This window comes from Dendrobates tinctorius, unplaced genomic scaffold, assembly GCF_039654945.1.
Source record: "Dendrobates tinctorius isolate UK_male_01 unplaced genomic scaffold, ASM3965494v1 ptg000011l, whole genome shotgun sequence".
Lineage (NCBI taxonomy): Eukaryota > Metazoa > Chordata > Amphibia > Anura > Dendrobatidae > Dendrobates > Dendrobates tinctorius.
This window is the reverse complement of record NW_027361679.1, coordinates 4,973,426-5,117,604: the sequence shown is the minus strand read 5'-3', so window position 1 is coordinate 5,117,604 and position 144,179 is coordinate 4,973,426. Positions and strand designations below refer to the sequence as shown.

General features: G+C 45.6%; 1 protein-coding gene across 1 annotated transcript; it reads left to right on the top strand.

Moving 5' to 3' along the window:
* Positions 1 to 50,109: 50,109 nt before the first annotated feature.
* On the top strand, positions 50,110 to 83,539 carry LOC141100798 (NADP-dependent alcohol dehydrogenase-like). Its single transcript, XM_073589470.1, has 9 exons — positions 50,110 to 50,269; positions 62,624 to 62,725; positions 67,721 to 67,859; positions 72,114 to 72,201; positions 75,192 to 75,414; positions 78,095 to 78,355; positions 78,537 to 78,672; positions 82,150 to 82,285; positions 83,279 to 83,539. The coding sequence occupies exons 1-9, from the start codon at positions 50,252 to 50,254 to the stop codon at positions 83,301 to 83,303; spliced, it is 1,128 nt and encodes a 375-aa protein (XP_073445571.1). The 5' UTR covers positions 50,110 to 50,251; the 3' UTR covers positions 83,304 to 83,539.
* The last annotated feature ends 60,640 nt before the right edge of the window (positions 83,540 to 144,179 follow it).

Below are 144,179 nucleotides of genomic sequence, written 5' to 3'. Positions count from 1 at the left end.
GTAGCATGTATGTAGTATGTATGTAGTATATATGTAGCATGCATGTAGTATGTATGTAGCATGCATGTAGTATTTTTTTTTTTTTTTTTTTTTTTTTAACATTTAACACATTAGCCGGATGATGGGACTACTACTGTCCCATCATTGGCTAATGTGTCAATCACTGTCATGGTAGCAGGCATCGCCCGATGGGACTTGTAGTCCCATCGGACGATGCTTGCACAGACCCCCGGACATCAGCACAGCCCCCCGGCAGGCCGGCACAGCCCCCCGGCAGGCCGGTACAGACCCCCACAGGGTGCACAGACCACCGGCAGGCCGGCACAGCCCCCCGGCAGGCCGGTACAGACCCCGGGCAGTCCACACAGCCCCCCGGCAGGCCGGCACAGCCCCCCAGCAGGCCGGCAGAGACCCCCGGAAGGCCCGAAATGACGGCGCATCATGATGCGCACACACTGCGCATCATGATGACGTCAGGCCGTCAATCAACTGAACTTCCGATTCCGATGCCGAATTCCGATATTGAAAAAATATCGGAAGTCGGTATCGGAATTCCGATACAGCAAGTATCGGCCGATACCCGATACTTGCGGTATCGGAATGCTCAACACTACTCGTGACATTATTAAATGTAAAGTGGACATTTATTGTTATATAGGAACTCACGTCATTTTGAATGTCAAAGGGGCACACAGAGGGCATTATTATTCTGGGGGAAAATGTAGGCACTGTGTTCTAGGGCACTTGCATACAGCATTACTATATTCTAGAGTCTTGCTTTACCATCTAGAGGGTACATAATACCACATAGTAGGAGCAGTAATAGGAACAAATATGGCAGCAGCTCAGCATTTGGGTATCAGCAGGATAGGTAGCTTTGTGCAGGTTGGGATTAGATGGGGACGGTGCTGAAAATAAGAGAAGTGAAAAGTGTCTTTGTTGTAATCTCTGCAGCTGATTTGTGGCTGGAAGAAGTTGTCATGTCAGTCTGGGCCAGATGGAAAAGATGGTAAAAGTGAACGATTCTATAGGAAAGAACGCCAGCTGTAAGTCACTATAAATAATTGTGCTGTAATCACATATAGGACTGGTATTTACTAGTGATGAGCAATTTTGTTTGGAAAACAATCGTCAAACATAAAATCGGCATGAATATGGCACATTCAGATTCGTGATTGAAAACACAAGCAAAATTTTATAAAATCGATAAAAATTGGTAACATTCGGTAAAAAGCGCAGGAAAATATTTGCGTTGTATTTTCAGCACTTTTGCAATGTTAATGTTGGTGTATCATGAGCGTTTTGCATGTGTTTGATGAGGGGTGGGGATTAGCAGAGCTCAGAGGTGCGGCGTTCTGGTAAACTTTTTTTTGCCTAACTTTATGTGTGTACATTGCGGATAGCCAATCAGGACGCAGGAAACATCCACTATGTCCTGACACCACAGCTTGTTTATTGGCTGCTGAAATCACATGTCCCTATTCATATAAAGGGCGAACATTTTGTTTCAAGGCCATTTTGACACGGTAACAGCGCAGGGAGGCTGCTCCTGACACCGGCACTGTTAGCAGCAAGATTTTAGCTAGTTAAGTAGGCGCTTGTATATCAGTCAGATAGAGTAGCTAGATAGTGTCCAGTGTGGCTGATAAATTTACCTTCCAGCATTTTTTGGGGCTATTACTGAAGTCCTCAGATAAAGCCAGCAGGGCACATGTCCAAGTGTGTTGTGCACTGCTCATATTGTGCTCCTTGTGCAAGTATACAGTAGCATTCTAACTAATATTGTTTCACTAGCTAAATGTGAAACAGCCTGCTGTATCCCTCCTTGTTATTTAGTGCTGTGGTGAAATGAAACTCTCTAAAGACTTAACGCACATTGAAAAAAAAATTATAATTTTTATGTTGTAAAAAGTTAGACAGCCTGCCATATTACCTTTTATCATTTTGTTGGGTTGAAATAAAGCTGTCTGCAGATCTCACTCACCTAGCCCAAAAAATTTTTCTGTTGCTAACCGTCATACAGTAGGTGACCTGACTTTAAAACAGTTTGTAGCATCTAATGTGTTAGAGGCCTGATCCAGAGGCCACAAAAAAATTCTTCTGTTCCTAATGTCATACTGTAGGGGACCTGACTTTAAAATAGTTTTTAGCATCTCACTTTGATAGTGTTTGGAACATGTAGTCAATGTTATAAAGGCCTCAATGACAGGCCCCCAAAAATTCTTCTGTTCCTAACGTAATACAGTAGGGGACATCTCAAGTGCAAATTGTTTGGAACATGTAGTCAATGTTATACAGGCCTCATCCACACAAAAGAAACAAAAAAAATAAAAATTCTTACTAACATCATACAGTAGGAGACATATCACTTTGAAATTTCTTGAAGCAGATATTCTTTGTCAAACAGGCCTCATCCACAATGAAACAATTCTTTTTTTTTATTCAACATGATTCATCTCGCCATATTTCACCTTCTAATTTTGTGCCACTGAAATTCGGCTGTGTGCAGAGTAAAAAAATCTAATTTTATTTGCTAATAGTGTACTCCTAGCACACTATCTGAGCAACATGACTGGGAAAAAGCGAGGTCATGGCGCAAGGGGGATAGCTTGCTGTTCGAAGTGTATGTGGGGTAGGTGTTAATGTTTCTGAAAGCACTAGTGAACCAACACCGTGATGTTCTAGCCAAAGACAAATGACAACTTCTCTTACTGGATGTTGTAGTTTTAATGTGTTGTATTGTTCTCATGTAATTGCAGTCTCTGATATCTTTAGTGGGGCTCATGTGCCTGCTGCTGCTGGAGATGTTAACACTAATTTGTGGAAGTGTGAACACTCCTGGTTGGGTGTCCATCTGCTGGGTTGGGTGTAGTGCAAGACCTGTCGGTCCCTATTAGACTATTTCTATTGTTGTGGAATTGATGTCACTTTGTTGGTGTGTGTAATTACATTTTTGTAAACGTGTAGATTGGGTCTCCTTCATGTGTGTTGCCTGTAGCAGTAGGCCTCCAATACTGGCAGTCCTCCACTGTCTTTGAGCCAATACCTGTATTACTATCCTTACATTTTTCTGACAATAGTAATCTACGAAGCTGACATGTGTGCCACCTGAGCGTGGCTGAGCATCACCTTCATTTTTTGGTGGGATTTATCACTTATACACGTATAGCTCCAATATTTCAACATTCAACAGCTTTGCAGACAGTTACAGACATTACTGGCTCTGTCACCATCGGCACTCACAATCTAAACTTACTATCTGTAGGTCTTTGCAGCGTGTGTAGAAAAATAATTACTGGAAGTAAATCCTCGCAAACACGGGTAGAACATACAAACTCTTTACGGATGGTGTCCTTTGTGAGGTTGGAACACAAGACTACAGCACCTCGAGGCTACTAATGTTATTGTCTTATAAATCCTACAAAAAACACGGAGATATAACCCGCAAGTAAAGTAAAAAAGTCACTTTATTGTAACAGACTCTTTAGACAAAATGTACAAAATACAGACAACAAACAAAATGCTCATGCAGGGCTCATATATGGTAACCGCTACTAACACCCTGTATATAGCAGAATGGATGATATGAAGTAAAGCAAAGAATCTCAAAGACAGCCATTCATTTCATAGTACACAGGCCCTCACTATGAGAAAACAGAGCTATCACACTCCAAATGGAAAGATTCAATGTAGATAGATGAATATCTATCCAAAATAGTAACACCACAATGAAAGGAGTCAAAGTCATACCCATGTGTATCTGCAGGTGAACGCGGCACTAAGGAGAGCAGCCCCGACGTGCGTTTCGCGTGGGCTTCCTCGGGGGGCTGTGTCTGTGTGTTGAAATCGTGGGCATTTTATGCAGGAGACCCAGGTGTGTAGAATCATCAGCGCCATAATCGGCGCATGCGCAGTGTGAAACAGAGCGCCATGACAACGCCCACAGCCGCCCATGTGATCGGAAGGCAGAGGGAAAACCCCTCATGACGTCACACGCCTCCCGCATCACAGCCAGCCGCCTGGGAGATGAGCCATAGGAGCGGCCACACTGGGCATGCGCACTCACTGAGGCAACCATCTTATATAAGGGCAAGAAAGAGGGCATGCATATCGCTACATCTCATAATAGTGCAATCTGAAAATACTGTGAAAGACTCTATATTCTTCAGTGAATCTAAAGGCAATGACCCGAAAGGGCCACATTATAAGGGCACCCACTCAAAAATGGACCCACATACATATAACATATATACTACATTTATAAGAATATCCACTCCAAGTGAACACACATTATATAGAGCGTAATACTGTTATATATTTATCAAAATCTCGTGAAAAGATAAAACATAGAGATATACTATAAATATTATTATAAAAATCCCTAACAAAAGGGAAAATACAAGTGACAAAGTGTATGATAATACATAATTATAAAGACATACACAAATATAATACACATAGAAAATTACAAGAGAGCACCCTTCCATATAAGATATTAAATCCAGTAACAAGGCGGTTGTTTCAGAGTTGCTGTATCTTGAATAGCCTGTTATTCTCACACGAATCACTGATCTCCAATCACAAAATGTCCAAGAACATCAGACAATGATGGAATGAGCAAAAAATACTAAATAAAACAAGAAAACACACAGATTAAAATCCAAGAACAGGGACAAATTGAAAGTACTCACAGAAAAGATGCAAAACTGAGCTGCTCATTCAGGCCAAAAGGACTCATAGTCCCCAGAACAGTGATCCAACGACATTCCAACTGTGCCAAAAGGCGCTTCATGTCTCCGCCCCTGATGCCACATCTAATTTTGTCAATACCAAAGACTTGCAGGTCTCTGGGATTGCATTTATGGTATAATTTGAAATGTCGTGGAACAGTTTTCAACACTGCAATATCCTCCACCGCCTTTGCTGCTGATATATCTCTAACATGCTCTCGAGTGCGAATTCTCAATTCGCGTGATGTTAAGCCAACATATAACAAATTACAAGTGCATTTTGCCACATAAACTACAAATGTAGTACTGCACGAGATATAATCTGTAATTTTAAAATCTTTCTGGCCATCAGCAGACATAAAGGATGTGGTACGGACATGATTTCGGCATGCTAGGCAATCTCCACAGGGATAAAAACCCCATTTCCGTTTGCCAGCTCCGAAAGGATCAGGTCTTCTGGGGACATAGTGACTCTGTACAAGGATATCTCTCAAATTCCTACTCCTCCTTGCCGTCATGAGGGGGGAATCCGAGAGATATCTAGACAGCACCTGGTCAGTTTTTAGTATTGGCCAATGTTTTTTAAGAATGGATCTTATAGTCTCCCACCTATGATTAAATGTTGATATAAATCGTATTCTTGAATCCTCTTTCTTGACCTTTTTGTTCATTGCGAGCAATTCAATTCGTTTAGAATTTCTCGCCCGATAATGTCCTCTCCTAATACTCCTCCTGCTATATCCTCGCGCTTGAAATCTCTCCCCAAGGTCCACAGATTGACGTTCAAATGCCTCCTCAGTAGTACAAATCCTCCTCATTCGTAAAAATTGTCCAATAGGAATTGCTCCTATTGTAGAGTTCGTATGAGACGAAGAGGCATGAAGGAGGGCATTCACAGATGTTTCCTTCCTAAATACATCAGTGTGGATAGAACCATCCTTCTGGACAAACAAAGTAACGTCTAAAAAAGAAATCATTTTCTGATGATAAGTATATGTGAGTCTGATGTTGAGGCTGTTGCGATTCAATTCCCGCACAAAATCATGTAGATGATCAACAGTACCCTGCCAAATAAAAAGTATATCATCAATGAAACGGTACCACCCCAGAATATGGGGAGCGGACTGCACACCCCCCTGAAAAATGCTCCTCTCCCAGTATCCCAGAAAGAGGTTAGCATAGGAGGGCGCACAGGCCGCCCCCATAGCGGTACCCCTACTCTGGAGGTAGTACCGATCCTTGAAAGTAAAGAAATTGTGAGTAAGAATGAACCACAAGAGCCTCAACACCAGACTCCTAACATCCACATCAATATTACTAGATTCCAGAAAAAATGACGCTGCCTTGAGTCCATCTTCATGGCGGATGGAGGTATATAATGCCTCAACATCCGCCGTAACTAGCAGCATATCAGGTTCAAGGACAACCCCATCCACACGCCTCAGGACGTCAGTAGTGTCTCTGACATAGGAGGGCAACGTCTCAACTTGTGATCTAAGATAATAATCAATAAATTTGCAAATCGGATCACAAAGCCCTCCTATGCCAGAGACAATGGGACGCCCAGGAGGATTCAAAGCATCTTTGTGGACCTTGGGGAGAAGATAAAACGTGGGAATAACAGGATTTTTAGTAACCAATACGTCAAACAATTTTTTATGTATGGTACCCACATCAAGTGCTTCCTCCAAGATTTCCAGTAATTCGCATTGAAAATGGGAGAGTGGATTCTGAGAAAGAAGTTCATAAGTCTCTTTGTTACGTAGTTGTTTAAAAGCCTCTTTCTCGTATTTCTCAACGGGCCAAATGACCACGTTCCCCCCTTTATCTGCTGGTTTTATAACAATATCATGTAATCCTTTTAATTCTTTTAAAGCTTCCCTCTGAACCGCGGTCAGATTATCCCTCTTCCCTTTATTGGAAACCATTTTTAAATCAGCAGAGACCAATCTGGTGAAGATGTCTACCTGTGGACAGAGGGAAACGTGGTCGATTTAGCAGAAATAAGAGGAAGAGAAATACTGTACCTGCAGGTGACTCCATAGATTCTTTTTCCAGATCCTCCAATATAGAAATGGCTTCTTGCTCTGCAATACTCAAGTTTTCTGTTGCAGACCGTGAATGCCGTTTTTTCAACACAAGTTTTCGTGAAAATAGATGCAAATCTTTCAATGCTGTAAAATAATCATAGTTATTACATGGAGAAAAGGAAAGACCGAGACCCAAGACTTCCTTCTGAGGCATAGTCAAAGTATGACGAGATAAATTAATTACCTCTAGAGTATTATTCTTAGGTCTCTTGTCTTTCTGAGGTGATATAACTTTTTTCCTTTTGTTACTGAATCTAGTCGTTCTCTGCCAACGGTCTTTGCCATCAGATCTGTCAGAACCCGTTCTATTTATATCAGATGTTCCAGATCTCTCATCCACAGAAGAAACTGATGAAAATGAAACAGATCGTGCTCTGGATGTGGATCTCCTGTTTAAGTTGGATCTCCATCTATAAACCCGGTTATTTTGGGCATCCATTGAATCACGCTGATATTTCTTAGTTTTAATAGAAACAATATCTTTTTCCCATTTTTCTATTTCATTATCAATCTCATTTTTGAAATTAATACTGGTTTCAGGAGTTAGATTTTTATTGATCTCATCCTGAATAAGGATGAGATCTTTATCAATCTCACTAAGAGTTCCTTCATTATTGGAAATCAATAATAATCACTGCGCATGCGCCGATTATGGCGCTGATGATTCTACACACCTGGGTCTCCTGCATAAAATGCCCACGATTTCAACACACAGACACAGCCCCCCGTGGAAGCCCACGAGAAACGCGCGTCGGGGCTGCTCTCCTTAGTGCAGCGTTCACCTGCAGATACACATGGGTATGATTTTGACTCCTTTCATTGTGGTGTTACTATTTTGGATAGATATTCATCTATCTACATTGAATCTTTCCATTTGGAGTGTAATAGCTCTGTTTTCTCATAGTGAGGGCCTGTGTACTATGAAATGAATGGCTCTCTTTGAGATTCTTTGCTTTACTTCATATCATCCATTCTGTTATATACAGAGTGTTAGTAGCGGTTACCATATATGAGCCCTGCATGAGCATTTTGTTTGTTGTCTGTATTTTGTACATTTTGTCTAAAGAGTCTGTTACAATAAAGTGACTTTTTTACTTTACTTGCGGGTTATATCTCCGTGTTTTTTGTAGGATTTATATTGTAGTGGAGGTTCCGTGGTTATTTATATATCCTCAATAAAGGTCTATTTGCCTATATGAGTAATGGGTGTGTATCAGTGGTTTATATTTTTATTGTTATTGTCTTCAAGCATGTTTTGATACTGCAGCATGGGCGCATCCCTTTCCAGTGGGGGGAAGCAACTGGCAAAATGTACTTTTGTATTGTGCATAGAACACACTGGTTACCCAGTAGTCAGTACTATTCGGAATCATAACTATAAGGGTAACAATCATGTTGCAGATTGTGCTACAAGAAGGCGCTCATGGGTCGGTCTTGTTCATAAGGTCCAACTCCAACAGTGTGTCGGTGGCAGGATAACACTCAAGATTTCTTCTTCCATTCCCTCTTGACAACCACGGACAACATAGAGGGAATCATTATCGTCTTCAACTCCTAACTGTTGCGCATCCAAAACCTCTTCCTTCTCGTCCTTTTCATGGTCTTCATTTTCTCCATTTGTTCCTCCCATGGCAACCTCCTGTGAGATGACAGATCTTAACTTATAGATATTGTTAACCCTAAAGGCATCCTCCTCTGCTTCCTCCTGTTGCCCTGGGAGCAGCATCCCCACCTCCTCGCCCACAGTATTTAAAGTGTGCTCCAGCATGTAGATGACAGTAATAGGAATTCTGATGATGGCATCATCACCACTAACCTTCTTAGCAGCCATTAAGAAAATATGCAGAAGGGAGCAGAGGTCCTTCTTCTGTATCCACTACACAAGTGTGTCTTGCACCACGTCCGTACTGCGCTGTGCCAGGCCATGAAAAATGTCATACTGCTCCAGGTCTTGGTGCTGCTGCCACAATCGCTGCAACATGTGCAGAGTTTAATTCCACAGTGTGGTTATATCGGATAGCAACCAGTAAACCAGTAGTCTGAAAGATCTCTATACCAACTGAAGTGGAATGGTGGAAGTCAGCTCACAATGACAGTGGTTTCTGCAGCAGCTCATCCAGGCTGGGACAGTGACAGAGGAATTTCTGTACCACCATATTGAAGATGTGAGCCATACAAGGCCCATGTGTAAGGTTGGCCCAGCATAGGGCCTCCACCAGGTTTGCACCGTTATCGCACAGAGCCTTCCCTGGCTCCAGGTTGAGAGTAGACAGCCATTTCTCAAACTCAGCATGGATAGCTATCCACAACTGTTGATCTGTATGACTGCGATCTCCAAGGCATATTAATGTAAACTCAGCCTGATTACGGTGAGCCCTGGCTGTGCAGTACGGAGGTGGGGGAGATTCTCTCTACAGTGTTGGAACGTGTGTTTAATTAAGGCAGGGGTTGAGGGCACAGGTGGAGGCCCTAGAGGAGGTGTAGGAGGCAGAATCACTGGAGGAACTGTTACATACAGGGGTTTGTTCCACAAGCTCTGGGTATTCAAAGACTTGGTGTCTAGTGACACCTTGGTGTCTACTGCTTTAGTTCTCCATCCCCTAGTGTGTACTACAGTAGTTTAGCTCTCCAACCCAAGTTGTTTAGTAGTTTAGTTCTCCAACCCCTATTGTCTATTACTTCAGTTCTCCATGTTCTGATGTTAATTTGCTTCATTCTCCAATCATAGCTGTTTAATAGTTTAGTTCTTTAACCCCTGTTTTCTATCAGTTTAGTTATCCATTGTATGGTGCGTAGTGGTTTAGTTCTACAACCCTAGCTGTTTATTTGTTTAGTTCTTCATCCCTGTTGTCTGTTAGTTTAGCTATCCATCTTATGGTGTGTAGTGGTTTATCTGGTACTGGGGGACTGCGACGGTCATCAGCTTTTGTAAACCATCTGTATCCAGAAGGCAAAAAGGCTGCATTTCCATGGCCAACAGATTGCAATGGCCATGCAATAATCACAGAGATCACAGGCCATGAGTCATACAGAAACAAGCGCTGTGATCTTTGTAGTGAATAGCTCTCAGCTGGCCCCTATCAGTCAGACAACCGCGGGGGCCACAGGCTGTTAACAATAATTAGTTCTCAGAAAAGTAATAGTGTTCGGCTTATCCACGTCCAGATTTGAACAATGGAATATGTGTATATCCCACCGTACTATCACTGCCAACTCGACGATAACCTTACACTCCTCGCTGCAACAACAACATTCTATATTTAACCAAATAAATAAATACAGGCCAATTGTACACTATTCTTCTTTTGAGGTTCACACCATCAGGGTGTTCCAACCCGTCTCCCTAAGAGTAGCAGTCATACACCAGCCTCCAGGCTCACCCACCCACTTCCTTGACCACTTTTATGCGTTGCTGCCACACTTCATGTCCTCAGAATTGACAACCATTATCCTGGGAGACTTCACAAGGTTCAAACTCTGAGACATACAAAGATTGTAACACCCCTTAGCTAGACTTTGTCTGGCTCAGTTCAATCTCCTTCCTAGATGACTCACCTCTTGCCCTTTGTCCCCAACCTATCACATTCCCTAATCAAAGTTATTTTATATATATATATATATAGCTTATTCTCTACTTCTCTTAACATAATTCGCCATCAAACTCAACCATACCTTAAAAGGCTCATGCAGCCTTTATCTACGCCCCATTTCCTTAAAATGGTTGTGCCATCAATGTAAATAAGCACCTGTAATTTGTGTCACCCCCACCTCATTGTAGATTGTGAGCTCTGAAGAGCAAGGTCATCATTATTTTTGCTTTAATTGTTTGATTATCTTAAACTTGGTAACTTTAGACTGTTTTATATGAGCTGCTGACTTGTAAAGCTATGAGGAATGTGTTTGCAACATATAAAAAAAGTTATTATTATTATTATTAGTAGATTGAAGATGGTGAAATTCAAGCTGTTTGCTTTGCCATGGGTAGAAGGAAAGAATCTTATGTGAGCACAACGGCACAAATGAGGGTTTGCTGCTGTGCTGACACAGGATGGAGTAGGGTGAACACGACAAGCTGCTGAACTGTGAGGGAGGTGCAGGAGGAGATGTTACGGTGAATTGCGAAAGATGGGGTGTGCTTGTATGTAAGATCAGTCAAAAATAGCAGGCATGTCCAATTTCGTATCAGCTGACAGGCTCTCAGTCACACCAACTGTAGGGGGTAAACAAGTGGAGGTCAGAGACCTGTGTGACAACACTTGCCACAGTGAGGGAGGTGGAAGAATCAGAAGATGCAGTTTATGGGGTGGACGGTGGTTGGCAAGGCCAACTAGTCTGCATTTTAGCACAGTGACATTCCCAGATTAATGCATTGTTCGTGCATGTGCCAGTTCATTAAATTATTTTTCTAAACAACTAAAGAATAGGACAATAAGTAGCCAGTGGGAATAATAAGATCAGTCAATACCACACCTCCTAGTGGATCTAATTGAATTTTGTTACATTACAATATTATAGTTGTGAATTTGGAGGAAACTTCGTCCAGTAGACCATTCATCTTATTTAAAACAAATTATCCTAATAATGAATCCACAAAGGGATGTGTTTAAAAGGATCCCTGGTTTGAATCGAATTATTAACTCAGGACTAAGAAATCTACCTAGTGACCAATATTGTTTATAATTAGCCCTAATAAGGGCTGTTGTTTCAGATGAAAGAAATATTAATTGTGTCTTGCCTATATGCAGCTAAAACTCTGTCCCTAGCTCAGCAGCACAGCAACTCTCCCTGCTCTCCCTGTGTCCATTGGTACAATGTGCCGAGCATGGCGTCACGGGTCTTATATAGACCCGATGACATTATGCCGCCAGCCGATCACAGCAATGGCACAACCAAGACGGCTATGGCATTACAGTGACTGGAAGGCAATCCCCACATGTTTATTTGCTATCTAAAAAGCGGCAAACATATGGGTCTGGAATTTGAGCTTGCGCGCAAGCATTCAAAAATACTCGCCGAATAATGAGCATCTTGAGCTCACTGATGATCAAGCGAGTAAAGAGCAGTGACAAGCACGCTCGCTCATCACTACTACTGATTTCAATAGTTGAATCAATGGATTAAACACTCAAAAAATAATTTCACAAATGTAAATAATAATTTGTGTTATTGTCTTCTAAAAAAATAAGAATCTGAACCTTTTTTTAAACCATTATTGGTTCCAACAGTAATCAGCTTTTGCAGTAGACTATTCCACATAATAATCATTCTTATGGTAAGGAAGGTTTATCTTCTCTGCAGGTTCAAGCCCTCTAAGGGAACAAAAAAGTAATGAATAAATATTGTAAAAGCAAAACCCAAAAACAACGCCAGAATTGCATTTGCTCACTGCAGGTATATATTGCACTGCGGGAAAGGTCACTTCTTTAATGTTTGCCTCAGGCAGCAGAAAAGTTAGAATCAGCTCTTCCCATCATTCTTTTCTGAGATTTATGACTGTCCCCTGGCCAATAATACCAGGTGTGGCATGGGTGCACAAAAAAACTGGTTTTGTAAATAATAGCGATCATCTACCTGCATATCAACTCCTCAAACCAGTATTTTCTGACCAGCGTTGCTCACAGGACAAATGTAGGAATGGCAGGAATTCACCGAGTTATGGTCGACAATCATAAAAACAAACATCTTTCAGGTAAGATGAAAAGATGATGCCAAAGACATAAGGACAAATATTTGTCATCACAGGGATGTTTTACTGCCAATCACCATAACCTAATATCTGTCCACAGAATCAGATTTTTTCTTACTTTAGAATTTTCTTCTTCCTATATTTATCTGTATTGCTTCCATCACCCTGTAATAAGACTTATTTTGCTTTGGTGTTGTCGGGTCAACAGTCAGAGGCCTCTTCCACTTTGTCATACCAAGCAATATTGAACAAGTATGATTTACCACATCTCTGAACAACAGTCCTTTTAACAACAGTATAGTTTGGAAACACAGGCAACATCAATGTAGATTTGGTACTTGGTCAACTGAGACTCTCCTTCCAACTCGTAACATGGTCACATGCTCTAGTCAGAAGCTTCATCTGTACCTCGTTTGAAGATCATATCACAACTTGGTTATGATGGACAGAAAACCAGGTTTTACCATGGAAGTTTACCATTCCAAAATAGCAGGTGATATATCAGTCCCTAAGGCTTTATTGTGGGAAGTGGCATTGCCTTCCATTTCCTTTATACATGACATTCAATCCATAATCCAATGGACCCTACCATTTATAATGTTTAAAGGACAACTACATTATACACATTTGATTACTTTAAACAGTGTGGATATCTTACCTATCCCTAGGGGTTCCTATGCTTCTTATCACTCTGACAAACTTGAGATACAGTATATTATAAGTCTATTTGATCATACATTAAAGATTAGAGATGAGCGAATTTGATCAGCGAATGTTCCCCAAACATAAATTTGGCACGAATATAGCACATTCATGTCTGTGATCGGAAAGCCGAGTAAAATTGCATAACATAAGTAAAAATCGGTATCATTCAGTAAAAATGCGGGAAAATATTGGCGTTGCCATAAAAATATTTCCTGCACTTTAGCAATGATAATGGTGGTGTATCATGAACATTTGGCATGTGGATGATGAGGGGAGGGGGGCAGGGCCGAATTTGCCACTAGGCACTTGAGGGCACGTGCCTAGGGCGGGACTCTGTGGGGGGGGCGGCACCTGAGGTTTTTTTTAGTCCGGTGGTGCGTGTATAATCTTCCCTGATGGGGGGTGGCAGAGCGGCAGTAAGTACATGTGGTGCTGGTGCCGACACTCCTTCCTCCATGCTGACACACAGACTGAGACAGTTACATGCAGGGGCGCACCTACCGTGAGGCAAGCTGAACTCTGTCTCAGGTGGCGGGTGCGTCCCTGAAGATAGGGGGTGGCATATTCTCTCCTACATCTGCTTGGGTTGCTCTCATACATGGTTACTCTGTGCACACAGGACCTGTGATGAGGTCACAGGAGGGGAGGAGCCAGGTGTCACATGATCAGGGGCATCAGTGGATGCAGGACTCTGCTGTGATGGTTGTCATGGTGCTGGATGAGGGGAAGTTTTGGTGTGGAGTCAGGAGGGGTTTACATTACAGGGTGGATGTAGCAGAGCCTTGTGTGTGCGAGGTGTGCAGAGGGGAGCCGCGTGTGTATGGGTTGTGTGGAGCGGAGACTTGTGTGTACTTGGTGTACAGAGCGGAGCCGCATGTGTACAAGGTGTGCAAAGGGGAGCCACGTGTGTACGAGGTGTGCGGAGCTGAGCCTCGTGTGTACGAGGTGTACGGAGCTGAGCCGCGTGTGGACGAGATGTACGGAGCGGAGATGCTTGTGTGTGTACGAGGTGTACAGAGCGGAGCCGCATGTGTATGAGGTGTACGGAGCTGAGCCGCATGTGTACGAGGTGTGTTATAATTGGGTCACCGAGGAGGAGAGCAAGCCCAAGCAATGGATGTCTTCAAACAGAGGCTGGACAGACATCTGACTGGGATGATTTAGCGAATCCTGCTTTGAGCAGGGTGTTGGACCAGATGGCCCAGGAGGTCCCTTCCAACTCTACGATTCTATGATTGTAAGCCACAGAAAACCAGAGAAGTTGGCAACTAAGCGGATTGCAGACCCCTGATCCTATCCACACAACTAGCAGTAGCCGTGGAGCATTCCTACGATGCCCTAGACGCTTCGTCACAGCTGGAGGACTAACTAAGCCTAAAGACAGAAAGATGAAATCTAAACAGCCCCGGAGCAGATTCCCAAAGGAATAGACAGCCCCCAAACATATATTGTCGGTGAGACAAGATGAGACACAAACACAGTCAGAGAACAGACTGGGCAAACGGTGGGGCCCAAGTTGTCTAGACAGGACACAATAGAAAAAATACTGTCTGCAATCACGCACAAAACCCTGAAAAAGTCCAACACTACTGATATACAAAAAACCTGAGATCACACGATCTCACCCCCGGTAGATCAGCACTCTGGTATAAACTGGCAGCAAAGCAAAAAGATACTAACATAATAGGGGACTGAACAAGCGGCAACATATGAAGCAGAGCCCAGCGCTGCCCCCAGCAGGGAGCACGCTGAACCCTAGCAGCAAAACAGAAAGCAAAAAAAAGACACAACCAGATTAGATGCAAAGGATTAGCAAAAGAATCACTTACCTGAACCATGCAGATCAGGCAGGGGACAAAAGAGCTCCAAATGCACACTGAGGAAATCACCAGCAACCTCCAAGAGCAGCCAGCTCAATTATATGCTCCCAGCCAGTAATCCCAGGTTTCCAATTATCATCGTCAGGTGGGGAACTTCCATCCACCTGGCCAGCTCTGCTACTCTCAGCAACCACCAGAGGGAGGAGAGGGAGCTTCGGCTCAGAATTCCGAGCAAGAAAATTCACAACACTGTTCAGTTTGTGACCATCCGCCATTTTCTTGTAGTGTTCGGGCGGCTGGTCTTTTTCCCCTGGTGTTGGGTTGTCTTTGGTCAGGTTTTTGTATCACTCTTTTTTAAGCTGCACCTGTCTCCCATTCCTTGCTGGACAACAGTGTTAATCTGCTTTAAGTCTGGCTTGGAGCCTTGCTTTGCCTTCTGTGTGTTTAATTAGTGCAGTTCTGGGACCTCTGGTTCTGCTAGTCTTAGTTTCTGTTTTCAGATTGTTTCTGCAGCCTCCTCTTTGTTTTCTATTAGGAGGTGACCCGTTTTTGTACCCAGTCCTTAGATCTTTCAGGGACCCCCTTCCCCCGATCTATAGGTCTTCACCTGAGATTAGCCTAGGATTGTCGGTGGGTCTATTCACAAGGAATGGGTCGCCCACTCCATCGTAGGGTATCAGCCTAGTCGCAGTGCAGGGTCAGTTCTCCCCCTCCTACCCTAGTCCTGTGCTGCAGTACTGAAACACATTTTTTGTATACAAAAGACAGAGACCTCTATTCATGAAATCTGATATTTTCCAAGTTGGTCTTTATTAGAGGTTATGTTGTAGTCAGACACTCCTGATTCATTAACCCCTTCATGATCCTAGACGCCTCAGCACAGCCGGAGAGCTAACTAAGCCTAAAACAAGAAAGGGGAAATCTAAACTGCCCCAGAGCACACCCCAAAGGAATAGATAGCCCCCAAACATATATTGTCGGTGAGACAGGATGAATACACAAACGCAGGCAGGAAAACAGACTGAGCAAATGATGGGGCCCACACTGACTAGACAGGACAGGAAAGGGAAGACGCTGTCTGCAATCACTCAAAAAAAACCTGCAGAAGTCCAGCACGTCTGATGCAAAAAACACTTAAGTCACACGACTTCGCCGACTATATCAGCACTCTGGTATATTCTGAAAGCAGAGCAAAATGAGGCCAATCTTATAAGGGACAAAAACAAACTGGCACAAGCAGTAACATATGGACGGTGATTCAGCACAGCCCAGTCGGAGCTGGCTGACCAGCACAAAACTGATATAGACAAAACTAAATCAAATGCAAACAGAATAGCAAATGAACACTTAGCTGAACATGCAGGGACAGAGCTGGAAACATCAGACCTCAGGAGGCAAGAAGAAAATCAGCAGCAGGGATAGAGCATATCGGCTGTCTTAAATCCCAATCTGAAACCCCAGATCTCCAATCGTCATCCTCATTATCAGGTGGCAAGCCTTTGTTAATCAGATCAGCTCCATTACCTCCAGTAACCACCAGAGGAAGCTCAGAAAGAGAACTCTCAACCCCTCTGACAATCTGACCAGCTCCACTACCTTCAGTAATAACCAGAGCGAGGCCAGAAAGCGAATTCACAACAGAGGTGTGCAGAGCTGAGCCACATGTGTACAAGGTGAACGGAGCTGAGCCACATGTGTGCGAGGTGTACGGAGCTGAACCGTGTGTGTACGAGGTGCACGGAGCTTAGCCACATGTGTACGAGGTGCACGGAGCTGAGCCGTGTGTGTACGAGGTGTACGGAGCTGAGTCACATGTGTACGAGGTGTACGGAGCTGAGCTACATGTGTATAAAGTGTACGGAGCTGAGTCACATGTGTAAGAGGTGTACGGAGCTGAGCTACATGTGTATAAAGTGTACGGAGCTGAGCCGCGTGTGTATGAGGTGTACGGAGCGGAGATGTGTGTATTTGTGTGTGTGTGCAAGGTGTACGGAGCGGAGCGGAGCTGCATGTGGTGCACAGAGCAGAGCCATGTGTGTGCGAGGTGTACAGAGCTGAGCCATGTGTGTACGAGGTGTACAGAGCTGAGCCGCGTGTGTACGAGGTGTACAGAGCTGAGCCGCGTGTGTATGAGGTGTACGGAGCTGTGCAGCATGTGTATGAGGTGCGCGGATCTGAGCCGTGTGTATATGAGGTGCGTGGATCTGAGCCACGTGTATACGAGGTGTTCAGAGCTAAGCCGCGTGTGTATGAGGTGCGCGGAGCTGAGCCGCGTGTGTACGAAGTGCGCGGAGCCGTGTGTGTACTTGGTGTTTGGAGCGGAGCCGTGTGTGTATGGGATGTATGGAACGGTGCCCTGTGTGTATGAAGCGTACGGAGCTGAGCCGTGTGTGTATGAAGCGTAGCAGAGCAGTGTTTGTACGGGATGTACGGAGTGGAGCCGCATGAGTACGAGGTAAAAAAAACATGTTCAAAATTTATCGGTATCATATTAGTCACCTATATGGTATCACATCTTCGTGGATACATTTTGTTGGTATATAGCACTCAAAAACCTTGTTCAAAAATGTTTCAGTATTAGGCTGTGTGCATATGTTGCAGACTTGGTGCATTTGTCACGTTTTTTCTGCATTGATTTATGACAAAACCAAAAGCAAAACCTGATGCCAGTAGAGTGAATGTCATGCACATATTCAGTATTTTTGACTTGCAGATTTGGTGCAGAAAATAATCTGCTGCAAGTCAATACTCTGTGCATTTTGCCCTACGTTTTTCACCATTGACTTCACTCCAATCAATCAAAAGCGAGTCACAAACGCATCCAAAATGCACGTTTTGCAGCTGTGTTTTTTCTGTCAAAGGATGCAGAAATTTTACTCGACGTGTGTACATACCCTTATCGGTATTATATTGCTCACCCATAGACTATTCCGTGGTCTGGAATACATTTCCTTGGTATATAACTCTCAAAAGTGCATAACCTTTATGAGTACTTGAGTACCAATGCATGACAATTTGAACAGAATGTCTCTGAGGCCCTCATTGGTCAATATATTCTCTCAGAACCTTAAATGCATGAGAATATTCTATTTATAATTAATTCCTAAATTCATATATTCATTGTCTCCATATATTTTGGCACACAGTCTGCAGCTATACTTTCTTTTTTATATTGCATTCACCATGGAAAAATAGAGAAAACTGCACATACCAATTCCTTCTATAAAAATATCTACATGTTATTCCATCTTGATATTAAAAAACCGCATGTAATATTATTGCGTATATTCCATAGAAAGCATCTAATGCATTTCTGTCATGTAGTTTCCTAAGGTTATGTTTCCACGTGGCATATTACGTCCAGATGTTATAGCATAGTGGAGGGTATTTTATGAAATCCCTTCTCCACTATGTGTCCTAATACGCGGGTGACACATCCACGAAACCGGACATGTGGCACGTCTTTTTAGAACGCAGCATGTCTGACCTGAGCGTCTTCGCAAGGTAAATAGCCTACTCTATGTATGCGATGCGGCGATTCTGGATGTGTTCAATGAGCACATCCGGAATCACCGTGCGTACATCAGGGGGAGGGGCTTTGGGCGGAGCGGGGTCAGAAACAATTTATAACCAATGGTAGCCTATCCACAGCAAGTAAGTCATGATGATGACGACAATTGGAAGCACATATGTAACTAAACATTACACCACCCAAAAATCTCTAAAAGAACTCATTCATATTTTAACAAATATTAATACCTCATTCACATGTTAAACATTGCACCTCTCAAAAATCAATCTAAGGCCGGTTTCATGTGTCCGTTTGTCGCATCCATGTGCTATCCGTGTGTACAATCTGTGTGTGATCCGTGTGCTGTACGTGTGGATATATACCAGAGCCAAAGGTTTGTATGTGAAAATGAAGGGTTAATGTGGTAATTAAATGGTTAGAGATGTCAAAGGTGTGATCCGTTAGTGATTAGATATTTAAAGCGTGTTAAAAACATTTGTCTCAATGACATCTCAGCTTTGGCTTGTGTGTTAGTAGTCCTTTGGCATAACAAATATGTCAAGGTCTAGACACCTGGCTAGTAATAATAATAATCTTTATTTTTTTATATAACGCTAACATATTCCGCAGCGCTTCACAGTTTGCACACATTTTCATCACTGTCCCCGATGGGGCTCACAATCTAAATTCTCTATCAGTATGTCTTTGGAGTGTGGGAGGAAACCGGAGTGCCCGGAGGAAACCCACGCAAACACAAGGGAGAGCATACAAACTCCTTGCAGATGTTGTCCTTGGTGGGATCAAGGCTGCAGCGCTAACCACTGAGCTGCCATGCTGCCCAGTAGTAAGGGTATGCTTCCACTTGCCGGATAACATCCTTATTAGCTGCGGGTTGAACGCTGCATACAGCCGCAGCATTCAATCCGCAGCGTCCAAATGTTACAGCCAGGCCTGGTTTTAGGCAAAGTGGGGCCCTAGGCAAAGTTTAAAATGGGGCCCCAAATGCCAACATATTGCACATCACACAGAAGCACTTCGGTTGTATTTACATGCGCTGAGTTCAGGCCACTAAATGAGTGTGATCGACAATATTGAAGTCATTTAATACTTGTTTCCGGCCTCTTTCCACCATCTGAGAAAAAATGATGGGAACAGAACAATCACAAATGGATCACTAACAGATCATCATACAGTATCATGTTATCAGCAGCACATCTACAGTTTACACCCCATAGTCCTCCATATAATATAACGTGCATCATAGTCCTCCATATAGTATAATACACTCCCTATAGTCATCCATATAATATGATGTGCCCCATAGTCCTCCAAATAGTATAATACACCCCTAACAATTATATTGCCCCATAGCGGCTGTGTGATGTGCCGCTAGCTGGGGGCCCCTGGGGGAGCAGGGGCCCTAAGCAGCTGCCTGGTCTGCCTGCCACCAACGCTGGCCGTGGTTACAGCATAGTGGAGGGGATTTTATGAAATACCCTCTCCACTATGCGTGCGAAAACGCATTCGGTGGCCCTGCGTTTCCGGACATGCGGTACGTCTTTTTAGACCGCAGCATGTCGGTTTACCTTGCAGAGATGCTCAGTCTCCGCAAGGTGAATAGCCTACTCTATGTATACGATGCAGCAATTCCGGATGTGTTCAATGAACACATCCGGAAATCACAGCGCGTACAGAAGGGGGCGGGGCTTTGGGCGGAGTGGGGTTTCCACGTACCCATTGACTTGTATCCACTAGACGGAACCGGCAGAAAAACAGATCCGTTTCATCAGTTTTTCACAATTGACACCGGATCCATCGCTCCGGCGCGACGCCGGATCCTGCCTGTTGGAAAAAACCTGATGTGTGAAAGTACCCTTAATAAAAGAGCCAATACTGCCGCTCACTCCATCTGGCAAAGCCACAGACAGTCTTTTCTCTACCCTAATGCACACATTGTCACATTGTATATTTATTTAATAGTGATAAGTGAATGTGTACACCACTACTCGGTATCACTGTACTCGGTGAGCACCGAGCATTTCCGGGATTACTCGGCGGGAACTCGGGTCTCCACCCAGCATTTTTGGTGGACTTTACGGAACCAATCACGATGCAGGGATTGTCTGCCAGGCAATGAAATGCCGCAGCCATCTTTGTTGTGGTCGTGCAGTGATTAGCTGGCCGCACAGCATCATCAGGGGTATAAGAGACTGGACACCGCCCTGCTCGCTGCATTCAGCTCTGGATTGAGATAGTGTAGGGAGAGCTGCTGCCTTGATAGGGTCAGAATTGGGGATTTATTAGTGAGTGTGGGATCTACCATCCTAAACAACTCAAACCAAGCTAAACCAAAAGTTCTTTTAAGGACTAATTCCAGAGTATATAGGTTTCAGTGTTAGGCAGGCAGGGTAGTGTACGTCGCTGTATACACATCAGTGCAAGGCCTGCAGGCACTGTATGTGTGTATATACATATCATTGCATATATCAAGAGGGTCCTGTGTTCTGGTGCTGCTGCTGCTACCTGTGGGATATATTGGCTGTATATACCTAGCTCCAGGTGTAATTGGCTTTGAATATTTTTTTGGCCAGGGCTAAGGCTATGTGCACACGCTGCGGACTCACCAGCGGATTTTTCCATGCAGATCCGCAGGTAAAACCACAGGTAAATTGACCTGCGGTTTGACACCTGGACAATGGAATAGGTGGCAAACCGCAGCGGAATCCGCAGAAAGAGAATTGACATGTCATTTTTCTGCGGATTTAAAACTGCAGCTTTTCCGCAGTGAAAAAACAGCAGCATGTGCACTGCGGAATGTAAATCCCAGCCTTACATTGTACTACATTGTAGTACACTGTCTGCAGAAGTGCTGCGGATCCGCAGAGGCCAAATCCGCTGCGGATCCGCAGCAGAATCCGCAGCGTGTGCACATACCCTAATAGAGCTTTTTTTTTTGCAAAGCAATAAAGAGCCCTTTTTTTTCCCTCCATTTGCTTTTTGACAATGCGGCCAGATCCTTTTCCTAGCACAGCGTGAAAATCCAGCAAATTTTAAAGGGGTCCCAAACATCCCTTTTGAGTAGAGTTGAGCGAAACCGGTCGGCCAAATTCAGAATCCGCCGACTTTCGCTAAAGTCGGGTTTCGCTAATAGAAACCCGACTATAGCGTGAGGTCGACCATAAGGTCGCCGACTTGAGCGCCAAAGTCGCATTTCAAATAATGCTTCCAGCGCCTTTTCTCTGCCAATCATCAAGGACGCACACTGTGGGCAACGCGATTACGTCGGCAGCGGCCCCCACCATGTTAGAGAAGGGATTGGCTGGCTTTGTGTGGTGTCACAGTGCCTATAAAAGGCCGTGACTGCCATCTTACTTCTGCCAATCTTAGAATAGGGAGAGGTGCTGCTGCTGATTGTGAATAGGGAGAGCGTTAGGCAGGGAAGAAGGAAAAAAAATAGCTTCTGCTGATAGCGCTTTTCACTGTAGAGTTAGTGTGGAGGATTTTTTTTGTGTGCAGCAGCCCTGGTGGTGATTAGGCTGCCTTTTAAAGCTACCTGATAGCTGCATTGCTGTGTGCACACTGCTGTTCAAACTGCTTTTTTCAAAGCACTCCAACTTTTATTATTTTGCTCTGCTCAGTAACCGAGCGTTCATTTTTTCACACACCGTATACGCTCCTCACACACTACCATTTACCGGCTGGTATCACGGACAAATACAAGCTGTGTGAGACTCTGGAAAAAAAAAAAGGAGGAGATTTTCCATTTTTCCAGACCTACACCGTATAGAGCTGTCCACTTTTCAAACAGTATCGTATATTTGCTTTTTAATTACGGTCAAATCTATACAGAGACAGCGAATATCACTCCATATAAAAATAGACGGAGATTTACAATTTTTCATACAGACACCGTATAGAGCTGTCCGATTCCCAAACAGTATTGTACAGTTGTGGCCAAAAGTATTGACACCCCTGCAATTCTGTCAGATAATACTCAGTTTCTTCCTGAAAATGATTGCAAACACAAATTCTTTGGTATTATCTTCATTTAATTTGTCTTAAATGAAAAAACACAAAAGAGAATGAAGCAAAAGGCAAAACATTGATCATTTCACACAAAACTCCAAAAATGGGCCAGACAAAAGTGTTGACACCCTCAGCCTAATACTTGGTTACACAAACTTTAGCCAAAATTACTGCAACCAACCACTTCCGGTAACCATCAATGAGTTTCTTACAATGCTCTGCTGGAATTTTAGACCATTCTTCTTTGGCAAACTGCTCCAGGTTCCTGATATTTGAAGGGTGCCTTCTCCAAACTGCCATTTTTAGATCTCTCCACAGGTGTTCTATGGGATTCAGGTCTGGACTCATTGCTGGCCACCTTAGAAGTCTCCAGTGCTTTCTCTCAAACCATTTTCTAGTGCTTTTTGAAGTGTGTTTTGGGTCATTGTCCTGCTGGAAGACCCATGACCTCTGAGGGAGACCCAGCTTTCTCACACTGGGCCCTACATTATGCTGCAAAATTTGTTGGTAGTCTTCAGACTTCATAATGCCATGCACACGGTCAAGCAGTCCAGTGCCAGAGGCAGCAAAGCAACCCCAAAACATCAGGGAACCTCTGCCATGTTTGACTGTAGGGACCGTGTTCTTTTCTTTGAATGCCTCTTTTTTCTCCTGTAAACTCTATGTTGATGCCTTTGCCCAAAAAGCTCCTACTTTTGTCTCATCTGACCAGAGAACATTCTTCCAAAATGTTTTAGGCTTTTTCAGGTAAGTTTTGGCAAACTCCAGCCTGGCTTTTTTATGTCTCGGGGAAGAAGTGGGGTCTTCCTGGGTCTCCTACCATACAGTCCCTTTTCATTCAGACACCGACGGATAGTACGGGTTGAAACTGTTGTACCCTCGGACTGCAGGGCAGCTTGAATTTGTTTGGATGCTAGTCGAGGTTCTTTGTCCAACATCCGCACAATCTTGCGTTGAAATCTCTTGTCAATTTTCCTTTTCCGCCCACATCTAGGGAGGTTAGCCACAGTGCCATGGGCTTTAAACTTCTTGATGACACTGCGCATGGTAGACACAGGAACATTCATGTCTTTGGAGATGGACTTGTAGCCTTGAGATTGCTCATGCTTCCTCACAATTTGGTTTCTCAAGTCTTCAGACAGTTCTTTGGTCTTCTCTCTTTTCTCCATGCTCAATGTGGTACACACAAGGACACAGGACAGAGGTTGAGTCAACTTTAATCCATGTCAACTGGCTGCAAGTGTGATTTAGTTATTGCCAACACCTGTTACTTGCCACAGGTAAGTTACAGGTGCTGTTAATTACACAAATTAGAGAAGCATCACATGATTTTTCGAACAGTGCCAATACTTTTGTCCACCCTCTTTTTTAAGTTTGGTGTGGAATTATATCCAATTTGGCTTTAGGACATTTCTTTTTGTATTTTTTCATTTAAGATAAATTAAATGAAGATAATAATACGAAAGAATTTGTGTTTGCAATCATTTTCAGGAAGAAACTGAGTATTATCTGACAGAATTGCAGGGGTGTCAATACTTTTGGCCACAACTGTATATCTGCCGTTCACTTTATGGTCACATCTATACAGAGTCAGCATGTGTGTAACACTCTGTAAATACATATACGGACATTTCCATTTCTCCATACACCGTATTGAGCTGTCCGATTCTCAAACAATACTGTATATCTACTGTTCGCATTACATTCACATCTATACAGAGTCAGCATGTGTGTGTGACACTCCGTAAATACATATACTGAGAAATTTAGTTTAACTCAAAACGTATACAGCTGTACACTTCTGATACAGTACCGTATATCTGCTTGTTGGGTTACGGTCAAATACATACTGAAAACCAAAAGCAAAACACAAAACAAATATCCTGGAATAAAAAAGTAAAAAAATATATTGCAAAAATTGCATGAAGGTAGTATTGCATGAAGTTTCTCAAATACATACTGGTAGAGCATCTGTGACTAACAAAATATATTCAAAGATTTAATTTTTTTAATACACCTTACACAGCTGTACACTCCTCATACAGTACCATCTCTCTTCTGGTATTTTTGGTACATTTTCCCAAACATTAGGAATTATGGTGGAAGAGGCCGCGGACGTGGGCAGGGGGGCGCAGCTGGTACTGATGGTGGTGGTGCATCGGCTGGTTCTGGCAAAAGCACAATAGCAGCTAAGGCAGGAGGTGTTGAGCCTGCATCATCATCTGGCACAAGAAGGCCTTTAAGGTTCACTTTTCTGGGAGTAGGTAAACCACTTTTAACCACAGGAACAGGTTTTGGCTTACATTGCCGAAACAGCCTCCAGCTCTATTGCCTCCTCTTCTGAAGTTACAAAAACTGCAAGCACAGAGTCGTCAGTGCAGACCTCTGGTCAGAAACAACAGGATGCTGCAGCACACACTTCAGATTACTCCATGGAGCTCTTTTCACATACCATTCCTGGGTTATCAAGTCAAATCCTGAATTCCCCAGTCCAAGATGATCTGACATGGAGTGCACTGATGCACAGCCACTGCTAGATGAATCTGCTGGTACATTCACCCACAGCACTACATTGCTCTCGCAGTCTACTGAGCCCGAATCAGACCCTGATGAAACTCAGGTGCCCCTTCCCGCATACTATACCACCTTACACGGTGACACAGAGTAAGGTACAGATGAAGGTGCAGATGACATTGAAGACGAGGTCATGGATGACCCAGTTGTTGACCCGGATTGGCATCCATTGGGGGAAGAGGGTGCTGGTGACAATAGGTCAGAACAGGAGAAGGATCCGCAGCAGGCATCATCATCGCAGCTGCGGTTATCCAGCAGGCCCGCAGCTGTCAAAAAACTTGGCAAGAAAACTAAAAGAGTTGCAGGACAGCTTGGCCAGATGGTCAAATTAGCATAGCGCGCAAGCCCTGAAAATTTGTACCGTAGTAGGAAGAGTGCAGTGTGGCACTTTTTTGAACAAAATTCTACTGATGACGCAAAGGTTATCTGTAAGAAGTGCCGAAGGACCTTTAGCAGAGGGAAAAAATCGAAGAAATTTGAATACCAGTTGCATGCTTAGACATTTAAACATGCATTTGCAAGCGTGGACGGACTACAAAAGCTCAGGTAGCACATGTGCATCTGCTCCGACTGAAGTTAGCCGGCATCGTTCCATCGCTTCCCCCACTGTAAGGCCACCGCTAAGCACACCACCATCAACAAATGTTGAGGTGTCATCACTAGGCCAAACCAGTCAGGCAATCACAATATTTTCGCGAGGAAACACTGAATCTAGGCCATCAGCACCCTCACCATCACAAACCCCTTCTCAGTCCGTCATGTCCAATGCTAGTTCCTCCATATGCAGCTCACAAGTCCAGCTCACCCTACCAGACACTCTGAGTAGGACAAGAAAGTACTCATCCTCTCATCCGCGTACACTGACTTTGAATGCCTACATTGCCAAACTGATCTCATTAGAGATGATGCCCTTCCGTTTGGTAGAAAGCAAAGCTTTCCGAGAGCTCATGGCCTATGCTGTCCCATGCTATGACCTACCCAGTCGGCACTTCTTTTCTCGAAAAGCCATCCCTGCCCTCCACCGGCATGTGAAAGACCGCATTGTCCATGCACTAAAACAATCAGTGAGTGGAAAAGTGCACCTCACAACAGATGCATGGACCAGTAGGCATGGCCAGGGCCGCTACGTGTCCATCACTGCACACTGGGTTAATGTGGTGGATGCAGGCTCCACAGGGAACAGCAGCGGTGGAACAGTGCTGCCTAGCCCACGGTATGGGAAACAGTTGGCTGTAGGCGTTCGACCCTCCTCCTCCTCCAGGAGCGAAAGCTCATCAACAGAGCGCAGTCGCACGAGCACTCCATCCACATCTGTCAGTGTTGCACACGAGGTGTCCCACTATCGAACAGCTAGTGGTAAGTGGCAGTAGGCTGTTTTAAAAATGATATCTTTGGGCGACAATAGACACACCATGGAGGTACTGGCCGACTACTTTCATCGACAAACTGAGTCATGGCTGGGCAGTCTACATCTTGAGCCAGGCAGGTAGTCAGTGATAATGGGCAGAATTTTGTGGCAGCCATAGCCCTTTCAAAACTCACACACATACCTTGCCTGGCTCACACCTTGAACCTGGTAGTGCAGTGCTTCCTAAATAATTATCCAGAGTTGACAGCCCTGCTCCATAAGGTGCTAAGACTGTGCTCGTACATCCGTCGCTCAAACGTCCACTCCAGTCGAACGCAGAAGCTGCAGCGATCACTCAACCTCCCCAAGCACCGCCTAATCATAGGCGTTGCTACAAGATGGAACTCCACCATGCACATGGTTGAGAGGCTGTGCGAACAGAGGCAGGCTGTTATGCATTTGTGGGAGGATACACAGGCAGGCAGCTTGAGGGCAGACATGGAATTGTCGGGTGTGTAGTGGTCAAAGCTGAAAGACCTCTGTAAAGTCCTTCAGTGTTTTGAGGAATGCACACGGCAGGTAAGCGCAGACGACGCCACCATAAGCATGAGCATACCACTTATGAGTCTGCTCATGCAAACTTTGACGCACATCAAGGATCAGGCGTCTGCACCTGAGGAGCAACAGGAGGAGGAGGAGGGAAGCCTTGATGACTGTCAGCCATTGTCTGGTCAGGGAACTGTCCTGGACGAGGTGGAAGAAGAAGAGGAAGATGAGGAGGGGGATGATTTTTGGGGGAGGAGGATGCTTCTCAGGGGGCAACAGAACATGTGGGCATGCCAAGATCAGGCACAGGGTTTGTGCGTGACTGGAGGGATGTGGATTTGCCAGAAAGTGCTCCTCCACCCACCACTGGCAGTGTAGCATTGACACCTGGAACATTGGCCCACATGTGTGACTATGCCTTGCAGATCCTAAAAAGGGACCCCCACATTGCCAAAATGATGAGGGATGATGGCTACTGGTTGGCCAGCATCCTCGATCCACGCTATAAAGGCAAATTACACAACATCATCGCACAGGAGAACCTAGAGCTAATATTGGCTAATAAACAAGCAACTTTGGTAAACAGGTTGTTTGAGGCATTCCCAGCACACATCAGCGGAGCTGGTTCTCCCACGAGCCGTAGTGGGCAAAATGGAAGATGTGTTTGTGGTGCACACAGCCGAACTGGCATTGGAGACAGGGGTTTCCTGACCATGTTGTGGTCTGATTTCTCAAGTCCCGCGCATACGACAGCTAATACAGAATCGATTGCAAGTGACAGGAGACAGCAGTCGTCAACTATGGTTACAAACTACTTCGCCTCCCATATCGAGGTTCTCCCTCACAGGTCATTCCCCTTTGATTATTGGGCCTCAAAACTGGACACATGGCCTGAATTGGCACATTATGACTTACAGGAGCTCGCTTGCCCTCCTGGTAGTGTGCTATCTGAAAGAGTCTTCAGTGCTGCTGGATCAATCCTGACAGAAAAAAGGACCCGTCTGTCGACCCAAAATGTTGATGATCTAACCTTCATTAAAATGAACCATGCATGGGTTTCAAAAGATTTTGTCCCACCCTCCTCTGATAACACATAGGTTGCCAGAAAAAAGGCTCGCTTTTGTCCTCCTCTTCCTCTGACTTCTCCAATTCCTCCATTTGCAGCAGCTGAAAGTCCAGCCTACACATCAACATATGCCATTTTTTAAACCACCCGAAATGGGCTGCCCCCCCCCAGGCCCAGGGTCAACACCTGCCGCACCCGGGCAAGTGCTGTTGCCCTGAACAGGTGTGTGGCCCCACCCTTGGGTGACGGGACTGGCACAGGGCCTCTCACAGTGCAATAAAGTGTCTCTGACGGTAGGGGGGTCCACTCGCCGTCAGACACACTGGCGTACTATGAGGGGCCCTGTGCCAGTATCGGCGCCCATGAGTGGGTCCCCCCTGCTTGCTCAGGGCCACTTGCAATACTTACCTCTCCCTGCTCCATCGCCGTGATGTCTTCCGCCTTTCCTGTCAGTGACATTCAGGTTACAGAGCGCGATGACAACACACCTGTATGCCCTCTACCGAAACAGTACAAGTGCAGAGAGCTTTAAAATGGCAATGCTGAGGAGTCCAGAGTAGAGCAGTACCCAGCGAGGAGAGGTATTTAATTTTTTCAAATTTTGGGAGCATTTTTTGGGGAGCAATATACACTGAAGAATGATATATGGGGCCCATCATACACTGGAACATCATCCATTTGGCCCATCATATACTGGAGCATTCCAAATGGGGGACATCAGACACAAGAGCAGCATTTACGGGGCCCATTATACACTGGATGATTAGAAATGGTGCCCATTATTTATGGAGCATAATTTGGGCCCATAACACACTGGAGCATCGTCCATGGGGACCAACATATACTGGAGCATTCCAAATGGGGACATCAGACACTGGAGCAGCATTTATGGGGCCCATTATACACTGGAGCATTAGAAATTGGGCCCATTATATATGGACTCTATGGAGCATTATTTGGGCCCATAAGACAGTGGAGCATCATCCATGGGGACCAACATATACTGTAGCAATATGAGGAGCTCATCATATACTGTGTGGAACATTATATGGGACCAATTATTCTGTATGGAGAAATATATGGGGCTCATTATTCTGTATGGCGCACTAGTTGGTGGCCATAATACTGTATGGAGTAATATCCTGTCCGTTTTTGAGCTATTGTAGAATTTAAAATAGATATCAGTCATGTCATGTAAGCAGTGAAGTATTTTTCATTGTACTATACCTATATTTCTGTGCCGTATTGGAGCATTATGAATTGTGGTATGTGTTAAAAGGGCGCACTGACACTCTTTGGCCCAGGGCACACGAAAACCTGGCGCCAGCCCTACCCCCCCACAACTTTAGCCAAATAACCCCCAGTTTTCAATGTGTAAACTATTATTATAAAGTAAATTAAGGTTGACAAGCTTAAGTAATAAGAATTGATGTAGTTGGCATTGAAATGGGCACTGTAGGTGTGTTTACTGTCCTCCACTCCCTGCCGACTTTGCTTCCCCATTGACTTGCATTGGGTTTCGTGTTTCAGTTGGACCCCGACTTTTCCCTATAGTCGGCCGATTTCGTTTGACCCGACTTTTTAGAAAGTCGGGTTTCATGAAACCCGACTCGACCCAAAAAAAGGCAAAGTCGCTCATCTTTACTTTTGAGTGTTCAGAGAAATATTTATTTTTTATGTGGTACAGTTGAGTATTTTTTTTTTAATGTCTTACACAATTTTTTGACACTATTTTGCTTAACCCCCCCAAATAATACAGACAGGCCACATATTTTACAGTGTGGTATATCTGTGACATGCCTCATCCATGCGTCTGCTTAAAATTTTGGTCTTTTTAGCCCTAAATTCATTTTGTTGCTGTCTGGCACTGTACTTATATACAGCACTATTTAGTCAAATAATTTAAAAACTACAGGCCACACATTTTTCAATGTGGTATATGCGTGCCAGCTCATATCATTTTGGCCAGTTTAGGCCAATTTTCTTTTTTGGACCTGGGTGTCACTGGACTTACGTATATACAGCATTATTTAGCAAACTATTAAAAAAAATGCAGGCCATACATTTTTTGGTGTTGTATCTGCGTGCCAGCTCATATCTGTGTATGCTCAAAGTTTGGCCAGTTTACGGCTGTTTTCTTTTTTTGTCCTGGGTGTAACTGGACTTATATACCTCCTATACATAGAATAACTAGGCACAGACGGTGACAACCTTGGCACATGCTGCAAACACGCTTCCTACAGTGGTGCTCCAGGTGCAAAGAATGTCTGTGGAGAAAATCCAATCTACCCGAAGATTTCATCCATTATAAGTTTATGCTTAAAACATACAACGCTGCCCTTCACCTCTCAAAACAAACCTATTTCAACACCCTCATCACTTCACTATCCAATAACCCGAAATGTCTCTTTGACACTTTTCATTTCCTACTCAACCTAAGAGTGCAGGCCCCAACCACCAATCTCCACGCTGACGATCTGGCTAATTATTTCAAAGAAAAAACTGACCATATCTGACAGGAAATTATCTCCCAATCACCTCATACCATGCACTGTCCTCCCTCCCCAATGGCATCTAGCTCACTCTCTGATTTTGAACAAGTAACAGAAGAAGTTATAAGGCTCCATGCATCTTCTCGCCCTACCACTTGCACCAGTGACCCCATTCCATCACATCTCCTCCAGTCCCTTCCCCCTGTTGTCACCACTCACCTAACTAAAATATTTAACACCTCTCTCTCTTCTGGTATCTTTCCTTCCTCATTTAAGCATGCCATCATACAGCCATTATTTAAGAAACCATCCCTCGACCAAAACTGTGCCGCTAACTATAGACCTGTCTCTAATCTTCCCTTCATCTCTAAACTCCTGGAATGCCTGGTTCATGCCCAACTTATCCGCCATCTCTCAGATAACTCTCTCCTTGACCCTCTACAATCTGATTTCCGCTCTCTACACTCTACTGAAACTGCCCTCACTAAAGTCTCTAATGATCTTCTAACAGCTAAATCTAATGGTCACTACTCCATGCTAATTCTCTTTGATCTCTCCGCAGCATTCTACACTGTGGATCATCAGCTCCTCCTCACTATGCTCCTTTCCATTGGCCTCAAGGGCACCGTTCTCTCTTGGTTCTCCTATCTCTCTGACCCCTCCTTTACTGTATCTTTTTCTGGCTCCTCCTCCTCTCATCTTCCCCTTACTATTGGGGTTCCTCAAGGATCAGTTCTAGGCCCAGTCCTCTTCTCTTTGTTTACTGCCCCTATTGGTCAAGCAATCAGTAGATTTGGGTTCCAGTACCATCTCTATGCTGATGACACCCAATTATATACTTCCTCTCCTGATATCACGCCTGCCTTTTTGGAAAATGCCAGTGATTGTCTTACCGCTGTCTCTAATATCATGTCCTCCCTCTATCTGAAACTGAACCTGTCAAAAACTGAACTCCTCGTGTTTCCTCCCTCTACTAACCTACCTACAGTATGCCCGACATTGCCATTTCTATGTGTGGTTCCACCATTACTCCCCAGCAACATGCCCGCTGTCTTGGGGTCATACTTGATTCCGAGCTTTCATTCATCCCCCACATCCGATCACTGGCTCACTCTTGTTATCTGCACCTCAAAAACATTTCTAGAATTCGACCCTTTCTTACTTTTGACTCTGCAAAAACTCTTACTGTTTCTCTTATTCATTCTCGTCTGGACTATTGTAACTCTCTTCTAATCGGTCTCCCTCTTACCAAACTCACCCCTCTCCAGTCTGTCCTGAATGCTGCAGCTAGGATCATATTCCTCACCAATCGTTATACCGATGCCTCTACCTTGTGCCAGTCCTTACACTGGTTACCCATCCACTCCAGAATTCAGTATAAACTTATTACCCTCACCCACAAAGCACTCCATGGCTCTGCACCACCCTACATCTCCTCCCTCGTCTCAGCCTACCACCCTACCCATGCTCTCCGTTCTTCTAATGACCTGAGGTTAACATCCTCATTAATCAGAATCTAAATTACACACAAGGGGGCACCACTGACATATAAAAGGGGATCCAACCAGACCTATACAAGATTGACGCCAATTTACAAAGAAGAGAGAAGATATAGGCCACACATTGGGGATCACCCAACATAGGATTTAGCAAAAATTGTAACAATCTTTATTTAGACACACAAACCAAAACACTCAATCGTTAAAAACATTAAAATTGGTCACACATGTGACATGAAAATCTAGGCTCAAAATAGAGCCAAACCCTCATGGCTCCACATTCCACATGAAATAACTCAATAGAGAACCAAATGTGTATATAGATAGCATACCACAATATAAAGGCTTTGCATAAAGACTAGTTCATAAGAACGAATGAATACACATACCATAAATACAAAATGATCGCAAATGGTCACAAATGAGTTAAACAGCACTAAGACAGCATGTATTGTGCATACAGATAAAGATGATTTAAACCATGTAGCAGAGAATATAGATATATGAAATAACTCAATAGAGAACCAAATGTGTATATAGATAGCATACCACAATATAAAGGCTTTGTATAAAGATTAGTTCATAAGAACGAATAAGTGCACATACCATAAATACAAATGATCACAAATGAGTTAAACAGCACTAAGACATTATGTATTGTGCATACAAATAAAATTGATTTGAACCATGTAGCAGAGAATATAATATGCCTGTAAAAAACGTGCTAACAAGCCCAAAAACAATATCCGGCTTGAGTAGCCCCCTAATACAATGATATTAGCAAAATCCTAAAAGGGTATGCATACCTCCCTAAGAGTAACTCAAATTGTCACGATTAATCAGGCATGCTGAAATTAGATAGCACAGGCTAACAATAGCCGCCTGCAAAGAATGCTGAGCTCAGCTTTAAATTAGTTGTATAAAAATTACAAATCAGAGGTGGAGTGGAGCCTGAGCGTTCTGAGACCCGACGCATGTCGCCACCAGTTGTGGCTTCGTCAGGGGTGGCGACACGTGTCGGGTCTCAGGACGCTCAGGCTCCTCTGATTTGTAATTTTTATACAACTAATTTACATGCTGTCTTAGGCTGGTTTCACACTTGCGTTTTTTTTCGCGGTATTTTAGCGCTAAAAAACGCATGCGATTTTTTTTCCTATACTTTGCATGGGATGCGCTTATGTGCGCATACACACGCGTTTGTATTCGTTTTTGTGCGCATGCGTTTTTTTGCGGTGTGCGCTCGGGCGCACAAAATGCATCCTGTTGCATTTTTTGGGCGTCCGACTTGCCTCAAAAAAACGCATGCGCGCGCAATGCGTTTTTTTACAGCAAGACACCCATTATAAGTCTATGGGTGCGCATATGTGCGCATTGGCATGCTTATGTATGCGTTTTTTTGCACATGCGTTTTTTTTGTTAACCATGGAATTTAGGGATTTGGGTTAGAGTTAGGGTTAGTTAAGGGGGTTTAGGGTCAGGGTTAGGGTTAGGGTTAGGGTCAGGGTCAGGGTTAGTTAGGGTTTAGGGTTTGGGTTAGGGTTAGTATGGTTTGGTTAAGGGTTAGGGTCAGGGTTAGGGTTAGGGTTAGGTTTAGGGTTAGGGTTAGGGTTTGGGTTAGGGTCAGGGATAGGGTCAGGGATAGGGTTAGGGTCAGGGATAGGGTTAGGGTTAGGGTTAGTAAAGTCATGGTTTGGGTTAGTGTGAGGGGCCACCTAATGTTTGGAAAAAACGCAAACGCGGTAAAAACGCACTAAAAATGCATACAAACGCATAAAAACACTGCGTTTTTTTCATGCATGCTCATAAAAATGCTTGAAAAAAACGCAGCAGTTGTATGCGTTTGTATGCGTTTTTTCAATGCGTTTTTTTGCTGGAAAAACGCGCTGCAAAAAAAAGCAAGTGTGAATTTAGCCTTAGTGCCGTTTAACTCATTTGTGACCATTTGCGATCATTTGTATTTATGGTATGTGCATTCATTCGTTCTTATGAACTAGTCTTTATGCAAAGCCTTTATATTGTGGTATGCTATCTATATACACATTTGGTTCTCTATTGAGTTATTTCATGTGGAATGTGGAGCCATGAGGGTTTGGCTCTATTTTGAGCCTAGATTTTCAATTTTAATGTTTTTAACGATTGGGTGTTTTGGTTTGTGTGTCTAAATAAAGATTGTTACAATTTTTGCTAAATCCCATGTTGGGTGATCCCCAATGTGTGGCCTATATCTTCTCTCTTCTTTGTACATTAATGAGAATCTCCCACTCGCATCTCCAAGACTTTTCACATGCTGCACCATTTCTTTGGAATGCACTACCCAGGTTAATACGTTTAAACCCCACAGTTTTAAGCGTGCCCTAAAAACACATTTGTTCAGACAGGCTTATCGCCTCAACGCATTAACCTAAATATCCCTGTGTGGCTTATTCAAAATTTTTTACCATAACCAGGTTCCTCGCCTCATGTTCTCACATGCTTTATGCATTTAATACCCCTCTCTGTCTGTACTGTTACATATTTAGACTGTTAGCTGGTTCATGCAGCAACAGGAACACCCGATTCTTACACTATGGCTAGGCCAGACAATAAAAGCAATTGTTACCATCCACCTTTCATGTCTCCCTTTTTCCTTACAGATTGTAAGCTTGCGAGCAGGGCCCTCATTCTTCTTGGTATCTGTATACTATGAGTTATTTTTATATGGTTTCAATCAGTACTGTATCCTTACTTCCAGGGAGGTAAGCAAAAGGTCACTGAAACTTACTTAAGATAAAGGAATGTAAATTACTGGTCATTTGTTTATCCATCAACAAAGGACCATTGATATTCAAGGCAACTACCCTAATTAGATTGGGTGTGTTAACTTTCCCCATGGATTGTCACCTGGTGAAATCTCATCTATTTGACCTCAGGGGGTCGTCTCATTAGCATTCAAGGATAGATCAAAGCTTTTTAACTAAGACACATTTGGATGCTTTTTGGGGATATAAAAGAGGGGACTGATTAACAGAGGGCAGAAGGGATGTGTACAGACTAGAGAGGACACTGAGATGAGACTATCTGAATAATGTAACGTATGAATAATGTTTGTTTCTGATTGATGCATATGTATTTATAGTTGTATATTGTTTATTATTTAATCTTATTTATTAAGTAAATCAATTTAGTAAATTCAATTCTTGTGTGATCATTTTCTTATTCATTACAATCCATTGGAACCCTTACAATACAAATTGGTGTCAGAAGTGGGATTGTTTTGAATAAAAATGTTTGCAAAATTGAATAAGTTTGTTAAGAGTAGGAAAGCAGTTGAGAGTAGTGTCAGATCTTTGCGAGAATGGGTGTTACCAGGAAAGTGGACCCCAATGGCACAGGAATGTAACAAATATATGGAGGGACAGTGCTTGCCAAATCCCCAGGATGTGGCTGCCAAATTTGATCTCTCAAGGTATGATGCAAAAGGGCAGAAAGCTGCAGCAGTCGTTGGATGGATCTGTGTGCAAGTGTCTCAAAGCTTACAGGAGGAGATAGATAATTTGCGTTTAGAGCTGCATACAGCTATAGAGCAAAGGATTAGCTTGCAATCAGCCTTGAGAGACCAAATGAAACAGCATGACAATATGCAAAGGAATTTTGAAGCTTATGTAATGAAAAATGTGAATAAGAATAGGTACAGGAAGAGACAGCAGCCAATGTCCGATATTTGTACTGCACAGATTAGAACCATGATTGCACGTGAGAAATGGTCAGATTTGCTAGAATGTGATGGCTGTAACAGTGAGACAGATGAGGAAGAAAAGCAAGCCAGACCAATTGTAACTACTAAAACTAGGAGAGAAGTCACACAGCGCAGTGGAGATAGGATGGATGCAGGAAACGCAGCTACAGGAGCAGAAGCTTCAATGACCGAGGAAACTAGGAATTATACAGCAGGAGAATTAACAGAATTAGCTACCAGGTACAGGTAGCAAGCAGGAGAACCTTTGTTAGCATGGATTCTCAGATTATGGGATCAGGGAGTCGATACTATAATCTTGAACCGTCTTGAGGCAGTAGGACTTTGTAGTATTTGTATTGATCCTATGGTGCGTTTAAAAATGAGACGTGCAAGGGACACTACAGACTTTCTCTTTGCTGCATTTGGTGAGGGATTCTGTGGCACAAGTGTATGACTCTCCCATGGAATTAATACCACAGACACGATGGGAGACTCTTGCAGATGGAGTTCAGAGATTGAGAGAAATCGCAGGTATAGGTGGCATAACTCGCAATCCTTTGCCAGATCTGAATGATCATTTTGCTGTTGTTGAGGATTGGAAGGGACCAGATGCTGCAATATTGACAGTATTGATGAAGAATAAGTTCATAGAAGGTGCCCCAGCTGCTTACAAAGCCCCAGTGTTCACTATGTTCAGTGCACTTATGGGAAATTCTACTACTGTCTACACAGCATGCAATCTAATCTCCCAGCTATCTGCTCTAGAGAGAGCAAAAGTATCAAAAAATAGTACAGTAGAGAGAGTAGATCAAGGAAGGAGTAAAGAAGATGATATCCAAATTAGAAAGAGCAGGAAGGAGTTGTTTTGTGACCTGATAGCTAGTGGAGTTCTATTCCAGGAGATAGATGGGATCTCTACAAGTGACCTGTTGAGAAGATGGCAAGATCTGAGGAGAAAAGGTAAATTGCAACTCGCCAGACCCAAGAGGGTGGCGACAAATGAGATAGGGGGTTGGAAAGATAGAGGTGGGACACCTGATGGAGGCATGCAAAGCCCCCACTGTAACCGCCCCTTGCACTCTTCCAATACCATGGCATACTACACCCCCTGCCATGATTCCCTCATGGACTAATTTTAAATGCAGATTTTAGATAAAAGTTGTGGAACATCCCTGAAAATTGTTGTTTGAACAGTTTTGACATTTTTTGATGTCTAATGATGTTTGTTTTTGTTCTAGAGTTTCTTAGAGAAATATTCCTGTGAGCATACTATGAAGTATGCGCTGGCTGAGATATATGAAGAGAAATACTCCTGTGAGCATACTGTGACGTATGCACTGGCTGATATATGATGAATTGGGTTTGGTCTTGGTGATGCATAAATGTGCATTCCTCACCTGAGGGTTTGTAATACACCTTGATGTTTTAAAAGGCAAAATATCACAACAGATATAAGATGATTCTGTATGTGGGAGCCATGTGAGAGAAACATACAAGGAAAAGAGAGAGTGACAGAACAGACAATGAATTTAAGACTGACCTAAAGTTAGATGACTGATAATATACTTGGGGGTTGACAAGATAATAGATGACTTATTTGTACTAAGTGTTGTCTTTGTCACTGTATGTGCTTTGTGTATTTGTCATGGACATCCCTTGTTAAAATTGGTTCCACGTGGTATTTTTATTTTTACTTTTTATTTGGTATATTTTTAATGAGCTCATTTTCTGAATTTTAATTGTACTGTATTTAGCATTCTTGGCTTTTAAAGGAATTTTTTTTTTCCTTTTTTCAGTCCACTACATGTTGGATTGGGGGGTGGGGGTGTAATTAACCTTTTGTTTGCAGGAGTAAAAGAAGAAACCTTGGCCATTTAATTAACATGTAAATACAGTGCACAGTAAAATAGTTCATTTCTGCAGTGGTGAAAAAGGAGTCCATCTACCTAATATAAGATGATATTTTATGACTTATTTTTGAGGTTTAACATTTTTTATTTTTTGGGAGCTCCCGTGCAAATTGGGTTGAAGAACATATATGTTAAATGATTTCAATGAATGCTAGTTTGTTAATGTCAGTCTTCTGCTCTTGATATAGTTTTGTTCACCTACACCTGAGTTATGCAATGCAAATGTGTGGGTACCCAAAGTGTGTGTTTACCTATATGTAAATGAGAATCTCTCCTGCTTACTGAATGAACACATTAGGTGAAGCCATTGTGTGTGTTGATGTAATGTGTATATTATTATGTAAAAATAATAATTTGCTAGAATTGGGTTAATAGCAAATTGGTTTGGGTTCTGTTTTCCTTAACATGTAATCGTACTGATTATGATTAGTAGTAACATTATTTTGTAATCTCCATGAACATGATTGTACTGTTAATTATGATCATCGTTATTTTGCAAATGTGATTGACATGAATTTGATGTGTTTGATAACTGGTATCTGATATTTTGATATTATGATTTATTTTAGTGTATAAGTCCATACACATATGATATATTTTATGTAGTAGTTATTATCTAGAGTAGAAATATTTGCTACAGTAGAAAATTTCAAAGGTCATTCTGGGCACAATTAATTTGGAATAACAAACCTACAGTAATTTTGTTTGATTCATTTGATAAAGGGGTGGAAAACAAGCCACCAGGACTAAGTTATATTGAACAAGTTATTCTATCTTGGACTGTGAATATATCATGGACTGAGTTATTTTGGACTGTTGCTTTGGACTGAGTTAGCTCTGCCAAGACTTTGGAACTTTCAAGTATGATTGTGAATTTCACTTTCCCTCAGTGCAGTCTGTGTCTTGTGTAGACTGAAGATGTCCAATTGAGCGCTGAGACTGAGCCCAGATGCTGCTAAACCGTCACCAGGGTGAATCCTCATGACTGCCAGCTGATGACAAGCGAGGGGACAACTAACCTTAGAAGCTTCTGCCGGAAACCAAATGGCATATAAAGTGAGGCCCTGAAAAGCTGCAGCAATAGAAGATGAAAGGACTCGTATGCTCAGTCATTGGACACCTGCACCGAGGGGTTAATGTCAAGAAGGGCAGGGACAGATTGCTCTTTAGAGTCTGTTCTTTTGCTAACCAGGGAAAGTAGTGAAGTCACCCCAAAGTGATGAGGGCATAATACTCCCCGTGCTTCCGTGCAATAGAGACCCATTTAAAAATTGCGGTAAAGAAGATCCGAAGAAAGAAGATTTCTACAGACATTTGATATTTCAGCACCTGCTGGTCCAATGTTGTTTTGTTTTGATTTTTTCCGTTTTAAGCCCAGGATGTTGTTTTTTACCAAAACGGTTTTCTATTGGTAGCAAATAAATATATACAGGAGCAATGCAAATAATGATAAATGGTAAAGTTTAGTGGCAGGTTAATTAATTAAAGTGATTGAAACCAAGGGGTGGAATGTATACTATGAGTTATTTTTATATGGTTTCAATCAGTTTAATATAATATATACTGTATCCTTACTTCCAGGGAGGTAAGCAAAAGGTCACTGAAACTTACTTAAGATAAAGGAATGTAAATTACTGGCCATTTGTTTATCCATCAACAAAGGACCACTGATATTCAAGGCAACTACCCTAATTAGATTGGGTGTGTTAACTTTCCCCATGGATTGTCACCTGGTGAAATCTCATCTATTTGACCTCAGGGGGTCGTCTCATTAGCATTCAAGGATAGATCAAAGCTTTTTAACTAAGACACATTTGGATGCTTTTGGGGGATATAAATAAGGGGACTGATTAACAGAGGGAGACAGAGGGCAGAAGGGATGTGTACAGACTAGAGAGGACACTGAGATGAGACTATCTGAATAATGTCACGTATGAATAGTGTTTGTTTCTGATTGATGCATATGTATTTATAGTTGTATATTGTTTATTATTTAATCTTATCATTTATTAAGTAACTCAATTTAGTAAATTCAATTCTTGTGTGAGCATTTTCTTATTCATTACAATCCATTGGAACCTTTACAATACAGTATCTGTTTTGATCTGTGTTAATTGCTATGCTGTAATGTCTATTATCAGTAGAAGTCTCCTCTACAATGTAAAGCGCTGCTGAATCTGTTGGTGCTATAGAAATAAAATTATCATTATTAATTATATACAGCAGTATTTAGCCACAAAAAAAAAAAAAAAAAAAGTGGTAGTGGTATCTGCGTGCCAGCTCATATCTGTGTGTGCTCAAATTTTGGCCAGTTAAGGCCGGTTTTCTTTTTTGGTCCTGGGTGTCACTGGAGTTATATACAGCATTATTTAGCACAAAAAAATTATAAAACATACAGGCCAGAAATTTTTGGTTGTGGTATCTCCCTATCAGGCCTCATTTATCCTTGCCAAAAATTTGGCCATTTTAGGCCTACACATTGTATTTTATTTGCAGTCTGTTATAGTACTTATTAAATCTGATAAGGCAAAACACATTTTAACCTAAAATACAGATAGATAAAAGTGTGGTTTTCCAGCACACGTATCACATACAAGTTGTCTCCCAAGTCACCCTTTTGTATTGTCTTCAACAGTCAAGTCACAGTTGCCATGAATTGGGACTGCATATTCATTAACCTGATCCTTCTTCCTCCCACCCTGCTGAGTGCCCTGAGACAACTGATCCCACATTCGGACACTCCGGAGAGCTGTTCAGTTTTTCATTTGGAGATTCGTGCCTGTCGCCTGGTCCACTTGAAACACGGCAAGATGATATTCCATGTAGCGATGCACAAATCTTTGAGCAGCCACGGTCACAAGAGGTGGACGATGATGAGACACAATTGCTAGAAAGTCAGGAGGAGGCCCAGGGTGGAAAAGTGGAAGATGAGATGGTGGATGATCTAGTAACAGACCCAACCTGGCAGGAGGACATGCAAAGCGAGGACAGCAGCACACAGGGGGAGAGAGGCATCGCACCACTTCAGGCAGGAAGAAGCAGTGTGGTGGCTGTAGACAGAAGGCGTGTAACCGTTCCCCTTAACACCAACCTGACAGAAGATGCCAGTCCAACTGTTAGGTCTTCCCGAGTCTGGTTATTTTTTAAAGACTCTGCCGATAACCCCAAACAGGCCATTTGCAACACCTGTCATGCCAACATCAGCAGGGGTAGCAAAACTACCAGCTTTACCACCACCAGCATGATCAGGCACATGGCAGCAAAACACCCGACTTTGTGGGCCCAACCCCAGGCTCCAGGAACAGTGTCTGCGGGTGACACCACTGCTTCTTCCACTGTTGTGCAGGCAAGCCAATCCCCAGTACACAGTGCATACGAAGATGCCTCCTGCCCTGCACCTGCCATTGCCCACAGTCAAATACCAGCATCATCAAGCACGTCCACGTCCTAGTCCCAGCACAGCCTTCAGTTGTCCATACCCCAGTCATTGGAATGTAAGAGTAAATACACAGCCAATGCCCCACAGGCCACAGTACTCAATTCTCATATTTCTTGTCTGCTTGTGGTCGAAATGTTGCCTTTTAGGCTCATGGAGATGGAAGCTTTCCGCAACCTGATTTTGGCGGCCGTCCCAAGGTCCTCGGTCCCCTGCCGACTATTTCTCCCACTGTGCCGTCCCGGCATTACACAAGCACGTGTCCCAAAACATTACCCGTTTTCACGTGGACCCTTCCTGTGTGACGCGACCAGCAGGCCGGTAACTAAAACAACAGGACGCGGCATGTGATACTGTCCTGTGTGACACGGCTCGCAGGCCGGTAACTAAAACAAGACAAGGGGTAGGGAAACAGTTACAACGGTGGGCCCTGCGATAGGGAAAGGGGACATGGAGACCTGCACTCCCCTGAGTCAGTGTCCCTAACGCTCCTAATGTTCCCTATGCCGTTTCCGCACCGGGCACCGATCAGGAACCTGTCGCCCTAGCACATCCTACACCTATCCCTTGCTAGGGAGCTGGGTGGCGCTGGCACTGGAGGGTCTGCAGCCGATGCCGTTGATTTCGGACCCAAGAGGATACCCTGGTCCAGGGTTGTGGTTCCTCCGGGTTTAATTCCACGTCCGTAATTCCTTTGCCTTCCCGCCCGAACAGCAATGAATAGGGGGTGTAACCAGTTGCTCGATGCACTCGGTTGTTATAAACCCACACCAGCTCGGGGACATACTCAGGCCAGCAGGCTTTGCGGTCGCTCTCCAGAGTGCACAGCATTTGGATTAACGCATGGTTGAATCGCTTGCAGGCTCTGTTGGTATGGTGTAGTCCGCGATTTATTGATACCGTACAGATGGTGAAGCTCTTCCATGACTTTTCCTAGGAAGCACGCTCCTTGGTCCAAATGTATTCATTGTGGACAGCTGTACACTTGAATAAAGTTCTTACAAATTGCCTTATCAGCCGACTCTGCTGTTTGGTCTCGGGTGGGGGTGACCACGGCGAACTTGGTGAAATGGTCCACCATAACGAGACAATGTTCATACCCCTGATAGGCAGGACCTATGGTCTAGTAGTCCACCGTAAGAAGCTCCAAAGGGGCTGATGTTACAATAGTCTGCACCGGGGCTCGTTGTGCAGGGGGTTTAGCGAGCTTGCACGGGCGGCAGGTCCGACAAACTTCTTCTACCGCAGTGTGCAAGCCTGGGTGGTACACTATTTGCTGTAACCATTGTAATGTCTTTTGAGCACCAAAGTAAGCCCCCTTTTCATGGGCTTCCCAGGCCAGTTGGTTGAGAGGGGCTCCGGGCACGATCATCTGCCATATCGTAGCTGACGTGGCTCGTGACATGGCCTTTCGATATAAGAGTCCCTTTTTGAGGACCAGTTTTTCCCACTGGCGCAGCATCAGCAACATATCTTGGGTCAAAGTCTGTCTCTGTGAGCCCATGGGCAATTTACCGGTGGCCACCCATCGGCGCAGGAGTCCAATTTCTGTATCTTCTTGTTGCTGCTGGATCCAGTGGTCGCGGGGCTGTCCCAGCATCCCTTCTAGGAGTCCCGGACTAGGCACTTCCTGCGTGCTGACTGCGAGCGTGGCGGTGGTGAGGGTGAACGGCGCCTCATCTGCTTCTAATTCGTCATCTCGGTTTCTCCCTGGGGTGGTGTGTCGGATTCTGGAGAGCTCGTCGGCGTGCACGTTTTCAGCTCCCCATTTGTAGATGATCTTATAATTGAATTTGGCCATCCGTGTCACCCACCGCTGCTCGAGGGCCCCCAGTTTGGCATTCTCCAAATGGGCTAATGGGTTGTTATCGGTCCGCACTACTACTTCGGAGCCCGCCAGATACTCTGCAAATCACTCCGTCATTGCCCACACTACCGCGAGGAGCTCGAGCTTAAAGGAGCTGTAATTGTCCGGGTTGTGTCCTGAGTCGTGCAGTGACTGGCTACCATAGGCAAACACTTTCTCCCGGCAATCCTGCACCTGTGACAACACAGCTCCTAGTCCCTGGGGGCTCCCGTCGGTATGCAGGATGAACGGTTGCGAAAAATCCGCATATGCCAATACCGGGGCGTCCGAGAGAGCAGCTTTGAGGTCTTGAAACGCATCCTCTTGCGGTTGCTGCCACTGGATCTTCCGTCCATTCGCCCCAGCGGGAGCCCCCTTCAGCAGGTCTTGCAGGGCTCTAGCTCGGCGTGCAAAATTCTTCACAAACCGACGGTAATAGCCGGCCAACCCCAAGAAGGCCCGCACGTCCTTCACCGTCTCAGGGGTAGGCCACCCCTGGATGGCAGCGACCTTTTCCAGGGATGGTCGAACGCCCTCTGCTGAGACGGTATGCCCCAGGTACTCAATCTGGGTGCGGAACAGGTGGCATTTCTGGGGCTTTACCTTTAACCCGTACATCTGCAGCCGGCTGAGCACCTGCCCTAACCGCCTCAGGTGGTCCTCGAAGGTGGCGGAATAGATGATAATATCGTCCAGGTATATCAACGTGGCTTCGAAGTTGAGGTCTCCCAGACACCGCTCCATCAACCGCTGAAAAGTTCCGGGGACGTTGGCCAGCCCAAACGGCATTCGATTGAATTCGAACAGTCCCATGGGAAGGATGAATGTCGTCTTGGCTCTGTCCTCCTCCGACATCGGCACCTGCAATTACCCACTGGCCAAGTCAAGGGTGGAACAGTATGTTGCGTTCCCCAGGGCGGACAGAGACTCTTCTATACGGGGCAGCGGATACGAATCCTTGATGGTGCAGGCGTTCAACTTCCGATAATCCATGCAAAAACGTAGGGTGCCATCTTTCTTCCGAACCAGGACAATAGGGGCCGCCCAAGGGCTTTGACTTTCTCATATGACCCCCTTCCGGTGCATTTGGGCTAATAGAGTTTTTACTTCCTAATATAGCTGCGGTGGTATTTGCCGATATCGCTCCCGAAAGGGGGCCGCTCCCACCGTGGGGATCCCATGCGTGATGGCCATGGTACATCCAAAGTCGTCCTCGTGGCTGGCGAAGACACTGTAAACTTCTCCAAGAAGTGTCTCCACTTGGAGAAGATGGGCCAGCGGGAGACCGGAAAGTTCAGCCCGCATTCTTTCCAGGATGACTCAACCTTTTTCTTGGGCTGCAGGTGCGGCAGCCTGTTGGGTTCGCACCGTTACTGCCCAGGGATCTTCGGGTTGCACCCACAACTGGACTGCGGGGTCCGGCAGCATCTCCTCCAATGGCCGGACTAGGTTGGCCATTTCGGCCCGGGGCTTCAGGGCGATGTCTTGATCTTCCAGGTTGACACAACGTACTAAGATGGTCCCTCCCTGCACTGTGGCCAGGGAGCTGGCCACCAGGATTCCAGGGTGCAGGGGCTCCGAGTAACAAGGTTCCACGTGCACCTCCACGCCCTCTAGTGGAATCGGGGCACGGATTGGCAGAGCCACCACCATCTGCCCCGGAGGAAGCACGAGCGGGGGGCCCGCCGGCACGATGACCTTGCCCAGCGCCTCACCCTCCTGACACTCCTGGAGCACTCATGCCTCCCACACCAACCGCTGGAAGACCTGCCCCTGGGCCGTGCCAGAACCCCACTGACTTAGGGTCTCCTGCGTGGAATCGTTAATGTGTAGATTGCCGAACTCCCGCAGTACATTCACGCCCAAGATGATCAGGTGGCGGTCGGTAGTCTCTCTTTGGGTCAAGACCACCCCCCCGGCAGACGAGGCTTTTATCACACAATGTCATCTGAAGCCACACCACTCCAGCGACAGGTACTGGCAGTTGATTTGCGGTCACTAGTCGTATCATGGGCCCCCACTGGGGCCTGGCCGCTTCTGGGAAATGTTGCCGGAAGTACGTTGCCGGCATGGTTGTCACCTGCGACCCTGTATCCACGAGGCACCGCACAGCACGACCCTCGACTTCAGCCCACACTATTGGGCACTCGGCGACCAGTTCTTTGGGACTTCCACCACCCCTCGTTGTAGCTTCCGGCTCCGAGCAGCGTCCCCCATGCCCAGAGCCCTCTAGTTTAATGTCCGCCAGGGTGGGTACTTCCCATGCCGGACACTCCCGGGCGAAGTGGCCCAGTTCTCCACACTCATAACACCGGGGCGGTGAGGCTCGGCCACCCCGGGCATTGCGTGGCCCCCAGGGCCCGGAATTGTAGCCAGGCCGGGCGTGGGCTCTGTTCTCTTCTTCACTTCGGCCAGCTCACCCCGGATACTCTTCAGTTCTTGTCTCATTTCCTCAATCCATTGAGGTTCTTCAACAACACTTACGGAAGACTCCATGCTCCGGGCCTTCCCCACAGGAGCAGTCATTCCCTGCTCCTGCTCTCGCACCCGGGCCTGACTCCCCACTTCGGAGAAGGCTAAATGTGGGTTCACTCGGATCTGCTCCCACAATGCCTGTTTGATTAATGGGTCCTGGAGTCCAGTAACTAGCAGGTCACGTAGAGTAATGTCGATGGCTCCATTCCGTCCTTCCTTTCTATGGTGGTGTTTAGCTCCTGGCGTTCATATATTTGGTAATTGTCTCCCCCTCCCCCTGCATCCGACTAAACAACTGGGTTCTCAGCTCCCCCACATCTGTTGGATCCCCGTGGGTCTCTTCCAGGATCTGCAAGACCCTGGCGAAGGTGTTGCTGCGCCCCGGGGGTCTCAACATTACCGACTTCCAGGCTTCTCCATCTAGCGCCATAAGGGCTACCTCAGCTTCTATATCGGGGGTCATGGGGTGCATGCGGAAAAGGCCCCTCATCCGTTCTGTCCAGCTCCACAACAGCGTATCAGAGCCAGAAAACTGAAGCAAGTTACTTAGCATAGCCCCCAGGGAGATGCTGGAGCGGGGACCCCCGTCATTAGCGGCGCCCACAACCCCACTCTGATCAGGTGCACCGCCGTCTGCGCAGTCTGGCACGCATAGCTGACTTTATGTTGCGCTGCCTTTCCCGTGACTCTCGTATTGTCAAAATATTGGGTAGCAGTCATTACTGGCTAGTGACACTTTTAGACCCACGCTACAAGGATAACTTTCAATCTCTTGTTCCAGAGGCAGACAGGTGTATCAAAATGGTGCAGTACCATAGGGCCATAGTTGCAGTTATTAAAAAGATTCCCTTCTCAAAACGCAGGCGGCAGAGATAACATTTTATTGGCCAACCAAGCAGGACAGGTGACACAGACACAAGTCCACTCCAGCAGAGGCAGGGGAATACTGGCAAAGTTCTGGGACAGTTGCTGAGGGAGTGCCTTGCTGACCGTACCATTATCCTCCGTGATTCCTCTGTGCCTTTTAATTATTGGTTATCCAAGCTGGACACGTGGCATGAGCTGGCTCTTTACGCCTTGGAGGTCCTTGCCTGCCCTGCTCCTAGCATTTTGTCCGAGCGGGTTTTTAGTGCTGCTGGTGGTATTATCACAGATAAGTGCATTCGCCTTTCTACAGAAAATGCAGACAGGCTGACTCTTATAAAATGAACAAGGGATGGATTGGGCCTTACTTTGCGACACTAACAAATGATGACACCGAAGCATAAACTCCAATGAAGTGTTTTTTTGTGAGGTGTATTCACATGCACCTCTTCACAACCAAACATTGCTATACGCTTCGTGTTTTTTTCTATTTAGTGTACTCCTCCTTCTCCTCATCCTCATCATCCACCACCACTTGAACACCAGGGTGAACGTATTCAATCATGCTCCGGACACCCTTTGTTTTTGCTAGGGTGTTATGATGGCCGTCACCAAAATTTAAAAAATATTTACACCCTCAAGAGGAAATGTTGCATTCTAAGTCGAGGAGACCCGCTCCTTTAAATTGAGCCTATTTTTTAATCAGGCCTTCCTCCAAGTCTCATCATCCACTGTCACTAGATCTAAAGGGTTTTCGTTTTCCGTGCAGCTATAGCCAGTGTTGAATTTGTAACAAGGGTGGGTGTTTAGGCTGTGCGTCAAATACTTGTTCTGCCAAAGGTTGAGGTGTACCCCACAGGGTTAATTTTTGCCAGCCTATACACTAAGTGTATGGGAATTCCAAGTGTAGGAGACCCGCTCCTTTAAATTGGGCCTATTTTTTAATCAGGCCTTCCTCCAAGTCTCATCATCCACCGCCACTAGATCAAAAGGGTTTACGTTTTCCGTGCAGCTATAGCCAGTGTTGAATTTGTAACAAGGGTTGGTGTTTAGGCTGTGCGTCAAATACTTGTTCTGCCAAAGGTTGAGGTGCACCCCACAGGGGAAATACACTTAGTGTATGGGCATTCCAAGGCTAGGAGACCCATTCCTTTAAATTGGGCATAGTTTTAAATCAGGCCTTCCTCCACGTCTCATCGTCCGCCGTCACTAGATCACCAGCGTTAACGTGTTCCATGCTGCTACAGCCAGGGTCGAATTCTGAACAAGGGTGGGTGTTTTTGCTGGGCCAAAAATACTTGTTATGGAAAAGGTTGAGGTGTACCCCACAAGGGAAAATGTTTGACAGCCTACACACTTAGTGTATGGGCATTCCAAGTCTAGGAGACACGCTCCTTTTTAATGGGACATTTTTTGTTAAGAGGCCCTCATACATGTTTCTTCCAAGGGGGGATTGCGGTTAATGGGGTGCATATGACTTGGTAGCAGGGCAGGCCTTGCAGTCTATGCATAAGAAAACAGAATGGGAGTACAAAATGAATAATGTGAAGTGGATTATCCTGTGCCCATCCAGTACATGGGTTTCAAAGGCACATTGGGGTGCAGATAACTTGGCAGCGGGCAGGCCTTGCAGACAATGCACAAGAATATAGTTTGAGATTACAAAATGTGAGGTGGATTTTCCATCCAGTACATGGCTTGAAAAGCTTATTGGGGAGCTTGCAACTTTGGGGCAGGCCAGGCCTTGCATTCAATGCAACATTTTGTTCTGGAAGCCCTCCTGTACCTCTCGTGAAAGGGGTATTGTGGTGCGTCATAATTCTTGGCAGCCCATCCTCTCACTGCATAGGCAATAAGAGTTTAGGAGACCCACTGATTAATAATGGCCCTTTAAGAAGATTAATGCCCCCTGATGCCCCTGTAAAAATGAGCTCTGTGACTTTAAGAGTCCATCCTTTATATATGAAACAAGATGTTTCTGCTTATGTGTCACGCACCACATGGCCAGCTAGAGTTGTTAAATGTTACAATGACATTTCCCAGTGAATGCATTTGTATTGGTTGAAAAACGCTTCAAAAACGCTGCATCTGAACATAGCCCAAGTGGGGGAGGAACATTTTGGTCTGGGGTTAATTATTTTGCCTTATATACAAGTCATTAACCTGGAAAGGAGGTACCTTAACTTATTTCACAGCAAAATCCGTTTTGGTATGTTTTTTGGTGCACCGGTAAAAATGGCATGAAACTGAAAAAATTGTTTAAAGCTGTGAAATAGGAATTAGGAATGCTTCCAGGGGCAATCCCCATGATGTCCTCGAGTCATTTGAGCAGTGTTTCCATCATTTTCAGACGTTTTTAGACCTTTAAAAGGACCCCCGGGAGGATTGCGGTAAAAATGCTCGGGTCTCCCATAGACTTACATTGGGTTCGTTCTTCTGTCCGAGTACCCAAGTATTCCAATTTGTTCGACCCGAGCAATGAGTACCCGAGCATTTTAATGCTCGCCCATCACTATTATTTACCACATTTATAAAAATTCTTCACGGCTAGCCATGCTGTAGAGATTTCTTTTTTTCTACATATGTAAATGTGGGGAAAAGAGATCACAAAATGATCTACCTCTCCTCAGTCAAGACTGATAAGGTATTATCTGTGTTTCTTGTGCAAATACGGTAATATGTTTGAGTCCCTGCTGCTGCTTGTCTCTGGTAATAGACATCTGTAACACATGTGGGGATTGCCTGTTTGTTAGCCTGGAGTTACATGAGCGTATAGCATCAGATGATATATGCTAATGACACTCGGCTCCAACTCTGCTGCGAGCGTGATCCGAGTATCAGTGCTCTGTGCTCTGATCCCCTTGCATCAGAGAATCACAGCACAGCTGCAGAGGAGACAGAGAAAATAATTTCTCCATCTCCTCTTTTTCCAGCGTCCGTGGGAATTGCTCTGCGCACAGGTGGCATCCGAGTGCATGCTACGTTTTGTTCTTCAGTCCAATCTCGATCCAATTGAAGCTGAAAAAACGCAGATGAACACACAATCATAAAATAACATTGGTTTAAATGCAATCCAAATTTTTATCAGATTGCATTAATCCGATTTATTCGCAAGTATGAGTGAGCCCTTAGACAATTCCTGCATGTGCTGCAGCTGTCTAACAGATGCAAGACATGCAGGCGCAGGGACATGAACATATTTTTCGAGCCCCCTGAAGACACTCAGATAACACCCGAGCATGATCGGATAACACCATATCCGAGCACGTTGGCTCATCACTAATCCTAATTCAGAATAGGTAAATATTTGCGTATAATGGATTTTATTTGTTTCAGCTGCCTGCTATAACGTGTGCTAATAAGTTTAGCGACACCTTTTTTATTTTTGTTCTTATATTTTTTTCCTTCTGATGGATTTTCTATTATAACCTCTAGCTATTGCTAATAGACCATTTTCAATTATCTGTTTTTCCCCTCACAAAATGTCGGAATATTTGGACATATCCATTTGCCTCTCATAAGTTGATTTTACTACTAGATTTTTTTGGGCGGGCAAATAAAGTCCACAGTTGCTGATTTGCTACGTGACCCACATCATACCAATTTATAGATTACGGAATGTGACTAATGTTATCTGAACTATTTTACCCTCCAAATCATAATACATATGATGAAATATTAACTGTAAAGCAAACACATAATTGTCAACGTGCAGCAGAAAACGACAGTCATTGTGTACAGTGGACTGTAACATTGCCAAAATTTCAGGCCGACAGAGTTTATAAGCCTGTATGGGACGCAGTGCTCATGGCTGAGGAAAAAGCTCAGGGAGTGGCAAATAACTCACACAGGACACAGTAACACAACATACTTAAAGCTGAAACCGTGTGCACAACTGTAATCGGCACCACCATGAGCACCGCAGGAAAGGTATTATACCATTACTATTATTACTCTGCTATGCTGGCATTTTGCTTTTTTTCTTAGTTAAAAGCCTTTCGGAAACAATGCTTTATTGTTTGTGTGCGTTAGTTTGCATTTTTTTGCAGGATAATAAGTAGAGTTTGTGGTATTTCCTACATTTATACAACGATTTAATGATGTCGGTGTTTGAGACTTTGGCAGATTTGTATCTGTAAAATGGTTTATGAATGTTGCGCTCGCATACAGTGAGCTGTTTGTAAGTCTGGAAGGAAAAGTACTAACGCTGACATAGGAGATGACATTGTGGCGTGCCAATAATGAAGTATGTGCAGTTCCTTAAAGAGGAATTAAACTTTTTACAGTTTTATATCTTTCTGGCATTTTATTTGCAGGCAGACCCCCCTCACTGACCATTCAGCCCTACCTCCCCCCCACTGACCATTCAGCCCTACCTCCCACCAGATAGTTATGCAGCTACGGTGCTCCGGTCTCATGAGCTGTGCACTTCTCGGGGGGGGTTCAAGAAATCAGAGGGCCAAAACCTACTGGAAAGACCCCAAATAACACCGATCTGCTTGTAACTGAAATGTCGCAAAGATATATAACACTGCAAAAAATAAGAATTTATGAACATAGGCCTAAAAACAAGTATAAAGCGCTGCGGAATAGGTTGGCGCTATATAAATAAAGATTATTATTATTATTATTATTATTATTATAAAGTAATAACGAGTACTTCTTTTTTTTCATGTATCTACTTATTTGGTTGGCTTAAAAAGTACTGCCACAAACACTGGATGTGTGATACAAGCTTTAGCATTTACTGCCTTTAAATGCTATTTGACAACTGTATGACATTCATATGTCCTCGGTTTTTAAATATAAACAATTACAAAAATATACAAGGCCAGATATATTTTTCTCAGTTAATAATTGTGACGGATGCTACACAGATGGTGTATGTATGGAGTCCATTTTTTCCATGCACCATGCAACATGGTGCGTTCGGCGCACACCGGCGCACTGTCAAAAGGGCGCTGCGCATGCAAAATCCTACTAGCGCATGGCCAGCGCATGGTCTGCGCAACCTATGCTAAAGATAGGGTGCGCAGATCGCATGCAGCAATGTGCGATAGTAGGAGGAGATGACCGGAGGGGGCGGGGCTTAGCGGCACGGTGCACTGCGAGCAAATACTCTAGTGTGAAACTAGCCTAACTAAATCAATCTCTTGCAATGATATATGTGCTGTTCGTGTGCAGTTTGAAAATATGCTCATCGGAACAAGCCATTAGTAGTGCTGAGCATTCCGATACCGCAAATATCGGGTATCTGCCGATATTCGCGGTATCGGAATTCCGATACTTTTAGCATATCGAATACCGGAATCGGAAGTTCCCATAATGCTATGAGCCAGTTTGTACTTTTCTGCCTATCTTTATCAGTCTACCAAGATGAAGAAGGCAGGGAGTAAGGTACGTGGTCGTGGAGTTTCAGCAGGGAGAGGACGTGGGGATTCTGTGCCTGCTGCGGGCACCAGTGACTCAGCATCCCCCAGTTTTACCAGGCAACAGTCCTTTATGCGCAGCTTTGTAGGACCTCGCCGTACCCCACTGCTGCGGGACAAACAAATTGAAGCCATTGTCGGATGTATGGCAGCTAACACATCAACTTCAATTACTTCCACATCCTCTGAGGGCCAGAGCACTGAAGAGCAACCATCTGTCTCTTCACCACCTGCCAAATTGCCCAGGCAGTCAGAGAATCTCTTGGCTTGGAAACAGGGGGCCAGCCAAGCAGCATTCTAGAATGTGAAGAAGACGGAGTATGCAATGATGCGCAACTGCTTTGTCCCTCTGAATCTGAAGAGGCAGGTGGGCCAGTGCCTATGGTCAGCACACCTCAGTACGCATCAGATGATGAGACTCAGGTGCCACTTTCTGGTGCATACTGTGCTGGCGAGACTACCCAGGAGAAGCAGGTGTTTGAAGAGGGGAGTGTAGATGATGAGGTCCTTGACCCGTCATGGCATGAGGAACAGGAAGGTGGTGGGAGCAGCTCTGAGGAAGAGATTCCCCGAACGGTCAAAATAGGAGGAAGAGGGAGGGGGCAGACTTGGTTGCCTGTAGCCTCCACTTCGGCACCCGTTAGGAGCATTCCTCTTCCAAAACGGGCGCTCCCAGGACTTGCAGTGCGTGGTCCTTTTTTGACACAGTTGCAGATGACATCTGCTTTGTCAAATGCAAGCTGTGTAATCAGAAAGTGAAAAGAGGGAAAAGTGTCAGCAACCTCAATACCACAAATATGAGGAAACATGTGCGGACCAAGCACGTGGTGGAGTTACAAAGACACACTGAAGACGTAGGGCAACCTACAGCACCACCTACCACCTCTTCAGCTCGTGTTGTAGCCTCTTCCTCCAGCTCACACACAGCTGGTTAAGCTTCCTCACAGGATCGCCATGGAAGAACCTCTGGCTCTGTTGTCCAGAGACCCAGTGACATTCCACCCACAGCACCACATTCCCTGTCATCCTCACACTCCCAGGCCACTCTACAGCCATCGGTAGCACAGGCATGGGAGAAAAGGCGGCCATACTCGGCAAACCATCCCCGAGCACAGGGGAATGCTGGCATTGCAAAATTACTGGCCCTTGAAATGCTCTCATTCAGGCTGGTGGAGACTGACACCTTCCGTAACTTCATGGCATTGGCAGTCCCACAATACACCGTGCTCAGCCGCTTTTATTTCAGCAGGCAAGCCGTCCCTGCCACTACTAGTAGTGGGAATGTGGACAGAGCAGGAGACATTGCCGGACACATATCAGGGGATCAGCTGACGTTCAACAGGAAAAAGTGTTGATTGTGCAGGCGGCACTTCTGAGCAGCAACTGGCGGTGTTGGAGGCCAGGGTAAATACTAGAGACAGAGTGGAGCCAGAGGCCTATTTGGAGCACGTTTAAAATTAGCCAATGATGGGACAGTAGTAGTCCCGTCATCCGGCTAATGTGTTGAATGTAAAAAAACAAAACAAAAACAAAACATGCATACTACATACATACAACATATATACTACATTCATATAACATACATACATACTCCATACATACTACATTCATACAGCATACATACATACTACATACATACCCCCATCCACCTTCCCTATACCATGGACTTCTATAGCCCCATCCTGGATCTGCCCCCACCCACCTTTTCTACAGCCCCTACCCAACATTCCTACAGTCCCTATTCCTATTCCCTTTTGTACACTTGCTTTGGCAAAACTAATGTGTATTTAGTCCTGCCAATAAAGCTTCTTTGAATCTTGAATCATACTACATATATACTACATTCATACAGCATACATACATACTACATTTATACTGCATTCATATAACATACATACTCCATACATACTACATATACACTACATTCATACAGCATACATACTACATTTGTACAGCATACATACATACTACATATATACTACATTCATATAACATACATACTACATACTACATATATACTACATTTATACAGCATACATACATACTACATATATACTACATTCATATAACATACATACTACATATATACTACATTCATACAGCATACATACATACTATATACATACTACATTCATACAACATACTACATACATACTACATACATACTACATACATACTACATACATACATAAAACATGCTACAGATATACTACAGACATACTACATACAATATATTCATACATTCATACAATACATATAGACATACAGTACATATAACAGAGTGCATACTCACCATTACTTGTCACATTGATCCCCGAAGCCAGTGTCATCTGTGAAAAAAATATAAAAAAATCAAACCACCAAATACTCCCTGATCTGCAGAAATCCACGAGGGTCCCACGCTGATCTCCCATGGAGAACAGCAGCATCAGCTGATGCGACCGCTCTCTAGGGGGCTCCAGGAATCTAATGACGGAAGGTAGATATCCTTCCGCACTGTATTCCTCTGCCACTGTAAAAAAAATAGTCCATAGTCTCACTTTTGGCATTGCTGTGTGATATAGTTCCCCCGAAGCTTTTGCCATAAAGTGAGACTATGGACTATTTTTTTACAGTGGCGTTGGAATACAGTGCGGAAGGATACCTACCATCCGTCATTGGATTCCTGGAGCCCCCTAGAGAGCGGTCGCATCAGCTGATGCTGCTGTTCTCCACGGGAAATCGGCGTGGGACCCTTGTGGATTTCTGCGGATCAGGGAGTATATTGTTTGCTTGTTATTTTCTAATATTTTTCATAGATGACACTGGCTTCGGGGATCAAAGTGACAAGTAATGGTGAGTATGTACTCTATGTTATATGTACTGTAAGTCTATATGTATGTATTGTATGAATGTATGAATGTATTGTATGTAGTATGTCTGTAGTATATCTGTAGCATGTTTTATGTATGTTGTATGTATATATGTAGTATGTATGCATGTTGTATGAATGTAGTATATATGTAGTATGTATGTTGTATGAATGTTGTATATATGTAGTATGTATGCTGTATAAATGTAGAATATGTAGTATGTATGTTGTATGAATGTAGTATGCATGTATGCTGTATAAATGTAGTATATATGTAGTATGTATGTAGTATGTATGAATGTAGTATGTATGGAGTATGTAAGTATGTTATATGAATGTAGTATATATGTAGTATGTATGTTGTATATATGTATGCTGAATAAATGTAGTATATATGTAGTATGTATTTATGTTGTATGAATGTAGTATATATGTAGTATGTATGTATGCTGTATAAATGTAGTATATATGTAGTATGTATGCAGTATGTATGAATGTTGTATGTATGTAGAATGTATGTATGCTGTATAAATGTAGTATATATGTAGTATGTAAGCAGTATGTATGCTTTATGAATGTAGTATATATGTAGTATGTATGTAGTATGTATGCTTTATGAATGTAGTATATATGTAGTATGTATGTACAGTGGGGCAAAAAAGTATTTAGTCAGTCAGCAATAGTGCAAGTTCCACCACTTAAAAAGATGAGATCTATAGGGTTGAGATCTGGAGACTGGCTAGGCCACTCCAGGACCTTGAAATGCTTCTTACAAAGCCACTCCTTCATTGCCCTGGCGGTGTGCTTTGGATCATTGTCATGTTGAAAGACCCAGCCACGTTTCATCTTCAATGCCCTTGCTGATGGAAGGAGGTTTGCACTCAAAATCTCACGATACATGGCCCCATTCATTCTTTCATGTACCCGGATCAGTCGTCCTGGCCCCTTTGCAGAGAAACAGCCCCAAAGCATGATGTTTCCACCACCATGCTTTACAGTAGGTATGGTGTTTGATGGATGCAACTCAGTATTCTTTTTCCTCCAAACACGACAAGTTGTGATTCTACCAAACAGTTCCAGTTTGGTTTCATCAGACCATAGGACATTCTCCCAAAACTTCTCTGGATCATCCAAATGCTCTCTAGCAAACTTCAGACGGGCCCGGACATGTACAGGCTTAAGCAGTGGGACACGTCTGGCACTGCAGGATCTGAGTCCATGGTGGCGTAGTGTGTTACTTATGGTAGGCCTTGTTACATTGGTCCCAGCTCTCTGCAGTTCATTCACTAGGTCCCCCCGCGTGGTTCTGGGATTTTTGCTCACCGTTCTTGTGATCATTCTGACCCCACGGGGTGGGATTTTGCGTGGAGCACCAGATCGAGGGAGATTATCAGTGGTCTTGTATGTCTTCCATTTTCTAATTATTGCTCCCACAGTTGATTTCTTCACTCCAAGCTGGTTGGCTATTGCAGATTCAGTCTTCCCAGCCTGGTGCAGGGCTACAATTTTGTTTCTGGTGTCCTTTGACAGCTCTTTGGTCTTCACCATAGTGGAGTTTGGAGTCAGACTGTTTGAGGGTGTGCACAGGTGTCTTTTTATACTGATAACAAGTTTAAACAGGTGCCATTACTACAGGTAATGAGTGGAGGAAAGAGGAGATTCTTAAAGAAGAAGTTACAGGTCTGTGAGAGCCAGAAATCTTGTTTGCTTGTTTCTGACGTCTGAATACTTATTTTCCACCATAATATGCAAATAAAATGAAAAAAAAACAGACAATGTGATTTTCTGGATTTTTTTTTCTCAGTTTGTCTCCCATAGTTGAGATCTACCTATGATGTAAATTACAGACGCCTCTCATCTTTTTAAGTGGTGGAACTTGCACTATTGCTGACTGACTAAATACTTTTTTGCCCCACTGTATGTAGTATCTTTGTAGTATGTAGTATGTATGTATGCTGTATGAATGTAGTATGTATGGAGTATGTATGTATGTTATATGAATGTAGTATATATGTAGTATGTATGTATGTATGTATGTAGTATGCATGCTTTTTTTTGTTTTTTTACATTTAACACATTAGCCGGATGATGGGACTACTACTGTCCCATCATTGGCTAATGTGTCAATCACTGTCATTGTAGCAGGCATCGCCCGATGGGACTTGTAGTCCCATCGGACGATGCCTGCACACACACACAGACCCCCGGCAGGCCCGTAAAGAACCCCGGCAGCCGGTACAGACCCCCCGGCAGGCCCGTACAGACCGCCGGCAGCCGGCACAGACCCCCCGGCAGCCGCACAGACCCCCGGCAGGCCCGTACAGACCCCCCGGCAGCCGGCACAGACCCCCCGGCAGGCCCGTACAGACCGCCGGCAGCCAGCACAGACCCCCCGGCAGCCGGCACAGACCCCCGGCAGGCCCGCACTGACCGCGCATCATGATGCGCACAGACCGCGCATCATGATGACATAATTTCAGCAGCCAATCACAGCCACAACAGTGGCTCATGGCATTATGGGAACTTCCGATTCCGGTATCCGATATTGAAAAAATATCGGTACTCTGTATCGGAATTTCGATACAGCGAATATCGTCCGATACCCGATATTTACAGTATCGGAATGCTCAACACTAATCAGTAGTAGTCTACAACAGATATTAAACTTGATGAAATTAGGCCTCAGCCTACACCCTGATTGACCCTGGGCTCCAACATCGCCAGTTGCTGCTCAGAAGTGCCGTCTGCACAGTCAACATATGCTCCAGTGTTATTGGGGCTCAGAAATGTCATCTGATCCCCAGCTGTGTGTCCGGCAAAGTCTCCTGCTCTGTCCACACTCACACAACTACAGATTTTAAACTTGCTTCAATTAGGCCTCTGTCTCCACTCTGTTTGTAGTATTTTCCCTGGGTTCCAGCACCGCCAGCTGTTTCCCCGCATTGTCTTTGGCACGGGTAGTCCCTCCTGCCCAGCCTGGTTCCAGCACGCCTGCTGTTTCCGGGTAGTGTCAACGTCACTTTGCCACCAATACGTTGTCCTGTCGTGTTGCGGTCGGGTTAGCTGAATCTATGGTGCCTGCAGTTTATGGGCTTCCTATGTGAGCTGCGGGATCTGGCAACAAAGGCTGGTTCCGTAGTGCCAATAGGACAAGCACCCCCTGTAGGACTGTGGGTTTTGGTACCCATCCATGTTCCAGCACCATCAGCTGGTTCTCGGCAGCGCCTTTGGCTTAGGTGCCTCCTTCTCGGTATCCGAGTTCCAGCAACGTCTGATGGTCCTTGGTAGTGCTTTCTAGCACAGGTACCTCCTGCTTAGTCACTGGGTTCCAGTAAAGTCAGCTGGTCCTTGGTAGTGCCATTGGCTCTTGTTCCTTCTGCTACCCATCCGGGTTCCAGCACCGTCAGCTGGTCCTTGGTAGTTCCATTGCCTCTTGTTCCTTCTGCTGCCCCTCCGGGTTCCAGCACCGTCAGCTGGTTCTCGGCAGTGCCTTTGGCTTAGGTGCCTCCATCTCAGTATCCGAGTTCCAGCAATGTCTGCTGGTCCCTGGTAGTGCTTTCTAGCACAGGTACTTCCTGCTTAGTCACTGGGTTCCAGTAAAGTCAGCTGGTCCTTGGTAGTGCCATTGGCTCTTGTTCCTTCTGCTACCCATCCGGGTTCCAGCACCGTCAGCTGGTCCTTGGTAGTTCCATTGCCTCTTGTTCCTTCTGCTGCCCCTCCGTGTTCCAGCACCGTCAGCTGGTTCTCGGCAGTGCCTTTGGCTTAGGTGCCTCCATCTCAGTATCCGAGTTCCAGCAATGTCTGCTGGTCCTTGGTAGTGCTTTCTAGCACAGGTACTTCCTGCTTAGTCACTGGGTTCCAGTAAAGTCAGCTGGTCCTTGGTAGTGCCATTGGCTCTTGTTCCTTCTGCTACCCATCCGGGTTCCAGCACCGTCAGCTGGTCCTTGGTAGTTCCATTGCCTCTTGTTCCTTCTGCTGCCCCTCCGGGTTCCAGCACCGTCAGCTGGTTCTCGGCAGTGCCTTTGGCTTAGGTGCCTCCATCTCAGTATCCGAGTTCCAGCAATGTCTGCTGGTCCTTGGTAGTGCTTTCTAGCACAGGTACCTCCTGCTTAGTCACCGGGTTCCAGTAACGTCAGCTGGTCCTCGGTAGTGCCATAGGCTCTTGTTCCTTCAGCTACCCATCCGTGTTCCAGTACCTTCAGCTGGTTCTCTGCAGTTCCTCAGCCTTCTTGTACCTTCTGCTACATTTCCAAGTTCAAACTTTTTGAAATGGTTTTTGGTAATCACTCTGGATCTCCCTGATGACGACCCTGAAGACCACCCCAAAGAAGAACAAAAAGATGACCCTCAAGAAGATGACCAAGAGGACAAAGAACATGAAGACAACCACCAAGATACAGAACAACAAGAGACAGGAGACCAAGAAGCAGAAGAACAAAAAGCAGAAGAACAAAAAGCAGAAGAACAAAAAGCAGAAGAACAAAAAGCAGAAGACTAAAAATCAGAGCAAAAGATATTATCTAAATTATAAGCAGAAGAAGACTAAGCAGTGTATGGGGGTGAGTTCGTTCCTCCTCGTGGTGCCCCTGGAGAATGCCTGCCGCAGGCCAAACTGAACGTGGACAAATCCTGTTGTAAATCTTTTGTGACAGGCAGAATGGCTGGTGTAATCTTCAAACTTTTATAGATAACAACTACAGGAATGCCTGTCACAAATAAGAATATGATGAAGAAGAATAGGAAGAAGATGAAGAAGTAGAATATGAAGAAGAATAATAGTTGAATAAGAAGAATATGAATAATGTAAAAAAAAAGAATAATAGGAAGAAGGAGTTGATGAAAAAGATGCTGCTGCTGTGGATCATGAAGGAGATAGTGTGGGAGAAGTAAAAAAGAAGGTGAAGAGCATGGAAGTAGTGAAACATACATATCTGACAAAATATAAAAAAATGTTAACATAGTCAATATCTTTGTAAGGCTGGTTTCACATTCGCGCTTTTTAAGCGCACGCACGGCCAGGGGTAGCTCCGCCCCCGAGCCGGCTCTCTGCCCGGCGTGCCCGCCCCTTCCTTGTAGCGCCGCCTCCTAGCGCACAGCGGCGCCTGCGATCGGCGCACCCTATCTTTAGCATAGGGTGCGCAGATCGTGCGCAGGCCGTGCGCTAGTTGCGCTTTGACCTGCGCTGCGCACTTTTGACGGTGCGCCGTGCGCGCCAAAATCCGAAAAGTTTGATTTTGGCGCGCACGGCGCACCGTCAAAAGTGCGCAGCGCAGGTCAAAGCGCAACTAGCGCACGGCCTGCGCACGATCTGCGCACCCTATGCTAAAGATAGGGTGCTCCGATCGCAGGCGCCGCTGTGCGCTAGGAGGCGGCGCTACAAGGAAGGGGCGGGCACGCCGGGCAGAGAGCCGGCTCGGGGGCGGAGCTACCCCCGGCCGTGCGTGCGCTTAAAAAGTGCGAATGTGAAACCAGCCTAACTCCCAACGTCTTTAAAAAAAAAATATATATATTCCTGCTATTCCATTTGATTGGGCTAAACCTCTATGCCTTTAATGTCTCCTCCACCTCCCCCAATACATTCTACATTATTATTAGTTGTTTTTCTTCATGTAGAATTAACCTACAAGGAAAGAAAGGTTTTTTTTTAATTCCGATATTTCTGTTCCATTGACTTGCATGGGTTTCCGGTATCGGAATCGGCGGTATCCGATACTTTTTGGGTATCGGTCCGATACAATCCGATATTTCACGATATCGGATGGTATCGCTCAACCCTAGCCATTAGACTTGATTCACAAAGGGTATTTTCTGCTTTCTGTGAGTTTTCTGATGGTATTTTTGATGGCCTTATTTTAGGTAGAAATACTTTTCCTGTTACTACTTTTTTTCTGGCATTTTCCCAAATCCTCCTTTAATTGACTTAAAAAATGGCAGATAAAAATAAGCTTCAAATATTGCAAAGTAAAACACCTGGCCCCGGAGATATTATGGAAAAAAGCTTGAAATTATTGGTGTTATATTTAAGCAATGTTGAAAAAATAGTGTATGTGAATTGACCCATTATGGATTTTGTTGACTTACTGTATTTCTTAATGCTGGCAATACAGGAATAATACTTTCATTTGGACTACTTTCACACTGCATCATTTTAGTCAGTATTTTTTGCCAAAATTTTTAAGTCAAAACTACTGGAGGAACAAACGCATAAGAGAGAATAAGGGCTTTTTCATCATTTTTTTTTTTTTTGTAGGTGTGCTACCCGTTAAATTTATGGATAGATCACAGACCCATTACAATCAATGTCCTTCACATGTCCTTTCAATTTTCTGCAGACCGAGCGTATGCAAAAAAAACAAAAAAAAAAAATAAGGAGAAATGGCCTGCTTTTATTCAGGGTTGGGGATCAAAATGCTCCAATGCAACTTGATTACTTCCTCCCCAAAGACATCCGAGTGTTGTCTGTATTTTAGGCCTCTTTCACACGTCGTGTCTCCGGTACGTGTGGTGAAAGTTTTTACACGGAGCGGAGACACGTACTCATGTAGACCCATTCAAATGAATGGGTCTGTTCACAAGTCAGTGTGTTTCCACGGACCTTGTGTCTGTGGACAAAACATGCTGAAATGTCCATTTTTTGCTGTCAGCGAGGACGGCAAAACGTCCCGCATGCGTGCACACAGAGAACACACCTTGATGTCCTCCGTGTGTCATGCGTCGGCATCGGGGAAGGAGGGCTACTGTAAGCGCTCTTCCCCGGCGGCAGCTGCTGGGGGCTTTTGGGACTCTTACCCCCATCATCCGACACCTGCTGCAGCTAATAACAGTGACAGTAGGTGCGGATGATCGGGGTTTTCCACAGCCCCCACCTCCCGTGGTTCGGACTTTAATATAACGCTCATCGTTCTCCTCTGCTTGCCGGCAGGAGAACAGTTCTTACTGTAGCGCTTCTTCCCCAGCGGCTGTCTACGTGGTACTGATGCGGCACACGGGTGGCACACTGTTGCCACATATAGTACACACATGGACATGGATATCTCTGGTAGCAGTTTTTCCAGTATCAGAAATAAACGGACGTTTGAAAGTGGCAGTTTACAGTTTCAGACTTCATTCATGCATCAGTGATTTTTCTCATACGATCAAAAATGATCCAGTTCTCATCAGTGTTTGGTCAGCAAAGCTTCTCCTGCCCATTGGAAAATTAATAGCTGACCGCACATTAAAACGTAGGCCACAATGGGGTTGTTTTCTATCCATAAAAATCACATATCGAGCACGTACGGTATGTAAAAACTGGAGTTCTGAATGTGCGCTCATGAGACTGAGAAGCTAAGACATTTTCTTCATCAAAAATGGATCCAGCACACTGAAAAAATACATGCAGACCATTTTCAAATGACCTTTTTCTGTCTTTCACATGGTCCAATTGTCCTCATGAAAAAATTAACAGCATGCACATGTCTCTTCCATATTTTGGAAGAGACTGGATTATTCAAGGATGTGTGTGCAAAAAAAAAAAGTGTTTCATAGAGATTATCAGTACAGCACCCGATTTTTATGGATAATTGAAATTATTAACATAGCATGGTGAACTTCTTCTTGTAAATTTTAATAACTGATAAATAAAAATGCATGGCATATGGATGGCAATAATGTAGATATAAAAACTCATCTGTTTTTTTTCCCTGGATGAAATTCAGATGATTTTTTTAAATGTTCATGTGACAAAAATAATTGTAAATAACAAAAATATTAAGCTTTATAAAACTAGAAATCCAATTTTCTTGGATAGTAATGGCTGATTGCTCAGAGTTGCAGCTGGTGAATACCATCTTGTAAGTAGTTACAGCTGCGTTTCTCTTTTAAATGTCCACAGGGCAAACTATTATGTAAGATTTCTGTACTAACATGACTAGTCATAAATCCATGGGTGGTGTCCCATGTTAACAATAATCTTGTTAGATAATTATATGAAACATTATCCAATGCAGTGGTTTTATGTTTAAGGTCATAAAATGCAAGGCCGCTATTGCCTGGGAACCATGCAAGCCCCTCAGCGTTGAATATATTGAAGTAGCTCCTCCGAAGGCTCATGAAGTCCGAATAAAGGTAAGAGAAATGCAGTCAAAAAGGATGGCCAATATATGACTTGCTGAGAAAATCATGTAATGTACATTATTTCACAAATGCCTTGACATTAATTTTTGCACAAAGTAAGAACAAACCTATCAGAACAGCAAGGGGCCCCATAAATAAAAAAGAGCTCTAAAGTTTCATAACTCAACATTAGTGATGAATTTTGGAAAAGAACAGCACCTTATACATGTATATGTCAGTTTTGTGGCTGGTGGAGACCCACAAGGTCAATGCTACATGCAGAAGCATACGGAGGAGGTGAAGGAGGAGGAGCAGTGGATGTTGAAGGGGACATTGCGTTATTCCAGGCTGAAGCAGATGACATGCCTGACAGAATGAAAATGGTGACAAAAATGATGATGTTGTGCATAATGTACAACTGTCACCATGCGGTGTTGAAAATAAACCAACAGGTCCCTCAGTCTAGCTGGCATGCATGGCAAGCTGTATGCTGAAGTGGCATATGCCTTATTTTTCGGATTATAAGACGCTCTGGATTATAAGATGCACCCCAAATTTGGAGTAGAAAAATAGGATTTTTTTTTTTTAATAAAATGGTGGTGTTTCTTATAATCCATGCGTCTTATTGCTTACCGGGGGTGGTGGCTGCGGTGAACCGGGGTCCCAGGGTCACTGCTAGAGGAGGCAGGAGTGATGCTTCAGGATGGATGCTGGGATTAGTGGGTGTTCCGATGTACGGCGCGCCTCTGAGGGTGTCTGGCGGTGCTGCCCAGTGCTGATGGGGTGTCTCCGGTGGTGCTGCTGCGGGTGCGTCTGGTGACATCACCGCTCATCACTGAGCCTGTATGCACTGCTTCCCACATGCAAGGGAACAGCGCTTACTGTACTACTACTTCCCTTGCGGCTGTCTGTGTGGTAGTGATGCGGCACGTGTGTGCCACACGGAAGTGCCGTGTGTACACACGGACACGGATGTCTCCGGGACCGTTTTTTCTGGATGTGTGAAACCACCCTAAAATGGCCCGTTAAGACCCTCCTAGGTTCCAGAGATCGGGTGTGACTGAAGCCTGTCAACCCATTATAGTTAAGCCCCTGGTAGCGCCTAAGGACAAATTGTAATGTTATATAGGTAAGCGCTAAACCGCATGACTGTAATTGTGCTATAGGCTAGGTTGAAATTTGTGTTGGAGAATCTTTTGCGAGCTTTCATTGCACATTTTATCATATGTACCAAATGCAAAACTTTTTTTCTGGTAAAATGGAGGACACCATTCATTATTTAAACAATACTGTCATATGATGGATCACTTCCTATCATAATTTTTCTAATATGCAACAGAATGGACTTCATAATGCTCATGTGAACGCAGCCTTATCTTTTATGGACCATACAACGTGTCTGTATATGCACGTTGGCTGTACAGCTCATCTCTTAAGAGACCATACAGACTCAGACTCTTTGTACAGGCTCTTGGCACATATCTCTAATGTGCACGTGAGTCCTAACTTTGCATTCATCTTTGTGTGCTGATGTTTTCTCTACAATCGCTGCCCGAACAGGATTGTTGGCAGTGGACTGAGAGATCTTCTAAGGATAAGGTGTGTGCCCATCTGCACATCTCTCTTTGGCAGCCAGTTATACAATCAGCAGTACATGTTGTGTTGGCAGCATGCTGAGGTGGAAGTGGAGGGAAGCTGATGCACATTGTTATTCTAGCGTTTGCACTCAGCAGGGGTGAGGTAACCATCAAACTTACAATTTTTTAATAACTAATACTGAGCTCTTACACATTTTTGTTTGAGATATTGTTTTTATGTATCGAGAGATTTGGATATTATTTATTGTACTAGTTGTTACTCTGAAATAAAACTAGCCACGACTAACCTGCGCACATTAACTAGAGCAATGGCTGAGCTCTGTATTGGGTATCTCTTCACATGAAAGAACTAGGTTCACACTGAGAATTTGAAGAGTTTTTGATGTTGCAGATTTTTTGCAGCTATTTGCTAAATTAGGTTACTAGCATTTTTTTCATTGCATTTTATTGCGTGTGTTTTTATCACATTTTTAATGATGCAATTTTTGTCTCTTGTTGTTATGTCAAATTTAAAACATAAGTTGCTATGTATTTGATGCTTCCTGGTACTTGGATTTGACAAAACTTTACTGATACAGTCATGTGCAGAGTACATGCATTTTTGATGAGTGTCTGCAGCGAAAATGTGCTAAAAATACACATGCGTTTTTTACCTGTGGATTATTTGCATCTAATTCTAGTCTATGGGGAAACTCCACACATGAATTCCAGGGTTCTTGTAAGAAAAATTGACATGTTGTGGTTTTGAAAAGTTCACCACAAAGTAAAAAAAAAAAACTAACAAAAAACCTAAAGGGATTACATGGAATATAAGTTGGTGTGCATGCAGCATGTAGGCACATGTTCACACTGACCACTAAACAGACAAAAAACCAGGATAAAAACATAATAAGCAAACACACTGCAGTAAATAAATAACAATAGTGAATGAAAATAATATTGGTTGCTTAGTTAACAATTTTTGACAAAAAAACAACGTATAAGATTGTAGATTGTCAGGGTCCTCTCTCCTTCTGTACCAGTCATGACTTGTATTGTTTAAGATTACTGTACTTGTTTTTATTATGTATACCCCTCCTCACATGCAAAGCGCCATGGAATAAATGGCGCTATAATAATAAATAATAATAATGATAGTATAAGCCATCCCAACTTGTCACCATGTTTAGGTTTCTTGTTTAAGTTTTGCTTGTTTTTTGCATTCTGCAAATAAAGGTATGGCATCCCATTCCTTTGAGCTGGATATTACATTCATGTAATTCCCCATGGCTGAGTGTCCACTAGCCGAGTTTCAGTCCTTATCAGCCCTTATTCACATTACGTCACTTGACAAATGGTAAGGTTTTAACACTAGAGGTTAGAACCATCACGAATAGGGTCGCCATGACGTAGCTGGATGACTTTTACTTTTTTTTTTTATCAAAAATTATGTCAACTTGGCACCCTATATTATTTTCATGTACTATTGCTATTAATTTACTGTACAGTATTTGCTTACTATGTTTTTATCTTTGGTTGAGTAAAAAAAAAAAAAAAAAAACACTGTGTGCATGAGATTTCTATAAATCCCATTCACTTGATTGGAATCGTAAGAGGCTATGATTTTTGCGCACAGCATCAAAATCTCACCAAAAGCTCATCATGGGAGCTTTAACTTAAGGGTCACAGAAGGCTCCATATAACCAAGATGATTCTATTTATGATTTTTTTTTTTCATTAGTTACAAATGGTTTTGAAGCTCAGAGATGTATATAAACTTTTGAAAATGTGGAAAAATTGCATTGAATTCATGTTCTAGTAATAGCAGTGACCTAATTATTTATGGCATCTGGGAGAATTAGTACTGATGCTATAGTGCTGTATGCCAATGTTTCCCAAACTGTAAGGTTTGCATCACCTGTGAGGTGCCCCTAGCTTTTGGTAAGGTGCAGCAAAAAAAAAAAAAAAAAAAAATATTGTGCGCATTCCTTTTAGATGGCTACAGTAACTTTTTTAGTTTTGTGACAATTAACTTATTTTTAACTTTTTTTATAGTGGGTTCAGAAGACAAAAAAAGGTAATTCAAAGATTTTAACCCCTTTTCAACATTGGGCGTATATTTATGCCGATGTCGGACTCCCTCCCTTTGACGTGGGCTCCGGTGGTGAGCCCACATCTTTCCCAACACGTCAGCTGTTTTGAACAGCTGACATGTTCCCAGAACAGCCACAGGTAGAATCTCTGACACCGGCATTTAACGTGTGCTTCCAGCCATCATGCCAAACATCCGCGCATCGGTGCCCCCCTTCACGTGATCGCGGGTCACTAATAGGTTGGCATGACAACCAGAGGTCTCCTGGAGATCTTTATGGTTGTCACTGCCGGATTGCTATGAGCGCCGCCCGGTCACAGACTTGAGATAATTAAAGGAGCCTGTGTCATTCTTTCAATTAAAGGACTTTTTTCTGAGTGTCTGTGTTTTCTTACAATGTAACTATGGGGTTAGTAATGGGGGCCTCTTATTGATGCTTCTCTATTACTAACCTTGGGGCTTCATGTCACCAGACAATACAAGGTGACATCATCTCCCCCAACTATTACCCCACTTGCCACCACTACAGGGCAAGTGGGAAGATTGAGGCTAAATGCCAGAATTGGCAAATCTTAGTGATGCGCCTTTTCTGGGGCGGCTGAGAGCTGATATTTTTCGCCCGGGGGGGCCAGTATCCATGGCCCCTTTCTAGGATATTAATATCAGCCTGCAGAGAACAGTACATGATGAAAAAGTGACCTTTACGTTGTGACACCTAAGCTACTCAATACACCATTTAACAGGGTACAGGTAAATCTTTGTTTCCAACGTCAACAATTAAAATTAAGAAGTCAATAAGTGAAATAATTCAAAATCAGCCCACAATCAATAAATAATATTCAAATATAAAATTTAAACTTTAGAACAACTTTGTATTATAATGTACTTCTAAATAATTTTCAAGAATCACAAGAAGGAGACTGGGGGTTTATTTTACAGTTCAGGCTATATGGTAAGCTTTTAGGCTCCCTCTAATGGTGGCTGAAGGAATCAGAATTTCAGAATTGGGAGCTCAGCATTGGGAGCTCTCTAATTTTTGTAAAGCTTCAGAAACCAATAAGCACAAAATTATAACCAATTAAGGTTGAAGTGGTTGTCTCATGAAAGAAATCAATGTTCATGTTTCCCATTAGCACACATTGTAGTCTTTTGCCTAAAGTGTCGGGAACCAGATCAGCAGCAATCAACTGATTTCCAGAGGGGTTTCAAGCCAAAATGACTTGTCTCATCAAAGTGAACTGGTACAATAATTCTGGTATAAGAAAGTTGTGAGACAATTCTGTTTTCACCTACCCTGAAAAATTGCTAAATATTTTGTCTATTTGTCACTTTACACAGATTATTTCTTCTGGCATTTGCGGATCTGATAAGAGCGCACTTAATCAAATAATACAAACCAATTTTCCAGTGATCTTGGGTCATGAAGCCCTTGGAGTAGTTGAGAGCATAGGTGAGGGTGTCACCATAGTTAAACCAGGTGAGTCAAAAACAAGTGTTGTATGAAGGATTTATGCATATGTAAGTGAAAAAAAAATCCTTAAAGAGGTAATCTGGTAACCATATATTTATGACTCGGGTCACACGACTGTTTGTTTTTCTCTTATCCAAGGAGTGTGGTCAGAGTTTCTCTGATGTGAAGGATAAAAAAAATTCTACAATCAGTCTGTCAGTGAAAATCGGACAGCACTTGAATGACATCTGAGTGCTGTTCATTTTTTTTCAAGGACTCCTAGTCTTAAATGGCCGACTGCTTTACGAGGCAATAACTTTTTTTCCTCAGTCCATGTTGAACCCGTTTATATGCACTGCCTCATTGAATAACATAAGGACGAGTGGTATCAATCAAAACAACAGACAAAATATGTCACATTTTTATGGTCATCTGTACTATCCCTTAGGTCTCCCAATGATCAGCTGGTAAAACCTCTGGTGGCTAAATGAAAACACCTTAAAGTATCTACACTTCACTATCAGAACAGAGGAGGGTATTTTGAAGACAGTTGCTGACGTTATGGGTTATGATAGTGATCATAATACATTTACATTGTACGACAATAGCTCAGAATATTACAAACAGTTAGCAGGTACAAATATATTAACAGCATGCAGTGGCGTAGCTAGAGTTTTGGTTCGGTTGGGGGGGCAAAACTTCTGAGTGGGCCCCTAACCAGAGAACCTCAGCAGATGACCATGCTGTTGCCAAAAATAATCTATACATAAAAAGACCAGTATTATTACCGCCATATGGTCAATGGTAAATACCAGTCCTACAGAACATATAATAGATTACAGCAGATTTACAGATAATGACTTACGAACTGACGTTCTTTCTGATGGAATCGTTTACTTTTCCCGTCTTTTCCATCTGGCCCAGACCGACATGATGACTCCTCCAGCCAGGACTCGGCTACAGAGAATACAACAAAGACACGTTTCACTTCTCATATTTTCAGCACTGTCACCAATTGGACTATTCTCAACCTGCACAAACTGCTCATCCTGCTGATACCCCAGAGAGAGAGAGAGAGAGAGAAAGAAAAAAAAGAAAGATTAGAGAGAGAGAAAGAACAGAGAGAGAGAGAAAAAAAAAGAAAAAACAGAGAGAGAGAGAATGAAACAGAGAGAGAATAAAGATTCTATAAAGATACCATAGCAGCCTGGCCCCCATTGTAGTATCCACCTGAGCGTCCCGATGCAGGAAATATCATGATCCGCTCACATGGCCGGCATCCCCGAGTCCAAAGCGATCCCGCTGTCCGCGCTGTCAGAGGAGGACACGGTGATGGATCTGAAGCATTCCCTGAAGTGCCTCCATGGTTCCGTCACAATCTCCTCCCGAAATTACCTCATTTCCGGTCAGCTTCTAGCACGTCACTTCCGGTGGAACGTCACGTGCGAATTTTAAAGTGCTCCTCGGGGCTCCGCCCTGTACTCCTGTGTCCGCAGGAAAAGTAACCTCCCAGCCGGGGTAGACTCTTTCTCAAAATCAGGTCGGTTGGGAGGTATGAATGCTTCCCACCATACACCTTGCACACACATGGCTCCGCACACCTCATACACACACGGTTCCACTTTCTATGCCTTGTACACACATGGCTCCGTTCCATACACCTTGCACACACACAGCTCCACTTAGTACACACATGGCTTCACTTCGTAAATCTCGTACACATGCAGCTCTGCTTTGTACACCTTGTACACACATGGCTCCACTTCGTAAACCTTGTACACATGTGGCTTTGCTCCATACACCTCGTACACACGCAGTTTTGCTCCGTATACCCTGTACACACATAGCTCTTCTCCACTCCGTACACACACGGCTCAGCTCCGTACAACCCATACACATGGCTCCGCTCCGTACACACGCGGCTCTGCTCCATATGCATGTGGCTCCACTCCGTACACCTCGTACACACACGGCTCAGCTCCGTACACTTTGTACACACAGGGCTCTGTTCCGTACGCCTCGTAAACACATGGCTCCACTCCGTACACCTCGTACACACACATCTCCGCTCTAAACTCATTGTACACACACAACCCTGCTACTTCCACCCTGTAAACCCCTCCTGACCCCACACATAAACTTCACCTCATCCAGCACGATGACAACCAGTGCAGCAGAGTCCTGCAGACACTGAGGCCCCTTATCCTGTGACCCTTGACTCCTCCCCTCCTGTGACCTCATCACAGGGCCTGTGCACACAGAAGAAAACAGCGGCCAGGCGGCAGAGCGCAGGGAGATGATCGATTCTCCCTGCTCTGCCACAGATACAGTTACAGTAGTGTAGCTCTGGGTGGGCCCCCTCAGAGCGTGGGGCCCAGGGCCTCTGTCCCCCTAGTGCTTGGCAGAAAACTCTCAGTAGACATCCTCAAGATTCAAAGACATGGGCTCACAACTAGGGGTTCAAGATTACAGGTAAAGAAATAGAATTCAGATCTGGAGCAGAATACAGTTTCAGACCTGAGGATCAGGCTCCAATTTTAGGGTGCAAAAAAAAATACAGGCATAGTCTAGGACTCGGGGTGTAGGATCAGCCACCACGCTGTTATCTTTTTGTTGCGAACTGTCCTCTGCTGCCCTCTATTTGCAGCACAATTACCCGATTAACGGATGAGACTGCGACTGTTACTATTAAGGCCTCTTTCACACTTCAGTCTTTTGCAATCAGTCACAATCCGTCAAAGTGTGCAAAAGATGTATCCTGTGCATATTGCAAAAAAATGATGCACTGGATCCGTTTTTATGATGGATCTGTCGGAGCAGCCTTGCTGTAAGAATTAAAGGAAAGAGAGAGAATATGTGCCAGAATGGATATTGGGGTTAAACTAAAGGAATAGAAAGGATTCCGGGCATGCTCAGTTGAAAAAAGCGGAATCCAGTGACGGATCCATCTTTTGACAGACAGCGACGGATCCTGCGCCCATAGGCTTCCATTATAGCCAACAACGGATGGCGCTGGATCCGTCGCTGTTCGACGTTGACAAAAAAAGTTACTATGTCTGTTGTATCCTGCCGACGGATACAAAATTTGCTTCGGATGTGTCAAAAGACGGATGACACGTGTGGCCATCCGTCACGAATACAAGTCTATGAGAAAAAAAACGGATCCAGCATGAAAAAACGCTGGATCCGGTTTTTTCAAAACTGAAGTGTGAAAGAAGCCTAATAGGCCAGTTATTGGACAACTAACAATGAGCATATGACATATACACCTCCGATTCCAACGCATGGAAAACGCACACACACACCTCGGTACGGTCATGGCTAACTCGGAGATTCAACTCGGAATGTTTCCTGGGGACAAAGGAGACTTCTCCACTTCCCGTGTATGCAAAAAACACATGCTCTTTTGTTATCTGAACTTTTTGTTATCAGGACTTCAGAAAAGACCTTCCTTGTTTAATTACCTGTACTATGTGATAGTCTTAATTAATTTTGTCACTTCTAAGCTACCACTAATTTCCTCACTCCCCATATGACAACTGTATAATTCTATTTCAGGGAGGGTTGTACATCGTAAGTTCTTCCTCGTACTGCTATACTGTGTGAGAGAGGAAGGGGGGTAAATGCCCCTTCACTAGAGCTGTGTTATGGATCTTTATGTATTCTATAACATTACCTTTTTTCACCTGTTAAAACATAATGGAATACCATGATAACTTGCTCTAAGGCCAAGACAAGACCACTATGTAGAAGGGCACCCTCACAGAGCTAGATAAACATGCTTGTGCATCATTTCCTCTAATGAATATCAATTTGTGGAGATCTATTGTTTCTTCAGTATTGTATAGTTTTTATGCTCGCCAATAAGGAAAGGTTATGGATACTTTGCCTCTTTATTCACTCATTTAGCAAGTACAGCAACAACACTCTCAGCCTGCCCAAAGCTTTTCTCGAAGGCTTTAGATGATCTGCAATAGATCTCGCTATACATCAGTGAATAAATAATCAAAGTACCTAATCCTCCCTAAACATGGAGCTAAGGGAGGCAGGATTTCAATGAGCAGACTGATAATGAAAAAGGGATCATTTATGCGAATCAATATGATGAATTTGTCAAATATGCTAGGATTCAACATTCTTATGAAAACCTGCTAAATAGCCTAAAGCCACCTGCAAGCAGATCGAAATCATTGAAAATCGAAAGAATCGCAAGCAGATCGAAAGAATTTTTAAAACCATTAAACACTATTATGCTAAAACTGTCCTCTACTTTCTTCATAGGTGACAAAGTCATCCCGCTGTTCGTCCCACAATGTGGATCGTGCAGAGCTTGCGATGGCCCACACAGTAACATCTGCAAAAAATTTGAGTAAGTAAAGTGTTTATACAGTTGTCAGCTAATATTAATCCACAGAAAAGTAATCGAATAGAGTATTTCCTGATTCATCCAAATCGAGTCATTTCATAAACCCATAATTCAAAAAATGTCGTTGTAGCTGTGGCCCTAAATTGGAGGAAAATAATATGAATAAAATATACTGTTTGTTCACCGTGGACTAAAGGAAATACACTAATAATTAAATATACTGGAGAAATAGTTTTAAATACCATTATTTCAACCACAAATGTTAAAATAAGATTTTATATTTAATACAACCAGTTAGTGGCAAGTCTCCTTCTTTCTTATAGGGAACCTGATATCTGATACATGCAGCCCATTGCGTGTGCAGCAAGTATCAGGCACTGGCTGTAATGTGAACACAGCCATATAGGTTTGTGTCTGAAACTCTGCGGCATTTCAGAGAATAACATACTTTTAATAGCCGCCGGGGACGAGCCATGTGACAGACTAGTCAGACAGGTCCAAGGCAACTCCTCACCGGCTGTCCCCTGTGACTAACAGGTCTCAGCCAGTGCCTGATACATGATACAAAGATTGGGAAGAATGTATCAGGTTCACTTTAAATAAATTAAAGCAATAGATTCAAAGAGTTACCTCTAATGAACCATGATGTGCAAATAACCCATTGTCTTATGCATTCACAAGTCACAAAATTTGAACCACCGATTATGCGCCTTGGATCCTTTGTGACAAAAGGAAACCAGTCAGCTGTGCAATGCAGGGGAGTGTGTTATAGAGCAAAAGAAGCCGAACACATGGATGTTTGTGTTTTTTTTTTTTATATATATACACATATATATCAATACCATAAACAGTACCATATTAATATATCCGCTTAGCTACTGCTGCTCTATACCATGCTGCCTGCATACAAGACGCCATGGCCTGGACTCATTTGCCTTTTTTTTCTCTCTCTCTCTCTCTTTTTTTTTTCCAAGTCACTTTTCTTTTTTGTCTTGTTTTTTTATTGCTGTTTTTTTTTTTGCCACAAATTCACAAAATTCTAGATTTTTGCACAGAATGAAAAAAAGTTATTTTTTTCCAGTCTTTGTGAGTTATTTCTAAAACAAAAGTAAAAGTTGCACGTTTTAATAACTGGAGCAAAATTTTCACCAAAATATCTGGATTACATATAATCATTCAGAGGAGAACAGGAGTACAGATTTTAACCCCTTTCTGCCATGAGACGTACTATCCCGTCCATGTGCCTTGGGCCTATTTGACCATGGACAGGATAGTACGTCTCAGCAATCGACCGTGCACACGGGTGGTGTGTGGCTGGGTGTCAGCTGGCACTTTAACCTCCGGAATACTGCGATTGAACATGATCGCAGCATTTTGGGAGCAGGCAGAGGGCTGATAGCCGGATTAACAGAGCTGAGAAACTTCCTGTCATGCGCAGTGCATGTCAGGAAGTCTCGCAGGTCAGTGTGCACTGATTGCAGCACTGACAGCTTCTATAGCATGCAGATGCTGCTTCATCAGGCTATGAATATCAACCCGCAGCTGTCTGTGTAGCCTTTCTGGCTATAAAATATAGGGGGACCCCATGTAATTTTTTTTTTTTTTCTGGGGTCCCCCTATTTTAATAGCCAGTAAAGGCTATGCAGACAGCTGCGGGCTGATATTCATAGCCAAGGAAGCGGCCATGGGTATTACACCCCTTCCCAGGCGATAAATATTGGCCCCCTGTCAGCGGCTTTCCCCCTCTGGCGCAGAAAATTGCGCGGGAGCCCATGCCATTTTTTTTTCCGATAGTTAGATATCTACAGTATATATGGATAGATATATCTAACTATCCCATATTTATCTATCATCGATCTATCTGTCTATCTGTGTGAGTAATGAAGTGTGGGTTGGACAGAAATGACATCACAAATCTTTTTTTTTGTTAAATAACATATCTTTATTTAACTTACAAAAACACGTACAAATCTGCAGGCAAAACCGCACTGAAAAACCGCATCAAATTCGCGACAAAAAATGCATCAAAACGTGGCAAAATGCACCTGCGTGAGCTGCATTTTTTGTGCGGAAAAATCCGCAGGAGAATCCGCAACGTGTGCACATACCCTTAGAGTTGGGTTAAAGTGTGTTGGGCTAAAGTTAGCGTTAGGGTTGGGGTTAGGGCTTGGATTACGGTTATGGTTGGGATTAGGGGTGTGTTAGGGCTGGGTTAGGGTTATGGTTAGGGTTGGGATTAGGATTAGGGGTATGTTGGGGTTAGGATTTTAGTTAGAGTTGGGGGTTTCCACTGTTTAGGCACATCAGGGGCTCTCCAAACGCGACATGGCGTCCAACCTTAATTCCAGCCAATTTTGCGTTGAAAAACTAAAACAGTGCTCCTTCACTTTTGACCTCTGCCATGTGCCCAAATAGTGGTTTACCTCATATATGGGGTATCGGCGTACTCAGGACAAACTGTACAACTTTTGGGGTCCAATTTCTCCTGTTACCCTTGGTAAAATAAAAAAAAAATGGATCTGAAGTAAATTTTTTGCGAAAAAAAGTTAAATGTTCATTTTTTTTTAAACATTCCAAAAATTCCTGTGAAGCACCTGAAGGGTTAATAAACTTTTTGAATGTGGTTTTGAGCACCTTCAGGGGTGCAGTTTTTAGAATGGTGTCACTTTTCGGTATATTCTATCATATAGACCCCTCAAAGTGATGTAAAATGTGATGTGGTCCCTAAAAAAAGATGGTGTTGTAAAAATGAGAAATCGTTGTTTAAATTTTAACTCTGATAATTTCCAAACAAAAAAAAATTTCTTCTAACTGCACGGAGAGTTCTTACAATTTGTGATTAATTAAGGTATGGCTGGAAATGTTTAAAAAAATGCATCTTTCATTGTATAATACAGTGTTTTTTGCTAGAAATAATTAGAATACGATTAAAATAATTACTTGGATAATTATTAGCTATTTCTTAATTTTTTTTTTATTTTCTTACTTAATAGGTTTGCATTTGGAGCTCAATCAGGACTGATGGCTGATGGTACAAGCAGATTTACCTGTAAAGGCAAAGCGATTTATCAGTACGCAAGCACAAGTACATTTACTGAATACACTGTGGTGTCTGACATTTGCGTTGCCAAAGTGGATGCCCGTTCCCCTATTGAAGTTTGTCTTATAGGCTGTGGATTTGCTACTGGATATGGTGCAGCTGTCAACACTGCTAAAGTAAGAATTTTCATGTAATATTCTTAGTTTATAAAAGATTTATAATGCTGCATTCAAAGGCCCCAAAGTGTTCACAATTGTAGCAGGGATAGGTGACTGGGAAAAACTTTAAAGCTATGTGCACACAGAGTTTTTTGCTCTGCGGATTTTGTAGTAAAAAACGCAGATAAATCCGCAGAACTATCTGCGGTTTTACACCTCATAATGGATGAGGTGTGAAACTGCAGCATTTCTACACTAAAGAATTGACATGCTGCGGATTGTAAACCGCGCGGAAAAATCCGCAGCATGTGCACTGCGTTTTCCAGTTTACCATTGAAAACAATGGTACTGTACAACGTACCTAAATCTGCTGCGGATCCGCACCGTGTGCACATACCCTTAGAGTAGCCAAAACCTGATGACAGATACCCTATCTGAGAGCATCATGATGCAAGGGCAGAGGCCCTGATTCTAACGAGTTATCACTGTGTGCTGCAATTTTAATAAAATCCCTGTTTCTCCGCTGCTGACTTAGCAGTTCTCTAAATGCTGAGCTCTGTATAACCCATGCCCACACCGATGATTAGCAGCTTTTGTATGCACTGCACATAGGCAAAAAGCTGCCACTCAGTGATCGTGTAAGGCTTTACAGAGCTCATGAATATGCAGAACTACAGGGAAGCAGGTTGACTAGTCCTCTGATGATCATTGCTTTTATTAGCAAATTATGTTATCAAAACTATGGAAGCTATGGACTGGGGTGAGCTACACAGGATACAGCAAAGCCATGGACAAGGAAAGCAATAAATGCTAAACTTGTCAAATGAACTTTTACTGTTAAACTTAAGGCCCCGTCGCAGCTAGCGAGATCGCTGATTTTGTGACTCCACAGCGATCTCGCCGGCGACATCGCTGTGTGTGACATGGATCAGCGACTGGCCGCCCTGCCGGGTATCGCTGATCGCACTCAAACGTCCTGAGCTGTTTTTTGATCGTTGGTCTCCCACTGGCCAGCGCGCATCGCTGCGTGTGGCAGCGAGAGACCAGCGATCAGCGACGCTGGAAACTGGTTTCCAATGTAAACAGCGGGTATCTGAGAGCCACGCAGCTCTTAGACACCCGCTGTTTACATTGGAAACCAGCTTACTAGCTTACTCGTTGGTCCAGATCGCTGGAGGGGCTGTCTATGTGACAGCTCACCAGCGATCAGCTAACTATGTCCCAGCGATCCCATCCATGTCGGATCGTTGGTGGGATCGTTGGGACATTGATACATGTAACGGGGCCCTTAGACTGGTTATGCTTCCACCAGTCAGCAAAGTGTAACCTGTTAGTTGACACACAGTCCGAACTGAACGGGACCACTGATCTGCATTACTCAGCAGGCATGGAAAAGTTGACTACCTCACCATAATTTACCTAGTTGTGCAGTCGCCTAGTGTGGCTACTGAGTATTTACTTGGAAAACTGGAACAATTAAATGAATGGCAGGGGTGGCCTTTTGGTGATGCAGCACAGCAGCTTATCAACTTAAGAAAACGACTCTAAACCCACTAGGTAGAACCCAGCTATTGAAATATATGCTGCCAAGTTCAGTTTAAGTACCATGTGAGTGCAATGGGCCGCTCCTCAGAACATCTTTGTGTTCTTCAGTAGATCCCCTTTACTACTGTAATCTCCTTCAGTCACAAGTGGTTCAGCAAGAGGAGTCTGATGGGCACTGATGCATTCAAGTGCCTGTATCTGCCCTTCTGAGTCTGGCGCCAAACTATGTATACGTGCTTGCTCCCACTGTAATCCTCGAGGTGGGCCTGAGCTCTGGACTTACTGACCTGTGTTTAGTCATTGCAGAGATGAGCCCTCCTGGATGACAGCGGTTTGACCAAGGGCTGACGAGTTACTAACCAGTGTGGCACCACAGCTGACTTGCTTTAGGGCCCTCTGGTTGCATCACGGATGTCAGAACCAGATGATTTCGGCTCCACGGATGGTGCTTGACGGAAACGTTGCACGTCCTTCTCCTTCCAGCTGTCACCTCGCTCTCCTAAGATGTCCACTGAACCATCCCGCTTCCTGTTAGGCACTTCCTCCCAATTGCTTGCACTGCCCCTTGGCAAGGGGCTGCGTCTGGCTCTGGCCAAATTGCAGTTCACATCTGCAAAACAGAGTTCATTTAACATAACACCAGTCTCTGGCACCAAAATAGCGGTTTCTAATTCTCCTCACAGAACTGGATAACTGTCCCTTAATAAAAATACTGCACAAACCAGTTTAAGTCAGAGTCATTGAGCAGTTACTGGGGCAACAGTGGCTTCCTGTGGTCGGTGATTAGTACTGCAGGCAATAATATTCTCAATGTCAATATATATTGCTAATAAAATAAAACAGCAGCTGCAGATTACATGCTGACGGTTAATGGTAGGTGATGGTCAGCGGCATATTACTCATCCCCTCACATCTACAGCAAGCAGCCAAAGGAATGAGACATAGCTGGAATCAGTGTCTCTGTCTCTACAATATTCTGCTCTCAGATTAGTTGGCAAAAATTAGTGACAGATTCCTTTTTAATTCACTCAGATGTGTAGCGAGAAATTGAGAATGAAATATGCACAAAACATAACATTATTCTTTCTGGTCCTTTATAAATATATATTTGTAATACATTTTTAAATTAATCAGCTAATTTTCCTCTTCTCAGGTGACCAAGGGCTCTACTTGTGCTGTTTTTGGCTTGGGAGGAGTTGGCTTTTCAGCAATTGCAGGATGCAAGGATGCAGGTGCTGCACGAATCATTGGAGTAGGTTCACATAAGGAAAAGTATCCAAAAGCCCTACAACTAGGAGCTACTGAGTGCCTAAACCCAAAGGATTACGATAAACCCATTCATGAGGTTATTACTGAGCTGACTAATGGAGGCGTGGATTTTGCCATTGAATGTGCAGGACGCACTGAAACCATGGTAAGATGAAAATAGCATTTTGTGATGAGGAACATTTGTGGAATGCCGGATTTCTAATTCTTGCACCTTTCCTATATTTTACATTAATACGAGATATAAACATTTCTATGAGATCAAATCTATTCTTACTATTACCACCTTACGAACATATTAACATGGATTGTCTACAATTTCTTTTTAGCTGACTGCTCTCCAGTGTACTTACTGTGGAAATGGTGTTGCTGTTGTGTTGGGTGTGGCATCTCCCAAGGACACACTTTGTTTGCATCCAGGTTTGCTTGTCACAGGGCGTTCCTTGAAAGGATCTATATTTGGAGGTATGAGCTTTGAAAAATTTAAAAATGCCACAAAGTCATGCTAATTAGAACATTCCAGTTTTGTAAGGAAACACCTACCACATTTTATCAAATACCATAAGATGCCAAGTGAACATGGTCAGGGGACTTCCCAGCCTGTAGGAGAGATTTCACATCTCACAGAAAGATTTGTGTCAAATGACCTAAAGGGGTTGTCCACGTTCTAGAAAGTAGGCTCCAAACTGTGTTGAAAAAAAAAAAACCTAAAATAACAAATTAGGAAGGTACTTTCTCTCCCAGTACTCACTTCCCCCTGCTGTTCCAGTACTTTGTGTTTTGGCTGCTCAGGTCCTAGTGTTTTGGTTGCCTTTGAATGTCATGTCAACAGCATGTGTCAGTGCTCTCGTCAGTCACTGTGCGAGCTGCTGAGCTCAATGAGCTCAGTGGCCATGCCTAGGGTTGGTGGCATGAGCCACTTACCTCTGTGCACGAGTACTGAACTCATTGACTGGCTGGAATAGTGATGTGCACTGTTGGAATGATGTGAGCGCTGTAGTAGAAACACCAGAGCAGTGGCAGGGAACCGGGACTCCACTCAAGAAGGGTAAGTTCCTGCTGCATTTATTTTAGGTATTTTACACAGTTTAGGGACCAATTTCCCAAAAATTGACAACCACTTCAGTCTGAAGGATGGAAATTTGCTTACTTTTCTCCATTGAAGCATTGCCTGTAAGACTCTATAGTCATTAAGGGTGTGTGCACACGCTGCAGATTCTGCTGCGGTTCCAGCCGCTGCGGTGTACAGTAGCTTTATAACCTATGGAAAAAGAAAACGCAGTGCAGACGGTGCGGATTTGCTGCGGTTTCAAAACCGCAGAAAGAATTGACATGTCAATTCTTTCTGCGGATTCCACTGTGGATTGCCATCTCCTCCATTGTGGAGATGAAAAACTGCAGGCCAATCCACAGATCTTTTGACCTGCGGATTTTACAAAATCCACGCGGCCAAATCCGCACCCCAATCCGCACCGTGTGCACATACCCTAAGGGCTTAGTTAGACTTCTGTTTCTTTCCATATAAGAAAAAAGAAGAATGAACTGTGTTTCATCAGTGTTTTTGATCAGTTTCATCAAAGTGTCATCAGTTTGGTTTACATTTCATCAGTTTTTCTCAAATGAGAAAAAAATGTCAGCTTCACTAATCAACCAGTCCATGAAAAACAGACAGCACATGGATGGAATCCATGACTTGAATTGGTGATTTTCCAATACTCTGATCAATATTGGTCATGTCTCCTCGAATTTCCACGGATCACTTGGTCTGACAAAAAACTCTGAAAAGTAAACCGTTCAATAGACTATCAAAGGTAGGAGTTTTATCTTTAAAAAGACATGGATAGTATTTGTATTTGAAAAACAGATGTCAGAATGAGTCTAAGGCTGTGTGCACACGCTGCGGATTCCGCTGCGTTTCCGCAGCGGTTTTGGCCGCTGCGGACCCGCAGCAGTTTTAGCTGCGGTGTACAGTACCATTCAAATGAATGGTATAAAAAAAACGCTGTGCCGACGCTGCGGAAAAATCCGCGCGGATTTGCTGCGGTTTTGAATCCGCAGAAAGAATTGCATGACAATTCTTTCTGCGGAAACCGCTGCGGGTTCCTATCTCCACCATTGTGGAGATAGTGAATCCGCAGGACCAAACCGCAGATAATCCGCAGGTCTTTGGACCTGCGGATTATCTACGTTTTTTTGCAAAATCAGTGCGGATTAATCCGCAGCGGAATCCGCAGCGTGTGCACGTACCCTAAGGGTACGTGCACACGGTGCGGATTCTGCTGCGGATCCGCAGCGTCTCTGCAGCTGCGGGTCCGCAGCAGATTTTTCTGCGTTGTACAGTACCTTTATTTCCTATGGGAAAAAAAAAACGCTGTGCACATGCTGTAGATTTTTCCGCGCGGTTTTGCTGCAGTTTACAATCCGCAGCATGTCAATTCTTTAGTGCAGAAACGCTGCAGTTTCACACCTCATCTATTATGAGGTGTAAAACCGCAGGGCAAAACCGCAGATAGGATTTATCTGCTGTTTTCACTACAAAATCCACAGAGGCAAAAAACTCCGTGTGCACATAGCCTAAGGCCGAGCTCACACTTGTGTGTGCAATGTGAGAAACTCGTGCATCAATACCTGGCACTTGTGCCAGCACTCGGACTGGAATGTGCGACTGCATATATTTCTAGGCAGCCGCACACTCCGGTCGCGAGTGCAGGTGGCAGTGCCGGGTATTAATGCGAGAGACTTGTGCAAGTTTCTTGCATTGCACATGCAAGTGTGACACCGGCCTTAAGGTTGAATTCACACATTAGTGTTTTGTAGTTCAAGTATAAAATGCACAAATTGGCTGCAAACTTGACAGCTTAATAGGCCTATTTCAGTCTGCTAATTTCAGTCAGGAGACCCACAACCGGTGTGTGCATTGCTGTCCATACTCGGACTACAAAACACTGATGTGTGAATCCTGCCTTAGGAGAGCCAGTACAAGTTTTTTTTTATTAATGGGGATAAAGTTCTTCATAGTGTGTTTTTGTTTTTTTTCTTTTTATATTTTTAAATACACAATTGCAAGTTTCTTAATACTAGGAAACCTGATAGATGATACTGTATATTAGATATCTATAGACCATTGTGGGTTACTGGGGCTTTGCCAAAGAGGGAGCGATGGATGACTAAAGGCCCCGTCACACATAAAGATGCACCAGCGATCCCGACAACGATACGACCTTGTCAGGATCGCTGGTGCATCGCTACATCATCGCTGGTGAGCTGCCAAACAGGCAGCTTCACCAGCTATCAGCACCAGCGAGGACGCTGGTATCCAAGGTAAATATCGGGTTACTAAGCGGCGCGCGTCACTTAGTTACCCGATGTGTACCTTAGAAACTGCGTGCTGGCAGCTCTACCTGTCTAACTACCTACCCATCACAATCTATTGACCACAGCAACCTAACTGTAGTGGGACCCTGTCAGTTACAACCAGAGTGATTGCAGAGACACAGAAGCTGTCATACATGTATATTAATCTTTGGCAACTATAAATTGCATTTGATACAAAAACAAGTTGCATTTTTTTTAATTAAGGGATTTATTGAAAGTCTAAAGTATGCCAAAAAAGGTTCCTTTGGAATATTTTTGGAACAAGAGTGTTTGCACACAGGTTCCTATATTATATTAAACTGCCCCCTCCTTTTGTCGAATCATATAGACGCCAAAGTCACTATTGACCAAAGCAACTGAGGGGTTAAATGGCTAGGATAAAAGTAAGCTGCCATTTGGCTTTTGTCATTCTAGTTGTATGTACTATAATAAGAACTTGCATGGAAGTAAATGCATATGAGCCATCAAATACAGCAAAGAACATAATTAATATATTGGATTAAATTGAATACATAACTGTAGATAAGTATTACATAAAACAAATAAAAGCTTTTTTTTTTTGCCTAGGCTACAAGGGTTCTGATATCCCAAAACTGGTTACAGATTATATGAACAAAAAGTACAATCTGGAACATTTGGTTAGCAAGAAGCTAACCTTGGAAAAAATCAATGAAGCATTTGAACTGCTAAGCAGTGGGGCAGGGTAAGTACACAGAAAGAGACGGCACATGTATGCGGGTATCGAATATACATAGATGCAGCATGTAAGACTAATGTGCGGTTAGAACTTAATATTATGAGGAAGATGTGACAAAGTATATAAAAACGGAGACTGTGGTGCCCTCCCCACGTACCAATGCCTCTATTATAAAAATAGAGAGAGGTTTGGAATCGACGCCTCAAGTAAAGTATTGCCACCCCATGTCATATGATAACTTAATTAGGCTACTGTAAGTGCACACTGTTTCTGGCCACTTAGCCCAAGGTACAGTATACGTCATGACTGGAGCCTTTACCGCTACATATACAGTACTGCAACATTTCTAAAGGTCCCCATTCATTAGATTGAGTGGGGGGGTTTTTTGGCCTCCATCAGCTATCTGTCTGCACATACTGTTAGACTTTCTTATATAGTAAAACAGGGACACTGCAATGAAACATATACATTTTTTTGCACTATTTTGTTATGGTTGACGAATGTATAAGCATCCTTCCTGATTGTGGCCACTGTCGGGCACTTGTCTCCTGAGCATATGTGCAGTGTGCATCTAGCCCAAGTTAAGTTACTCAAGTAGCCTCGCTCTTCCCACTTGCCCTGGTGCAGTGGCAAGTGGGGTAATATTTGGTGGGGCTGATGTTGGCTATTTTACGGCTGCTGACATCAAGCCCAGAGGTTAGTAATGTAGAGGTGTCTATAAGATGCCCCCATTACTAACCCCATAGATAAAAAAAAAAAAAAAAAAAAAACAGCCAGAATAAAATCTTTTAATTGAAATAATGACACAGACACCTTTTATTTAAAAAAAAAAAAAATGAAAAAACACAGTTCTACTCACCTTTACACCTAATCCATTGAATCCCATGTAAAAACCTGATGCCTCTGTCTTATGATTTTATTCATTAACCCCTAGGAACTATACAGAATAATAGTTCGATTATACAATTGATAAGTATTTTCCCATCTTTCTTGTTTCAGAGTTCGGAGTATCATGATATACTAATCAGACTACAAGCAAAAATATGGAAGTAGACCATGGAGCTGTCCTTGTAGAAATGCACTTTCCAGCTTCTGATTAATCATATCATAAATGCATACATTCTCCTATCTGATTGGTGTATGATGTTTTTTTGTACACAGTGATAGAATCCACTTAAGAATTTCGGCATTTGCTTTGGTTCAGCTTCTATACTAATGAAAACAGATTACGCAATAAAGTGTGATGCAAAAAAAGTTTAATTGGTTTCTATCATCTATGGAAAGAAAAGAATGGTATATTTTGCTTCTGAAGGCTTGCAGAATACCCAGTTCAGCATGAGAAAACAAAACTACAAGTGGCTCAAGAACTCAGATCACACGCACCCATACAAGTCTATGGGTCTGTGTCAGAGGCGTAGCTAGGGTTTTGGTTCAGGGGGGGCGAAACTTCTGTGTGGGCCCCTAACTTGGTAACTTTGATTACAACTCGGTGACGCCCCCTAATAGTGGATGTAGGAGATGACTGCGCTGTTACTGAAAATAATCCCTATATAAAGACCAACATGGATATTACCGCCATATGGACAGTGGTAAATACCAGTCCCACTAAACATATGTGATTACTGCACAGTTATAGTTGGTGACCTACCGCTGACGATCTTTCTGATGGAATCGTTCACTTTTCATGTCTTTTCCATCTGGCCCAGACCGACATGACAACTCCTCCAGCCAGGACTCTGCTACAGAGAATACAACATCGACACGTTTCACTTCTCATATTCCAGCTCCATCACCATGTATCCCCAACTTGCACAAACCCCTCATCCTGCTGATACCCCAATGCTGAGCCGCTGCTGCTTTGTGTCCCTATTGCTGCACCTGATACCCCAATGCTGAGCCGCTGCTGCCATATGTGTCCCTGTTACTACACATGATATCCCAATACTGAGCCTCTGCTGCTACCGCATGTGTCCCTATTAGTGTTAAGCGATACTTCCGATATTGGGAAATATCGGAGTGGATCGGACCGATACCCAAAAAGTATCGGGTATCGCCGATTCCGATACCAGAAACCCATGCAAGTTAATGGGACAGAAATATCGGAATTAAAAAAAACCCTTTACTTGCACATCTAGTTTGGGAGGGGGGAAGAGTGTGGGCGGTGCGTGGGCGGAAACTGTGCGTGCCTGTACGGGCCTGCCGGGGTGTCTGTGCGGGCCTGCCAGGGGAAGTGTGTGTGTGTGCAGGCATCGTCCGATGGGACTGCAAGTCCCATCGGGCTATGCCTGCTACAATGACAGTGATTGACACATTAGCCAATGAAGGGACAGTAGTAGTCCCATCATCTGGCTAATGTGTTGAATGTAAAAAAAAAAAAAAAAATACATACTACATATATATATATACTACATTCATACAACATACATACATAGTACATACTACATATTTACTACATTCATACAACATACTACATACATACTTCATATATACTACATTCATACAACACATACTACATATATACTACATTCATGCAACATACATACATAGTACATACTACATATATACTACATACTTCATATATACTACATTCATACTACATACATACTAAATTCATACAACATACATACATACTTCATACATACTTCATATATACTACATTCATACAACATATATACAACATACATACTACATACATCATATATACTAGATTCATACAACATACATACAGTCATATGTAAAAGTTTGGGCACCCCTATTAATGTTAACCTTTTTTCTTTATAACAATTTTGGTTTTTGCAACAGCTATTTCAGTTTCATATATCTAATAGCTGATGGACTCAGTTATATTTCTGGATTCAAATGAGGTTTATTGTACTAACAGAAAATGTGCAATCTGCATTTTAATAAAATTTGACCGGTGCAAAAGTATGGGCACCTCAACATAAAAGTGACATTAATATTTCGTAGATCCTCCTTTTGCAAAAATAACAGCCTCTAGTCGCTTCCTGTAGCTATTAATGAGTTCCTGGATCCTGGATGAAGGTATTTGTGACCATTCCTGTTTACAAAACAATTCCAGTTCAGTTAAGTTTGATGGTCGCCGAGCATTGACAGCCCTCTTCAAATCATCCCACAGATGTTCAATGATATTCAGGTCTGGGGACTGGGATGGCCATTCCAGAACATTGTAATTGTTCCTCTGCATGAATGCCTGAGTAGATTTGGAGCGGTGTTTTGGATCATTGTCTTGCTGAAATATCCATCCCCTGCATAACTTCAACTTTGTCACTGATTCTTGCACATTATTGTCAAGAATCTGCTGATACTGAGTTGAATCCATGCGACTCAACTTTAACACGATTCCCGGTGCTGGCATTGGCCACACAGCCCCAAAGCATGATAGAACCTCCACCAAATTTTACTGTGGGTAGCAAGTGTTTTTCTTGGAATGCTGTGTTTTTTAGCCTCAATGCATAACACCTTTTTGTATGACCAAACAACTCAATCTTTGTTTCATCAGTCCACAGGACCTTCTTCCAAAATGTAACTGGCTTGTCCAAATGTGCTTTTGCATACCTCAGGCGACTCTGTTTGTGGCGCGCTTGCAGAAATGGCTTCTTTCGCATCACTCTCCCATACAGCTTCTCCTTGTGCAAAGTGCGGTGTATTGTTGACCGATGCACAGTGACACCATCTGCAGCAAAATGATGCTGCAGGTCTTTGGAGGTGGTCTGTGGATTGTCCTTGACTGTTCTCACCATTCTTCTTCTCTGCCTTTCTGATATTTTTCTTGGCCTGCCACTTCTGGGCTTAACAAGAACTGTACATGTGTTCTTCCATTTCCTTACTATGTTCCTCAAAGTGGAAACTGACAGGTTAAATCTCTGAGACAACTTTTTGTATCCTTCCCCTGTAAAGCTATGTTGAATAATCTTTGTTTTCAGATCATTTGAGAGTTGTTTTGAGGAGCCCATGATGCCACTCTTCATAGGAGAATCAAATAGGAGAACTACTTGCAAGTGGCCACCTTAAATACCTTTTCTCATGATTTGATACACCTGGCTATGAAGTTCAAAGCTCAATGAGGTTACAAAACCAATTTAGTGCTTCAGGAAGTCAGTAAAAAGTAGTTAGGAGTGTTCAAATCAAGAAAATGATAAGGGTGCCCATACTTTTGCACCGGTCAAATTTTGTTTAAATGCAGATTGCACCTTTTCTGTTAGTACAATAAACCTCATTTGAATCCAGAAATATAACTGAGTCCATCAGTTATTAGATATATGAAACTGAAATAGCTGTTGCAAAAACCAAAATTGTTATAAAGAAAAAAGGTTAACATTTATAGGGGTGCCCAAACTTTTACATATGACTGTATATACTACATTCATACTACATACATACATAGTACATACAACATACATAAAACATGCTACAGACATACAGCATACTACATACAATACATTCATACATTCATACAATACATACATATAGACATACAGTACATATAACATAGAGTACATACTCACCATCACTTGTCACTTTGATTCCCAAAGCCAGTGTCATCTGTAAAAAATATTAAAATAACAACCGATATACTTCCTGATCCGCAGAAATCCATGTGTCTCACGACGATCTCCCGTGGAGAACAGCAGCATTAGCTGATGCCACCGCTCTCTAGGGGCCCCAGGAATACAATGACGGGAGGTAGGTATCCTTCCGCACTGTATTCCTCCGCCACTGTAAAAAAATAGTCCCTAGTCTCACTTTTGGCATTGCTGTGTGAGAAAGTTCCCACGCAGCTTTTGCCATAAAGTGAGACCAGTGAACTATAGTAACCTATCAGTGATGCACTGCAGATCGTCGTGGGACACGTGGATTTCTGCGGATCAGGGAGTATATCGGTTGTTTAATATTTTAATATTTTTTACAGTGAGATGACACTGGCTTCGGGGATCAAAGTGACAAGTGATGGTGAGTATGTACTCTGTTATATGTACTGTATGTCTATATTTATGTATTGTATGAATGTATTGTATGTAGTATGTATGTTGTATGAAAGTAGTATGATGTATGAAAGTAGTATATATGTAGTATGTATGTTGTATGAATGTAGTATGTATGTATGTTGTATGAATGTAGTATGTATATTTTTTTTTTTACATTCAACACATTAGCCGGATGATGGGACTACTACTGTCCCATCATTGGCTAATGTGTCAATCACTGTCATTGTAGCAGGCATAGCCCGATGGGACTTGTAGTCCCATTGGACGATGCCTGCACATGCACAGACCCCCCTGGCAGGCCCGCACAGACCGCGCATCATGATGACATTAGAGTTGAGCGAAACGGGTTGAAAAAATTCAAGTCGCCGACTTTCGCCAAAGTCGGGTTTCATGAAATGAAACCCGACCTCAACGTGAGGTCGGCCACGAGGTCGGCGACTTTAGCGCCAAAGTTGCGTTTCAAAACATTCTTCAGCGCCCTTTTTCAGCCAATGAGGAAGAACGGACACTGTGGGCAACGTGATGACATAGGCATCGGTCCCCACCATCTTTGAGAAGGGGATGCAAGTGATTGGCTTGCTTTGGGGGGCATCATAGGGGGTATAAAAAGGCGTGCACGCCGACCGCCATCTTACTTCTGCTGATCTCAGTATAGGGAGAGATGCTGCTGGTGCAGATTCTGTAGGGAGAGCGTTAGGCAGGGAAGAAGAAAAAAAATCAGCTGCTGCTGCTAGCGATTTTGCCTGTACAACACACCAGTCACTGTGCAGTGCAAGGGGAGGCTATATTTTGGTGGATCAGCTCTGTTGGTTGTTAGGCTGCCTTATAAGGCTACCTGATAGCTGCATTGCTGGTTTCACACTGCTTTGCAAACTGCTTTTTTAAAAGCAATACTTTTTTTTTTTTTGTCCTGGTGAGATACTGAGCGTGCATTTTTTCGCACCGTACCACGGTGTACGCTGCTCTCTCAGTACCGTGTAACGGCTGTTATCACGGCCACAGTGAAGCTAAGGGTGTTGTGAGTTCATTTTCCCCTTCGTCACTGAGGTTCTGGTGAACTCCCTATTCTGGTAAAGGAAGGTAATGAGCCTGATTATCAGGCACCTGAGTCTAATGATGATGACTGGCTGAGTGGAGTCACGGACTGGATATAAAGCTGCCGACGCCCTTCTGCCCTGCGGGTGATTTCTCTGTGGACTTCTAGGAAACCAGTCTGATTCCTGCTCCTCTAAAGCAAAGTTTTCTGCTTTGCCTTTTAGCATTTGTGTTTTGTTTTTGTTTGCCTTGCTTTTCTGGATTCTGCCATTCCCTGCTGGGGTGAGCTGATTCTCCTTGTGCCGGTTGCTCTGTCTTCAGAATATTCCTGAGTACTGACATAGTCTTTTTGAAGCCTAGCGTCTTCAGGGCCTTTTTCACTGTCAGTCTGTTGGCTCTTATTTTCATAGGGTTTTTCACGGATTGCAGACAGCAGCCTTCCTGTCCTTTCCTATCTAGTTAGCTTGGGCCCCGTCTTTGCTCAGTCTATCTTTCTGTCTGTGTTGTGTTCTTTCTTCTTGCTTCACCGTCATTATATGTGGGGGGCTGCCTTTTGCTTTGGGGTCTGCTCTGTGGCAGTTTAGATTTCCCTTTCTGTCTTTAGGCTATTTAATTCTCCGGCTGTGATCGAGGGGTCTAGGGCATCGTAGGAACCCCCCACGGCTACTGCTAGTTGTGTTTAATAGGTTCAGGGGTCTGCAATCTGATAGCTACCAACCTCTCTGGTTTTCTGGACTTAGCTAGCATTTCTGTTTTTGCCTCCTACGGTGACTCAATCATAACAGAATCACCCGCAGTACCGCAGATCCTAGGGTACTCAATAGCAGAAAAGAATTGTGTTTAAAAAGAAAAAAAAAAAAAAAAGTGTGTGTATATTCTTTCCTCTATATCTCTGAGGCCGTAGGGGGAATTTTTTTTTCTCTCAATGGAAATAAAGCAATTGTCTGATCGTGTGGAGCAGCTCGCTGCGGAAGTGCGGGGAATTTCCACCTACCTTGCTCGTTCGCATGCTGTTGAACCAAAGATCCCTACACCTGATGTATTTTTTTGGGGATCGATCTAAATTTTTGAGTTTCAAAAATAATTGTAAATTATTTTTTGCCTTGAAGCCTAACTCGTCAGGGAGTTCCGCGGAGCAGGTTAAAATTGTCATCTCTTTGCTGCGTGGTGATCCCCAGGATTGGGTGTTTTCTTTGAAACCAGATGATCCTATTCTGACTAATGTGAACGCATTCTTTCAAGCCTTGGGGTTGTTGTATGACGAACCTAATGCTATTGATCAGGCTGAAAAGACCCTGTTGGCATTGAACCAGGGTCGAGATTCTGCAGAGTTGTACTGTCAAAAGTTCCGAAAGTGGGCGGTCCTTATTACCTGGAATGATAATGCCTTGGCTGCTCTCTTTCGGAAGGGTTTGTCAGAAGCCGTAAAAGATACTATGGTGGGATTTCCTGTTCCCTCTGGTCTGGACGATTCTATGTCATTAGCCATTCAGGTTGATCGGCGTTTACGTGAACGCAGGATTGCACGAGAGGTGTTGCCACCGGTAGAACAGACGTCTGAACCTATGCAATGTGATAGAGTTTTGTCTAAGGCACAACGTTAGGAGTTCAGAAGGCGTAATAAGCTGTGTTTTTTCTGTGGAGATGCCTCGCATATTATTTCTGTTTGTCCTAAACGAGAGAAACGCTTTGCACACACGTTTTCTGTTGGTGGTGTTCAACCTAAGTTTCTTCTGGCAATTACTCTGATCTGCTCCCTGTCCACATTTTCCGCCAAGGCTTTTGTGGATTCGGGAGCAGCGCTAAACCTAATGGACTTGGATTTTGCTAAACGTTGTGGATTTCTGATGACACCTCTGCAGACGCCTATCCCTTTGAGGGGGATCGATGCTACTCCTTTGGTGAAAAATAAACCTTAGTTTTGGACCCAGGTGGTCATGCGGGTCGCCCCAGACCATCAAGAAAATTGCAGATTTTTGGTGGGTGTTACATGGTCTGCATGATGCCGTTGTTCTGGGGTTTCCCTGGTTGCAAATTCATAATCCAGTCTTGGATTGGAAATCTGTGTCTGTGGTGAGTTGGGGTTGTCGGTGTGCCTGTAGTGAGGCTCCGTTTTTTTCCACCTCTCCTCAGTCGCATGATGTTCCTGACTATTTGGCGGACTTTTATGATGTATTTAGTGAGAATGAGTCTACGTCCTTGCCTCCTCATAGGAGTTATGACTGTGCAATTGAACTGAGCCCGGGGTGTAAATTTCCCAAGGGTCGGCTCTTCAATTTATCTGTACCCGAGCGCGAGGCTATGCGGTCCTATATTAAGGAGGCGTTGGAGAAGGGTCATATTGTCATGATCTCAGTGCGGGTTTGACTCGCACACGTGGGGTTAATGTCTGGAACCAGTGCTGATGACTGGCATTTCTGGGGTTAAAGGTTGTGATCCCGATGCAGGCTTACCTGCACACCTGGGGCTATGATTGTGGCCTCTCCCTGGTTCTGGGGGAGGCTTCTTATAGCCTCAGGACGCTCCCATCCCTGTCAGTTATACTTTCGCCCTTGGCATTGTGTGGTGACCCCCGAGTGTGTTTGTGCTGTGTTCTGGTTACTTGATTCTCTGTGTATGACTCGGTCTGTTCTCTGGATATCGCTTTGCATTCTGCCTGGTACCTTATATGTCTGTTTGGTTTTGATCTCTGCTTGGCCTTGATTATCCGCTCTGTCTCATCCCTGGTACTGTACTGTGATCCTGTGTATGACCTTTGGCTTTGTCTGACCTCCCGTCTGTTTATCCCTCCTGTGCCTCGTTTGCCCGTACTGTTGTGACCTCCGTTTTGCCTGACTCTGAGTTGTTGTATGGTGTACTGTCATATCTGAAAGCAGGAAGCTAAGCCACGCCCCCTTGCAGTCACATGACCATAGGTCCCGTGCAAGCTTGTTCATTTTCAGTGTCCGCAGGTCCCGTGCCTCTTTACTTTCCAGCGCTGACTGGACCCTGACACTAATAGTTGAAGCACGCCTGGTCACCTCTGCTGCCCTGCTCCCCAGGTAACTCTTAGCACTGCTTCTGTACTCAGGACACACGCACTGGCTCTATGAGCAAGTGTAGTGCGGTGTCTCTGACACATATTAGACCATCCTCTTCACCCTTAGGTGCCGGGTTTTTTTTTGTGGCCAAAAAGGATGGTTCTTTAAGGCCTTGTATTGATTATCGTGCCCTCAACAAAATTACTATTAAATATCAGTATCCGTTACCCCTGATTTCGGATGTATTCTCTAGAGTTAGAGGTGCTTGCTGGTTTACCAAGCTTGACCTCAGGGGGGCGTATAATCTAATCCGCATTAAGCAGGGGGATGAATGGAAGATGGCGTTTAATACTCCGGAGGGACATTTTGAGTACCTGGTGATGCCTTTTGGGCTCACTAATGCCCCTTCTGTCTTCCAGTGCTTCATGAACGATATTTTCCGAGACTTTGTCGATAAATTTTTGATTATCTATCTGGATGATATTTTGATCTTCTCCAAGGATTGGGATTCTCATGTGGAACATATTCGTACTGTGTTCCAGATCTTGAGGGAGAATTCCCTGTATGTCAAAGGATCGAAATGCCTTTTTGGAGTACAGAGGATTTCATTTTTGGGATTTATTTTGTCTCCATTAACTATTGAAATGGACCCGGCCAAGTTACAGGCCATTTATGATTGGGTTCAGCCCACTTCTTTGAAGGCCCTCCAGAAGTTTTTGGGTTTTGCTAATTTTTATCGGAAATTTATAGCAAAATTTTCTAGTATTGCCAAGCCATTGACTGATTTGACTAAGAAGGGTGCTGATGTGTTAAATTGGTCTCCAGAGGCTGTTTCTTCCTTTCAGGAGCTGAAGCGAAGATTCACCTCCGCCCCGGTTTTGCGGCAACCTGATGTCTCACTTCCGTTCCAGGTAGAGGTGGATGCTTCTGAGATTGGTGCAGGAGCTGTTTTGTCCCAAAAGGATCCTGTAACATCTAAAATGAATCCCTGTGCTTTCTTTTCCCGAAAGTTCTCTCCATCTGAACGTAACTATGATGTGGGGAATCGGGAACTGTTATCCATGAAATGGGCATTTGAGGAGTGGAGACATTGGTTGGAGGGAGCTAAACATCAAGTTGTGGTCCTCACTGACCACAAGAATTTGATTTACCTAGAGTCGGCTAAACGCTTGAACCCTAGACAGGCTAGGTGGGCCTTGTTTTTTACACGTTTTGATTTTGTGGTCTCTTTTCTTCCTGGAACTAAGAATGTCAAGGCAGACGCCCTCTCTAGGAGCTTCTTTGCTGATTCTCCTGTGGTGACCAAGCCTGCTACCATCTTAGGCGAAGGGGTAGTTCTTTCTGCCATCTCGCCTGATTTGAGACTTTCTCTGCAAGAGTTCCAGGAGGACAAACCTGAGCGTTGTCCCAGTGGAAAGTTGTATGTTCCTGACCAGTGGAAGAAGAGTGATGTGTGAAGTTCATTGCTCTGCATTAGCTGGTCATCCAGGTATTTTTGGTACTAGAGATCTGGTGAGTCGCTCTTTTTGGTGGCCCACCTTGTCTCATGAGGTCAGGAATTTTGTGCAGTCCTGTGGGACTTGCTCCCGGTCTAAATCTTGTTCTCACTCTAGTGGGTTGTTGATGCCTTTGCCGGTCCCCAGGAGGCCATGGACCCATATTTCAATGGATTTCATCTCTGATATGCCGGTCTCTCAAAGAATGACTGTTATTTGGGTGATTTGTGATAGGTTCTCCAAGATGGTTCATCTTGTACCACTCCCTAATTTGCCGTCTTCCTCTGAGTTGGTGCCCCTGTTTTTGCAACAGGTGGTTCGCTTGCACGGGATTCCTGAGAACATTGTATCTGACAGAGGAGTTCAGTTTGTGTCTAGATTTTGGAGGACTTTCTGTTCCAAGCTGGAAATTCAGTTGTCCTTCTCCTCTGCTTTTCACCCTCAGACCAATGGGCAGACAGAGAGAACAAACCAGACCTTGGAGTCGTATTTGAGATGTTTTATTTCCGCTAATCAGGATTATTGGGTATCATTTTTGCCCTTGGCCGAATTTGCTTTAAATAATAGAGCTAGTTCTGCCACTTTGATGTCACCTTTTTTTTGTAACTTTGGGTTTCATCCTCGATTTTCTTCAGGGCAGGTGGAGCCTTCTGCCTGCCCAGGTGTTGACACTGTGGTGGAGAGAATGCACCAAATCTGGGACCAAGTGGTGGATAAGTTATCTCTCTCCCAGGAAAAGGCCCAGCGGTTTTCCAATCGACATAGGACCATTGGTCCCCAGTTTAAGATTGGTGATATGGTGTGGTTATCATCAAAAAATATTGCTATGAAGGTGGCTTCTCCTAAGTTTAAGCCTAGATTTATTGGACCTTACAAGATTTTGGAAATTATTAATCCGGTCTCTTTTCGTTTGGCTCTCCCTGTCACATTTAAAATCCATAATGTGTTCCATAAGTCCTTGTTGAAGAGGTTTGTTGAACCAGTTGTTTCTGGGGTGGCACCTCCGGACCCTGTATTGGTTGAAGGTAACATGGAATATGAGGTAGAGAAAATACTGGATTCCCGTCTGGCTAGACGGAGACTCCAGTATTTGGTTAAGTGGAAGGGTTATGGTCAGGAGGATAATTCCTGGGTCTCTGCCTCTGATATTCATGCCAAAAGATTGGTGCGTGCCTTTCATCGGGCTCACCCTGATCGCCCTGGTGGCGTGGTTGAGGGTTCGGTGACCCCTCCTCAAGGGGGAGGTACTGTTGTGAGTTCATTTTCCCCTTCGTCACTGAGGTCTGGTGAACTCCCTATTCTGGTAAAGGAAGGTAATGAGCCTGATTATCAGGCACCTGAGCCTAATGATGATGACTGGCTGAGTGGAGTCACGGACTGGATATAAGGCTGCCGACGCCCTTCTGCCCTGCGGGTGATTTCTCTGTGGACTTCTAGGAAACCAGTCTGATTCCTGCTCCTCTAAAGCAAAGTTTTCTGCTTTGCCTTTTAGCATTTGTGTTTTGTTTTTGTTTGCCTTGCTTTTCTGGATTCTGCCATTCCCTGCTGGGGTGAGCTGATTCTCCTTTTGCCGGTTGCTCTGTCTTCAGAATATTCCTGAGTACTGACATAGTCTTTTTGAAGCCTAGCGTCTTCAGGGCCTTTTTCACTGTCAGTCTGTTGGCTCTTATTTTCTTAGGGTTTTTCACGGATTGCAGACAGCAGTCTTCCTGTCCTTTCCTATCTAGTTAGCTTGGGCCCCGTCTTTGCTCAGTCTATCTTTCTGTCTGTGTTGTGTTCTTTCTTCTTGCTTCACCGTCATTATATGTGGGGGGCTGCCTTTTGCTTTGGGGTCTGCTCTGTGGCAGTTTAGATTTCCCTTTCTGTCTTTAGGCTATTTAATTCTCCGGCTGTGATCGAGGGGTCTAGGGCATCGTAGGAACCCCCCATGGCTACTGCTAGTTGTGTTGATAGGTTCAGGGGTCTGCAATCCGATAGCTGCCAACCTCTCTGGTTTTCTGGACTTAGCTAGCATTTCTGTTTTTGCCTCCTACGGTGACTCAATCATAACATAAGGGTGTGACTCTGTAAGGATAAGTCGAGGAGTTGTTCCGTTCTTACAGACCTCCACCTTAGACTAGACTGTTTGAAAAACAGACAAAACTATATTTGCTGTTTGATTACATTCAAAACTATAGAGAGACAGCGTGTGTCAGTCCGTATACTAAAAAAAACACGGAGCTTGACAATTTAACATACACCAGACAGCGGTGTACGTGCACGCTGCTCTCTCAGTACCGTGTAACGGCTGTTATCACGGCCACAGTGAAGCTAAGGGTGTGACTCTGTAAGGATAAGTCGAGGAGTTGTTCCGTTCTTACAGACCTACAGTCTAGGGAGATTCCAATCCTGCTCTGTCCTATATAATATTTTTCACACCTGCCAAATTCATCCTGTCATACAGCGGTTTGATATACACTGGGCCTCACACAATACATCAGTGTCCAGAAGTGTGTAAGGACATTCCATTTCTCCCGTCCTATATAACATTTTTCACACCTGCCAAATTCATCCTGTCATACACGGTGTGATATACACTGGCCTGACACAATACATCAGTGTCCAGAAGTGTGTAAGGACAATCCATTTCTGCCGTCCTATGTCACATTTTTCACACCAGCCAAATTCAGCCTGTCATACAGCGGTGTGATATACACTGGCCTGACACAATACATCAGTGTCCAGAAGTGTGTAAGGACAATCCATTTCTGCCGTCCTATGTCACATTTTTCACACCAGCCAAATTCAGCCTGTCATACAGTGGTGTGATATACATTGGGCCTCACACAATACATCAGTGTCCAGAAGTGTGTAAGGACATTCCATTTCTCCCGTCATATATCACATTTTACACACCAGCCAAATTCAGCCTGTCATACAGCGGTGTGATATACATTGGGCCTCACACAATACATCAGTGTCCAGAAGTGTGTAAGGACAATCCATTTCTGCCATCCTATGTCACGTTTTTCACACCAGCCTAATTCAGTCTGTCATACAGCGGTGTGATATACATTGGGCCTCACACAATACATCAGTGTCCAGAAGTGTGTAAGGACATTCCATTTCTCCCGTCATATATCACATTTTACACACCAGCCAAATTCAGCCTGTCATACAGCGGTGTGATATACACTGGCCTGACACAATACATCAGTGTCCAGAAGTGGTAGGAGAATTAAATTCTCCCCTGTCCTATATACACCTTGTACCTTGTTTTACAGTTCCATATCGTTGGTGGAATTGTGGGTACATTTTTCAAAAAAATGAGGAAGTGTGGTGTAAGATGCCGTGTTAGTGGGCGGGGGTTGCCAGCTGTTAATGATGGTGTTGGTGTTGGATCTGCTGGTAGTGGCAAAAGCACAATAGCACCTAATGCAGGAGGTGTTAAGCCTGCGTCATCGTCTGGCTCCACAAGGCCTCGAAGGCTCCCTTTTCTGGGAGTAGGTAAACCGCTTTTAAAGCCGGAGCTTCAGGAACAAGTTTTGGCCTACATTGCTGACTCGGCTCCTCTTCTGAACTTGTAAAAAATAAAAGCACTGAGTCGTCTTTGGAGGCTCATGGTCATGAACCACACCTTTCTTTGTGTCCTTCACCCCAACCAAAATTGAAGGATGCGGCAGGCCACACAACAGATTACTCCATGGAGCTGTTTTCACATACCATGCCTGGGTTATTAAGTGAAATGGTGAATTAACCAGGCCAAGATGAATCTGACATGGAGTGCACTGACGCACAGCCACTGATAGATGATTCTGCTGGTACATTCACTCAGAGCATGACATTGACCTCCCAGTGTACTGAGCCAGATTCTGACCCTGATGAAACTCAGGTGCCCCTTCCCGCATACTATACCACCGTACACGGTGACACAGAGGAAGGTGTACATGACATTGAAGAGGAGGTGATGGATGACCCAGTTGTTGACCCAGATTCGCATCCATTAGGGGAAGAGGGTGCCGCTGCCAATAGCTCCGAAGAGGGGGAGGAGCATCCGCAGCAGCCATCGACATCGCAACAGCTCTTATCTGGCAGGCACGGAGCAGTCCAAAAACGGGTTACAAAAAGCCAAAAAGTTGCTGGACTGCTTGCCCAGACGCTCAAAATAGCACAGCGTGCAAGGAGGCAAAATGTCTTCCATAGTAGGAAGAGTGCAGTGTGGCACTTTTTTGAACAAAATCCTAATGATCAGGCCAAGGTTATCTGTAAGAAGTGTGCAAAGACCTTTAGCCGAGGGAAAAATCTGAAAAATTTGAATACCAGTTGCATGCTTAGACATTTAACCACCATGCACTTGCAAGCGTGGACGGAACACCAAACCTCAAGTACCACATGTGCAAATGCTCCCAAAGAAGGTAGTCAGCAACGCTACATTGTTTCCCCCACTGTAAGCCCACCGGTTAGCACAGCAGCAAATGTTGAGGTGTCATTGCAAGGCCAAAGCTGTCAAGGAATCACAATGTTATATCAACGAAAGACTGAATCTAGGCCATCAGAAAGAACACCAACTCCATCACCATCATCAACCCTCTCTCAGTCCGCCCTGTCCACCGCTAGTTCCACCATAGGCATCTCTCAAGTCCAGCTCACCCTGCCAGAGACTATGAGTAGGACAAGAAAGTACTCATCCTCTCATCCGTGTACACTGGGTTTGAACGCCCACATTGCCAAACTAAATCTCGTTAGAGATGATGCCCTATCGGTTGGTGGAAAGCGCAACTTTCCTCGAACTCATGGCCTACGCAGTACCACGCTATGAACTACCCAATCGCCACTTCTTTTCTCGCAAAGCCATCCCAGCCCTCCACCTTCATGTGAAGGACCGCATTGTCCATGCACTCAAGCAATCAGTGAGTGGAAAGGTGCACCTCACAACTGATGCATGGTCCAGTAGGCATGGCCAGGGCCGTTACGTGTCCATCACTGCGCACTGGGTTAATGTGGTGGATGCAGGGTCCACAGGGGACAGCGGTGGTGGGACTGTGCTGCCTAGCCCACGGTGTAGGAAACAGTTGGCTGTAGGCGTTCGACCCTCCTCCTCCTACTCCTCTAGAAGAGAAAGCTCGTCCCCAGAGCGCAGTCGCAGCAGCACTCCATCCGCAGCTGCCAGTGTTGCACACGAGGTGTCCCCCTATCGATCAGCTAGTGGAAAGCGTCAACAGGCTGTGTTGAAGATGATGTGTTTGGGCGACAGACACACCGCGGAGGTACTGGCCGACTACTTTCAGCAACAAACTGAGTCATGGTTGGGCAGTCTACATCTTGAGGCAGGCAAGGTAGTCAGCGATAACGGCCGTAATTTTGTGGCCACCATAGCCCTTTCAAAACTCAGACACATACCTTGCTTGGCTCACACCTTGAACCTGGTGGTGCAGTGCTTCCTCAATAATTATCCAGAGTTAACAGGCCTCCTCCAGAAGGTTCGAAAACTGTGCTCGCACATCCGCCGGTCGCCTGTACACTTCAGTCGTATGCAGAAGCTGCAGCGATTGCTGCACCTTCCCAAGCACCGGCTAATTATCGACGTTGCAACAAGGTGGAACTCCACCCTGCATATGGTTGAGCGGCTGTGCGAACAGAGGCAGGCCATAATGCATTTGTGGGAGGATACCCGGACAGGCACTTTGAGGGCAAACATGGACTTAACAGGTGTGCAGTGGTCAAAGCTAAAAGACCTCTGTAAAGTCCTTCAGTGTTTTGAGGAATGCACACGGCTGGTAAGCGCAGACGACGCCATCCAAAGCATGAGCATCCCACTTATGAGTCTGCTCATGCAAACTTTGACGCACATTAAGGAGCAGGCGTCTGCAGCCGAGGTTGAGGAAGAGGAGGAGGAAATCCTTGATGACAGTCAGCCATTGTCTGCTCCGGGACCTCTCCTGGACGAGGTGGAGGAAGAAGAGGAAGAGGAGGGTGATGATGGGGATGATTATTTAGGGGAGGAGGATGCTTCTCGTGTGTCCAGAGAAAATGTTGGCGTGGCAAGGTCTGGTACAGGGTTTGTGCGTGACTGGAGGGATGTGGATTTGCAAGAAAGTGCTCCTCCACCAAGCAGTCGCACTGCATCATTGACACCGGGAACATTGGCCCACATGTCAGATTATGCCTTGCATATCCTAAAAAGGGACCCCCGCATTGCCAAAATGATGAAAGATGACGACTACTGGTTGGCCAGCATCCTGGATCCACGCTATAAAGGTAAATTCCAAAACATCATGCCACAGGAGAACCTTGTCCTAATATTGGCTAACAAACAAGCTACTCTGGTAAACCGGTTGGTTGAGGCATTCCCAGCACACAGCAGCGGTGATGGTTCTCACACGAGCCGTAGGGGCCAGGGGCAGCTTGGAAGAGGTGTTCGTGGTGCACACATCAGGAGCGGCGTTGGAGACAGGGGTTTCATGACCATGTTGTCGACTGATTTTTCATGTCCCGCTCACACGACTGGTAATACTGCATCGATGGAAAGTGACAGGAGACAGCACTTGTCAACTATTGTTACAAACTACTTTTCCTCCCCTGTCGATGTTCTCCCTCACAGGTCATTCCCCTTTGACTATTGGGCCGCTAAACTGGACACCTGGCCTGAATTGGCACAATATGCCTTACAGGAGCTCACTTGCCCAGCTGCAAGTGTGCTATCGGAAAGAGTCTTCAGTGCTGCTGGATCAATCCTGACAGAAAAAAGGACCCGTCTGTCGACCCAAAATGTGGATGATCTAACCTTCATTAAAATGAACCATGCATGGGTTTCCAAGGATTTTGTCCCACCTTCCCCTGATGACACATAGGTTGACAGAAAAATGGCTTGCTTTGGTCCTCCTCTTCCTGGGACTTGAACAATTTCGCCTTTTGCATCAGCTGAATGTCCAACATCAACATATGCCACTTTCTAAAACTCCTTAACTGTGCTGCCTCCCCCCCATGGCCAGGGTCACCACCTAGCGCACGAAACCGTTCGAGTGCCGTTGCCCTGGACAGGTGGGTAGGCCGACTCTTGGGCGCGGGCACTGGCACAGGGTCCCTCATAGTGCAATCAAGTGTCTCTGACGGTGGTGGTGCACACCCGCCGTCAGACACACCGCCATACTATGAGGGGCCCAGTGCCAGTACCGACGCCCACGAGTGGGCCCCCCTTGCTTGGGCAGGGCCCCAGCATTTTCAATCTTTACCTCTCCCTGCTCCTCCGCTGTGTAGTCTGGGCCGACAAATCCATACTGGGCCTGACACCGTCTGAGCCTGCCTCCTGATCTATAGACCTATATTTTGAACGTGTACACTATGCTATCCATACATGTTATCCGGTGATACTGTACCCTTTCTCACCTTTGTGCAATCACGTGTAATCCATACTGGGCCTGACACTGTCTGAGCCAGCCTCCTGATCTATAGACATATATTTTGAATGTGTACACTATGCTATCCATACATGTTATCTGGTGATACGGTACCCTTTCTCACCTTTGTGCAATCACGTGTAATCCATACTGGGCCTGACACCGTCTGAGCCTGCCTCTTGATCTACAGACATATATTTTGAATGTGTACACTATGCTATATTTTGAATGTGTACACTATGCTATCCATACATGTTATCCGGTGATACGGTACCCTTTCTCACCTTTGTGCAATCACGTGTAAACCATACTGGGCCTGACACCGTCTGAGCCTGCCTCCTGATCTATAGACATATATTTTGAATGTGTACACTATGCTATCCATACATGTTATCCGGTGATACGGTACCCTTTCTCACCTTTGTGCAATCACGTGTAAACCATACTGGGCCTGACACCGTCTGAGCCTGCCTCCTGATCTATAGACATATATTTTGAATGTGTACACTATGCTATCCATACATGTTATCCGGTGATACGGTACCCTTTCTCACCTTTGTGCAATCACGTGTAATCCATACTGGGCCTGAGAACGGCTGGCGAGCTGTTAAGCAAGCTACAGCACCTGTGGTTTGCACACGTAAGTTTTTCATTTTTTCAGGAATGACGGCTAGGCCTAATTCAGGAACTGCGGTTGACCTGCACTTACTGGGAAATCATCGTTCACGGGTAATAATTGTAATCCCAGATCCCCATCACTAACGGTGTTCAGCGGGTTATCTGCACCTGTAAGCGACAAACGCTGGCCCTTTCAGTGTAGCGCACATGCAGCCACGGACATGTAAGGGCATGACACACCAGTTATTGGCCAATCTCACGTGCCAGAGCCTCGCGTGTCCCTCTAGTAAGCCGGACTCGGACCGCTGGGCATGACGGAGTCTCATTCGTTAACGGAATTAAGCTTGCAATGTGTGCATCTTTTTTGTTGCTGGATGGTTGAGGTTGCCCGTGTTGAGTCAAATTACGCCGCAGGCTCCACTCCTGGTGGTGCCCTTCTGGACATTCCCTTAAGGTTCAGCTTTGCAACCATACTGCCCACGTAAAACAAACACTTTGCCTTCATGAACGCTGTTTGGAGGTTCGTGACTCGTGGGAATAACGCAGCCCAATCAGTTAACCTGCTAGAGAGATCCTTCGTTGCTCCCAAGCATGACATCACACTCCCTAGGAGGAAGGTAATGCCACTGTGGCGACCGTACTCCTGGGGGCGACACAAGTGCACTGATGCCCAGCCACTGCTCGATGAATCTGCTGGTACATTGACCCAGACCACTACATTCCCCTCGCACTCTACACAGCCTGAATCTGACCCTGATGAAACTCAGGTTACCCTTCCCATATACTGTTCCATCTTACAGGGTGACAAAGAGGAAGCTGCAGATGAAAGTGCAGGTTCGGCCCACCCGCCGTCAGAAACACCACCGTACTATCAGGGGCCCTGTGCCAGTGCCGATGCCAACGAGTGGGCCCCCCCTGCTTGCTCAGGATCACAGCTCTTGCAAGGTTGAAATACTGTGCAGTGAGATGGAAGATGGGGGCGACGAGGAGTCCAGACTAGTACAGGGATTCCCTAGCGAGGAGACTTATTTCATTGTTTTCAATGTTGGGACAGCAATTTTTGGGGAGCACTATACTCTGGAGAATGATAGATGGTGCCCACCATACACTGGAACATTCCAAAGGTGGACATCAGACACTGGAGCAGCATTTACAGAGCCCATTATACACTAGAGCATTAGAAATGGGGCCCATTATGTGTGGAGCATTATTTGGGCCCATAAGACAGTGGAGCTTCATCCATGGGGACCAACATATACTGTAGCATTATGTGGAGCTCATCATATACTGTTTCAAACATTATATGGGACCAATGATTCTGTATGGAGAAATAGATGGGCCTCGTCATGAGATGTAAAAAGTGAAGTATTTTTCTTTGTAGTATACCACTATTTCTCTGCCGTATCGGAACAGCATGAGTTGTGGTATGTGTTAAAGGGACGCTCTTTCGCCCAGGGCACATGAAAACCTGGAGCCAGCCCTACCCCCCCACAACTTTAGCCAAATAACCCCCATTTTTCAGTGCGTAACTTGTATTATGAAGTAAATAAAGGGTGACAAGCTTCAGTAATAAGAATTTATGCTTTTTGGCATTCAAATTGGCACTGTAAGTGTGTTTCCTGTCCTCCTCTCACTGCCGACTTTTCTTCCCCATTGACTTACATTGGGTTTCGTGTTTCAGTCGGACCCCCGACTTTTCCCTATAGTCGGCCGATTTCGCGAAAGTCAAATCGACCCAAAAAAAGGCAAAGTCGCTCATCTCTACTTCTCATGCTTCTTGTCTTTGCCTGGTTTTCCGTACTCTGCCCTGTGGTGCTCTCTTGCACGTTTCCAAGTCTAGTCCCAAGGTACTCCCTTGGCCCGGCTCTGGGCTTCGGCTTATGCTCTGCTGCTAGACTCTGTCCTATGGTGCTCTCTTGCACATTTCCACGTCTAGTCCCAAGGTACTCCCATGGACCGGCCCTGGGCTCCGGCCAATGCTCCGGTGCTAGACTCTGTCCTCGCTCTGACCTGGCTCTGTTTCTGCCTATGTTCCGCTCTGTGTTTGATTCCCTGTCTTGCTTTGTTTCTCGCCTAGCCTTGCCTTGTTTCTCGCCTAGCCTTGCCTTGTTTCTTTGTGTGCCCTTTGCATGCGCCTGGCCTTCCTAGCCTCCTGCTTGTGCCTCAGCCGTGCCCGCCCTAGCTGTGCCCGCCTGCTTGTGCCTCAGCCATGCTCATCGGTCAGTGACAGCTGTGTCGCCTGCTATGCCTCAGCCGGGTTCGCTGGAGTCTTGCCCGCCTGTCAGTGCTGCAGACCGATCAGCTAGCCAGTGCCCCAGCCGTGCTCTCTGTGCTTACTTGCACTTCACGCAGTTTCTGCACTGTGCCCTACGCGCTCTTTATAGCACGGGCAGGCCCTCGCCTGCCCCGTGGCATACCTCTCCGTGCTTCTGTAAAAGTACACGCAGGTGTTGCCATGTCCCCTGAAGTGCCCTTTCGCACGCACAGGTCCTAGCCTTGAACCTTGACCCTGCTGTGCCTCTCTGCACGCGCAGGATTCTGCTTTGAACGTTGACCCTGGCGTGTCTCTCTGCACGTGTAGGACTCTGCCTTGTACCTTATGCCTTGGCATGTCTCTACAGACGCACCCTGTCTTGTTTGTTACCTTGACCCTGGCATGTCTCTTTGCACGCGCAGGACTCTGCCTTGTACCTTGTGCCTTGACGTGTCTCTACACACGCACCCTGTCTTGTTTGTTGCCTTGAACCCTGGCGTGTCTCCTACACACGCACCCTGCCTTGCACCGTACCTTGAACCCTGACATGTCCCCTACACAAGCACCCTGCCTCGCACCCTGCCTGGAATCCTGCCTTGGACCTCGGCGTGTTTCCTGTCATGCACCATGCCTGAAGATCTGTCGTGCCTTCTTGCCTGAACCCTGGTTCGCCTGCCGGATGCCCGGAACCTGCCGATCGCTGCCAGAGAGCGTAAGCCTGATGACTGCGGCCTGATGTCCGGAGCTGATGTCCGCAGTCGGATGCCCTGCTCCTGTCGATCGTTGCCAGTTGTCCGGAGTCCGATGCCATTGAGCCCTTGCCTGTACCCAGGCATGCCACCGGGCACGTACCCTGCTATGGACCTTGGCGTGTTTCCGAGCACGCACCTTGTCTTGGACTCTAGCGTGTTCTAGCATGCATCCCTCCTAGGAACTCTGGTGTGATCCCTAACACGTACCCTGCCCTGGACTTCGGTATGTTTTCTGCACGTGTTATGTTTGGAACTCTTGGCGTGCCTTCGCACGCACCTTGCCGTGTTTCACCATTTGTGCCCTGCATCTGATTCCCTGTGTTTGCCTTGTATCTCATTAAAGTGTGTAACCACGTTTGCTGAAAAAACTCTGTGACCTCGCTTATGTTCATATCCTGTTCGTCCTGTTGTCAGGCACTCAATAGTGCCTCCCTGAGCCGGCCATCTGGTCCAGCTGCCGTGGTGGCTCACCCCCTTGGTCTTGCCCCTGACACTCCCTGTACAGGGGGTAGGTTCTCACTAGGTCAGCTCGCCCTAGGTGGGTGGGTGCCACGGCCCAGAGGGTCCACTCTAAAAGGAAAAATGACTCAGCGTAAGCTGATGCTCGTCACAGAATACTCAGGCCATGGACTCCGCTGGTACCTCGGCCTCTCTTCTGATGAAGAATCTGACCCAGTTTATGTCCTCTGAACTTGCTTGGAAAATGGCGGTACCCCAGCCCCTCTTCTGATGTAAATCAGACCTGGCCCATGTCCTCTGAACTCATTTGGAAATTATGACAGCCAGAGTAAGAAGACTTGCTTATCTACCCGTAGTCCTCCCCACTGGATCTCCGTGTCTCGTCCGCGGCTCCTGTATCTTGACTGGTGCAGGTGTCCGTTTCAAGATGTCGGTTCAACGTTGTTGGAGTGGTTTGTACTAACTCTGGTTTTTGCAGAAGAATTTTTATTTCTTCTTTCCAGCCCCGGTAAGAGAGGGCTTAAGGAGGGGGGTACTGTCATGCTCGCCATGTCTGTCTTGTCCGCCATGACTGTTTTGCCTCATGACCCCTGGAGCTGTGTACACACGCATCTCATGTCTGCTATCCTGCATGTTCCCTAGAGCAGTGTTCACACTCACCTCATGACTGTTGGGCTGCAAGATGCCTGCGTTTCTGCTCTGCCTTCTGCAATCATCTTGGCATGTCTGGAACCTCTGATCATGTGAACTTTCCTAGCTTCCAGCACTGTCTGGCTCTGCAATCATCTCTGCATGTCTGGAGCCTCTGATCATGTGACCTTTCCTAGGTTCCAGCACTGTCTGTCTGGTTCTGCAATCATCTCTGCATGTCTGGAATCCCTGATCATGTGACTGCTCTCTGTGATCCTGGAGGATTGAACTGGAAGTTCTCACCTGGTCCTGACCCGGAAGTACTGGTGCTATGGTGCTATGTCGGGGCCTGAATATTGTGTTGCTTCCCTACATGGCTGCTTGGTCTGCTGGGTCACTCCCACTATTCTGTGCCCTTGCACTCTTCCCTGTCGTGCTTCTTTGCACATGCTCCGTGCTTGTACTCTGCCTCTTGTCTCGTGCCATGTCTTGTGTTGTCTCTTGTGCCATGTTTGTCCTTGTCTTGCTTTGCCTTGTAGTACTTCCTCTGTTCTCTGCTTTAACCTGTTTTGCCATGTCTGGTCTTTGCTATTCTGAGCTTTGTAGTACTTCTCATGTTTCTTGCCTTTGCCTGGTTTTCCGTACTCTGCCCTGTGGTGCTCTCTTGCACGTTTCCAAGTCTAGTCCCAAGGTACTCCCTTGGCCCGGCTCTGGGCTTCGGCCTACGCTCCGCTGCTAGACTCTGTCCTATGGTGCTCTCTTGCACATTTCCATGTATAGTTCCAAGGTACTCCCTTGGCCCGGCTCTGGGCTCCAGCCTACGCTCCACTGCTAGACTCTGTCCTCGCTCTGACCTGGCTCTGTTTCTGCCTATGTTCCGCTCCATGTTCCGTTCCCTGTCTTGCTTTGTTTCTCGCCTAGCCTTGCCTTGTTTCTCGCCTAGCCTTGCCTTGTTTCTTCGTGTGCCCTTTGCATGCGTCTGGCCTTCCTAGCCTTCTGCTTGTGCCTCAGCCGTGCCCGCCCTAGCCATGCCCGCCTGCTTGTGCCTCAGCCATGCTCGTCGGTCAGTGATAGCTGTGTCGCCTGCTCTGCCTCAGCTGGGTTCGCTGGAGTCTTGCCCCCCTGTCAGTGCTGCAGACCGATCAGCTAGCCAGTGCCCCAGCCATGCTCTCTGTGCTTCCTTGCACTTCACGCTGTTTCTGCACTGTGCCCTACGTGCTCTCTATAGCATGCGCAGGCCCTCACCTGCCCCATGGCATACCTCCCCGTGCTTCTGTAAAAGTACGCGCAGGTGTTGCCATGTCCCCTGTCATGCCCTCTCGCACGCTCAGGTCCTAGCCTTGAACCCTGACCCTGGCGTGCCTCTCTGCACGCGCAGGACTCTGCCTTGAACCATGACCCTGGCGTGTCTCTCTGCACGCGCAGTACTCTGCCTTGTACCTTATGCCTTGGCGTGTCTCTACACACACACCCTGTCTTGTTTGTTGCCTTGAACCCTGGCGTGTCTCCTACACATGCACCCTGCCTTGCACAGTACCTTGAACCCTGGCGTGTCCCCTACACACGCACCCTGCCTCGCACCCTGCTTGGAATCCTGCCTTAATAATAATAAATTTATAATAATAATACATTTTATTTCTGTAGCGCTGACATATTCCGCAGCACTTTACATTCCAGCGGGAACTTGTACAGACAATATACATTACAGCATAACAATAATCACATAGATCATAACAGATACCAAGAGGAATGAGGGCCCTGCTTGCAAGCATACAATCTATGAGGAAAAAAGGGGAGACACGAAAGGTGAGTGGTAACAGTTGCCCTGATTGTATGGACCAGCCATAATGTTAAGTGTGTTACAGTACGGATGCAGAGGGCTAATGGATGCATAAAGCATGTGGGAACATGATGCGAGGAACCTGGTTATGGTAAAAAACTTTTTGCTGTGCCACATAGGGATAGATTAGGTTAATGTGTTGAGGTGGTAGGCCAGTCTGAATAAATGCGTTTTCAGGGCACGCTTAGAATTGTGGGGATTGGGGACTAATCGTATTAACCTGGGAAGTGCATTCCAAAGAATTGGCACAGCACGTGTATAGTCTTGAAGACGGGAGTGGGAGGTTCTGATTATTGAGGATGCTAACCTCAGGTCATCAGCAGAACGGAGGGCGCGAGTAGGATGGTATACTGTAACAAGTGAGGAGATGTAGGGTGGTGCTGAGCAATGAAGAGCTTTGTGGGTGAGGGTAATAATTTTGTACTGGATTCTGGAGTGGATGGGTAGCCAGTGTAATGACTGGCACAAGGTAGAGGCATCGGTGTAACCATTGGCGAGGAATATGATCCTGGCAGCTGCATTCAAGACAGATTGGAGGGGGGAGAGTTTGGTAAGAGGGAGACCGATTAGAAGGGAGTTACAATAGTCGAGACGAGAATGAATAAGAGAAACAGTCAGAGTTTTTGCAGAATCAAAAGTAAGAAAAGGTCGAATTCTAGAAATGTTTTTGAGGTGCAGATAACAAGAGCGAGACAGTGATCGAATGTGGGGGACAAAGTAAAGCTCAGAGTCAAGTATGACCCCAAGACACCGGGCATGTTGCTGGGGAGTAATAGTAGAACCACACACGGAAATGGCAATGTCGGGTATAGGTACATTAGTAGCGGGAGGAAACACAAGTTCAGTATTTGACAGGTTCAGTTTCAGATATAGTGAGGACATGATGTTAGACACAGCGTTTAGACAATTGCCGGTGTTTTCTAGAAAGGCTGGCGTGATGTCAGGAGAAGAAGCGTATAATTGGGTGTCATCAGCATAGAGATGGTACTGGAAACCAAATCTACTGATTGTTTGACCAATAGGGGCAGTATACAAAGAGAAGAGGAGGGGGCCTAGGACTGATCCTTGAGGAACCCCAACAGTAAGGGGAAGATGAGAGGAGGAGGAGCCTGCAAAAGATACAGTAAAGGAGCGGTCAGAGAGATAGGAGGAGAACCAGGAGAGAACGGTGTCCTTGAGGCCAATGGAATGGAGCATAGTGAGGAGGAGCTGATGATCCACAGTGTCGAATGCTGCAGAGAGATCCAAGAGAATTAGCATGGAGTAATGACCATTTGATTTAGCTGTTAGTAGATCATTAGAGACTTTAGTGAGGGCAGTTTCAGTAGAATGTAAAGAGCGGAAACTGGATTGGAGAGGGTCAAGAAGAGAGTTTTCTGAGAGATAGCGGATAAGACGGGAGTGGACAAGGCGTTCCAGGAGTTTAGAGATGAAGGGAAGATTAGAAACAGGTCTATAGTTAGCGGCACAGTTTTGGTCGAGGGATGGTTTTTTAAGTAGTGGATGTATGATGGCATGCTTAAATGAGGAGGGAAAGATACCAGAAGAGAGAGAGAGGTTAAATATTTTAGTTAGGGGGGGGTGACAACAGGGGAAAGGTTCTGGAGTAGATGTGACGAAAATGGGTCACTGGTGCAAGTGGTTGGGCGGGAAGATGCAAGGAGCCTGCTTACTTCTTCTTCTGTGACTGGTTCAAAGTCAGAGAGTGAGCTAGATGCAGTGGGGGAGGGAGGGCAGTGCATGGTATGAGATGACTGGGAGATAATTTCCTGTTGGATCTGGTCAATTTTTTCTTTGAAGTAATTGGCCAGCTCGTCAGCTGGAAGCTCCGTGGTAGGGGCCTGTACTCTTGGGTTGAGTAGAGAATGAAAAGTGTCAAAGATACGTTTAGGGTTATTGGACAGTGAAGTGATGAGGGTGTTGAAATAGGTTTGTTTGGAGAGGTGAAGGGCAGTGTTGTATGTTCGAAGCATAAACTTATACTGTAATGGATGAAATCTTCGGGTAGGTTGGATTTTCTCCACAGACGTTCGGCGCACCTGGAGCACCGCTGCAGGAAACGTGTTTGCAGGGTGTGCCAGGGTTGTCGCCGTCTGTGTTGTGGTATTCTATGAATAGGAGGAGTAAATTCATCCAGGGCACTTTGAAGTGTTACATTGTAATGCTTCAATGCAGAATGAGGACATGAAAGGGAGGAGATAGGGGCCAATGAAGACTGCAAGTTCTTCATAAGTTTCTGGGTGTTAATGGCCTGTATGTTTTTATAAATATGGACAGTGGGGGTGACCTGAGCAGCCTGGCAGTTCTTGATAGAGAATGAAAGAAGGTTGTGGTCAGAGAGCGGGAGAGGGGAGTTTGCAAAATCATCCACTGCACAAAGCCGAGAGAAGACCAAGTCGAGGAAGTTCCCGTCTTCATGCTTTGGAGAATTAGTAAGCTGCAAAAGGCCAAACGAGGAGGTTAGAGATAAAAGGTGAATAGCAGATGGGTAGAGGGGAAGAGCAATGGGGATGTTGAAATCGCCCATGATGAGGGTATGGATGTCACAGGAGAGAAAATGTGGAAGCCAAGTGGCAAAATGATCCAGGAACAGATGGGAGGGGCCGGGAGGACGATATACCACCGCCACTTGCATGGAGAAGGGGGTGTAGAGTCTGATGGCATGGACCTCAGAAGAAGGAAAGACAAGTGAGGGTACTTGAGGGATAACCTGAAAGGTACATTTTGATGATAGGAGCAGACCAACGCCTCCATGTGCTCTATTGTCTGATCTTGGGGTATGAGAGAAGTGTAGTCCCCAGGATGAAAGAGCAGCAGCAGTGGTAGTGTCTGACTGCTGGATCCAGGTTTCAGTAAGAGCCAGGAGGTTAAGAGAATTAGAAAGGAAAAAGTCATGAGTGAAGGAGAGTTTGTTACACAGAGCGAGAATTCCAAAGTGCACAATTAAGAGAGACAGATGGCATGCAGGGAATATTAATAAGATTAGAGGGGTTTCTGAGTGTAGCAGTTGGGGGTTTGACTTTCTATAACATGGGAGACCAGGGTTTGGAGCAATGTCTCCTGCGACTAGGAGAAGGAGGATAGAAAGAGTGAGCAGATGGTTAAGTGATTTGTGAGAGCGTCTCTTATGTTGAATGGTGGGACTGAATGGATCTGTGCAATTTAGCAATGTGAAAAGAGCGTGAGTGCTATACATAGGAGAGGAAAGGAGTGAGGGGCCAATATGGACGGAGTGTAGAGAGTTAATACCAGGGCGGTGGATGTGTGTATATGCAGCGGCCAGGATATAAATTAGACAAATGCCTATGGTAAATATTTGGGGTTGCCCAAGTGTACAGGGAAGAGATTTATTTATTTGTCTTACCTGTCTCCTGCCCAACTGCCATGTTATAACTGCCAGTAGTACTTTGATACATGTACTTTGATTACATGTACATAAATGCCACCTCTGCATAAATGCCTTCCCCAGGCTGGCTCTGAATTTATAGAAGGCCACTTCTAAGATCTTCCTTTTTTTTTTTACCCTCTCCTTACTTGTTAGCAATCAATCAAACTAAGTTAGGACAGCAGGACACAATAAAAGTATTTAGCAGATAAGTGTCCAGGCCTACATTGATCATAAACCACTTTGAAAAGTTAGCTGACCTCAATAGCATAAGGGGACAAGCAGGGTGAGTTGAAATAACTACAGTCATATGTAAAAGTTTGTGCACCCCTATTAATATTAACCTTTTTTCTTTATAACAATTTTGGTTTTTGCAACAGGTATTTCAGTTTCATATATCTAATAACTGATGGACTCAGTTATATTTCTGGATTCAAATGAGGTTTATTGTACTAACAGAAAATGTGCAATCTGCATTTAAACAAAATTTGACCGGTGCAAAAGTATGGGCACCCTTATCATTTTCTTGATTTGAACACTCCTAACTATTTTTTACTGACTTCCTGAAGCACTAAATTGGTTTTGTAACCTCATTGAGCTTTGAACTTCATAGCCAGGTGTATCAAATCATGAGAAAAGGTATTTAAAGTGGCCACTTGCAAGTAGTTCTCCTATTTGATTCTCCTATGAAGAGTGGCATCATGGGCTCCTCAAAACAACTCTCAAATGATCTGAAAACAAAGATTATTCAAAATAGCTTTTCAGGGGAAGGATACAAAAAGTTGTCTCTGAGATTTAACCTGTCAGTTTCCACTGTGAGGAACATAGTAAGGAAATGGAAGAACACAGGTACAGTTCTTGTTAAGCCCAGAAGTGGCAGGCCAAGAAAAATATCAGAAAGGCAGAGAAGAAGAATGGTGAGAACAGTCAAGGACAATCCACAGACCACCTCCAAAGACCTGCAGCATCATCTTGCTGCAGATGGTGTCACTGTGAGTCCTTGGCGTGTCTCCGAGCATGCACCTTGTCTTGGACTCTAGCGTGTCCTAGCACACATCCCTCCTAGAAACTCTGGTGTGATCCCTAACACGTATCCTGCCCTGGACTTCGGTATGTTTTCTGCACGTGTTATGTTTGGAACTCTTGGCGTGCCTTCGCACGCACCTTGCCGTGTTTCACCATTTGTGCCCTGCATCTGATTCCCTGTGTTTGCCTTGTATCTCATTAAAGTGTGTAACCACGTTTGCTGAAGAAACTCTGTGACCTCGCTTATGTTCATATCCTGTTCGTCCTGTTGTCAGGCACTCAATAGTGTCTCCCTGAGCCGGCCGTCTGGTCCAGCTGTCGTGGTGGCTCACCCCCTTGGTCTTGCCCCTGACACTCCCTGTACAGGGGGTGGGTTCTCACTAGGTCAGCTCGCCCTAGGTGGGTGGGTGCCACGGCCCAGAGGGTCCACTCTAAAAGGAAAAACAACTCAGCATAACATGACGCTCATCACAGTTCTCTTGCTCCACTGCTGGTGTGGCATCCGCTGCCTGAAATTCCTGATTTTCAGAGTTCTCTTGAGTCTCTACTACTTCAGTTGCAGTAGGCTGGGGAAAGATTAGGACAGGAACTACGATGGCTTGATCCATTCTTGTCCAGTTTGCAGGAAATTCTCCAAGTGCAGTGCTGACCTTTTCTTCTTCTTCTTCTATGGGTTGAAGTTTGTTTTGTTCTTCCATCCTTTCCTTTAGCTGGTCAGGGCACAGTTTCAGATGATCTCTTGATACTGCTAATGAGGTTTCTCCTCCATCCTTACTGATAAGGCACACTTTGGTGTTGTCAAAGTTTGATGGTAAGATGGTGTAGGGTTCAGCTTCCCATTGGTCATCCAATTTATGCATCCTCCTTTTCCTCTTTAGGACTTGTTCTCCTGGTGACAAGGGAACTGCAGGTGCATGTTGATTGCAGTTCTTCTCTTGTTTTTGTCTTGCCTGAGCTAGACTCTTTTCTACACACTCTTGTACTCTACGGTACTGCTGCTGCCATTCTGTATCCCAGTCAGCATCTGGTGATGTCACTTCAGGTGTCAGGACTCCCATATCCAAATCAATAGGCAACTTGCCAGGCCTCGCTCTCATTAGGTAGGCTGGAGTGCAGTTGGTGGAATTCACAGGAATGTGATTGTAGAGGTCGACCAGATCTGGCAACTTCTCTGGCCACAGATTCCTCTCCTCCAAAGGCAAGGTCCTCAGTAGATCGATCACCACCTGATTCATCTTTTCACACATGCCATTGGTCTGTGGATGGTACGGTGTTGTCCTGATCTTCTTGCAACCATACAAGTTACAGAATTCCTGGAACACGTCTGCCTCAAAGGCTGGACCTTGATCTGTAAGCACTCGCTCGGGATATCCGTGTGGTCGACAAAAGTGCTGTTGGAATGCTCTGGCTGTTTGATCCTTGACAGGCACGACTACCAGGAATCTTGAGTAGTGATCCACGATGGTAAGAGCATAAATGTAGCCTGAACGGCTTGGAACCAGCTTCACATGGTCCAGGGCGACCAAGTCGAGTGGCTGTATGGTAATTATGGGCTGCAAAGGAACTCGCTGGCTGTTACAGTCCTTTCTGCGCAGGTTACATTGTCCACACTCCTGGCACCAATTTTCAATGGCTTTCCTCATACCAGCCCAGTAGAATCTCTCCCGGAGCAAGGCCTCCAACTTCTTCCATCCGAAGTGTCCAGCTCCATTGTGGTATGCTTCCAAGACCATTGATGCCTCCCTCTTTGGGACTACCACTTGCCAGACCAACTCATGAGTGCGGGCATTGATACTCCTCCGGCACAGCTTTCCCTCATAGATGAACAGCCTGCCTCTTTCCTTCCACAACTGCTGGGTTTCTTCAGGAGCATCTGGACCTGGGCCTGAGTCAGCTTGTGACAGTAGCTCCTTTACCAGGCGGACTGCGGGGTCGCTATCCTGCGTTTCTGCCCAGTCATGATGAGGCAATGGATTTAGGGTGGCCTCTTTCATGATAGACCGTCTGTTTCTCACTCCTTGGGCATGTTGGGCCGCAATTGGCCGGTGGAAGGCAGGTAACTCTATTTCTTCGAGTGCCTCAGTGTCTTCTCCTGCATCTGGCAGATTGAGCATTCTGGACAGCGCATCAGCATTGGCATTCTTGCGCCCAGCTCGGTACTTAATGGTAAATTTATAGTTAGACAGCCGAGCCATCCATCGCTGCTCCAGTGCACCTAGTCTGGCAGCTTCCAAGTGAGTCAACGGGTTGTTGTCCGTGAAGATGGTAAACTTGGCTGAAGCTAGGTAATGCTTGAATCGTTCAGTCACAGCCCAGACTATGGCAAGGAACTCCAGTTTGAAGGAACTGTAGTTGTCAGGGTTCCTTTCAGTGGGACGAAGCTTCCTGCTGGCGTAGGAGATTACTCTTTCTTTGCCATTCTGTACCTGTGAGAGTACTGCTCCCAGTCCCACATTGCTGGCATCAGTATACAGAACAAATGGTTGGTCATAATCTGGGTAGGCCAGAACTTCATCTCCTGTGAGAGCCATCTTCAGTCGAGTAAAGGACCTTTCCAGTTCCTCATTCCATTCAAATGTAGGACTCTTCTTTCTGGCTTTCTTGGGCTGGCCCACCAGAAGATTTTGCATCAGCGTGGCTATCTCAGTGAAGCCTTTGATGAACCTTCGGTAGTAGCCTACCAACCCGAGGAATTGACGCACCTCATGGAGGTTGCTGGGCTTCTGCCAGTCCCGGATGACAGTGACTTTGTCAGGATCCGGTGCCACACCTTCTGCACTCACTACATGACAGAGGTACTGTACCTTGGGTTTCAGGAGGTGGCATTTGGAAGGCTTCACTTTCAGGCCATGTTGGACAAGGCTTCAAACACCTCAGCCAGGTGTTTCAGATGGTCTTCATAAGTCTTGGAGAAAACAATGACATCATCAAGGTACAACAGGACTGTCACGAAGTTCTTGTGTCCAAGACAGCATTCCATTAGCCTTTGCAATGTCCCTGGAGCGGTGCAGAGCCCGAATGGCATGTAGTTGAACTCGCAGAGATCCATTGGGGTGGTAAACGCTATTTTCTCCTTGTCTGCTTCTGCCACGGAAACCTGCCAATACTCTCTAGTGAGATCTAAGGTGGAAAAATAGTTAGCAGTTTTAAGTGCGGCTAATGACTCCTCAATTCTGGGTAATGGGTAGGCATCCTTGTGTGTAATGCTGTTAGTTTTTCTGTAATCAACACACATTCTCATGGTACCATCTTTCTTTTTCACAAAGACTATTGGGGCTGCCCAGGGGCTTCAACTGTCTCTGATCACCCCAGCATCCTTCATTTCCCACAACATACTTTTGGCACACTGATATTGTGTTGGGGGTATAGGCCCGTACCTTTCTTTAATGGGTGGATGATCTCCAGTGGGGATATGGTGTTGAACCCCTTTAGCCTTCCCAAAGTCTAGAGGGTGTTTACTGAATTCCCGCTCATACTCCTGAGTCACTCGGTAAACCCCATTCTTTTGGTATGAAGGGGTGGAGTCAGTTCCCACCTGCAGCTGCTGCCACCACTCCTCCAGCTGCTTTACAGAGCCATTGTCCTCCACCTGGTCGGATGAGACCAAGGGCTCTGCTGCCTGTATTGCATTGTTACTGACAGTATGCAGCTTAGCAACTGTGGCATACCGAGGTATTGTGGCCTCCTCCTCCCCACAATTCAAGAGGTGTACAGGTACTCTCCCTTTGCGGACATCAACTACCCCTCTGGCTGTCAGGACAGTGGGCTGGCTATCAGAGTACACTGGCTCCACCAATGCTTGGTAATCTTTTCCTCTGAGGCCTTTGGTTGCCCGACACCAAATTAACATTTCACATCTGGGGGGTATCGCAATGGGCAAAGAATCACTCACTCTGACGCTGCCAATTTCTCCGCCAGAGAGTTCTACCTGCTGTCTTTGCATCAGGGCCTTGATCTCCTTCTGCAGGACTCGTTGTTCACTGGAACCAGCAGTCTCGGCTACCTGTTGAAACAAAACAATAACCTCGGAAGGACAATTTTCAATCACATTAGTACCTACTGTAAGGTCATCATTGGATTACATTCTCGTCGGTCAATGTCTACAACTATCAGACCTTGAGATTTTAACTCTACTCGCCCCACTTTAAGAGTAATCTCGTTACATCCTACTTGGGGCAAAGACTGACCTTTCCTTGCAACTACTGTGAGTTCATCAGTTGGGCCACAGGTAAGTTCAGAGTCAGCCCAATACCACTTGTAAAGGATATATGGCATAGTTGTCACTTGAGAGCCAGTGTCCAGCAAAGCGTTCATGGGGATGCCATCGATCACCACTGGGAGGACCGGTCGCCCTCCAACATACTTGGCTTGCCAGTTTTTTGGGCCTTGTGGTCCTACTCCTGGGGGTTGGCCCTCTGCCCCAGGGGTTGCTCGTTTAAATAACAGAACCTTGCAATGTGGTCTGCCTTGTGACAGTGACGACAGATGGGACGTTCGTCCAGGTCATAGCGATCGTTGTCTCTCCCTCGGCATGGTGGGATCCTCTTCTTCCGCAGCCATGGGACATCCTCTGGACTGGAGGCCAGCTGGATCTTCTCCTTGGATGACACCTGCAGGGACTGCACAGTTTTGGCAAGTGCAGCCATATTTTTGGTCAGCTCCTGGACCTGAAGACTCAGTCCGGCAGAAGGGTCTTTGTCCAGAGTCTGTGCATCAGCCTCCACCGGGCTGAGAGAGAAAGAAACTGCTTCTTGATGGTATGTGATCGCTGGGCGCCTAGGGGGCGCTGGACGGCTGACATTTGGTTCATGCAGCACCCGGATAGCCCTGTCCTTGAAGTCTGCAAAGTCTAGATCAGGGTTCTGTAGGGCTATGATGCGCAGCTGTGCTCTGTGGGTACTGGATAGGAGACCCTCAATAAATTGCTCCTTTATCAGTCTGTCTCCATCTTTCACACTGTCTGGATCAATCTGCTTTATGGCTCGCAGTGCCTCCTGCAGGTTAAGAGTAACAAAGATAACAGTAATCCAATAATTAAACCAAAACAAAACTACCATGATGGTAACAGCTTACAATCTACAATAAGTAACAACGATAACAATAATTAAATCAAAAGAAAACAATCCTACTCGTGACAACTTACTGTACAATCTAAAATGAGGTGGGGGAGATAAAAAATTTAGGGGTGTATTTACAAGAAGTTATTTACAATGATGTTTGTACAATGATATTACTGAGGCAAGTTCTAAGGATAGGGTCACACTGCATTAAAGCAGTTCATTCAACACATAGCGTTGACGGACTACGTAATGCTTCATCTGCGCTAGCAGAGAGGGAGCCTCGGACGCTGCAGCCCGCGTCCGAGGCTCTGTCACAGAATTATGCACCCGATAATGGAAGGGAATGGCAGCGTTAACGGACTGCGTTACATCGTGTTATGCCACAGTGTAACGCAGTCCGTCTAAGGCTAGTTTTACACTAGCGTACTTTCCATGCTGTGCATTTTTGAAGGTGCGCCGAGCATGCCAAAATGCAACATGGTGCGTGCGGCGCACACGGGCGCACCTTCAAAAGTGCGCAGCGCATGCTAAAATCCTACTGGTGCATGGCCAGCGCACGGTCTGCGCACCCTATGCTAAAGATAGGGTGTGCAGATCGCATGCGGTCGTGTGCAATAGTAGGCGGCGATGACCGGATGGGGTGGGCAGGGAGCCATCAGGAGGCGGGGCTTAGCGGCACCGTGCGCTGCATGGAAAATATGCTAGTGTGAAGCTAGCCTAACGGACTGCCATAACGCAGTGTGACCCCAGCCTAAGTGTTGGAGGCCTGAGGACAAGGAGGAGGAGGAGAGCATGGTCAGTTGTCTCCTTGGTGACGGCACAGAAATGTTGACTGTTAGCAGTCTGGGACGCATTGGACTGACTTTATGTTACGCTGCCTTTCCCGTGACCCTCACGCTCTCAAAATTTTGGATCAAAGACAATACTGATTTGTGACACCTCTAGACCCACGGTAATCAAAGAACTTTATATCTCTTAGTCCTGAGGCAGACAGGTGTAATGCAATGTTGCAGTACCAGAGGGACCTTATAGCGTAATTATTAATAAAATAACTATCTCAAACACTGGCGGCAAAGGACACAGTTCATTGGCCAACCAAGGAGTACGGGTGAGAGAGACACAACTCCAATACAGCAGAGGCAGTGAAACAATGGCAAAGTTTAAAGGGAATCTGTCACCCTTTTTTGGCTTTGCAGTTGCTGGCATAGACATCGGGGGCTTATCTACAGCATTCTGTAAAGTTGTAGATAAGCCTCCAATGTAACCTGAAAGAGAAGAAAAACACGTTATAGTATACTCACCGAGGTGGGCTGTCCGGTCGGATGGGTGTCGCCGTCCCGTCCGGCGCCTCCCTTCTTCATGCGATGACGTCCTCTTCTCCCATCCTGTAATGGCTCCGGCGCAGGCGCACTGCTCTGCCCTGTTGAGGGCAGAGCAGAGTCTTGCAGTGCGCAGGCGTCGGGAGAGGTCTGGCGCCTGCGCACTGCAGAATTCTGATCTGCCCTCAACAGGGCAGAGCAATGCGCCTGTGCCGGAGCCATTTCAGGACGGGAGAAGAGGATGTCATCGCATGAAGAAGGGAGGCGCCGGACCGCAACACCCATCCGACCGGACCGCCCACCTCGGTGAGTAAAATATAACGTGTTTTTCTTCTCTTTCAGGTTACATCGGGGGCTGAATGCTGTAGATAAGCCCCCGATGTCTATGCCGGCAGCTAATAGGGGAAAAAAAGGGTGACAGATCCCCTTTAAGAGACCCTCTCATCACCCTGACACAGAGGGATGCACAGGGTTCTGTCACAAGGAATGCAATGTTTTGGAAGATGCTGAGGGAGAACTTTGCTGACCGTACCAATGTACTATGTCATTCCTCTGCACCTTATGAATATTGTCTATACAAGCTGGACATGTGGCATGAACTGGCTCTCTCTACTGTGCACGTGCGCTATGCTCACTGTCAAGGAGCGCACGGCGCCTCGCTCTCTGGCAGTTACTGGGCAAACAGCACCTTGCTAAATGGCAGTACCACTTTTAGTGGCAGGGGACTACGAGAACAGTCCTTCGTAGCGCCACTGCTCTAAGGATAAAGCACGCTACTCAGCCTCCTATGCGCTGCTTGTCCATGCCAAAAATCATTGTTCTCTTGCCCGCTTTCTCTTAAGCTGGCCCCCTGCCTCTAGGTCACCAGATCTGTCTGTCTGCTGCATTTTACCACATCGTTGGCGCTTTGGGTGCATATTGCACTGCCCCCCTGCTGCCCACACAGTCACAGCTGGGGGCTCACTCCTTTTTTTTTTCCCCTCAGCTTCCGGGCTTGTTCCCTGTCTAAACAGAACCCCTCGTTCTGTGTAATGGGGCCTGTCCGTTCCCTTATTCCTTCCGTCGGTAAACAGGGGACGCAGCCAAAACAGGTCCAGAACTGGTACAGCACAGGTACCTACAGACCGGTCATCCTGACTCTGTACATATCAGGCAAATCAGTTCTTTAATGCAAGCAGCACAGAGGGCATGTACTTCCAAATTTCAAGAGAAAATTCTACAGTACATCCACAACATTTTCAATTTGAAGGCTTTGTGGCTCATATCATTCCACAAGATTTCACTAGTCTCTGTCATGATCCAGGATTGGGTTTTGTCTTTGGCCCGTCCTGGTCAGACAGGGGTTAATTGTTTCTGCCTCTCTCTGGCAGAGGGCGGCTATTTAATGCTCACTTGACCTAGGTCCGGTGTCAGTTATACTCCTGCCCTCGGCTGAGATAGTTGACCTCGTGCGTACGTGTGCATTGTGCCTGATAACTTGCTTGCTTGTTTGGTTTTGATCCGGTTCTGTCCCTGTTTACGAGTTCTGCCTGTCCCTTTTGTACTGCGCTACCTCTCTGTGTATGACTCTCTGGCTGTGACTTGACTATTCTTTGCTCGTCCCTCTGGTACCGCACAGCCCTCTCCGTGTACGAACCCTCACTTGTCTGACCTGCGTTTTCCTCTCCTCTTCTACAGTTTCCCTGCAGTAGGTACATTTCATCATCTGCAGCAGTAGGGCGCTAAGCCCCGCCCCCTGCAGTCACATGATCCTAGGTCCTGGGACACCTTACTATTTTCAGTGCCGCAGGTCCTGTCTGCTTGAACCATCACTACAGTATTGGACCCCGCGCTCTCCCATAGTGTGGGTAAGTCTCCCTGCTCTGCGTGACATTTTGCTGACGCTGGCAGGGTCCTGACATTAGAGTCCTGACAATCTCATACTATACTCACAATATATTCATCTTTTTCTTTGTCGTAAACTGGCAAAACTTTGAGCACGCACAGATATGAATTGGCACGGAGATACCACACCAAAAAAATTTGTGGCCTGTATTTTTTTGGCTAAATAATGCTGTATTTAACTGCATGAACAGCCAGGACAAAAAAATAAAAACTGCCATAATTTGGCAAAACTTTGAGCATGCACAGATATGAGCTGCCACAGATATAGCACACCAAAAAATGTGTGGATGTATTTTTTTGGGCTAAATAATGCTGTATTTAACTCCAATTACACCTGGGGCTAGCTGGATATGGCTAATATATCCTACAGGTAACAACAGCACCAGAACACAGGAAGCGAATGGACCCTCTTGATATATGCAATGATCTATATACACACATACAGTGCCTGCAGGCCTTACACTGATGTGTATACAGCGATGTACACTACCCTGCCTACCTAACACTGGAACCTATATACTCCGGAATTAGTCCTTAGAAGGACTGATGCTTTAGCTGGATGTGAGTATTTAGGATGGTAGACCCCACACTAGCTAATAAATCCCCAATTCTGACCCTATCAAGGCAGCAGCCCTCCCTACACTATCTCAATCCGGAGCTGAATGTGCTGAGCAGGGCGGCGGCCGGTCTCTTATACCCCTGATGATGCTGTGCAGCCAGCCAATCACTGCATGACCACAATAAAGATGGCTGCGGTGTTTCATTGCCTGGCAGACAATCCCTGCAACGTGATTGGGTAGTAGCAGAGTGCATCTTCTGAGAATGACCACTGGTACATAAGAGAAGTTCACTGAGCAAGTTATCTTGAGTAAACAGTATTTACTTCATATGGGTAAACATGAGATAAAAGAATTCAGTAGCATACAGTCTGTGCTGCTGCCATAACACACTCAAAAGCGAAAGTAAAAGTACAACAATAGAGAACTTCCCTCCCCACAATACAGCAACCATATAACTTCACACTATTGCCATCTGCTGTCAGGTGTCCTCCCTTCACTTATAATAAGTCCTGATCTGTTGCATATGTCAACATCTAAAGTCTGCCAAAAATGGTGGAGACCCGATTTCCCGCCAAGTAATCCTGGAAATGATCGGTGCTCACCGAGTACACTGAGTACACAGATATGAGCTAGCACGGAGCTACCACACCAAAAATTTGTGGCCTGTATTTTTTTTTTTGCTAAATACTGCTGTATTTAACTACATGGACAGCCAGGCCAAAAACAAAAACCGCCGTAAACTGGCAAAACTTTGAGCACGCACAGATTTGAATTGGCACAGAGATACCACACCAAAAAATTTGTGGCCTCTATTTTTTTTGGCTAAATAATGCTGTATTTAACTGCATGGACAGCCAGGCCAAAAAAGACAAAAACTGCTGTAAATTGGCAAAACTTTGAGCACGCACAGATATGAGTTGGCACGTGGATACCACACCAAAAAATTTGTGGCCTGTATTTTTTGGGGGGCTAAATAATGCTGTATTTAACTGCATGGACAGCCAGGCCAAAAAACAAAAACCGCCGTTAACTGGCAAAACTTTGAGAATGCACACATATGAGCTGGCACGGAGTAAAAAATGTGTGGCCTGTATTTTTTTGTTGGCTAAATACTGCTGTATTTAACTACATGGACAGCCAGGCCAAAAGACAAAAACCGTCGTAAACTGGCAAAACTTTGAGCACGCACAGATATGAGTTGACACGTAGATACCACACCAAAAAATTTGTTGCCTGTATTTTTTTTTGCTAAATAATGCTGTATTATCTACATGGACAGCCAGGTCAAAAAACAAAAAATGCTGTAAACTGGCAAAACTTTGAGCACGCACAGATATGAGCTGGCATGGAGATACCACACCAAAAATACTGTGGCCTGTATTTTTTTTTTTTTGCTAAATACTGCTGTATTTAACTACATGGACAGCCAGGCCAAAAACAAAAACCTTCATAAACTGGCAAAACTTTGAGCATGCACAGATATGAGCTAGCACGGAGATACCACACCAAGCAATTTGTAGCCTGTATTCCAATTACACCTGGGGCTAGCTACAGTATATACGGCTAATATATCCTACAGGTAGCAGCAGCACCAGAACACAGGAAGCGAATGGACCCTCTTGATATATGCAATGATCTATATACACACATACAGTTCCTGCAGGCCTTACGCTACTTTCACACTTGCGTTTTTTTGCGGCGCATTTTTTGCGCACACAAACGCATGAAAAAAATGCATCATGCATTTGTGTGCATTTTTTGGCGGGTTTTGGTGCGTTTTTTTTTTTAAAAAAAGCATGCTTTCTTTGCGCATACGTGCGCATTACAATGCGCACGTATGCGCACCCATAGACTATAATGGGTGTTTTGCTGTAAAAAAAAACGCATTGCGTGCGCATGCGTTTTTTGGGGGCAAGTCGGATGCACAAAAAATGCAACAGGAGGCATTTTGTGCGCCCGAGGGCACACTACAAAAAAACGCATGCGAATACAAATGCATACAAACGCATGGGTATGCGCACCTATGCGCACCCATGTAAAAGATAGGGGGAAAAACGCATGCATTTTTATTGCGCTAAAAAACAGCGCAAAAAAATGCAAGTGTGAAACCAGCTGTGGTGTAATGACCACTGTGTCCACTAGGGGGCGCTGTGTGGATGTCCCAAGAGAACGGATGAGTGGCAGAATCCTGAAGGATAGTTATGTATCTCAAAGTGGGTGGCTTTGAGATGGAGACTTGTATATGTGTGATCAGCAATATCATTGCTGAGGTGTTGTTTCTAAGCATAAGGGAGAAGTCTCCAGGTAACTAGAGAGATGGGCAGGTTCTGGTTACCTACAAATCCACCCAGGGGTGTGTCTGAAAACGCCTATAGTAAAAGGCTTTGTAAGTGTGTGAAGGACCTGTGATGAGGGCATAGCCATGTGACCCAGTGGGTGTGGCTACGGACCATATAAGGTGGCCAGGGTAGGTCACAAGGTGTGAATGCTGGGACCTGATTGGTCCAGTTTGGAAGGTCCTGTGAGGAGAAGTATGTCTTGGCTAACAGCCTGTGGAGCGGCTGTGTGTAATGGCCGACAGCGTCTGAGAGTCCCTGAGGAGTGAGTGGATGTCTGCAGCCTGGAGAAACAGCCATATGGGAACCCTGACGTGGGTGAGATAACCCTGGGGCTAAATAGCCTGTTTAATGGATGCTATGCTGTAATGTGAAGCTATATAATGGACGCTACGCTGTTATATATTGCTGCTGTGGTTTATGATGGTGAATAAACCTCACAGACTGATATGGTTTTATGGAAAACCCATACCGGATGTGATTTATTTGCTGCCAAGCGAGTGTCCCCCAACCTTGAATGACAGCGCTACCTCACAATTGGTGGAGAAGGCTTATGGGCAGTGGTGTAGCCTTGTTGCTGGGAGCAACGGATATGGACTGCAAAATTCGGTGGCAAAGAGCAACGCTGAGCCAGGAGGGCTGACGGTTGTGGAAGCCATGTGGTGTGCTGCTGACTGGCCACATGTGAGCAGAGGCTGTGACGGCCTGCAAGTGAGGAAGCCACTGTCCGGCTGTGGTTCTGGAAACCGTGGGGCGGCCTAGTGAGTAAGGCACTGTCCGGATCGGTGAGCCCAGTGCGGCTGCTTCCCCAGGAGAAAGAGACTGGTAATTGCTAGTGTGCCTCTGCGGAGAAGAGGTACCCGAGGACCTGTGTGGGCAACACAGGAGAAACGGACTGGTGTTCGTGTGGTACTGACCTGGGTCAATGAGTAAAACGGTGACCCGGGTGGCCGACACAGGTATCGGACAGGTGTTCGTGTGGTACTGACCTGGGTCAGTGAGGAAGACAGTGTACCTGGAGGGTTCAGTGAGGAAAGGTCCTGGAGGGTCTGCCCTGGGGGAAGAGTCGGATCCCAGGAGCACGTGGTGTGACCTTGGACCTGGTGAGGCGCGAGTGTTGGGCAGTCTCAGGCAGAGACAGATGTCCTGAAGAGCACCCGCCGAGCCCCTGGACCTGGTGAGGCCGGTGTGTGGGGAGACCCTGGGAGGAGGGTCGCTCCCTGAATCGCACTCGGAGCGCCCTGTGTGTTGGACGGTCTCAGGTGGAGACAGGAGCGTCCTGTACAGGGGTGGATTAAGGGTAGCCAGGGCCCGGGGAAGTTCAGACTCTGTGGGCCCCCCTCGTCACGTGACGGGGGTCACGAATCGTAGAGCCACACTCTACATAGAGAATAATGGGGCCTCCAGCACCGACCTCCACCCGCAGAGCCACACTCTACATAGAGAATAATGGGGCCTCCAGCACCGACCTCCACCCGCAGAGCCGCACTCCACATAGAGAATAATGGAGCCTCCAGCACCGACCTCCACCCGCAGAGCCGCACTCCACATAGAGAATAATGGAGCCTCCAGCACCGACCTCCACCCGCAGAGCCACACTCCACATAGAGAATAATTGAGCCTCCAGCACCGACCTCCACCCGCAGAGCCACACTCCACATAGAGAATAATGGAGCCTCCAGCACCGACCTCCACCCGCAGAGCCACACTCCACATAGAGAATAATGGAGCCTCCAGCACCGACCTCCACCCGCAGAGCCGCACTCCACATAGAGAATAATGGAGCCTCCAGATCCGACCTCCACCCGCAGAGCCCCACTCCACATAGAGAATAATGGAGCCTCCAGCACCGACCTCCACCCGCAGAGCCGCACTCCACATAGAGAATAATGGAGCCTCCAGCACCGACCTCCACCTGCACTCCAAATAGAGAATAATGGAGCCTCCAGCACCGACCTCCACCTGCACTCCACATAGAGAATAATGGGGCCTCCAGCACCTACCTCCACCTGCAGAGCCCCACTCCACATAGAGAATAATGGAGCCTCCAGCACCGACCTCCACCCGCAGAGCCGCACTCCACATAGAGAATAATGGAGCCTCCAGCACCGACCTCCACCCGCAGAGCCGCACTCCACATAGAGAATAATGGAGCCTCCAGCACCGACCTCCACCCGCGGAGCCGCACTCCACATAGAGAATAATGGAGCCTCCAGCACCGACCTCCACCCGCAGAGCCGCACTCCACATAGAGAATAATGGGGCCTCCAGCACCGACCTCCACCCGCAGAGCCGCACTCCACATAGAGAATAATGGAGCCTCCAGCACCGACCTCCACCCGCAGAGCCGCACTCCACATAGAGAATAATGGAGCCTCCAGCACCGACCTCCACCCGCAGAGCCCCACTCCACATAGAGAATAATGGAGCCTCCAGCACCGACCACCACCCGCAGAGCCGCACTCCACATAGAGAATAATGGAGCCTCCAGCACCGACCTCCACCCGCAGAGCCACACTCCACATAGAGAATAATGGAGCCTCCAGCACCGACCTCCACCCGCAGAGCCGCACTCCACATAGAGAATAATGGGGCCTCCAGCACCGACCTCCACCCGCAGAGCCGCACTCCACATAGAGAATAATGGAGCCTCCAGCACCGACCTCCACCCGCAGAGCCGCACTCCACATAGAGAATAATGGAGCCTCCAGCACCGACCTCCACCCGCAGAGCCCCACTCCACATAGAGAATAATGGAGCCTCCAGCACCGACCTCCACCCGCAGAGCCGCACTCCACATAGAGAATAATGGAGCCTCCAGCACCGACCTCCACCTGCAGAGCCGCACTCCACATAGAGAATAATGGAGCCTCCAGCACCGACCTCCACCTGCAGAGCCCCACTCCACATAGAGAATAATGGAGCCTCCGGGACCGACCTCCACCCGCAGAGCCGCATTCCACATAGAGAATAATGGGGCCTCCAGCACCGACCTCCACCCGCAGAGCCGCACTCCACATAGAGAATAATGGGGCCTCCAGCACCGACCTCAACCTGCAGAGCCGCACTCCACATAGAGAATAATGGGGCCTCCAGCACCTACCTCCACCCGCAGAGCCGCACTCCACATACATGGCTGCTCTCAGTGCTCTGTGCTGTGCGCACAGGACCTGTGATGAGGTCACAGGAGGGGAGGAGACAGGGGTCACATGATCGGGGCCCTGACACCTTACCTCCTGTGATCTCATCACAAGCCTTTGCACGCTACCAGCAGCATCAGCGTTCACGCTACTTGTAGATGCTGCTGGTAGCAGAGCACATAATGCCGCCCCCACGGTCACTCACTTTTAGGTGGGGAGAAGATGGAGTGCCATTGCAGCAGCCAGCAGGAATTGGGTGGGGGCCCCCTTAGAAGCTCTTGTGGTGGGGGCCCCGGGGCTGAAGCCCCGCCTGCCCTGCCTATAATCCGGCCCTGCGCGGTGGCGGATTATAATGGGGCAATTTACTGGCCTGGGCTGTGGGCCCCTTAACCCCACTGGGCCCGGGGCAACTGCCCAAATTGACCTCATTATAATCCGCCACTGGTCCTGTATAGCACACAGTCAGGACACGCGAGGTTTTTTTTTGTGGTGTGTTTTTTTTTCTTCTTTTTCTCGACTCAGGGGGCGGTTTCTCAGTGGGAGTCAAGAAGGTGACAAGTGGCTTCCGGTAACTCGGCGGGGTTACGAAGGTGACAAGCGGCTTCCGGTGGATCGGCGGGTCCATGAAGATGGCACAGCAGGAGCTGCAGTGACACCAGCCGCTGTGTGTGAACAGCAGCCGGTGGTGCCGGTGATCGGTGACAGCAGGAGCTGTGGTGGTGCCAACAAAGACTTGTGTGGTATCATAAGAGACATAAACTGTGTGGTGTGAACTGTGGTCTGAGAAGACCGGTATAACAGACATGGGGAGATCCCGAAAGGGGGTGGAGTCCCAAAAGGGGGCCGTGACCCAAATCGGGGTGGTAGCCCAAAAGGGGGTGGAGTCCCAAATTGGGGTGGTAACCCAAAAAGGGTGGAGTCTCAGAAGGAGGAGGTAACCCAAATTGGGGTGGTGGTCCAGAATGGGGCCGAGTTTGAAGAAGTGGCAGCCCTGGTTGGCTCAGTGGATATGTCTGGGAAACTGCAGTGTTCATGTATGTCATTTCCAGAATGTGGGATATTCTTTCCGAGTGATGACTGGCCGCAAGTGTGTACCGTGATGCTACACCGGGAAGGGATATCGGGACGGTTGGACTCAAAGAGTCAGGTGACTCTGGTAGGAACTCCTCTCACTTTCTGTCTGACCGAGAAAATGGTCCAGGGGGTCACAGTGAACTATGCGGTAGACAGAATAATGTTTGAGGGGCTTGGAGGCAGTGAGTGCCAAGGGGGCAGTATACCATCAGACTTAGTGTATGCCTTGGAGTTGTCCCGGGACTTTGTCAGGTTTGATGATATATGCCACGAGGGTGGAGACGTTCCTACTGTTAGGCTAACCCATACGAAGATGGTGACAACTCCTGATGTGGAGAGGTCAGAGGTGGAGGTGACCGGAAAAAGGGGTATGTCAGCCCAACCGACGGACTTGATATCTCGTGACAAAACTGACGCTGATCTGGTGGATAAGACGGCTGAAGTAGTCACACGGTTAGTGAGTAATTGGAGGTATGACTCAATCTCGGGGGGTGACTGTGGCTCTGAGAAAGAAAGGGAGCACAGAATAGAAGGGCTAGAGAAAGAAGTCTCTGAGCTCAAAGGGCACATGGTAACATGGCATGGACTGAATAAGGCCCTCAGAGAAGAGTTGGATGAACATGTCAAACAAGAAAGAGTCCTGAGACAAACTGCCGAGCACAGGGTCTAGGAGCTCGAGAAAGAAGTCTTGGAGCTCAGAGGTCACCTGTCCACCTGGCAAAGTGTGAACAAGAACCTCAAGAAAGAGATGGAGGAACTCAGAGGAGTAGTAAAAAGTCTTCTGCGAGAGAAGTTGGACGAAGACTTACCGCGGGTGAGCGCGAGTGATAATAAGACAGAACTGCCAGTAGCCATCGTGGCAAAGGGTCATGAAGTGATCCCATCGTGTGAAGTTGGTGAGTTAAGAACTAAAGAAGAGTCACCCGGTCAGGGCAACTGTAGTGAGGGTAGTGTCCGTGGTAAAGCCAGAGCCTTCGGTCCAGGAAGAGAGCAAGACCACGACCTTCCAGTCTGTGATTGATGTACCAGAAGACATGCAAGAAGCCTGTGCTGAGGAAGGTGTTCATGAGGCTTTCAAAGAGGCGGTCAAAGCCTGTAAGGTGCACTGGGCACCTGAGACTCGGCAGTTGGTGATAGTATCAGCCAGAGAAGATACATCAAACCGAGTAGCTGTCCTAAAAGAGATGCATCTACAATGTCTCCACGCCAAACAGCTGGTCAGGCGGAGTAATGTGAAGGCTGCTCGATGCCTGGAGTTAGCCAGGGAGGCTATGGATCGGCGGGGTTTGCGGAAAATGCGGTTCTGGCACCCAAAGCTCTGATTGGGAGAATCATTGGAAGATCCGGGAAGGTGATGCAAGACCTCGTGAATATCTCCGGTGTGGTGAGGGTGAGAATCCATCCTGATAATGAAGACCCGGTATCCAGTGAAGTGGGTAGAATTCCCATCATCGTGGTTGGCTCCATGGAGAGCCTGAGAGACTTTCGGATGCTCGTGGAGTATCGAGTGGGGTACCTGCAAGAAATTGAGCAGTTGAGGCTGGACCGTCAGCGAATTAATAAAGAAGTACGGAATACCAGGTGGCGGCCACCTCCAACCCAAGATGTTAGGACCTGAAGGGTTCCTCCAAGTAGTGACATGGCAGGTGGCCGAAGAATGTCAGCAAGTGGCAGTTCGACGGGCCATGCGAGGCTGAGAGACCGCAGTTCCTGTGAGACGCTGAATGGGTCAGACTCAGGCCAGACAGTAGGACCGATTAAGACTGATGACCGTACCAAGCGGGAGAGCCGGTCAGTGGGAGAACGGTCAGGTGACGAAGCGCATTCTAGGAGGGTGGTGACTAAACACTGTCTGATGACGCAGACAGACTGCAACTGGAGGGTCAAAGACAATGACCAATATTTTGACCGCTGGGGGCGGGGGAGGCCTAACGTAGAAATGAGGCCGGATGACAGAGGGAGACGGTTCTCTCGACCTATGGGTCAAGGTGTAATGAGTGCCTGGTCTCGAGATCCTGGTGTAAGATTGTGTGTTCAACCCCACAAGTTTGAACAGAGGGGCGGGGTATGTGGTGTAATGACCACTGTGTCCACTAGGGGGCGCTGTGTGGATGTCCCAAGAGAACGGATGAGTGGCAGAATCCTGAAGGATAGTTATGTATCACAAATGCACCCAGGGGTGTGTCTGAAAACGCCTATAGTAAAAGGCTTTGTAAGTGTGTGAAGGACCTGTGATGAGGTCATAGCCATGTGACCCAGTGGGCGTGGCTACGGACCATATAAGGTGGCCAGGGTAGGTCACAAGGTGTGAATGCTGGGACCTGATTGGTCCAGTTTGGAAGGTCCTGTGAGGAGAAGGATCTCCTGGCTAACAGCCTGTGGAGCGGCTGTGTGTGTAATGGCGGCCAGCGTCTGAGAGTCCCTGAGGAGTGAGTGGATGTCTGCAGCCAGGAGAAGCAGCCATATGGGAACCCTGACGTGGGTGAGATAAATATAAACCTAAAGCAGTTCTGTGGCCATACGGATGTACCTCTCGGGCCTCAACTACAACCAAAACAGAAGGAAGCCCCAGTCCAAAGACCAAAGGTCATGAGGCTATAAATAATTACAAGCTAAAATAGCTAGTGAAAAAGTCACCGCATAAAAAGACAGGATTTGTTCAAAAATATCAAATTTTAATATACATATATAATAAAGACATATACGGTGCTAATGATGAGGTAGTTGGAAATAAAGCAGTACAATTGATGGCTTAGTAAGTGGTTGACAAATATAATGCCAGACAGCAAAAACGTCTCCGGACACACTCTGCACAAGATCTATAATGCCAATAGTATTAGTGAGAATTCTAGATATTTTTGTTTATTTTAATAACTGTACATATAGCAGACAAAATTCTAATCATGTATCCCAATGTATAAAAGGCACAGTATTAGGACAATATCATATATAAATGACTAATAATCGCGAGAAGAATTATCTCGGCATGCTCAGGATATAGAGAAAACCTATGATGGTATCCAAAATGATTGGTTTTAAAGAAAACTGTTTTATCTAAATATGCTCAAGATGCCAGAGGAGCCTATGATAATGTCCAAAACCAGTATTATGGCATTAGGTTATATGATGATAATAGAAAATAAACAAAGTCTTCTATATTAGAAATACTAGAAGAGCTAAAATTGATGCTTCAACTATGGAAATAACAATGGGCCGAATGGTGATCTCCATTTAATATTTGTTAATGCCCATGTGTTAGGCTAATAGCGGAAATGCCATTCGGTCTATATACTAGAGCCCATATAAATTTGTATAAATAATTGTGCATCGCACAAGTAAATGACCAGGCTACAATATATAGACTTGAAAAAAGTTATATTGATAATTGCGCAGCACATCTTGTAATAAGGCAAACCGGGCATGAATATATAAGAAGCATATCTTGTGACATAATGCCGGCAAGAGCAGAGACGCCCGGGAGACGCGCTAAAGCCCCAACCCGCGTTTCACCGTCCTCGGTTTACATGAGATAAAAGAATTCAGTAGCATACAGTCCGTGCTGCTGCCGTAACACACTCAAAAGCGAAAGTAAAAGTACAACAACAATAGAGAACTTCCCTCCCCACAATACAGCAAACATATAACTTCACACTATCGCCATCTGCTGTCAGGCTAGTGTAAATTACTTATAATAAGTCCTGATCTGTTGCATATGTCAACATCAAAAGTCTTCCAAAAATGCTGGGTGGAGACCCGAGTTCCCGCCGAGTAATCCTGGAAATGCTCGGTGCTCACAGAGTACCGTGATACTCGGGCGAGTACTGAGTAGGGGCGAGCAAGTTCACTCATCTCTATTCATTACAAAAGTACAAGGAAGGCCTGGATGTTTTTCTTGAAAAATATAATATTGCAGCTTATGGATACTAAATTCTGTGGTGGGGCGTTTATCCAGGGAATTAGTCTGATTGCCATATGTGAAGTCGGGAAGGAATTTTTCCTCTAATATGGGGGAATTAATTAAAATATTTATCATGGTGTTTTTGCCTTTCTATTGATGAACATGCTAGACTATGTTAAACTTAATGGGCTTATCTCCACTTTCAACCTTAAAACCTATGAAGCTACAAGGATCATTATCCATTTGTAGAAGTCATCCTCTTTTCAAATTCATCTTTTTTACAGATGGTATTATGTTTGCATCAAGAATTTGTTGAAATTTCAATGAATCCATTCTTCTCTCTACTTGTGAAATGTTCCCTGTGCCATTGGCTGTAACACAACCCCAAACATGATTGATCCACCCCAATGCTTAATGATTAGCGAGATGTTCTTTTCCTGAAATTCTGTGACCTTTTTTCTCCACACATTCCTTTGATCTATGTGGCCAAAGAGTTCTATTTTAACCTCATCTCCCTGTCCACAGGGCTTGTTTCCAAAATGCATACGATTTCTTTAGATATTCTTTTACATACATCTAATGCTGGATTTTATGGTGAAGATGCAGGAGAGATTTTCTTCTTATGACTCTTTCATGAAGGCTATATTTGTACAGGTGTCTCTGAACATTAGGACAATGTACCACAACACTAGAATCTGCTAAGTCTTTCTGAAGGTCTTTTGCAGTCAAGCATGGTTCCGGTTTGCCTCTCTAGCAATCCTATGAGCAGCTCACACTGAAATTTTGCTTCATATTATAGACCTACTCTTGACCTCCACTGTTGCTGTTAACTGCCATTTTTCAATTACATTTTGATCTTAGGAAAAGGCAACTTGAAAACGCTCTGCTATCTTCTTATAACCTTCTCTTGCTTTGTGGGGCTCTACCATTTTAATTTTCAGAGTGATAGGCAGCTGCTTAGGAGAACGCATGACTGCTATTTTTTGGCACATGGTTAGAGGAGGCAGGGTTTTTATAAAGCTGGGAAATTTGCATCACCTGGCCTTTTCTAATGATGATAGTGAGCAAGCCATAACTAGTGTTGAGCGATACCGTTCGATACCCAAAAATATCGTATCGGATGGTATCACCCGATACGAAAAAAATATCGGGTATCGCCGATTCCGATACCGGAAGTCCCATTCAAGTCAATGGGATTTCCTGGATCGGAATTTAAAAAAGCCCCTTATTTCCTTGTTGGCTAATTCTACGTAATCGAAAACAAAGAGTCATGTAGAATGTATTGTGGGAGGTGGAGGAGACATTAAAGGCATAGAGGTTTATTCAAATCACATGGCATAGCATTAATTCCATTTTTTTTTTCAAGACGTTCGGAGTTAAAAAGATTGACTATGTTAACTTTTTTATATTTTGTCAGATATGTATGTTTCACAACTTCCATGCTCTTCACCTTCTTTTGTACTTCTCCCACACTTTCTCCTTCATGATCCGCAGCAGTAGCATTTTTTTCATCAACTTTTTCTTCACCTTATTCATCTTCTTCTTTTTCACCTTCTTCCCATTTTTTTTTTTTTTCCATTCTTCATATTCTTCTTATTCAGCTATTATTAATTTTCATATGCTATTTCTTCATCTTCTTCCTATTCTTCTTTTTCTTCATTTTCTTATGGTGACAGGCATTCCTGTAGTACTTATCTATAAAAGTTATAAGATTACACCTTACGTTCTGCCTGTCACAAAAGATTTACAACAGGATTTGTCCGCGTTCAGTTTGGCCTGCAGCAGCAGGCATTTTCCAGGGGCACCACGAGGAGGAACGGACTCACCCCCATTTACTGCTTAGTCTTCTTCTGCTTATAATTTTGATTTCTTCTATGCTGATTTTTAGTCTTATGCTTAATGTTCTTCTGCTTTCTGTTCTTCTGCTTTTGCTTCTTCTGCTTCTTGTTCTTCTGTCTTTTGTTCTGTATCTTGGTGGTTGTCTTCATGTTCTTTGTCCTCTTGGTCTTATTATTTAGGGTCATATTTCTGGTCTTCTTTGGTGTGGTCTTCAGGGTCGTCGTCGTCATGGAGATCAATAAGGATTACCAAAGACAATTTCAAAAAGCTTGATCTTGGAAATGTAGCAGAAGGTACAAGAAGGCTAAGAAACTGGCGAGAACCAGCTGACAGTACTGGAACCCGTAGTGGCAGCAGAAGGAACAATAGCCAATGGCACTACTGAGGAACAGCTGACGGTGCTGGACCCCGGTTACTATGCAGGAGGTACCTGTGCTAGAAACCACTACCAAGGACCAGCTGACGTTGCTGGACCTCGGATACTGAGATGAAGGCACCTAGGCCAAAGGCTCTGGCGAGAACCAGCAGACAGTGCTGGAACCCAGATGGGTAGCAGAAGGAACAAGAGCCAATGGCACTACCGAGGACCAACTGACGGTGCTGGACCACGGTTACTAAGCAGAAGGTACCTGTGCTAAAAAGCACTACCAAGGACCAGCTGACGGTGCTGGACCTCGGATACCGAGATGGAGGCACCTAGGCCAAAGGCTCCGGCGAGAACCAGCAGACAGTTCTGGAACCCGATGGGTAGCAGAAGGAACAAGAGCCAATGGCACTACCGAGGACCAACTGATGGTGCTGGACCACGGTTACTAAGCAGAAGGTACCTGTGCTAAAAAGCACTACCAAGGACCAGCTGACGGTGCTGGACCTTGGATACCGAGATGGAAGCACCTAGGCCAAAGTCTCTGGCGAGAACCAGCTGACAGTGCTGGAACCCGGGTGGGTAGCAGAAGGTACCCATCCAAAGAAAAGTAGCCAGGCCGCAAGCCGGCCGCAGTTACCAAAACCCACAGTCCTACAGGGGGTCCATGTCCCATTGGCACTACGGATCCAGCCTTCAGTGCCAGTTCCCGCAGCCCACATAGGAGTCACCTAAACTGCAGGCACCGTATAGTCGGCTAACCCGGCCGCAAGACGACAGGACAAGGGATTGGTGGCATAGTGACCTTGACACTACCCGGAAACAGCTGGCGTGCTGGAACCAGGCTGGGCAACAGGGAGTACCCGTGCCAAAGACACTGCCGAGCACCAACTGGCGTTGTTGGAACCCAGGGACAATCATGGTGAAGGCCGAGGCCTACTTGGTGGTAGTTTTAGATTGTTTGTAGGCTACAACAGACTGTCAACGTGCTCCAATTAGGCATCTGTCTCCACTCTGTTTCCAGGATTTCACGTGACCACCAACACCGCCAGTTTATGCGTACAGTAGCCGTCTGCCCAATCCACACGTGTTCCTGTGTTACTGGGGTTCTGTAATGTCAGCAGATCCCCTGATGTGTGTCTGCCAATGTCTCCTGCTCTGTCCACATTCCCACCACTTGCAGTGGGAAGGTGGACAGCGCAGGAGACAGTGGCGGACACACATTGGGGGATCAGCTCATGTAACAGAACACCAGGAACACGTGTGGAATGTGTGGACAGCAACTGTGAGCAGGAACTGGCGGTGTTGGAGGTCAGGGGAAATACTAGAGACAGAGTGGAGACAGAGGCCAAATCTGAAGTAGTTACAATTTGGAGGCAGCAGCACTTTGCCCTCCACACAGCAGGGGATCAGCTGACGTTACCAACCCCCACTTTCACATGAACGAGTGTTTTTTTTCTGTGTGGACAGCACTTCAGAGCACCAACTGGCGTTGTTGGAGCCCAGGGACAATCATGGTGCAGGCCGAGGCCTACTAGGAGCCAGGTGTAAAGCTGAGGTATTTTGACTTTGGAGGGAGCAGGACACTTTGCCCTCCACACAGCAGGGGATCAGCTGACGTTACTGAACCCCACTTACACATGAACAAGTGTGTTTTTCTGTGTGGACAGCACTTCTGAGCACCAACTGGCGGTGTCGGAGCCCAGGGAAAATCAGGTAGTAGGCTGAGGCCTACATGGTGGCAGTTTTCGATTGTTTCTAGACTACTACTTACTGTCAACGTACTCCAATTAGGCCTCTGTCTTCACTCTGTTTCGAGTATTTCCTCTGGCTTCCGACCATGCCAGTTGCTGCTCTGAAATGCCGTCTGCACAACCCACACTTGTTCCTGTGTTACTGGGGTTCTGTAACAGCAGCTTCTCCCTAGAAGTGAGTCAGGCAATGTCTCCTGCTCTGTCCACATTTCCACTACAAGTAGTGGAAATGTAGACAAAGCAGGAGACATTGCCAGACTCACCTCTGGAGATGAGCAGATGTTACAGGACCCAGGTAACATAGGAACAAGTGTGGATTGTGCAGACGGCACTTGAGAGAAGAAACAGGCGGTGTTGTAGGCCGGAGGAAATACTCAAAACAGAGTGGAGACAGAGGGCAAATCAGAGAACATATTAAATCAGAGGTAGTCAGAAGTTGTAGGCAGCAGAAGAGTTTGCCGTACACACAGCAGGGGATCAGCTGACGTTACCGAACCCCACTTACACATGAGCGAGTGTTTCGTCTGTGCGGACAGCACTTCTGAGCACCAACTGGCGGTGTCGGAGCCCAGGGAAAATCAGGTAGTAGGCCGAGGCCTACTTGGAGCCAGGTGTAAATCTGAGGTTGTTTGACTGTGGAGGGAGCAGGACACTTTGCCATACACACAGCAGGGGATCAGCTGACGTTACCGAACCCCACTTACACATGAGCGAGTGTTTTGTCTGTGTGGACAGCACTTCTGAGCAACAACGGGCATTGCTGTAGCCCAGGAAATAAAGTTCCGGTCATAGAAACATGAACACAACAGGAGACCTGGATCCTGTTGCCAGCCAATTATTTATTCTGGAAGAGGACTGGCAAATTCAGGTGAGATCCAGGCCTTGTTCATTTTCAGAAAAGTAAGCCGGTCAACATTATCGGCGGATAGTCGCGTGCGACGGTCTGTTACCAAACCACCTGCAGCACTAAAGACACGTTCCGATAATACACTGGCAGCAGGGCAAGCCAGCACCTCCAATGCATACTCGCTAAGCTCTGGCAATGTATCCAGCTTAGAGACCCAATACTTGAACGGGGAAGAGCCATCTGGGAGTACACTAACAGGGCAAGACAAGTAGTCTGTCACCATCTGACGGAAACGTTGCCTCCTGCTGACTGGAGCCGTCTGTGATGGTGTAGCCGTTTGTGGCGGTCCCACAAAATTTTCCACATTTGGGACATACTGGCCTTGCCTTGTCCTGCGGCACTGCCTCTGCTACCTCTTTGTGCAGAGCTTCCTCCACTGCCTCTACCCACATGGCTGCTTTGAAAAGCACTACCAGCAACACTTGCGGGGGGAATGGAGAACATGATGGCCTGCACAAGTGTTTCTTGGTACTCCCGCATTTTTCGCTCCCAGTTCAACTGTGGTATGAGGCTTTGTAAGTTGTCCCGGTAGCGAGGATCTAGGAGGGTGTACACCCAATAATCAGCCGTGTGGAGAATGTTGGCGATGCGGCGGTCATTTAACCAGCACTGCAGCATGAAATCAACCATGTGCTGCAGACTGCCAACTGGACCGGAAACGCCGTCCCCAGCTTGAGGCAGCATCTCAGCCTGCTCAGCATCACCCCACCCTCGCTATACACACTGACTACTAGAGCCTTGTGTACCTCCCTCCTCTGGAGAGATGTGTTCCTCCTCCATTGACTCCTCGCCATCCTCCTCACTAAGTGTCCCCTGTCTTTGCTTTTGTGTGGAAGCACGTTGCGCAGACTTGCCAGAAGCAGATGGCATTTCTGACTCCTCATCCTCGACCTCTTCAAAAACCTCCTCACTTAGTGCTTGTAAGGTTTTTTGAAGCAGACAGATGAGGGGGACAGTCATGCTGACTAGTGCATCATCTGCACTGGCCATCCGCGTGGAGTCATCGAAGGCACGCAAAACTTGGCAGATGTCCCTCATAGTGGCCCACTCAGTGGTGGTGAAGTGTGACTGGCGCACAGTGTGACTTGTTTGCGCCTGATGCAGCTGGTACTCCATTACTGCTGCCTGCTGCTCACACAGCTGCTCCAACATATGTAACGTTGAATTCCACCTGGTGGGGAGGTCACATATGATGCGATGTTCTGGCAGGCGGAATCGGCATTGCAGAGATGCAATGCGCGATCTTGCCATGCTGGAACGCCGCAAGTGAGCACACTCTAGGCGAACCTTGTGCAGCAGTGCATCAAGATCCAGATAGTCCCTCAGAAAGCTCTGCACGACCAAATTGAGCACGTGTGCCAGACATGGTATGTGAGTGAGGTTGCCTAGGCCCAGAGCTGCCACTAGATTTCGGCCATTGTCACTCACTACCAAACCTGGCTGGAGATTCGCTGGCACAAACCACACATCGCTCTCCTGCTTGATGGCATTCCAGAGCTCCTGTGCTGTGTGGCTCCGATTCCACAAAGAAATTAATTTAAGGATGGCCTGTTGACGTTTGGCCACACCTGTGCTCATATCTGGCCTAACAGGCTCATGCAGTGCTGATTCCGAGGAACTAGAGTAGGAGGAGGACTCAATATGTACAGACTGCATTCCTGCAATCCTTGGAGTTGGCAGAATACGTACAGAGCCACTCTCCAGATCTGTACCCGGCTCCACAACATTGACCCAATGGGCAGTGAGGGAAAGGTATCGTCCCTGTCCATGGCTACTGGTCCACGCATCGGTGGTCAGGTGGACCTTGCTACTGACGGCGTTTAGTAGCGCATTTTTAATTTTTCCCTCCACATGCTTTTGCAGGGCAGGGACGGCTTGCCTGCTGAAATAAAAGCGGCTGGGCACATTGTATTGTGGAACTGCCAATGACATCAAGTTCCGGAAGGTGTCAGTCTCCACCAGCCTGAATGACAGCATCTCAAGGGCCAGTAGTTTGGCAATGCTGGCATTCAGAGCCAGTGCTCGGGGATGGTTTGCCGAGTATGGCCGCTTTTTCTCCCATACCTGTGCTACCGATTGCTGGTGAGTGGCCTGGGAGTGTGCTGATGACTGAGAACGTGGTTCAGTGGGTGGAATTTCACTGGGTCTCTGGACAACAGTGGCAGTGGTTCTTCCATGGCGTTCCAGTGAGGAAGCCGAACCAGCTGTGTGTGAGCTGGAGGAAGAGGCCCCAACACGAGCTGAAGAGGTGGTAGGTGCTCCTGAAGGTTGGCCTACATCTTCAGTGTGTCTGTGTAACTCCACCTCGTGCTTGGTACGCACATGTTTCCACATATTTGTGGTATTGAGGTTGCTCACATTTTTCACTCGTTTAACTTTCTGATGACACAGCTTGCATTTGACAAAGCAAATGTCATCTGCAACTGTGTCAAAAAAAGACCACGCACTGCAAGTCCTGGGAGCGCCCGTTTTGTGTTTTGGAAGAGGATTGCTCCTCACGGGTGCCAAAGTGGAGGCTACAGGCAACCAAGTCTGCCCCCGCCCTCTCCCTCCTCTTTTGGCCGTTCGGGGAATCTCTTCCTCAGAGCTGCTCCCACCACCTTCCTGTGGCTGACGCCATGATGGGTCAAGGACCTCATTATCTCCACTCCCCTCTTCAAGCACCGGCTGGTCATGGGTTGTCTTGCCAGCACCGTACGCACCAGAAATTGGCAACTGAGTCTCATCATCATCAAATGAGCACTGAGGTGTGCTGACAATAGGAACTGGCCCACCCGCCTCTTCAGATTCAGAGGGACAAAGAAGTTGCGCATCACTGCATACTCCCTCTTCTTCACATTCTGGAATGCTGCTTGGCTGGCCCCCTCTTTCCAAGCCAACAGATTCTGAGAACAGAAGTAAAGATTGAGATGGCTCCTGTCCAGGGCTCTCAGACTGCCTGGGCAATTTGGCAGGTGGTGAAGAGACAGATGGTTGCTCTTCAGTGCTCTGGCCTTGGGAGGATGCGGAAGTCATTGAAGTGGATGCGTTAGCTGCCATCCATCCGACAACAGCTTCAATTTGTTCGTCATGCAGCAGTGGGGTACGGCGAGGTCCTACAAAGCTGCGCATGAAGGACTGTTGCCTGGTAAAATTGGGGGATGCCGGGTCACTGGTGGCCGCAGCAGACACCGAATCCCCACGTCCTCTCCCTGCTGAATCCCCCCGTCCTCTCCCTGCTGAAACTCCACGGCCACGACCACGTGCCTTACTCCCTGCCTTCTTCATCTTGGTAGACTGATAAAGATAGGCAGAAAAGTAAAAAAGGGGTGGCTTAGTGTTCTTATTCCTGAACACCTGCTAACCAATATAAGAAACACTAGTTTGGCTAAGAGTGTGTGTACTACACTTTAATATGATCTAATGTGGCCGACACAACTGTAAAGTGGAGTATTTGTGAACTTTATTTCCTTTTTTTTTTGGGGGGGAAAGAAAAGGATGTGACCAAAGTTTGAAAGCTATAGTATCACAAACTTTTTGGAGCGATTACAATGCAGGAAGCTAACCTACAATGCAATTGATGAGGCTCCAAAAAATAGGGTGATACTAGCCTGGCTGGCCCTGAAGGGCACAAGCCAGCAAAAAGGCTCCTCTATCTAATCCTATATAGTGTTTGCAACCAACCAATGACAATGGATGCGGATGGAAGCACACTAATATAGGAACACAAATCTGGATAAATTATCTGCAAAAAAAGGACTATGTATGAGGCAGTGACGCACGCTGAGCGGACTACAGCTAGCGGTGGCTGTAGAACACACTGCAACGTGAGCTGCACTCACACACAGAGAGACCTATCAGACAGCCAAAAACAGTGCAGCGAAATGGGCTATAGCACTGAAAGGCTGCTGAAAGGCTCCGCTGTCCACTCCTTTAGTGTTTGCAACCAACGTATATGGATACGTATGGAAGCACACTATACAGGAGGAAAAAAAGCAGCAATAAAAGAAAAATGTGTATGAGGCAGAGACACACGCTGGGCGGCCTACAAGCAGACGTGCCTGCAGGACACACTACACAGCGTGGGTCTGCACTCACACAGCCCTTGCAGACAGCTATTAAAACAGCGCTGCTGGGCTACAAAAATGCTACAGTGGTGGATTATGTAGCCTGGTTAGAGCAATAGATATGTTTGATGATCGCTATTTCTAACTGTCCCTCACAGTCTTCAACAGCAGCCTGTCCCTAACTGAATTCACAGCAGAGTGACCAGAAATGGCGGCTGCAGCAGTTTTTATAGTGCATCATGACATCATTTCAGCAGCCAATCACAGCCATGCCAGTAGTTAACATGCCTACATGCCTAACAGGATGTGCCCAAACTTCTGAGGATCCCCATTGGCTGAATCAAATCGAGCGGGCTCCTAGCATTATGGGAACTTCCGATTCCGGTATTCGATATGAAAAAAGTATCGGAACTATGTATCGGAATTCCGATACAGCGAATATCGGCCGATACCCGATACTTGCGGTATCGGAATGCTCAACACTAGCCATAACCCTAACAGGCTAATTAAATTCTGAAACCTCTGTGAAAGTTATTTGAGCACACAAATCTCCAAGGGTGCCCAAACATTTGCATTGGCATATTTTCCTTTTCACAATTTTTTAACAATATAAGAAAATGACTTTTTTTTTTCCTAAAATACAAAGGAAATATGTCATCTGACTCACTGAATGAATTTAAGAAAGGAATGGATGCTTTTCTTGTGAGTAAAAGTATAGACGGTTACGATACAGGAAAGATGTATATCTTTGTACCGTGTTAGCCAGTAGATAGAAAAATATTCAGGATTGAGAGTCCTCAGTAGTTGATACCTTTTAATGGCTAACTGAAAAGATGGTAACACATTGCAAGCTTTCTAGACTACTCAGGTCTCTTCATCAGGCTAGACTAATACAAAATCTGAAGTCACATATTTATGCACAATACAGCCTAGAAAAAATGCAATAGATAAGACAAGTGACGTGAAGCAGAACTATCAATATGGGAGAGGGAGAAACACGGGTATTACATACCTGGTAATGTGTTTTTTCATGAGACATGACGGCACCATGAGAGAGGGGATCCGCCCCACGAGGACAGGAAACCTTCAAGATAAAAGGGGCGGCTCCTCTCTCCGCATCAGTTGTTTTACAGAGCACAAGAGGAACTCCGCAGGTTAGTGCACACATAAATAATACATATTTTACACTGCTAAATTTCCAACACCAAGGGAGTGTATAATACTAACAAAACACCCAACTAATGACGTGATCAAAATAGGGCGGGAATATAAGGGTGCCGTCATGTCTCATGAAAAAACACATTACCAGGTATGTAATACCCGTGTTTTTCCATTCTACATGACGGCACCACGAGAGAGTTACAGAGATTTGTATTCTCTTTAGGGGGGGATCACTGCCTGTAACACTCTTCTCCCAAATGTGAGATCAGAGGCAGCAGATAGGTCTAATCTGTAATGTCTGAAAAAGGTAGATGGAGAGGACCAAGTGGCCGCCTTACAGATTTGGTCGATGGAGGCGTCCGCTCTCTCCGCCCAGGACGTTGCCATGGCCCTCGTGGAGTGGGCTTTTAGGCCCTCTGGAACAGCCCTGCCTGCACTACTATATGCTAGTATGATGGCCTCTCTCACCCATCTAGCTATAGTTTGCTTAGAGGCTTTAAGGCCTTTCCTTGCCCCCTGATATGAGACAAATAAGGCCCTCTGTTTCCTCCATGGTTTTGTCACCTCTAAATACTGTAGGATACATCTCCTAACGTCTAAGCAATGTAATCTCTCTTCCTTTTTGTTACCGGGGTTAGGACAAAAGGATGGCAAGATTATTTCCTGAGCTCTGTGGAATTTCGACACTACCTTAGGGAGGTATGCTGGATCTAATCTTAACACGACTCTATCGTCCATAACCTGAGTCTATGGTGGGTCTGCTGATAGTGCTTGTAAGTCCCCAACCCTACGTGCCGATGTGAGTGCCACTAACAAGGCTGTTTTTAAAGTTAACACTTTATCTGATGTTGCGTTTATTGGTTCAAATGGACTTTCCGTTATGGATGATCGGACTAAATTTAGATCCCAGGGAGGAGGTTTAGGAGATGGGACAGAGTCAGCTCTAGTACAGGCCCGGATAAATCTGGCGACCCATCTATCGCTTGCCAGGTCATAGTTGAATAATGCTGCCAGGGCTGAAACGTGTACTTTCAGGGTGCTGACCGCTAAGCCCAAGTCTAAACCCCTTTGTAGAAACTCTAGCACTGCCCTCACAGGTACTTCCCCCTCCTGTATTGGGCCTGAGGTGGACAAAAATTTTCTCCATATTCTCCCGTATATTTTTGTAGTCACTGGCTTTCTGCTACTGATTAGGGTGGCAATCAACCTTGCTGAAAAACCTTTCTTCTCTAACAGTGACCTTTCAAATTCCAGGCTGTCAAATGCAGCCTGGAATTCGGAGGGTGATTGAAGGGACCCTGTGTTAGGAGGTCGTGGTCCTCTGGGAGCACCCATGGGTCTGTCACTGACATCACTCTTAGCCAATAGAACCACGGCCTTTTTGGCCAAAAGGGAGCTATCATAATTACTCTGGCTTGGTCCTCCCTGATCTTCTTCAGGGCTAATGGAATGAGGCATATCGGAGGTAAGGCGTACAGGAGACCTGATGTCCATTTTATCCTGAAGGCGTCTACCGCCAGTGGCATGTCTGCTGGCCTTAGGGAGCAGAATTTTTGAACTTTTCTGTTGGTTTTTGAGGAGAAGAGATCTATTATGGGTTTTCCCCACCTCTGCACAATTTGTTGAAAAATGGACCCTTTTAGGCACCATTCGCCTTGCTTTAAGTGGTTCCTGCTCAGAAAGTCCGCCTTCAGGTTGTCAGCGCCTCGGATATGCAGGGCCGATAATGAGAGAAACTGATGTTCCGCCAGAGTCAGGATTCTTCTTGCTATTTCCATTAATGACCGAGAACGGGTGCCCCCCTGATGGTTCACGTATGCAACTGCTGTACGATTGTCCGATAGGACTTTCACATGATGTCCTCTCAGGTGTGTCAGCAATCCTTCCAGCGCTCTTTCGATGGCTAGTAGCTCCCACTCGTTTGAGGATAGATCTTTTTCCTCCTGAGCCCAAGGATCTTGGAGCCATAGGGTGTCTAGATGGGCTCCCCAGCCCCAGGGACTGGCATCTGTCGTGACTACTCTGGAGGCTGTATATGTCCAAGGTACTCCCCTCGGAGAGGACTCTATCTGTAACCACCATTTTAGTGACTGGAGTACAGGATCCGGGATGGTGAGCTTCTGTTGTAACTGCCCCTGAAGCGTCAGATCGCTTTGTAACACACACCACTGAAGTTCCCTTGTGTGAAATTGAGCCCATTTTACCGCTGGTATGCAGGAGGTTAGGGACCCCAACACTGACATGGCTTTCCTCAGAGTCATTGTTGGCTTTCCTAATGTTGTCCTGATTAGATTTTTGATTTTCTCTTCTTTCTCCTTTGGGAGGCAACATTCCTGTATTACCGAGTCTATTGTTAGGCCCAAAAAATTCTTTACCATTGTTGGCTCCAACCTGGATTTTTTGAAGTTCAGTTGCCAACCCAGAGTCTGAAGAGTCTCTATCACTATCTTGACTCGTTCCTGACAGTGAGAGAAATCTTTCCCCACTATCAAGAAGTCATCCAGATATGGTATTACTAGAGCATCTTTTTCTCTGAGATGTGCCGTGACCTCCGCAATTAATTTCGGGGGGCTGTTGCTACCCCAAAGGGCAGAGCCTTGTACTGAAAGTGATGCCACTGAGATTTTATCTGGACTGCCACCCTGAGATATTTGCGGTCTTGCTGCCGGATCGGGACATGATAGTAAGCATCCTTGAGATCCAGGACCGACATGTAACACCGAGGGAAGAGGAGTTTCACTGTAGATCTTATCGTCTCCATCTTGAATGATGGGACTACTAGATACTTGTTGAGGCCTTTCAGATTTATAATCGTCCTCCAGGAATCGTCTGGTTTCTTTATCAGAAATAGGGGGGAGTAAAAGCCTTCCTTCTTTTCTTTTTCTGGAACTTCTTCCAGTACGAGTTTTTGTATAAGCGATAATACCTCCTCTTCCAAACTCTTTTGTCTTTCTTGAGATGATTGTACCGGAGTTTGAATGAATTTTTGTGGTGGAATTTTAACTCCAGACCTGACCCTACTATCTGTCGGATCCAGGTGCTGGATGAGATCCTTTCCCAGGCTGGGAGGAAGTGAGAGAGCCTTCCCCCCACCTGAGAAGGACCGTCACTGGGCGGGTTTTTTGGCTTCTCTTGGGGGCTTACTGAAATAGAAGCCTCTCCCTCCTCTGTATCGTCTGTCAGAATTGTTTCTGTCACCATCTTTAAATTGTTGCCTTCTGAATTTTCGGCCCCTCTGAAAGGAGCACCGAAAGGCTTGAAATGGTTGTTTCGGAAAATTCTTTTTTGTATCACTCGCTTTTTCCAACACTTCATCCAATGCCGGACCGAATAAGAAATTTCCTTCACATGGTAGAGAGCAAAGTTTCATTTTTGCCTGAGTGTCCCCCGGCCAGCATTTGAGCCATACCGCACGCCGTCCTACATTGGTTAAGGCTGCTGACTTTGACGCTAGCCTGGCCGAATCTGCTGACGCCTCTGCGAGAAAGTCTGCCGCCGCTCTAATAGCCGGCAATGATTCCAGAATCGTCTCTCTGGGAACTCCTTGTTCTAATTGATCCTCCAAGTTGTCTGTCCATATCTTCAGGGACCTAGCCACACAAGTCGCTGCGATGGCGGGTCTTAGTGCCCCAGCCGAGGTTTCCCAGGCTGCCTTAAGGCA

Coding starts and splice junctions, on each gene's coding strand:
- LOC141100798 (XM_073589470.1), top strand. Junction 62,726..67,720: donor CTCATGAAGTCCGAATAAAG/GTAAGAGAAATG, acceptor CACTTTACACAG/ATTATTTCTTCTGGCATTTG. Junction 67,860..72,113: donor TGTCACCATAGTTAAACCAG/GTGAGTCAAAAA, acceptor CTTTCTTCATAG/GTGACAAAGTCATCCCGCTG.